Genomic DNA, 144,179 nt, shown 5'->3' with positions numbered 1-144,179 from the left:
GATGACACCTCAATCTCTGATCTCCACTGCTTTGTTCCGAAGTATCTGCCACCCCGAAGGCATTCGATACGTGGCCGCCCACAGAAATACCTGTTTCCCACTACAGGTTAATGACAAAGTGGACTCCACTTGTTTACTCCAAAAATCCATACATGGATTGTAGTGACAGACACAGCTATTGTTCTTCATCCATTAATACAGAAACCAGCAGTCAGTCTCCCTCTCCACCTCCCTCCCTCCCTCCCTCCTTCGACTCACTGTGCAAAACAACATTGTTATAGTCTTGCTGCCTTGATAACACCACACGCACTACTACTCTTCTGTTCTGGTGCCTTAAAGGGACATTCACCAAATAGCAACCTGGCTCGTAACAGCCTGTTCTCACATATTCAGCAACTGTTCAGAGTCCCCCTCGTGTATCTTTCACAATAATGTCCTCCTTCCCCGCCATACCCTGAAAGCTCAGTCTTCTGCTTGGGTGCAGTTCCCAGTCAGGTTATAAATTAGCCCATGCTGTACTTGGGCTGAGACTCGATTCTACCTGACCCCAACTGTCCCATTCTCCTTCAGCCTCTCCCTCTACTTCACCATGTCTTCCTCTCCCTCTCTGTTGTCCTATTCCATCCCCCCCTTACCCCACCCCTGACTTTAGTGCCACTCTCCATGTTGGGGGGGGGGGGGGGACAATGAACTGCATTTACTGAGCGACTTTCTCGCTCTCAGGACCCCATTGCACTTTACAGCTTTGGAAGTTTATTCTCTGTTATGACATGAGAAATACAGGGTCCCATTTGTGCACAGCAAGGGCCCTCAGTGGTTTATTTTTAGTGGGAAAAGTTGAGGGGCAAATATTGGCAGGATCTCCCCTGTTCTTCAGAAAAAAGAGGGCCAACAGGGTTGTTGTCTTTTCCAAAAGGTGACACCTCCAACCCTTCAGCAACCCATCGACAGAATTTCAGCCTACATTGTTTGCTCAAGACTATTTTTTTCCCCCGTTGTTTATATTACAAGTGGTGGCCTGGATTATTGTTGCCCTTTGAGTTGGATTCATAGAGTTACTAATTGTGCAAACATCCTTTCTAAATGAAAAGGTTGTGTTTTTGGAAATGTTCTTCCTGTTTACACACTGGTAATATTGCTGGAGTTTAAATGTCACAATATCAGCCGTTGGGTTCTGCAGTTGGAAAGTGGGAGAGCCTCCAACTGCAAGCTGGTGACGCAGTTGATATCACTGCTGAAGAATGGCAGAATTTGCCAAGTGATACTTTTCCTCTTCTATTTTTACTTGCTGTTAATTAGAATGCCATTTCAGAGATACTGGAGAACGACTTGCACTCTTATATCAGCACTAACATAGTAAAACTTCACGGGGGAGGTGTTGGCTGCCAGGGGCATTGAGCAAGAGCTAAGTGAAGAGGTAGGAGAGGTTGTAGAGTCATAGAGTTGTACAACATGAAATGGGGCCTTTTTGGCCCACAGTGTCCATTGCCAACCATCAAATACCCGACCGTACTAATCTCAGTTACCTGTACTTTGTTGTCTTCTATGCCTTGGTGATTCAAGTGCTCATCTTATCTACTACTTAAATGTTGTGAGAGTCTCTGGCTCCATAACTCACTCAGGCTGTGCATTCCAGACTTCAACCACCCTCTGGGTGGAAAAAGCTCATCCTCTCTAAACCTCTCACCCTTTACCCTGAACCTAGCCTTTTAGTTTTAGATAACCTCTCCTTTGGGGTGGTGGGGGTGGGTAGGGGAGGGGGGGTGGGGTAGGGGAGGGGGGGTGGGGTGGGGGGGGAAGTTTCGCACATCTATACCCCCTCATAATTTCTATCAGTTCCCCTCAGCCTCTGCTGCACACCCAGCCTATCTAGTCTCCCCTTGTAACTGGGGTTACAACTCTCCATATAACTCCTTATAATCCATCCCAGGCAATATCCTGATGGATCTCCTATTGGAGTTGACACATGGACTAACTTGTCCTTATGAGGGATGGGTTTCTAGGCTATAAAATCATCAGGAGTTTACAGCACAGAAGGAAATCATGTTATTCATCATGCCCTCTCTTTGCCAGAACAGTCCTGCTCTCCAACATCAGTTTGTATTTGCTGTCTTGCTGCTGTTATTTCTGTCACTGTACAGAAATAAAACAACTTTCTGCAGTTGTAGCTCTGGATTCCTTTGGGCAGTTGGCACAATCTGTCCAAGGCCGAGGCAGGAGATCCCTGCGGGAATGTCAATATTTGCAGGTGATCCCAGTCATGTGACTGATCTGCAAATTTTCCTCCCTATGCATTAGAGTTTGCAATATTTTGTTGGTATTCAGAGGGGTCCTTCAAAATATAACCACAGTACAAGGATCCAGGATGTGCCAGTATTTACAGAAGGGCCTCAGAAGAGTCCAAATATCCCAGGTGAGTGAGAGTTTTTACAGGCCTCCCTCAAAATGTACTTGCAGGGATTATGAGTGTGAGTCAGTTTTTACAGAGGGTCCTGGGACTGCATAGTTTGGAAGTGGATCAGTATTTACGAGGGGATCATGTTCCATGTTGCCTGGTAGTGAGCTAGCAGAGAGGATCTCAAAGACCCACACAGACTTGTATTCCATGGAATTAATAGGATGAAAATTGATGTGCCCTGGAAGAATTGTGGGATCTATCCTACCTGATTAACATTCACAAAATTATCTCTTTTCCTATGTTCATAGAGTACTTGCATTAGTTGTATGAAAATAAAAAAAACTGCAGATGCTGGAAATCTGAAATAACAGCGGAAAACACTCAGCAAGTCAAGTGGCATCTGCAGAGAGAGAAACAAGGTTAACGTTTCACTTCTGAGACCCTTTGCCAGAACTAGGCTTTGTCAGTTGTATATTGGGAGAAGTGTAAGGATTGTTCCATGAGTTGGGCTGGGACAGTTTGAATGAAAAACAAGATGATGCTGGAGGAAGTCAGCAGGCCAGGCAGCATCCGTGGAGAAAAGCAGGCGGTCAATGTTTCCGGTTAGGACCCTATCTTCAGTCCTGCCTAGCCTGCTGAGTTCCTCCAGCATCGTCATGTTTTTCATTTAGATTCTAGCATCTGCAATGTTTCTCTGGGACAATTTGAAGCCTGAACTCAAACGCAAAGTTGGCATCCTGCTGCCTCACACCTCCAGTGATCCAGGTTCGATTCTGACCTTTGGTGTCCTCTGTGTGGAGTCTGCACATTTTCCCTGAGTGCTCTGGTTTCCTCCCACATCTCGGAGACCTGCTGGTTGGTAGGTTAATTGACTACTGTAAAGTGCCCCTAGTGTAGGTGAGTGGCAGGAGAATTGAGAGGAGTTGCTGGCATGTTAGAGAAATGGATTGCAGGGGAATAAATTGGGGAATGGGATTGATGAGATAGCTGCCCTAGCTGAGCTAAGCAGAATGGTTCTCTTTGTTGTGAGAAGTACTAATTACATAGGGTGTTCTTTATTTGGCATGGATATTGCGAGTTTTGAAGGTGCAGAGCAGCCATAATCTAACCGAATGTGAATGATCTTCTACTGGAAGACTCATTTAGTTTATTCAACGTAAGAATTTGGAACAGGAGTAGGCCATTCGGCCCTTCATGCCTGCCCTGCTATTCATTAAGTCATGGCCAATCTTCTACCTCAGCACCATTTACCAGCTCTATCCCCATCGTCCTTGATTCCCACAAAGTCCAGATACCTATTGATATGTGTTTGAACAAATATAACGACCAAACCTCCATAGCCCTCTGGGGCGGAGAATTCCAAAGGTTCACCACCGCCTGCGTGAAGTCATTTCTCCTTATCCCAGATGTAAATGCCTCAAGAGTGCAAAGAAGATTTATGAGACTTACCAGGACCCTAGGGGCCTGAGTTATAGGGAGAGGTTGGGCAGGCTAGGATTTTATTCCTTGGAACATAGGAGAATGAGGGGTAACCTTATAGATGTGTATAAAATCATGAGGGGCATAGTCTGGCTGAATGCACACAGACTTTTTTTTCCAGGGAAAGGCAGTCAAAAACAGGAGGGCATAGGTTTAAGGTGAGAGGAGAAGGATTTAAAGGGAACTCGAGAGGCAACATTTTCACACAGAGGGTGGTGCATGTATGGAACGAGCTGCCAGAGGAGGTGGTAGAGGCTGGTACAATTACAACATTTAAAAGACACTTGGACAGGTACATGGATAAGAAAGGTTTAGAGGGATATGGGTCAAATCGGACCAGCAGGCAGATGGGACTAGCTTAGATGGACATCTTGGTCGGCATGGACAAGTTGGGCCGAAGGGCCTGTTTCTGTGCTGAATTACTCTATAGCTTCTTATTTTGGAACAGTGCTCCTGATCCTGGACTGGTTAGCAGGGAGTTGTCTTCCCTGCATCTAGCTCTTCCAAGAGTTTTTGAGTTTGGTGGATCTTCAAAATGATTGGGAATTAAGGGATGTGAAATTGGGTGGGAAAGTGGTGGAAGATCAATTGTGATCTAATCAAATAGCAGGACTGTCTCAAGGGACTGGGTGTCTCCCACTCACCTGTCTGATGTTCCCAAGGCTGCCTCCTCTTTTGCACAATTTACTTATTTATTTTTGGTAGCTTATTGTAATTTTTATGTCTTGCACTGCACTGCTGCCGCAAAACAACAAATTTCACGACATATTTCAGTGATAATAAGCCTGATTCTGATTTTCCAACATTGCTTACACTTAGGAGGTGTGCACCACCCACTCCAGTGTAACCATTCCTTAAGTATTGGCCGAATGGTACCTAACCTGATGTGCTTTGTACAGACAGAGAGACCGACGTCACTGTCAGGGACACTGAGGATGCCTGCCAGAGGGACACAATCAGCATTGCATCGACAGACTCGTTTGTTTCAGCAGCCGAGGTGAGTAGATTCCGATGGGTCCAGCACCTCTATCCATGGTCCTGTGTGGTTCTGCCTCCACAGAGAGTAATACAGCACTGAAACAGGCCCTTCAGCCCAAATTGTCCATGCCAACCAAGTTGCCTAACTGAGCTAGTCCCATTTGCCTGCTTTTGCCTATATTCCTCTAAACTCTTCCTATCCCTGTACCTGTCCAAATGTCTTTTAAATATTGTAATTGTACCAGCCTCTACCACTTCCTCTGACAGCTTGTTCCCTATACCCACCACCCCTGTGTGGGAAAAGTTACCCCTCAGGTCCCTTTTAAAATGTTCCCCTCTCAGTTTAAACCTGTGTCCACTAGTCTAGGACTACCCTACCCTGAGGGAAAGACTGCAGCTGTTCATCCTTTCTGTGCCCCTGATGATTTCATAAACCTCTATAAGATCACCCCTCAACTTCCTCTACTCCAGGGAAAAAAGTTCTCTCCTATCAAGTCCCTCCTTATAATTCAAACCCTCCAGTCGTGGTAACATTTTTGTAAATCTTTATTGCAGTCTTTCCAGTTTAATGACATCCTTCCTGTATCTGTGTGACCAGACTGCAGGCAGTACTCTAACTGTGGCCTTACCAACATCTTGTACAGCTCTAACATGACGTCCCAACTCCTGAACTCAGTATCCTGATCAATGAAGGCAAGAGTGCCAAACACCTTCTTCACCACCCATCTAAAAACATTTTTGTTATATTGCTGCCTCTTATGGGAAAAGGCTTAAATGGCATTTTTATTCCAGTATTGGGATTTTGCCCCAATTCGTCTCAAATACTCTGACTCTGAGAAGGGTTCTTGGGAGTCCTGGTAACCTGTAATCCCACCTCCTTGCCTCGTCTAAGCTGGTATTCTTCACCCGTCAGTTGACTGTGGCAGGCTCATTAGCTCATGGGGTTTATTACAATTTAACCCTGTACCTGTCACGTCAGCATTGCCGTGATTGGTCAGACCACATTTGGAATATTGTGAACAATTTTGGGCCCCGTATCTCAGGAAAGATGTGCTGGCCTTGGAGGAGGTCCGGAGGAAGTTCACAAGAATGATCCCAGGAATGAAAGGCTTAACCTAATATGAAGAGCTTTTGATGTCTCTGAGCCTGTACTCAATGAAGTTCAGAAGGATGAGGGGGAATCTCACTGAAACTTACTGGATACTGAAAGGCCTGGATAGAGTGGATGTGGAGAGGATGTTTCCATTACTAGGAGAGTCTAGGATCTGAGGGCACAGCCTCAGAATAAAGGGACCTCCCTTTAAAACTGAGATGAGGAGGAATTTCTTCAGCCAGAGGGTGGTGAATCTGTGGAATTCATTGCCACAGAGGGCGGTGGAGGCCAAGTCATTCAGTGTATTTAAGGCAGAGATTAATAGGTTCTTGATTGGTAAGGGGGTTAAGGGTTGCGAGGAGAAGGCAGGAGAATGAGTTGATAAAAAAAATCAGCCGTGATTGAATGATGGAGCAGACTCGATGAGCCAAACAGCCTAATTCTGCTCCTGTATCCTATGGTCTTATGATTACTCAAAGAACAATGAGAAGTGATCTCATTGAAACTTGAGTTCTTACAGGAAGAATGATAGAGGTGTTCAAGGTGATAAGAGGCATAGATCGAGTGGACAGTCAGAGACTTTTTCCCGGGGTGACAATGGCTAACACAGGGGGGCATAATTTTAAGGTGATTGGAGGAAGGTATAAGGGGGATGTCAGGGGTAAGTTTTTTACACAGAGAGTGGTGGGTGCATGGAGGCAGAGGTTGTGGAGGCAGATACATTAGGGATATTTAGGAGACTCTCAGATAGACACATGAATGATAGAAAAATAGGGGGCTATGTGGGAGGGAAAAGTTAGATAGATATTAGAGCAAGGTAAAATGTTAGCACAACATTGTGGGCTGAAGGGCCTGTGCTGTGCTGTAATGATCTACGTTCTTATGGAGCGTGGCGGGGCAGATGCAGAGTTGATGTTTTCCTCTTCCTGGGTGTCAAGAACGTTAAACTAAGAGGTTGGCCATTCAGGGCAGAAATTTCTTAACTCGAAGGGTAAAGAATCTTTGGAATTCTCTAACCAAGAAGGCAATGGGGGCTCAGTTATTGAGCGAGGACCAGATGGAGGTCGATAGATCTCTGGATATTACGGGAATTGTGGGGTCTGGAATTAGTTTTGAGGTAAAAGATCAGCCATGATCTCAGAAAGGTGGAGCAGGCAGGTGTGAGGGGCCGGATGGTCTACTGCTTTCTCTCATAGTGAGCAGGAGCAGGAACAATGACCGAGACTTGGGTGGCTACTCAAGTGGCTACCTGATGGCTGGTAAACACCATGGGTGTGAGAGGTTTTTATTTATTCATTCAATGGATGTGAACTACACTGGCAATACCAGCATTATTGTCCATCCCTAATCACCCCTGAACCAGTAGGTTAAAGGAGGATTTCCTTTTCTGAAGGGCAGATTTTTTTTTCAGTAGTTTGGTGATCGTTACCCATGTGAACCTTTAATTCCAGATTTATGTAATTGAACATAAATTTCCCAACTACCGTGGTGGGATTTGACCTCATTTCTTTGGATGAGTATTCCAGACCTCTGGATGCTATTCTAATAAAATGACCACAGAACGAGTCCACAGTACAACATTGCTTGCAGTCCTGCATGGATTGGGTAGTTTCGCCTGTGGCAAATGAAAATGCAAACCCAGACCAGTTCTATGATGAGTGGTGTTTTCCCACAGTATTTTATACATTTGTTTATTTAGGATTTGGGCATCACTGCATTTATTACCTGTGCTGAATTGCCCTTGAACGGAGTGGTATGCCGGGCCATTTCAAAGGACATTTGAGAGTCAGTTATGAGCTGGATCTGGAGTCACATACAGACCAGATCAGGTGTGGATGGTAGCTATTGGTTTATTATTGTCACTTGTACCAAGGTACAGTGAAAAATTAGTCTTGCATACCGATCGTACAGGTCAATTCATTACACAGTGCAGTTACGTTGAGTCAGTACAGAGTGCATTGAGGTAGTACAGGTAAAAACCATAACAGTACAGAGTAAAGTGTCACAGCTACAGAGAAAGTGCAGTGCAATAAGGTGCAAGGTCACAACAAGGTAGATTGTGAGGTATAAGTCCATCTCATCGTATAAGGGAACTGTTCAATAGTCTTATCACAGTGGGGTAGAAGCTGTACCACCAGGCTTAAGGACAGCTTCTATTGGCAGATTGTTGGAATAAGTGGGAGAGGCAATGGATAGGGTGGCAGCCCATCACTGCAGCAAACCAAACGCAGTCAAGGTGAAACTACAGCACTGTTCACTCACTCGAACTCCTGGTGGATGATGCCACACTGCAGGGCACCTGTGGGGAAAATGTAACCTTCCCAGTGACACCGGACAGGACACCAGCCAGAGAAGCAAATCGCTTACTTTCATGCTCTGGCCTCACCCCACACTGATCACAAGCCTCACCGATCTCCAGCCTGCACCTCCCCCGATGACTTGATCTGCCCAAGTGCTACCCCGATGATTTCTTCCTCCCCTCCAGGTGAGTCCAACATCTGATCTCAATGCTGCCACTGAAATTTAGCTTGTTACAGTGTTTGAAAGAGAGATTTGTGCCAATCACAGCCTCCCAACCTTTAAAGCATTTTATAGTCAATGAATTGCTTTAAAGGAATATAACTGGTTTAATTCAGGGAAATGTAGCCTATTTAAGCACAGCAAGGTCTCGCAATAAGCAAGGTACTGATTTCTCTGTAAGGATGCTGAATGAAGGGATAACTATTGGCCAGTCCACCAGGGGCATCTTACCCTGCCTTCCTTTGAGATAAATATAGAGTATTCTACAGCACTATCTAAGAGTGGGTGGGGCTTTGGTTTAACATCTGATCCAGAAGGTGCAGCGTGCCAAGGTTCTTGTGCACAAGCCTCTGAAGACAAATAGATATTTATCAGGAGCTGGATAGGTTATCTGGCCCCACAAGCTTGGTCCAACATTCAATAAGTTCATGGCTGGCCATGTTGTAACCTAACTTTGTATTCCCACTGACCTCTAGGAACCTCTCAACAATCTATCTACCTCTGCCTTAAAAAGAAATTATATCTCTGCCTTAAATCTATCTACCTTTGCCTATCTACCTCTTTAACAACCTATCTTAAATCTGCCTGTCTACCTCTGCCTGTCTATCTTTTATAAAGAAATTAAATCCCTGCCTTTAAATCTATCTACCTCTGCCTTCCAGAAGAAGAAACATTCTCTCCATATCCAACCTGTTAATACCTCTCAGGATCTTACATACTTCAATGAAGTCCCTTCTTCCTCTTGTAAGATGCATGCACAGCCTGCCCAACTTTACCTTCATATGTCAACCTGCCTATTCCTTCCGGTTTGGATTGAGGCTTGAACCCACAGCCTGCTGACTTGGAGCAAGACTTAATTTGACACACAGGCAGCACAGTGATGGAGCTGGTAGAGCCGCTGCCTCTCAGCACCAGAGACCTGAGTTCAATCCTGACCTTGGGTGCTGTCTCTGTGGAGTTTGCACGTTCTCCCTGTAACTTGGTTTCCTCAGAGAGCTCGGGTTCCCTCCCACATCTCAAAGACGTGTGAACTGATTGGTTACTGTAAATTGCCCCTAGTGTATCGGGTCAGTGGTGGATCTGGTGGGAGTTAATGGGAATGTGAGGAGAATAAATAAAAATGGGATGACTCTGGGATTAATGTAGATAAGTTGTTGATGGTACGGATTTGGTGGAGGAAGCCGTGTCTCTTTATGACAAATGCCGGCATTCCTAAACCCCATGGCATAAGAAGGCCTTGTGCAATAGTAAACAGGCAGTTATGATTTACATAATTTATAACATAGGAGGACATATCGGCCCATCGTGTCCATGCTAGATCACAATCCCATTCCCCAATTAATTTTCCACGTAATCTATTCTCACATTTCCATCAACTCCCTCCAAGGTTCTATTACCAACCTACACACCAGGGGCAATTTAGAGTGCCCAATATGCTTACCAGAATGTAGGAGGAAACCAGAGCATCTGGTGGAAACCCACACAGCCATAGGGAGAATGTGCAGACTCCACCCAGACAGCACCGGAGGTCAGGATTGAACCAAGGTCTCTGGAGCTGTGAGACAGCAGCTCACTATGCTCCCCTTACTTCTAATAATGAGCAGGATGTGAACCTGGCAGTTCAGCTGCAGATGAATTTCTACCCACTGCTTCCCGTTCTCTTGCATTGCCAGAGTCAGATGAAGGATTCCTGCTTCACACCAGCATAACGCTGGAGTTGTGTCTCAGTCTTGCTCCAGAAGGCAGAGGGTCCAGAACGAGGATGCTGCCAGGACTCGAGGGCCTGAGTTATAGGGAGAGCTTGGGCAGGCTTTGACTTTATTCATAGAACATAGAACACTACAGCACAGTACAGGCCCTTCAGCCGATGATGTTGTGCCGACATTTTATCCTGCTCTAAGATCTATCTAACCCTTCCCTCCCACATAGCCCTCCATTTCTCTATCATTCATGTGGCACATAGGAACTTAGAATATTGGAGATTGAACGGTGACGTTACAGAGGTGTATACAATCATGAGGGGTATAGATCGGGTGAACGCACTCAGTCTTTTTTCCCCCAGGGAAGGGAAACTAAAAACTGGAGGGCATAGGTTGAAGGTGAGAGGTGAAAGATTTAAAGGACTTGAGGGGCAACTTCTTCACACTGAGGTTGGTGCGTTTCTGGAACGAGCTGCCAGAGGAAGTAGTTGAGGCAGGTACAGTAACAACATTTTAAAAAAAACATTTGGCTGAGTACATGGATGGGAAAGGATTTGAGGGATATGGGTCATAGAGCACTACAGCACAGAAGTAGGCTCTTCGGCCCATCTAGTCCATGCCAGCCTGGTTTTCTGCCGAGTCCCATCTACCTGCACCCGGACCATATCCCTCCATACCTCTCTCATCCATGTACCTATCCAAACTTCTCTTAAATGTTACAATTGAACCTGCATTCACCACTTCCGCTGGCAGCTTGTTCCACACTCGCACCACCCTCTGAGTGAAGTAGTTCCCCCTCAGATTCCCCTTAAGTATTTCACTCTAAACCCATGACCTCTAGTTCTCGTCTCACCCAACCTGAGGGGAAAAAGCCTGCATGCATTCACCCTGTCTATACCCCTCATTCTCCTGCGCTCCAGGGAATAAAGTCCTAACTTGTTCAACCTATCAACTTGAGGAAAAGTCCTGGCAACATCTGTGTAAATTTTCCCTGCACTCTTTCAAGCTTACTGATATCTTTCCTGTAGGTGGGTGACCAGAACTGCACACCTTACTCTAAATTTGGCCTCACCAACATCTTGTACAACTTCCACGTAACATCCCAACTCCTGTACTCAGTGCCCTGATTTATGAAGGCCCGAGTGTGAAAAGCTCTCTTTACGACCCTATCTACCTGTGATGCCTCTTTCAAGGATATGGAGATAAGATACCTTTATTAGTCACATGTACATCGAAACAGACAGTGAAATGCATCTTTTGCATAGAGTGTTCTGGGGACAGCCCGCAAGTGTCGCCACGCTTCCAGCGCCAACATAGCACGCCCACAACTTCCTAACCTGTACGTCTTTGGAATGTGGGAGGAAACCGGAGCACCCGGAGGAAACCCACGCAGACATGCGGAGAATGTACAAACTCCTTACAGACTGGCTGGATTTGAACCCAGGTCGCTGGTGCTATAAAGCGTTGTGCTAACTGCTACACTAAAATGCGGGCAGATGGGTCTAGCTTGGTGGGCACTAGGGTCGGCATGGATGAGTTGGGCCAAAGGGCCTGTTTCCGTGCTGTGTTACTCTGTGACTCCCCAGAGGCAGCCTCGGGCTGCTTGGCGTTTCAGCCTTTCTGTCAGTCAATCCTGACGCATAACTTCTGATTGGCTGGACAGTTGGGGTTGCAGTGAGTCGTGGAGCTGACCTGCAGCTGCCAGTCTCACGCTGTTGCCACAGGCCTTAAATATCCAGCTGCAAGCACAGCCCGGAGGCTGAGCTCTTAAAATAACCCTCCAAAAGTGCAAGCTGTACAACACTGCGAGACAGGGCAGCAACACAGAGTGGTGCAGCATGCCATCCCAGTAACTCCCAGTAACCAGGAGCTTCTGGGCAGTGTTCTAGCCTTTCAGGAGGTCACAGGGTCAAATCCCACTTGAGAGCAAAATTTAGACCAGAGGAGAGCTGGGGGGAGGGGGGTTTTGCTACATTATCAGAAGATGCTGCCTTTCCAAAGAGAGATTAAACGAGTCCCCCTCTCAGTGTCACAGAGTCATACAGCACGGAAACAGGCCCTTCGACCCAACTGGTCTATGCCGACCAACATTCTCACCGAAGCTAGTCCCATTTGTCAGAGTTTGGGCAGACACGGTGAAATATTACAGCGCCAGCGACCTGGGTTCAATTCCCGCCGCTGTCTGTAAGGAGTTTGTACGTTCTCCCCGTGTCTGCGTGGGTTTCCTGCGGGTGCTCTGGTTTCCTCCCACATTCCAAAGACATACAGGTTAGGAAGTTGTGGGCGTGCTATGTTGGCGCCGGAAGTGTGGCGACACTTGCGGGCTGTCCCCAGAACACACTACGCAAAAAAGATGCTGTGTGTTTCAACGTACGTGTGACTAAAAGTTATTTTATCTTATCTTACCCCTCTAAACCTTTCCTATCCATGTACTTGTCTAAGTACCTTATAAATATTGTTAATGTACCTGCCTCAACTACTTCCTCTGGCAGCTCATTCCATATACTGACCACCCTCCGGGTGAAGAAGTTGCCCTTCAGGTTCCTATTAAATCTTTCCCCGCTCACCTTAAACCTATGCCCTCTAGTTCTTGATTCTCCAACCCTGGGGAGAAAGACTGTACACATTCACCCTATCAATGCCCCTCATGATTTTATACACCCCTATAAGATCAGCCCTCATTCTCCTACGCTCCGGTGAAAAAAGTCCCAACCTGCTCAACCTCCCTCTGGATATAGAACATCCTATGACACTCTTTCAAACAATCAGTCCCACCACCAACTACATTCTTCCCTTCCGTTCCTGCTTTCTGCAGGGATCACACTCCATGACTCCCCTCCCTAGGCACTCTCGCCTGTAACTGCAGGAGGTGTAACACCTGCCCCTACACCTCCTCCCTCATCGTCATCCAGGGACCTAAACAGCCCTTCCAGCTGAAGCATTCTTTCACATGCACACCCCCTGGGGTTTGCATGTGAACAGGTCCTCCCATTGTGGCCTCCTCTATGTCGGTGAAACTGGATGCAGACTGGGCGTCTGCTTCACTGAGCACCTTTGCTCCATCCGCCATGGCCTTCTGGGTCTCCGGGTTGCCAGTCATTTCAATTCTCATCCCATTCCCACTCCCGAGATGTCTGTCCTTGGCCTGCTCCACTGCCGAGTTGAGGCTGAATGCAAACTAGAGAAACAGCACCTCGTATCCCACCTACAACCTGACGGTATGAACTTTGAATTCTCCAACTGCAGGTGGCAGCTCCCCATCTGTCCCTTCTTCCTCACCTCCTGATCCACCTGGCCCCATCACCCTGTCTCTTTCCCCTCTGCTCTCTCCATCTGCCCATCACCCACACATTCCTCCCACTGGTTCTCCTCCCCCACTGGTACTGTCTGGTCTCCACCCCCCACCCCCCACGCTCCACCTTCCTCTCCTGTCAGATTCCATCATCTTCAGCCCTTTGTCACTTCAGCCTATCACCTTCCAGCCTCTGATATCATTCCCACTCTTCCCCCCCCCCCACCATTTGCCCATAACCCTCACCTGGATCCACCTATCACCTGCCAGCTCTTGCTCCAGCCCTTCCCTCCACCTCTTTATACTGGCCATCTCCCCTCGATCTTTCAGTCCAGTTGAAGGGTCTCGACCCAAAACGTCGACTGTCCATTTCCCTCCACAGATGCTGCCTGACCCACTGAGTTCCTCCAGCATTTTCTGTGTTGCTCCCGATTCCAGCATCTGCAGTCTCTTGTGTCTCCAAGCGAGACGTCTTAGTGTCCTGGCCAATATTGGTCCCTTGTCTGATATCACTGCTCATTAAAATTACATCCAATCACAATTACCTGGTTACTTATCACTCTAACATTAGTGGGACGTGGCTGTCTGCAGGTTGGGTAATGCATCTCCCAGCCCTATGACAGTAATTACACTTCCAAAGGATTTCGTTGATTGTGAAGCCTTTGCTGATTGAATAAAATCAATATTTTCATTCAGTCAGTCCTCTACAAGCCTCAAGGCACACATGAGTGGCCTGTCCGTAATGCGGTGGAGTATGAGCAGGACTTGAGTGGCTGTATCTCCACTGTAAATACTATGTGCTTCATCTTATCTTGCCATAGTTAAGATGAGACAGGAACTGGGTCTAGATGATGAAGGGAAGAGGTCAAATTTGCTGGCCAACACATTCCAGCTGTCACACTGGAGTTTATTGTTCCAGGAGTCCGACGACTATTGGTCGAGCAGTGCTTTAATAAGAAAATCTCACACACACACACACACGCACGCACGCACGCACGCACACACACACACACACACACACACACACACACACACACACACCACCCCTTTCTGGGAAAAGTGGTCTCTTTCTGACATGCCTCGGTTCGAATCTCCCACATTTTACAAGTAATCAGAAGTAAATTACCCACAGTCTGTCTTGTTTCTTGCAAGAAGACTTGCGTCAAGTACAACCACTTTAAGGTTGAGAAAGAGGAGTTGTGTAATCGTAACTTGGAGCTCAAATCAGTGAGCTGGCGTTTACATCCAATTAATCAGAGGCACAGACAGAACTTTCAGTACAGTTCCTGTTATTACTGCAGAAAAATAAATCCATTAAAAAGAAAGGCCAAGGCAATCTATCTTGACAAAGCAGACTAATAAATAAGTTTCCATTGTTGTTAGGGGATGGAATGTGTTGCCTGAAAAATTGAAGTAGATTTGATACTGCCTCTCTAAAGGAAGGCAGATGAAGAATTAAGGAAAGATCTGCTGGACAGTGGGGATAAAAGCAGAGTGTTAGGACTAATAGGATGGCTGCCTCACTGTACTGACATGGTGGGCAAAATGGTCTCCTGAGTTATTTGAGTCCACTGTATTTAAATGTGAGCAGAATATGCGCGTATTTTTATTTTTTAAGATATATCCGAATATTGTACAAAAAGCTATATTGTATGACTAATATTTCTGATATTTTTTAAAAAAGTGAACAATACTCCAGCTAACAAATCCTTACCCTGGTTCTCTGACTTGTATTCAGACAGGTTCCTCCTGGGTCAAAGTCAAGTTTATTGTCATATGCATCAGTACATGCATGCACAGATGCAATGAAAAACTTACTTGCAGCAACATCACAGGCACATAGCATCAGAAGCAGCATTCACAGGAAAAACATAATTAAACATAAATTATATGCAATTTTTACAAGAAGAACACAATAAAATGAAAAAAAGAACAATGTCCATTTTAGTGCAAAGTGGTCATAGTGCTGTTGAACTGCAGTGATTAGGGTTTTGCCGGTTGGTTCAAGAATCAAATGGTTGAAGGGAAGTAGCTGTTCTTCAACCTGGTGGTGTGGGACTTCAGGCTTCTGTACCGCCTGCCTGACGGTAGTTGCGAGAAGCTGGCATGGCCCGGATGGTGGGGATCTTTGGTGATGAATGTTGCCTTCTTGAGGCAGCGCCTCCTGTAAATACTTCTGGTGGTGTGGAGGGTTCTGTTCCTGAGAACCGTTTGTAAGAAGTTGGAAAATATAGCCGCCTGGCAATATATTTAAATAAAAACATAGGTCAACCAAGGACAACGTGTAGTTAAACAGGGACGTTTAACTCAACCATTCAGACATTGCCTCAAACCGAGTTCCCACACAGCAGAAGATGTCTGAGCCAGTAAATCCATCCCACCAGTCTCCTAGGCACTCGTTCGTATGGACGGGTTGTACACAAGTCAGGTGTTCTCAATTTGGGGAGGCCCATTGAGTCCATGCTGGTTCTCGGAGCAATCCCATCAGCCCCATTCGCCCTATTACTTCCCTATAACCTGTACTCCCTCACATGCTCATCAACGCCTACGTGCCTCTGCTCCCACCCACTAGCACTCGGGCAACTTACAGTAGCAGTTAACCAACCACCAGGAGGAAACTGGAGCACCCTGGGGGGAAAACCTCTGCGGTCTCAGGGAGAACATGCAAACTCCACACAGACGGTACCTGAGGTCAGGATTGAACCCATGTCACTAGAGCTGCGAGGCAGCAGCTCTACCTACTGTGCCCCCTCCGTCCCCCCCGCAGACTCAAGTTTTATTTGATGCCCCTGACAAGGCTGCGTTTATTGCCAGTTTATTCTTGGAATGGGGCTGCCACTGGTGGGGAGGGGTTGTCCCACAAGGAAAAACTGTGAAAACCAGGCCTGTCTTCTCCAGACTTTAGAAGAATGAGAGGTGATCTCATTGAAACATTTTGACAGGGTAGATATGCCAGATATGAGTGAGGTCCACCTGTGATCTCACTCGGTCATAGCTGGGTGGTGTTTACTGCCATTGCTGGTTCCACGAGCACAGCTACCTTCTTGAACCAAATCTTTGTAACAGTTGCATGAAACTGATTGGCTGTGTTGGCAACTTCAGCAGCTTTGCAGAACACAAGGACAATCCTGAGCTTCTAGTTGCCTGACACTTTAATTCTCCGTCCCACTCTGACTTCTGCCCTTGACCTCTTGTGTGACTCCAACATTGCCCAGCATTAGTTCCAGGACCAGCATTATCTGTCAACCAGGCACGTTACAGCCCTCATGTCTTTATGTTGAGTTTAACTTATTTTTCCACAGGTGTGATTTGTCCTCTTTCTAAATGTTTCTGTATCATTTTGTTCAAACTGTAGGTTTTTAAGGTTTTTTTTACCCTGACGACTTTAACCTGCTCCCTCTCACAGATGTTCCCTGCCCTAGAACGAGAGAGGTATAGGACAGAAACAGGTCTTTGAGCCCAGCAGGTCTGCATCGACCATGCACCCATTTACACTGATCCCATTTTGTTCTCCCCACATTCCCAATACCTCTCCACCTAGTCCTCTCTGCAGCTTTAAATTCTCTTGTCTTCGCAATTTTCCAGTCTGATAAAGGACCTTGACCTGAAACATTGACCGTTTCTCTCCCCATTGATGCTGCCTGACCCACTGAGCATTTTCTGTTTTTGTTTCAATGATTGACGACAGCCACCCACTGAAGGGACACTGAAGGCCAATCCAGGTTGGGGGTTTCACACTGAAAGATGTGATTGAATAATTTGGAATTTTTAACAATAATTGAGCTTCTACTTCTCCTGCTATCATGTGAATTTAGATTCTCAGTCTGCCTCAGTGGGATTGGAACTGTTGGATTATCAGTCCACAGTCTACTGAACTACTAGTAAAGTTATCCATCGATTACACCACCAGTTGATTTTGTCCTTAAGTCAGAAAATAACATAAAAGTTACTCGATACAGTAACCGTTCCTCCACAGTATTGTATTGAGTGGCATCAAAAGTACAGAAGACTAACAAGAAAGAACAATTACTGAAGGTGGAGAGAGAGGAAACTAGTTCTGCTGTTTGTGGGAGCGTACGTTAGACTTTTGAATGTAATAATATGGGAGCTCGATCGTATGTAGGGGTGTCTGTAAGTCAAGTGTTCATCACTTGGGACGACCTGTAACGGGCCGCAATTTAATATCTACATTTGGGGCTGTGATATAGTTATACAGCACAGAAACAGGCCCTTTGGCCCAACTCATCCATGCCGACCAAGGTGCTCACCAAACTAGTCCTGTTTGCCTGCATTTGGCCTATATCCCTCTAAACCTTTCCTATTCGTGTACCCGTCCAAGTACCTTTTAAATGTTGTTATGGTACCTGCCTCAACTATCTCTGGCAGCTCCTTCCACATACGCACCACCCTCTGCGTGGAAAAAATTGCTCCTCAGGTCCTTTTTAAATCTTTCCTGTCTCACCTTAAACCTACAGGTATGCCCTCTAGTTTTTGGTTCCCTTTCCCTGGGAAAAAGACTGTGTGCATTCACCCTGTCTGTGCCCTTCATGATTTTATACACCTCTGTAACGTCAATTTCCTACACTCCAAGGAATAAAATCCTAGTCCGTTCAACTGCTCCCAATAACCCAGGCCCTCGAGTCCTAGTAATGTTCTCATAAATCTTTACACTATTTCCAGCTTAATGACGTCTTTCCTGCAAAAGAGTAACCAAAGATCAACTGAGTTGTGGCCAAAGCCTTCTCATTCTGGTTTGTCCCACGACCCGTCGAGGTGAGACTAATGGTTTACCTTTTTCTTCCGACGTTCCCAACAGCTGACTGAACACAGGGACCATCGAGGCAGTGCCTATGGCTTGGGGTCGTGGTGTCACCTGCCCCTTTACGAGGAAGCAATGCACCTGGCGGAAGATGGGAAGGTGTTCTGCCGCGTCCTGAGGTAATTGCGGAGGAGTTTGTCTTTGGTCTCTGGTGCTAAGCAGGTGCAAAAGTATTGGTGGCCATTTGAACTCGCCTCCCTTGGGTTGTCTTCCATTTTGTTGATCAAGAGCCAACGAGCCCTGGCGGTTAGTGCCAGCGATCGGAGGCCAGTTTCTCCCCGAGGAGGCTAGCGTACCTGACGGTGCAGAGCAGGCACTGAGGGCTCGGAGGGGTGGGGATTGGAAACTGGCAATGTGGAGGGGCCACAGAGGAGCAGTGCCTAAGATTCGCTGCCGAAGATGGCAAGGCATGGAAGATGGAAGAGGGTAGTTCAAGCAAATATGTCCCCACCGGCATAGGGGCAGTACTCCGGGGAAAGGGTAGAAGGCCAGCGGAGGAGTGAGCCCGGGGAGGGGCAATTCTCTGGGTGAGGTTAGGAATCCGGCAGGGGCGGGAGTGGGTGGAAACAGAAGGCTGGTGTAGTCTGGGAGTGAGAGCAGGACCTGGTGAAGAGACAGAACCCCAGGTGCGGTGAGTTGGCACGTGGGAGGGACAGTCTTCACGGGAAGAAGAGGCCTTGGGGGAGAATGAATTAAACAAAGAGCTGGAGGAACTCAGCGGGTCAGGCAGCATCCGTGGAGGGAAATGGACAGTTCCTCTAGCAGTTTGTTTTTTTGCTCCGGATTCCAGCATCTGCAGTCTCTTGTGTCTCGGGGAGAATTAGCCTCAATACGGGTAATACCCCAGCGGGTGAGAATTAGCTAAGTGCGGAGGCAGTAGCCTGGGGGATGGGGTGGTAGTGAGGCTGCAGTACTCTAGGGGAGGGACACTACCCTCGAGGTGGAGAATTATCTGGAGGGAGGGCATTACCCTGGGGGAGGCGTGAAGATCAGATCCCAGGTGAGGCCGCACTCAGAGTATTGTGCACAGTTTTGGTCACCCTGTTACAAGAAAGATATTATTAAACTAGAATGAATGCAGAAAAGACTTACCAGGATGTTGCCTGAGTTACAAGGAGAGGCTGCATAGACTAGGACTTTATTCCCTGCAATGTAGGAGATCAAGGGGTGACCTGATAGAGGTATATAAGATCATGAGGGGCATAGACAGGGTGAACGCACATAGTCTTTTACCCGGGGAGGGGGGCGCTGCTGAAAACGAGGCATAGGTTTAGGATCAGAAGCGAGAGATTTAAGAGGGACATCGGGCCGCAGCTTTCACACAAAGGATGGTGCGTATTTGGAACGAGCTGCCAGAAACAGTGGTTGAGGTGGGCACATTAGCAACGTTTAAAAGCCATCTAGATAAATACATGGATAGGAGAGGTATCGAGGGCTATGGGCCAAACACGAGCAGATGGGACTGGCTTGCTGGGCAACACAGTCGGCATGGATGCATTGGGCCGAAGAGCATGTTTCCATGCTGGATGACTCTATGAGAGTGGGGCAGTACCACAGGTGGTGTGGGGCACTAGAACATTAGTCCTCAGGTGTCATTCGGACCCCTTCAGTGAACATGTCCACGGCAGCAGACCGTTCCCTGAAGGCAGCTCCTGGTTGGGGAGGTCCAGTTCAGCATGTTCCACCATGGAGAGTTCGAGCCTCACCCCCAGAAGTGTCTCAGCACTCAGCTGTCAACAGACTTTAATATATCTATCTTTAATATATTTATTTAATGTATCTATCTAAAACTCAGTCCAGTTTGTTACTAAAAATGTTGACGAGTGTGTCTGGTTCTTGACATTTCTTCTGGTCCTGTGCTCTCTCTCCAAAAGGACAGAGTTGTTGGAGTGTGTGGGCGACAGTGACTTTCTGGCCAAGGTACACTGTGTGCGTCAGGCTTTTCAGGTAACGTCACCACAACTCATTCTTTTGGTATGTACACAGGAGTGGTTCGCTCTTTGTAGCATGCTTTATAAACCACTAGTTAGACCTCAGTTGGGGCATTGTGTCCAATTCAGGGCCCAGCTCTGTAGCAAAGATCTCAAGATCTTGGGGAGGGTATAGAGGAGATATACTGGGGTGGTCTGGTGGTAGGAACTTAAGTCATGTGGCAAGTATGAGGAAACTGGGATGGTTCTTCTTGGAGCAAAGGGGGTTGAGGAGATGCTTCGTCACATTCAAAATTATGAAGGGTTTTAATATTAAGAGTAGATTGGAGAAAGGCGTTTCGTTGACGGGAAGAATGGGGAAAACAGGAGACACAGACTGAAAATAATTAGCAAAAAAACTGTGGTGGTGAGGGGGAAGGAGGGCAGACGATATTTTTATATCCAGTAATCCGTTACAATTCGAGACACTTTGCCTGAAGCTGGTTCAGCAACAGCTTTCAGACTGAGTTGGATGTATTTTTTGCCATGATGTGAGAGAAAAGGCAGGCAATGAGCCTGGTTGGAATGGGCCAGAACAGGCCTGATGGGCCAAATAGCCTGTGCTGTGAGATTATGATTCTAAGAGTTAAAGGTAGAATATTAGACTTTGTTCTTGAAATGTTGTCACTATTGTATTGTAGCAGCCACTTTGCAGATCCCACCAACATTACTGTGAGTAGAGCAAGCTCTAACCTATTTCTTTGATGGAGCTCAAGTGATAATTAACAGCCAGGACACCCGGGAGAACTCGCCTACTGTTTTTGAATAGATCCCTGAAGGAGCCAGACCCAAGCTTGGTCTTACTGAATGGAAAAATACGATGATGCTGGAGGAACTCAGCAGGACAGGCAGTTGAAGTGACTGACAACGGGGAGATGCAGATCGCTGTTACTCCCCCTCCCACACTATCACTGATATGTCAGTCCTCGGCCTCCTCCACTGCCAGGAGAATTCCAAGCACAAACTGGAGGAACAGCACCTCATTTTCCATCTTGGAACCTTGCAGCCTAACGGCATGAACGTTGAATTCTCCCACTTTAAGTAACCCCCACCCCACATCCCCACACCACCCCCCCCCACCTCACCATGCTTCTTCTCTTCTTCCTTTTCCTAGCCTCTTTTCTACCTTTTTTTTCCCTTTCTCTCCTTACCTTTGACCCATCCCCCAGTGGATCTGCTCTCCCCCCCTCCCCCACACCTGCCTATCACTATCTCTTACCTGCATCGACCTGTCACCACCTTGAGCCCACCCCGCCTCCCCCCCTTCTGTCCACCTATCACTGCTCTGCTTTTCCCTCCTATATATTGGGCTTCCCCATTTCCTGAGGAAGGGTCCTGACCCAAAACGTTGACCGCCTGCTTTTCTCCACGGATGCTGCCTGGCCTGCTGAGTTCCTCCAGCATCATCGTATTTTCATCTAGATTCCATCATCTGCAGTCCTTTATTTCTCTTGGTCTTACTTCTCAATTAAAGATCAACACTTCTGACAGTGGAGCAGATTCTCAGTACTGTATTAGAGTGTCAGCCTGGATTATGTGTTAACAGTTGTGGAGTGAGTCTTGAAACCATGCTGTCTGACTAGGAGACAACGGTACAGCAAGCTGACGTTCTTTAAAGAATTCAGTCGTGATGTACTTTGAAGAGCAGTGACTAGTTTCCATTTCACCAAAGTGGTGTTCATTGAAGGAGATTTGTTGGTCAGAACATCTCCCTAGTCTTCTGCAATACTGTATATCAGGATGTTTTCCAGCGATGTGAAGGGCAGTGTTCTTCTCTCAGCATGATGCTGAAGCAGCTCCAAGCTAATAAAAACAAGTGAAGCACAATGTGTAGGCCTGATGTTAAAGGAGTTGTGGGATTTCATGTTATCTGCATTACAAGAGCTGGAGAAACATGGGTTCTTCATCCACAAACCTGTGGAAATTGGCTTTCTAAGAGAATCAGTAACTTTTTTGGAGTGGAAATATGGTCAAGGAGTAGAATGGAGCTTGAGCTGCCAGCGTTATGTGCCAAACTGTTCAGGTCACCTCGTTATAGGAAAGATATGGAAGCTTTAGAGAGGGTGCAGAGGAGATTTACCAGGATGCTGCCTGGATTGGAGAACATGTCTTGGAGAACAAGGTTGAGCGAGCTAGGGCTTTTCTCTTTGGAGCGATGCAGGATGAGAGGCGACTTGATGGAGGTGTATAAGATTATGAAGGGCATAGATAGAGTGGACAGCCAGCACCCTTTGCCCAGGGCAGCAATGGCCAATACCAGAGAACATCAGTTTAAGGTCAGAGGAAGAAAGTTTAGGGGAGATGTCAGAGGCAGGTTTTTCTTTACACAGAGAGTGGTGGGTGCCTGGAACGCACTGTCAGGGGCTGATACAATAGGGACATTTAAAAGACTCTTAGATAGGCACGTGGATGTAAGGAAAATGGAGGGTTATGGGCTGTGTAGGAGAGAAGGGTTAGATTGATCAGGGAAGAGGTTTATATAGGTCGGCACAGCATGGTGGGCTGAAGGGTCTGTACTGTGCTGTACTGTTCTATGTTGATGAGTAGCAACAACAGCTACCACTTATTAACCACCCTTAATGAAGCTTCATGGGAACATTGTCTAACAGAATTGCTGCTAATCTTCACAAAGAGTTATTAAGCTGGCTAATGATAAGCTTGGTCAAAGAGTAAGTCTGAAAGAGTTTCTTGAGAGAGAGAGAGGAGGAGGAGCACAGACAGAGGTCGAGGAAGGGGATTTCAGAGCCTCAATAGCTGAAGGTAGGACCCCCAGAGGTAGAACCATAGAACACTACAGCACAGAAAACAGGCCATTTGGCCCTTCTAGTCTGTGCCGAATGTAGAGCAATTAAGTTTAAGGTAGAGCAGGAGGTCAGAATTAGAGGGGCACAGAGGTTTATAAGGCTGGAGAAGATTACAGAGATAGGGAAGGCCAATACTGTGAAGAGATTTGAATGCAAGGGTGAGTACTATAAAGTCAGTGATGCATAACCAGCAGCCAAAAAGCACAGAGGGCGTGGATGAACAGGACGTGGTGCGTCAACGGCAATGCTTGATGTTGACAAGACTAGCTGGGACGTCTTGAAAAAAGGTTGAGACGTGCATTTGGTGGCCGTTTCACTTGACTTTCTCCACGATTCCAGGTAATTCTTTCTGATGCCACAAATATAAAGTATTTTGCAGAGATGGGGAAAAAGATTCTTTCTGCAATAATGATGAAAGCCCACAAGGTATGGACTCAAGCTGTTTTATCTTGCAACTCTGTTCTGGTCATTATGTTTTGTCTTGATATAAGAGATTTGTTATAAAACAGAACTCCATTCCTCCCGTACAGATTCCCATCACCTGGTCTAGCCCATCATCCAGACTTCCATTGCCTACACTCAGTTCCCTAGTATGACAAGATGAACTCTTAACCTCACAATCTACCTCGTTGTGACCTTGCACCTTATTGACTACCTGCACTGCACTTTCTCTGTAGCTGTGACACTTTACTCTGTATTCTGTATTGTTTTACCTTGTACTACCTCAATGCACTGTGTAATGAATTGATCTGTATGAACGGTATGCAAGACAAGTTTTTCACTGTACCTCAGTACAAGTGACAATAATAAACCAGTTCCAATTCCCACTGACCCACTCCCATTGTCCATGCTGCTCCCCCCACTTACTGTTCCAGCATCAACAATCCCATACTAATCCATGAATGGTATTCAATTATCTGCATCACCACACACACATTATCCATGCTTGCATCAGCTGCAGTTTCGCATTAACCACTGTTAATGTTCCATTATCTCTATGCCTTCAATCCTGGCTGTCCCATTTAATGTTCTTGTAATATTCCCAGTGCTGTAATGGTATTCTCATTATCCACCCTTATGGAATCCATAATTCGTGTTTTCAATGCCTGCTCTTCTCCTGACTGGGTTTTCACTATTCTTGTTTATATTATCCTGGTTCCCTTAATCCATGCTTCCATCATTCACTTCCCAAAGACCACACTACAAGTTATTCCTATTCCATTACCTGCATTTCCAACATCCCCTATTCCCACTTTCAGAAGCCTTCCATTACACAATAACTCATTATCCATGTCGCCAGTGTGCATATTCTACCACGTGAATGAGCCAGTCAGATGGACTGCTTTGTCCTGGATCTTGTCAAACTTGAGCCTTACAGCTAGTAGAGAATGTTTCCTTATGCCTTAGAGTCAGACAGCACAGAAACGGGCCATTTGGCCCATCAAGTCCATGCCGTCCATCAAGTACCCATTTACACTAATCTTACACTAATTCAATTTTATTCTCCTCCCATTCCCATCAACTCCCCCCAGATTCTACAACTCATCTTGGCATTAAGAGCAACTTACAGTGACCGGTTAACCTACTAACCCACATATCTTTGAGATGTGGGAGGGAACCAGAGATAAGGGAGGAAACCCACGCGGTCACAGGGAGAACATGCAAACTCCACACAGACAGCTCCAGAGGTCAGGATTTTTTTCAGAGGTTTTGCACAATTGGGTCCTTCCCAGAATCCCTTGCTGGCCTCCACTGGGATATATTTTTGGTGTCCACCCTGAGTGTAAAATGGGCAAAGATGAATTGTTGATTTCATTGGAAATAAAATTAAGGGGAGATGTACAACGAGTAGGTAATCTGTCATTGTCTGTTCTACACCATTGCACAAAGCTCAGATCTGCCTCACTGTATCCTTCCCGTCATTTCGTGAAATTTCAGAGATTCTTTACTGAATTCTGCTGCACCCTCAGAGGATGGAAACAAAATTCCTCAGCGCCAACTAATTTCAAGGTCTCTGTGACATGTTTTAGAATCCAAAGAGGTTTGCGGAAGTCTTTGAGGAGATGATGTTCTTCCTGCAGCAAACCGACCACTGGGATACAACTCAACAGGAACTTGCATCACGAGGGGTGAGTCCAGATTGTAGTGTGGTGCGCTATGAGGAAGGAACTGAGGAATATTGTGTCTCACTATCTAAAATGTAATTGGTAGTGGGCCTTATTGTGCTGTACTAAAAGTATATAAAAGGTAAATTCTTACAAAAGTAAATCAGGTGATCAGGACCAGTGGAAGAATGGGCTTTGAGGGAAGGTTAATGTATGAGAGGTGTGTTTGAGGGAAGGTTAATGTACAGGAGGGGTGGGCTTTGAGAGAGGGTTAATGTACAGGAGGGGTGGGCTTTGAGGGAGGGTTAATGTATGAGAGGTGGATTTGAGGGAAGGTTAATATATAAGAGGTGTGTTTGAGGGAAGGTTAGTGTACGGGAGGGGTGGACTTCAGGGAAGGTTAGTGTACAGGAGGGATGGGCTTTGGGAGAGAAGAAATAGGAGCAGGAGTGGGCCAATTGGTGCTTGGACTCTATGTATAATCCTGGCCTAGCTCCCAGACCACGCTCTCTCTTTATCCCACCATGCCTTCTGCATCTAGAAATTTATCTATCTCCTTTTTAAAAATGTTGAACAACTTGTCCTCCACAGTCTTTCGTGGTAGAGAATTCCAAAGCTTCGCCACCCCCTGAGTGAAGAAATTTCTCCCCATCTCTCTCCTAAGTTCCTTGCCCTGAACCCAACACTGTGACCCCTTGTTCCACACCTCCCCAATCAGGAAATCAAGGTCAAAGTCGAGTTTATTATCATTACAGTATGCACAGGTGCAATGAAAAACTTACTTGCAGCAGCATCACAGGCACATGGCATCAGATAAGCAGCATTCACAAGAAAACATAATTAAACATAAATTATACACAATTTTTACAAAGAACACAATTAGAACAAAAAAAACAAAGTCCATTTTAGGGCAGAGTGATCAAAGTGGTCACAGTGTTGTGATTAGGGTTGTGCCGGTTGGTTTAAGAACCAAATGGTTGAAGGGAAGGGGAATAATCTTTGATGAAAGGTTCATACTCTCGAGAAGTGGGCAAGCTGAACGCAGCCATCACGTCTGGTATTCTGTGGGATAAATTTCTAATATTGGTCAACCAGCTCCAAGTCTTTCCATGAGGAGTCACCTCGGGAATTATTTTAACTGGCAGGATAGCACAAGTTCCTGGTACATGTGCCAAGAAGGTGAAATTGAGCATCCACAGCTCTAAGATCAAATGTTTGTCTCCATGGATTAGTAAATGTTCTGCTGTAACACACTGGTTAATTCTAACTGCATTTAACTCAACAGGTGAAGCACATGAATTTCTATGACGTTGTTTTGGACTTCATCCTGATGGATTCCTTTGAGGATCTGGAGAATCCCCCTTCGTCGATACAGAACGTAGTCAACAATCGCTGGCTAAATAATTCCTTCAAGGAAACTGTAAGCAGGAAATGGGAGACAAATAGAAAAGAACTTTGTGAACATCGCAAGATATTGAGAACTGTCTGATACACCCATTCAGTGATTTAAGTTCTGGCAGTAGACTGGCCTGAGGCTTATTCTGGAACATTTTGTAAATGGGTTTACATGTAGCTGCTTGCTTTAGTGAATAAATCAGATGACACCAAAATTGGTGGCATAGTGGACAGTGAAGAAAGTTGTCTAAGGTTACGACAGGATATTGATCAACTGGGAAAGTGGGCAAGGGAATGGTGGATGAAATTTAAATTAGACAGTTGCAAAGTGATGCATTTTTGGGAAATTAAACCAGGGAAGGACAGACACAGTAAATAGCAGGGCCTTGGGGAACGTTGTTGAACAGAGAGATCTTGGGGTACAAGTACATAGTTCTCTGAAAGTGGCAGCACAGGTACACAGGTGGTGAAATAGGTGTGTGGCGTGTTCCCCTTCATCAGCCAAGAACAAGAGTTGGGATGTCATGTTACGGTTGCACAAAACGTTGGTTACACTCTTGGGATATTGTGTGCAGTTCTTGTCATCAGGCTACAGGTAAGATGTCCTGAAGCTGGAGAGGGTGCAAAAAAGATTCCCAAGGATGCTTCCTAGATTGGAGCGCTTGAGTTGTAAAGGAAGGATGGGATAGGTTGGGACTGTGTTCCCTGAGGCAAAGGAGGCAGAGAAGTGATGTGATAGAGGTATATAAAATTCTGAGAGGTATAGTTAGGGTAGGTAGGCAGAGTCTGTTCCCAGTAGTAGGGGTTCCTAAAACTAGGGGGCATAGGTTTAAGGTGAGAGGGAGGAGGTTTAAAGGGGATCTGAGGGGTAAATTTTTCGTACTAAGAGTAGTTGGTATTTGGAATGAGCTGCAAGAGGAGGAGGTGGAGGCAGGAACAGGAACAACATTTTAGAAGCATCTGAACAGGTACTTGAAGGAGCAGGGCATAGAGGGATATGGAATTAATGCAGGCAAGTGGGATTAGAATAGATGGGCATGAAGGTCAGTATACATGCGGTGGGCCAAATAAAAGAGTAAGGAAAGGGAGCACTGATGTGAAGCCTCATCACAAAGCACGTTACTGCCAATGAGGTTCTCTTTGAAGCACTTTGGAATTGCAGCCACCTTTGAGTGCAACACAGTAAATTGGTTTATTATTGTCACATGTACCGAAGTACAGTGGAAGAACTTGTTTACCCTTCTTACGGATCAATTCATTACACAGTGCATTGAGGTAGTATAAGGGAAAACAATAACAGAATGCAGAATAGTGTTATAGTTACCGAGAAAGTGCAGTGCAGGCAGACAATAAGGTGCAAAGTCATAATGAGGTAGATTGTGAGGTCAAGAGTCTGTCTTAATGTGCTAGGGGACCGTTCAATAGTCTTATAACAGTGGGATAGAAGATGTCCTTGAGGCTGGTGATACGTAATTTTAGGCTTTTGTATCTTCTGCCCAATGGGAGAGGGGAGAAGAGAGAATGTCCAGGGTGGGTGGGGTCTTTGACATAGGAAGGATATTATGATCTGCTTCAGTGATGTTTACAGAGTGACAGGAAGTCACTTGACCCATCGAGTCTACACCAGTTCTTTAGAAGCAATCCAGCTGGTCCCACTCTTCTGCCTTGTCCCCAAGGTCCTACAAGTCCTTCCAGATATTTTTCCAACTCCCTTTTGAGTGCTTCAATAATGTCTTCATCGCTACCCTGGCAGTGCACTCCAGACCCGAACTACTTGGTCCCCTTGTCGCTTTTGGTTCTTTTGCCATCACCTTCATTTTATGTCCCCTGATTATCGACCCCTTTGCTAATGGGAACAGTTTCTCTCAAGGTCTACGTCCTTCCTGATTTCAAATGCCTCCATCGCAACCTCCTCTGTTCCAGTAACAGTCTCGTCATTCCCGATAACTAAAGACTCTCATCGCTGGATTTGTTTCAGTAAATCCTTTCTGTGTGCCTTCTAAAGCCTTCACATCATTCCTAAAGGATGGTGTCCAGAACTGGATACAATTCTCCAGTTGTGCCAAACCAGTGTTTTGTAAAGGATAATCTTGACTTCCTTGCTCTTGTGCTCTGTACCTCTGTTTAAAAAGCCGGGGATCCTGTATAATTTTTTAAAACCGCTTTGTCATTCTGCCTCTCCATTTTCAATGAATTGTGCACACATGGATCCACAGAACTCTGTGGTGCTCTCTGGTTTATATTGGCACTTCCCAGCGAAGGAATGCTGCTTGGGGAATAACTATTGGCCAACAATAATGACTTGAAAAGTGGTGGTTAAATATCCCAGAGCAACTTTTATCAAACAAAATTTAACACTGAGATTAATGGTATCAGGGCAGATCACCAAAAACTTGGTCAAAGGTAGGTTTTAAGGAGTGCTTTAAAGGAGGGGAAAGGAAATGATTTTGGGGGGGAGTTTAACAGTGTTGGATCCAGTGAAAGCATGGCATTGTATTTTGTGATTTTGGGACTTTGTATCTTAATCTGCTTGTGAAGGGATGTGAGAGGCTAATGCAGACTTCTAGGGTATTTTCAGCACCTTTCCAGCATTCCTTATGACTCCATGAGGTCAGTTCTCAGCTTCCAACCACCAACCAGCCATAGTGAGACCGTAAGACCGTAAGAGAGAAGGAGCAGAATTAGGCCATTCTGCTCCGCCATTCAATCATGGTTAATTTTTTCGACCTGATTCTCCCGTCTTCTCCCCATAACCCTTAACCCCCTTACCAATCAAGAACCTATCAATCTCTGCCTTAAATACACCCAATGACTTGGCCTCTACAGCCCTCTGTGGCAATGAATTCCACAGATTCACCACCCTCTGGCTGAAGAAATTCCTCCTCGTCTCAGTTCTAAAGGGATGTTCCTTTATTCTGAGGCTGTGCCCTCAGATCCTAGACTCTCCTACTAATGGAAGCATCCTCTCCGTGTCCATTCTATCCAGGCCTTTCAGTATCTGGTAGGTTTCAATGAGATTCCCCCTCTGAACTCCCCCTCTGTACGGGCCCAGAGACAACAAACACTCCTCATATGTTAAGCCTGTCATTCCTGGGATCATTCTTGTGAACCTCCTCTGGACCGTCTTCACAGCCAGCACATCCTTCCTTAAATACAGAGCCCAAAATTGCACACAATACCCCAAATGTGGTCTGACCAATGCCTTATAAAGCCTCAGCAGTACATTCTTGCTTTTGTATTCTCCTCCTCTCAAAACGAATGCTAACATTGCATTTGCCTTCTTTACTACTGACTCAACCTGCAAGTTAACCTTGAGGGAATCCTGAACTTGGACTCCCAAGTCCCTTTGCACCTCTGATTTCTGAATTTTCTCCCCATTTAGAAAATAGTCTACACCTTTATTCTTCCTACCAAAGTGAGTTTTACATTCGAGGGATAGTTTGCCCTCTTGGTCACACTGGTTCATTCCCAGTTCCTTAAAATGCTTTGAGGCAGCAGGTAATTTTATCTTGAGAGAAGCGCTCTTACACAGTAAATGGAACTTGCTTCCACAATGAGTGACTGAGGTGAAAAGCAGAGAGCATTTAAGGAAAAGCTGTATAAATACATGCTGGTGCAAGGAATGGAAGTTTATGTTGTTAGGGTTGGAATGTAGTTGGGAGGAGCATCACTCAGACCATAAATGCTGTCATGGACTAGTTGGGCCTAATGCCTTGTCATAATGCTGTGGAATGTAATTGTTTGCAATCTTGCTTTTGCTAATCGTCATTTGAGGGGTATATCAGGGCTCCCATTATTTGCTGTGGGTTATTGCCTTATATGGGCACAAGTACATTCCCACACCCTAACCATGCAAAGTATGCTAGTTAGAAAAAAATTACTTTCATTAGAACCAGCTCACATACCTCAGCTGCATGGTTTTGGTTAAAGTAATCTGAAGTATTTTGAGATATATTGCTGAGGACTTGCCAACGGAATTGCTTTCTTTGGCCTCTGTTTCAGCTTTGTGTCTGAAAGAAGTGTTCACTTATTGTGGTATGCAGCTTCTTTAGAAGAGCTCAGGTTTGTAATCAGCGCACTGAATCACAAAGGAAAAAGGTACCTGAAGGCAGCATCCAATGGTCCAATACTGACAACTGATTTATGGTTGCTTCCAGTTCAGGGACTGAGAAATACCTCAGCTGGACACTGAAGTTAGCACTGGTCATCAAGAGAACAGGTTTGGCAAAATAATGCCAAATGAATCTGACTGGAAACAGAGTGAAAATAATCCTTGAATAGAATTACCGTAAGTGAGAAGAAACATACTCTGTTGAGGAAATGTGTTTTAAAAATGTTAGTTTGGAAACAGCACATATTTGGAAATTGTAGAATTCTTTAAAAAAAAGACCTTGTTCTGGGGAGTGCTGGGATCGCCGGCTAGGCTGAGGAAATATTGGCCCTATTACCGCCATTGTTCTTAAAATTGGTTGGCTCACTGGGGCAAAGTCAGGGGAACTGAGAATCAGATGTAGGGTGGGGCTGGAGGTACAAATAGGCTGGCCTTCCTGAAGCAGCATTGGTTTTCATGACTCAACGAGGAAAGAGACCATTTGTGCCTTGAACTAAAACTCTCAAACCTTTTTTTAAACATATTCCTTCAGGGCCTGTGGGCATTTTTGGTTAGTCATGTATTTACAGCCCATATGTACTTGCCTTTGTGAACACTATGAGGCCCACCCTCCTCGAGTCGGTATAGTTGGTCAGTGAAGGTAGAACCCATGATCTTAGAACACACTGCCTTGGCGAATCAGCCAGCATAATCAAAGACCCCACCCACCCAGGTCATTCTCTCTTCTCTCCTCTTCCATCAGGTAGAAGATACAGGAGCCTGAGGGCATGTACCACCAGGCTTAAGGATAGCTTCTGTCCCACTGTGATAAGACTATTGAACAGTTCCCTGACAAAGAGATGGACTCTGACCTCATGATCTACCTTGCACCTTATTGTCTACCTGCACTGCACTTCCTCTGTAGCTGTGACACTTTGTACTGTTATCGTTTTTACCTGTACTACATCAATGCACTCTGTACTAACTCAATGTAACTGCACTGGGTAATGAATTAATCTGTCCGATCGGTATGCAAGACAAGTTTTTCACTGTACCTCGGTACAAGTGACAATAATAAACCAATACCACTATAGCTTTGGATACTACTGAGTACCTTGCTCAGTCATTTTGGAGGGAATTTGAGAATCAACTATGTTGATGTATATCCGTAGTTGGATGATGGCATAGATTTCATGAACCAGAAGCTTTCTTTGTGACAGTCTGATAGTTAAAAAGGTTATCATTACTGATAGTTTTCATTCCAGATTTAATTAATTTACCCCAGGATGATGCCTGGATTGGAGGACTTTAGTTATGGGGAGAGATCAGATAGACTGAGCTTGTTTTCCCTGGATCAAAGGAGGCTGGGGAGTGACCTGATAAAAGTATATAAGATTATGGGAGGGATAGATAGGGTAGAAAGTCCAGATCTTTTCCCCATGGCAGCGGTATCAAAAACAAGAGGGCATAGGTTTAAGATGAGAGGAGTTTTAGATGAGATCTGAGGGGTAAGTTCTTTCCACAGAGAGTAGTTGATATCTGGAATGCACTGCCAAAGGACGTGTTGGAATCAGATACAGTTATTATGTTTAAGAAGCATTTAGACAGACACTTAAATAGACGAGGCAAAGAAGGATATGGACCTAATGCAGGCAAATGCGATTCATGTAAATGGACGAAAAGGTCAGCATGGATGTGGTGGGCTGAAAGGGCCTGTTTCTGCACTGCATGACTGCACAATTCTAATCGAACGTTAATTCCCCACCTGCCAAATAGGATGTGACCTAGTTTCTATGGATGATTTGTCCGGTCCTCTAGATTACAAATGCAGGTTTACTACCACTGCTATCAGATTCCTCAAGCTCTGGGCAGGAAGTTGATCAATGTAAGAACTTTATGGGGACATTGGATTCAGTATGTTTCAGATAATACAGACACACGTCATTCACCAATAGAGATCCAGCAACCTAAGCCTCACTAGCAGCATATGGTTAGTGCCACACTCTGAGCTTAATGGCTAATGGTTCTGTCCTTTTCCCTCAACTGCTCAGATGCTGCTTCTTCAGATACCTTTCCATTTCCAAGTCTCTACAATAGTCTCTGACTCACTAGCATCCGATGTCACTCCATGTTACTGTGTGGCAAGTTGCTAGTGCATCTCAACATGCCCAAGCCCACAGATAAGGGCAACAGGTGAATGGATCCTCACCAGCTGTAAGTTCACCTCTAAGTCGTGCATCATTGTTACTTAGACATATCACCAGGCCAATCCTAGAACTCACTACCTTGAACTGGAAAATCTTGGAGATACGTGTAACTTAGAAGGGGACTTGCAGGCCGTCTCAAACACCTGCTGCTATTGTCGGTCTTGTTCAGCTAGCCCTGTCAATTTGCTGCGATGCATTTTGTAGAAGGTACACACTACAGTCACTCTGTGCTGGTGGTGGAGACTTCAGCCTGCTGTGTCTGGATTTTCTGTTCCTTTTGCAATGTGACTGACCACACATTGAAAGTAATCTATTGGCTGTGGTGTTTGTTCTGAGGACAGGAAAGGCTCTATATTAATACGTGTCCTTTTCTTTATAACCTGGTTTCCAGGGGATTGATGCTCTCTGTTCAACAATCCTGGTGCATTGTTGTACAATTTTGCTCTCCTTATCGAAACAAGGGTATATTTGCTAATAATGGTGTGCAGTGAAGATTCGCCACAGTGGTTCCTGGGGTGGTAGGTCTGTCATATTAAGGAGAGATTGAGAAGGCCTGTGTTTCTGTTCCTTGACCTCGCTGAAGTGCACAAAACTCCAAGAGGCCTTGACAGGTTAGATGTGGGGTGAGTTTTTCGCCTTGCTGACAAGTCCAGGAACGAGTCACTGCCTCAGAATCAGGAGTGGGACTGAATGAAGAGAAATTTCTTCTCTCAGGCAGTGGTGAATCTTTGTAATTCTACACCACTGAGGGCTGTGAAGGTCTAGTCATTGGTTGCTTTCAGAGATCCAAGGATTTAAAGGAATCAAAGAGTACAGGGGTAGGATAGGAAACAGTGTTGAAGTAGAAGATCAGCCATGATCTTGTTGAATAGCAGAGCAGGGCTGAATGGCATAGAATGGCCTCCTATCTCTGATGTCCTTATGTTCCTTTCAGGCTGTGGCTTCGAGCTGTTGGTCCGTTCTGAAGACCAAGAGACAGCAGATGAAGGTGAGAACGCACACGCCAGGTCTGCCCCTCACTGCCTTTCATCTCTGAGATTATTCCTCAGCACATACCACTCAATGAACCCTTGCCAAACCCCCAACAGCATTCAGCAGTCCAGCTCTGTTTTAATCTCAATTAAAAATGGCCAGCGCTCTAGCAGAGGAAATCTCAACCTATACAAAAGTGAAGGAGCAAGTATTCCTCCTCCAACCACTGATGCACGCTTGAATGGCATTTGTGTGTGCTGAAGGTATCAGTCTTAAAGGTGGCAGCAGCAGCAATAACCAAGTGTAACGACCAGCAGGTTGCCCCTGAACTGAGCCCACAAGTAAGGACTTAGAGACGAAGTAGGACTGTTGTTGTAACAGTACACATATTAGATGAGGTTTATATGCAGATATAAGGAACATATCCTCAAGCATGCTCCCAAACACTTAAATGCAGCAATGAATTGCGTCTACCCACTTCAGGAAAAAAGGAGCCTCTCCAAATTGTCGGAGGGTGTGTGTAAAGATTGAAGCTTAGGGGCCCCAAGCACCGAAAGGGAATCCTGAGCTCCTTGGTCATCTCTTTGTCAGTTCCCTTTTATTGTGTTGTTGGCTAACAAGTATGTTATTTCTGTGGCTATATATAAGCAAGCCACATGCTCTGAAACCTAACAACCATTCACTTTGGTTCTACCTCTCCTTAGTTTGTGCCACATGGCTCTTTGGCTATTTTTGGCCTCCTCCACACAATCCATGCCTGCCCTTAAATATCCAGTATCTTATCTCAGGCAACCCCCATCCTGCAGGGGGGTTGCGTTCTGAGAAAATGACCTGTAACGTGAAGCAATTTCATCTGCACGTGCATCAAGAAATGCAAGTTGAAAAAAACTGCATTGAATTATCTACTTTTTTTTAAACATATATTCTGTGAGAGCAAATCTCAAGTGGAGTTTATTGTCATGTGCACAAGTACGGTGAGGTACAGGTACAATGAAAAACTTGCAGCAGCATCATGGGCATGTAGATTCAGACAACACACAGAACATAAGTTGTACATAAATTATAGAAGACAGTGAAGGAGAAAGAAGGCTCTGCAAAAGAAGACGTTAATGCAAAATCAGAGACAAGTCCATGGTAGCGCAAGAGGTGGTCTGTAGTGTGCCGTTGCCGAGGTAGGGTTAGGGTTGTGCAGGTCAGTTCCAGAACCGGATGGTTGTAGGAAAGTTGCTGTTCCTGAACCTGGTGGTGTGGGACTTCTGTGTTTTATTCAATATCACAAACTTTTGGGTAGTGATTTATGAATACTGTGAGGGTAAATTTCCATAACCTGAAGGGCCATAATGTGAGGTCCATCTGTATTTAAGTCAAGTCAAAACCTCAAAATCAGCATCGTTACGACTCAAGCAACTAAGGACTGTTTTGAAGTGAATAATTGCCTAATACATCGGTGAAACAACAGCAACCTGGGTGCCAAATTAAATTTGCATATCTTCTATTACCATCTCACTTAACCTACTGTCTTCATTATCTCAATAAGCAAAGATCACTTTGTCCTGGATTGGGACACATGAACGTGGGTTGCCTCAATAAAAAATGGGTTGGTCAGTGATTTTTATCGTACTACAGTGATGTTTGCTAAAAGTTTACGGGGTACTAAGGGGAAGTGATGATGTAGATGGAAAGATTGGGGTGTCTCAGATGACAGAGGCATAGTCTAAGTATTAGAATCCAGCCTTTTAGGACTGAGAAAATTTCCACAGGGAGAGAATGGAGGGAATTTGCAATTTGAAAACGGGTGATTTGGAGTTAGGGTGCCCACAATGTTCCCCCACCCTTCAATGTCTATTGATGGGTGAATCAGCGGGGTTGTTTCATAGGAGGCTAATCCCATGTAAGCTGTACGGGCACTTTGAGCATTCGCCAGCTGCTTATCTTCACTTTTGAAAAGAACCCAATAAAAATTTACAATCCTGAATGTAACAAAAAGTTTGCTTAAACGTTGACAGCCCCCTGATCAATATTAGAGACAATAAGGGCAGCACTGCCAGTGCACTCACACCCCGAGAATAACTCGATCTCCAGGCCTCAGGATGACGGACTTCAGTAACATGGACAAGCTAAAGAAACTGGGAAGGTTCTCACTGTATCAGAGAACATTAAGGGGAGATTTAACAACGAAACAATGAGGGGTTTTGACGGAGTAAATGAGGAGAAAAAGTTGCCCGTGATGGGAGGCTGGGTAACCAGATTGAAGATAATTATCTAAAGAACCAGAGGGGAGATGGGAAACATTTATTGTGCGGAGAGTTGAGGTAATCTGAAAGGATGATGGAAGAAGATTAAATAGTAACTTCCTATTGGGGATTAGATATCTGCTTGGTAAAAGTAAAAGAGGGTAGCAGAACACAGCAGAATGGGACCAGTTGATTGGGACTTTCAAAGGCCCATAGAGGCATATTTGGCCTAATGGCCTATACTTAGTGACGCTGTGAAATGAATGCAAATGAGTGTGGGATCCTTATCCTGGTTTCCATTGATCATTGGCTCAAAGTACTCCCCAAATCTAGTGTGTGCCGGACTCAACTGGTGATCCCGTGTTGGTGCCCTTGTAAATGGAAGTGTGGTCTGTGGACTTGGTGCTTCTACATCTAGGACCTAAGTTCACATCCAAGACTAGGAGAGGATCAGTGTTCTCACCGACTGACTGTGAGGAAGCTGAGTTTCTCAGCTTTGATGTGGAACCTTTTAATGGGTGATTTTTTTGTTCTTGTGTTTGCAAAATGAGCTTCAATGTTTTTTCTAATAAAACCTTTGGTTGCTTCCCTGCTTGTCCTTCGACAGGTGCCTAACGGCTTTATTGCACATTTCTACTCTGTTTGCGAGCACATCAGCCCAGTCTTGGCGTGGGGTTTCTTAGGACCCAGAAACTCTCTCTATGATTTGTGCTGTTTCTTTAAGGTATGTAAGGCTTTTTTTAGTTCCTGAATATGTAACGTTGTCAGGGTACGACTTAGGGGGATGACAACTTATCAGACTAACTATTGTGTTCCTACTTATCAACCTCCCAGCTGTCTCCACCTTCACCCTCCCCTCCCCTCACCTGCCTCCATCTATCATCCACCTCCCTGTGCCTCCCAACTTCACACTTCCCCCTCTCCTACCTGGCTCAATCTACCTGTCATTTTTCACCCCTCCTCGGCCCACCAATCACCCACTGCCCCCCGTCTCACCGCTCCCCCTCACCTCTTTATCATCATGTGATCTTTCAGTACAAGTGAAACAGGAAGAGAATCTAATCAGTGATGCGAGTTCCAGACTGATGCCACTGTCCAACAAAGCAATCAGAATGAAGTTGTAATACCGAGAGGGTTAGAGATGTTTTGTTTTGTTTTTTTAGGAACAAGTGCTTTTCTTCCTGAAGGACATCTTTGATTTTGAAAAGGTGAGGTACACCAGCAGAGAGAGTCTTGCCGAGGACATCTTACACCTGATCCAGCGCCGTACCGAGCTCCTGATGGCTTACCTTGGAACAGACAACCTGAGGCATCTGAACGGGTATGTCGGACTCCCACTACCTAACAGAGCCTTGGAAGCACATATGCAGTAAACCAGGGGCCTTGAACTGACCCTGTGCACAGGTTACCACATGAATGTTGCTTGCAGCAGTGTCTGTGAACTGGGATCCATAAAGCCCCCAAACCTTGGCACCGCTGCCCTTGAAGCAGCAATCATTGAGTTGAATTTCTTTATTGTTCCTTTTGCCATGTTTGCATTTTTTAGGTTATGAGCAAAATGTTGCTTTAAGACCCACTCCAGCGACTTGGAAATCTATTCTGACCTGTCGGTGCAGTACTAAGGGAGTGTTGCTGTGTTGGAGGCACTGTCTTTTGGATGAGACGTTAACCGGAGCCCCCTGTCTGCTCTTCTACGTGGGTGTAGAAGATCCTATCACAATAGTTTGCAGAACAGCGGGAAGTTATTCCTAGTGTCCCTCATTATCCCCTGTCAATGCCAACAAGAAACAGATTATCTCGCCATTTATCTCATCACTCTTGGTGGGACCCTGCTGTGTATAAATTAATCAGTGTGTTTTCTCCATGACAACTCTGCAGAAGTACTTCAATGGCTATAATCTACTTTGGAACATCCTGGGGCTGTAAAAAAAGAGCTTTACAAATTAAAGATCTTTGTTTTTCGCTGTTAGGTAAATCGTAAATCAGAATGCCAAGAGCTGTTGGTGTCAATAATTTGGTAATGAATTATTTTGGGGACTGAATTAAGATTATGTGGCTCTGTGCCTTGCTCCGGGTGTTTCTCTGGGACACCCCTTGCTTGACCTTCTGTGTGCATTTCCTTACCTGTGCATTAGGGCATGAGTAATTTAACAAATGGTGTCTTGCACGCAGAATTCTGGTGGTAGCTTTTGCACAGTGGAATCTCGAGGTAGCCTTGGGATTTGGAGGCACTCCTTAAAGGATCCAGTTAGGGGTCAGTAAAGCAAATTTGTTCTCATCCCATGACAGGGGACGTCTCTAAGAAGCACCTATCCTGGGCCAAAGATGATGGGACATGTTGCACGGTGCCTATAATTCATTATAGACTCAGGGAGGTTTCCAAAGGAAAAGTATCCAGGATTTTTATAAACTCTTTGTGTTGCTTAGTGAGGCTGAGTCCAGATCAGTTGCTGACTTGGAAATCCCAGTTGAGATTTGGAAAGCCATGTCATTTGGCCTGGAGATATTCCTACAATTGTATTACCTGCAATAAACCTTGTGTAACTTTGGATTGTCTGCCATTTTGTTGTTCCTTTCTGGTTAAGGATTTAATCAGCAGGAATACTATTAGGGTTGCCACCTTTAACCAATCCTGGTCACAGAGGGTCATGACAGCAGCAACTATCTCTATGGAATTTGCACCTTCTCGCTGTGACTGCCTGGGTTTTCACTGGGTGCCACAGCTTCCTCCCACATCCAGGAGGCCGTTCAGCCTACTGAGTCCATGCCAGCTCTCAAAGGATTCCCACCAGTCCCATTTCCCTGTAACCTATCATCTCCCTCTTGATTCGCTTTCCATCCACCTACACTAGGGCTAATTTACAGTAGCTGATTAACCTGCCAGCATGTATTTGAGATGTGGGAGGAAGCCAGAGCATCCAGGGAAAAGTGGCAAACTCCATATGGACAGCACCCAAGGTCAGGATTGAACTCAGGTCATTTGCTCCAAACTCGGAGCGTTTGATGTCTCTGGGCCTGTACTCGATGGAATTCAGGAGGATGAGGGGGAATCTCAATGAAACCTACCAAATACTGAAAGGCCTGGACAGAGTGGACGTGGAGAGGATGTCTGCATTAGTAGGTGCAATGTGTAAACACAGTAAATGCAGTGTGTTATGTATTGGAAGAACAACAAGAGGCAATATAAACTCAAGGGAAGCATGCTAAAAGTGTCACAGGTACAGAGTTCTCTGCAGATGTATGTGCACAGTTCATTGAAAGTGGAAGGGTGGGTTGAAGAAATGATTAAAAAAGTATATGGACCTTAGACTTTAAAGAGAACAAGAGCCAAGAAAGTCACGGTGAACTTTATAAAACTTTAGTTCAACAACAACTCAAGGGTTACGTCCAGTTTCCATTAGCCTCTGTATGTTGCTTTTGTAAATCAGTCTTCTGGATTTTCTCCTCTATGTAACACAGGTTAAATGCAGCTTATTTTTGTTCCTTCATTTTCCCTGGAGTGCACATAACTCATTTGATTAATTCATTCATGCATTGAAGGTGGAAAGAGAGAAATAGAGGGAGAAGGTGGTGCAGGATACAGAATGAAGAGAGAGAATAAAGAATGGGACTGAATTCATTGCCTTTCAGGGAGCTGGCATGGGATCGATGGGCTGATTGGCTTCTATAATAATTCTATAATTCCGTCAGGTGAAAGGGTGAGATTAAATAAGGCTCGTTTGGGCCAAGTGGCCAGTTTTTATGCTGTAAATTCAACTGTGTTGAGATAGCAGTGACGGACACTTACACAGAGCAGATGAACAGTGTTAAGTAGCAGTGGGAAGGTGCACATTTGACTCCATCCACCCAGTTCTCACAGGCCTCTGTGCTAAATGGGGCTCATTTTCAATCCGGCTACCTGGAGTGGTAACTCGGCAGAGGATTACTGCCTACCCAGCTCTCTGGCAGGCAGGTTCCAGAGTACGCAGCTGATCCAAGAGGTTCCCATGGTTGAATATGACCCTCTGTACCCAGGCCCACTCATCAGACAGAGAGGTGGCAACCCTAGACAACTCAATTGTTCTATCAAGCAACGGCTTATGTGTTTGGTATTGTCTGCTTTTTATGGTCCATAATGTGACTGTGTACACATTGATATCTCTGTATCTATATCTCTAAACTATATATATATATTAGATCTCAGCACCTCAAAGAGCACACAACCTATTCACTTTACAACAGGTACTTGAATTTTCCGTTTGCCAGCCCAAACCACCGTGGTATTGCTGTGGCTGTACTATGATATATTCTGACAGAAATGCTTGTATTTTAGGGAAGTTGACGAATTAATAAAAGCTGCCTTATATATGGTGGGTCTGTAAGAGTCTAGCAATATGTCTGTGAATTTTATTTTGAAATAGTACTGTCCCAAAACACTAACACCAGCTCCTCATGCTTGTCACTGGTCTTGTTAGCAAGCACAGAGTTGGAGAGCATCTTCAGTAAGTAAAGCACTTTAAAAACAAATTGCTTCCTGTTGTTTTATTGACGTGACGTGTGCATTTTTCTACATGATTTCAAATACAGCAACTTGGACATTTGCCCACACCTTGAGCACTTTACACAGAGGGAAGCTATCACTGTTCTCCTCACAACTGGGGAGGACATTTATTGGAGGAGTTTAGAATTATGAAGAGTTTTGACAGAACACAGAGAGAGATACCATTCCAGCTGGAGTAAGGATCAATATTAAGATGGACGCCAATTTAAGATAATTAACAAAAGAACTGGGTTCAGAATTGGCTCGCTCATGGAAGACAGAGGGTGGTGGTAGATGGAAGGTATTCTGCCTGGAGGTCAGTGACTAGTGGTGTTCCACTGGGATCTGTTCTGCAACCCCTGCTCTTTGTGATTTTTATAAATTATTTGGATGAGGATGTGGAAGGGTGGGTTAGTAAGTTTGCTGATGATACAAAGGTTGGTGGTGTAGTGGATAGTGTAGAAGGTTGCTGTAGATTACAACAGGATATTGATAGAATGCAGAGCTGGTCTGAGAAGTGGCAGATGGAGTTCAAACCGGGTAAGTGTGAAGTGATGCACTTTGGGAGATCAAATTTGAAGGCAGAATACAAGGTTAATGGCAGGACTCTTAGCAGTGTGGAGGAACAGAGGGACCTTGGGGTCCACGTCCACAGATTCCTCAAGGTTGCCGCGCAGGTCAGTAGGGTTGTTAAGAAGGCGTATGGTGTGTTGGCCTTCATTGGTTGGGATATTGAGTTCAAGAGCTGCGAGGTGATGTTGCAGCTCTATAGAACTTTTGTTAGACCACACTTGGAGTATTGTGTTCAGTTCTGGTCGCCTCATTATAGGAAGGATGTGGAAGCTTTAGAGAAGGTGCAGAGGAGATTTACTAGGATGCTGCCTGGATTGAAGAGCATGTCTTATGAGGATAGGTTGAGTGAGCTGGGGCTTCTCTCTTTGGAGAGAAGGAGGATGAGAGGTGACTTGATAGAGGTGTACAAGATGATGAGGCATAGATTGAGTGGACAGCCAGAGACTTTTTCCCAGTGTGACAATAGCTAACACGAGGGGGCATAATTTAAAGGTGATTGGAGGAAGGTATAAGGGGGATGTCAGGGATAAGTTTTTTTTTAGAGAGTAGTGGGTGTGTGGAACGCACTGCTGGCAGAGGTTGTGGGGGCAGATACATTAGGGACATTTATGAGACTCTTAGATAGACACATGAATGATAGAGAAATGGAGGGCTATGTGGAGGGAAGGGTTAGATAGATATTACAGCATTATAAAATGGCCTGCTATTTTACACAGGAAGGGCCTGTGCTGTAATGTTAATTTTTTAAATTTTATTTACAGCGTGGTAACAGGCCCTTCTGGCCCAACGAGTCCGCACCGCCCATTTTAAACCCAAATTAACCTACCTGTACGTCTTTGGAATGTGGGAGGAAACCGGAGCACCCGGTGGAAACCCACGCAGACACGGGAGAATGTACAAACTCCTCACAGACAGCGACGGGAATCGAACCCCGATCGCTGGTGCTGTAATAGCGTCGCACTAACCGTTAATGAAGTCCATGAATAAAGTCCCAACCTGCTCAACCTCTCTCTATAACTTGTTCCCTTGAGTCCCAGCAACATTCTCATAAATCTCCACACGCTCCAGCTTAATGGCATTATTGCTATAGCAGAGGGACCAAAGCTGAACATAATATTCCAAATGCGGCCTCACCAATGTCTTGTGCCCTTGTTGAGTGGAAAAAAAGTCCTCATTTCCCTCTCATTCTTCTACCAAAGGCATAGCGTGCTTTGGGACAGTCAACATGGCTTTCTGCAGGGCAGGTCATGCCTTACAAACTTGATTGACTTTGTTGAGGAGGTGACAAAGGTGCTTGATGAGGGTAAGGCAGTGGACATTATCTACATGGACTTCAGTAGGGCATTTGATAAGGCCTCTTATGGTAGGTTAATTCAGCAGATAAAGATGCACAGGGTGAATTGCAAATTTGGATTTGGAACTGGCTTGCCCACAGAACACAGAGTAGGGGGTGGAAGGCTGTTATTCTGGCTGGAGGTCTGTGACCGGTGGTGTTCCTCAAGGATCGGTGCTGGGACCTCTGTTCATTGTGATGTATATCAATGATCTGGATGAAAATGTAGATGGGTGGATTAGCAAGTTTACAGATGACACCAAGGTTGGCAGAGTTGTGGACAGTGTAAAGGACCATCAAAGAACACAGCAGGATATAGATCAGTAACGGTTATGGGCAGAGAAGTGGCAGATGGAGTCTAATCTGGGCAAATGTGAGGTGTTGCATTTTGGGAGGTCAAATGAAAGGAGAAAGTATACAGTCAATGGTAGGCACCTTAATAGCATTGAGGTACAGAGGGATCTTGGGGTCCAAGTCCATAGTTCACTGAAAGTAGTTACACAAGTGGATAAGGTGGTAAAGAAGGCCTATGGAATGCTTGCCTTCACTGGTAGGGGTGTTGAGTATAAGAGTGAGGAAGTCATGGTGCAGTTATATAAAATTTCAGTCAGACCACACTTGGTGGTGTGTGCAGTTTTGATCGTCCCATTATAGGAAGGATGTGGAGAGGGTGCTGAAGAGGTTTACCAGGATGCTGCCTGGATTAGAGGGTAGGAGAGGTTGGACAAACTTGGGTTGTTTTCCCTAGAGTGTCGGAGGCTGAGGGGAGACCTGATAGAAGTTTTTTAAATTATGAGAAGCATAGATAGGGTAGACAGAATCTTTTCCCCAGGGTAGAAATGTCAAACACCAGAGGACATGTTAAGGTTAGAGGGGGGATATTTAAAGGCAATGTGAGGGGCAAGATTTTTTTTACACAGAGAGTGGTAGCTGCCTGGAATGGGTTACCAGGGGTAGTAGTGGAAGCAGACAGATAAGAGGCTTTTAGATAGACACATGAATATGAAGGGAATGGAGGGATGTGGATGATACACAGGAGGAGGACATTTAGTATAAATTAGCATCAAGATCAGCACAACATCATGGGCTGAATGGCCTGTCCAGTGCTGTACTGTGCTATGTTCTTTCTACCAATTAATTTGAATCTGCAGCCCTTAATTATTGTCCTCTGCTGAAGAGAAATGGATTGTTCTTGTGTACCCTGACCAGACTTCAATTAAATCTCCTCTGTCTCCTTTGTTCTCTCAGCCTCTCCAATCTCTCCGCATAACTATAATTCTCCAGCCCCAGCAACATCTCTCTAAATCTCCTTTGCATCCTATCCAGTGCTTACATATTTCCACTCTCTGGTGAGTCTGAATTAAATCAGGCCTTTTAAAAGTGAGGTTAATAAACACCTTCATGCACACAGAATGGTAGAAGTTTGGAACTCTCCTGCTAATGGATATTGATGCAAGATCAAATGCTAATTTTAGTCAAAGGTTAATGGATCTTTGACAACCAAAGGAATTCAGGGATAAGGGGGTGAGTTAAAATGTGGTTAGATCACAGGTTATCCATGATCTCACTGAAAGGTGAAGCAGGCTTGAGGGGATAAATCTTGCTGTGTTCTTTCCACTCACGTGAGAAAGAAAGATACTCGGATGTGGTGGAGATATCTGGGAGTGTTGGTGAGGGTTTGACCCAGCTGGAGTATAGCCTCCACTTCTGGGATCTTTTATTTCAAGAAGGTGTGGTGGAGAAAGCACCCAACTGATGTTTAAAACAAGCAACTAAAGATGAACTTCTGCTCCAATGGAACTGCATTTTAATTATTTCATTTGAATTCCCTGAGCCTTAAGACCTTCCAGATTTCCACTATCTTTTCTGTAAAGGAGCGTTTTCTGACCAGCCACGGCAATTATGTTCAGAATAGACAAGTTCTCATATCTTATCCTGCCTTGCATCTCAATGTTGGATTCCTAGAACTCTGCAATATTTACTGATACAGGGTCACCATAGCCATGACATTCAATGCTGAAGATTAACACATGATCATGCAGTGCTTTTAGAGAGTAGCTCCTCTTGATAACCAGCTGTGGAAATTCCTTACAGTATTGTGGTTCAGTGAATGGGAAGGTGAGGGGTTTAAGTTCCATTGTAAGATATGACCACAACATCTGTGCTGATGATACAGTGAAGTAGCAAGGGACTGCTGGAGGTTTGCCATCTTTCAGAGCAGATATCTTACCCTCCCAGGTGAATGTAAAAGATCTTTTGGACCAATAATCATTTGTGCAATGCGGATGTCATTGGCGAGGCCAGGGTCTCTTAAATGCCCTCTGGATGCAATCACCCAAGTGGATCTGGAGTCAAATACAGGTCACGTTGCATAGGGATGGATGAATACCATTCCTCTTGTGTTTTTAATGACAATCCATTAGATTTATGGCCACTTGTCAAAACATGCTCTTTTATTACAGATTTATTTAATTTCTTCAACTTAAATTGCCATGATAGGATTCGAACACTGGATCCAATGTTTAGGAAATGGGAGGCTGTCCCTGCTGAGCTGGACGATATTTATTCCTCAGTCAGTGCCGCTCATAACAGGTGACAATTCAATGATCAGATTCACTGTATAGTGGGAGTTTGCAGTGATCAAATACATGGCAGCATTTCCTACAACTGGGCTGTGTTCCAAACCTCCTTGAAGAAATGCAACAGTCCCACTGGGAAGAAAAACACGATGATACCGGAGGAACTCAGCAGACCAGGCAGCATCCGTGGAGAAAAGCAGGCAGTCAATGTTTGTGGCTGCCTGCTTTTCTCCACGGATGCTGCCTGGCCTGCTGAGTTCCTCCAGCAACATCGTGTTTTTCATCTAGATTCCAGCATCTGCAGTCCTTTGTTTCTCTAGTCCCACTGGGAATTTTGGGCCCCTGATAAGTGGAGGAGGGATTGTACTGAGAACATAGAGTCCATGCGTCGGGAGCACACAGAAGCCCAACTTGTGCAGCGGAAGGAGTGCACCAGCTCACAAATTACCCACCCACGCTCCCACCCCTGTCAGGAACCAACCTGCCCCATCTGTGGAAGAGTCTGTAGTTCCTACACCACAGAACTGGAGAAGGGCAGGCACGGTAGTGCAGCAGTTAGCATAATGCTATTACAGCACCAGCGACCCAGGTTCAATTCTGGCCACTGTCTGTAAGGAGTTTGTACATTCTCCCCATGTCTGCTTGGGTTTCCTCCAGGTGCTCCGGTTTCCTCCCACATTCCAAAGACGTACAGGTTAGGAAGTTGTGGGCATGCTATGTTGGCGCCGGGAGCATGGCGACACTTGCAGGCTGCCCCCCAGAACACTCTACGCAAAAAGATGCATTTCACTGTGTGTTTCAATGTACATGTGACTAATAAAGATATCTTACCTTAATAGCAAGTCATCAGGGGCCACCTGAGAAGTGAAACATTGGGTGTAAAGTGTCCTTTAGATGTCCTGAAGATGTGAAAGGTGCTAAATAAATTAACTTCCTTTCCAATATTTTTTTATGGTACAAAGAGAAATAAAAGGCATCCAGAGCCTTGTAAGAATTCCCTGGAATTACTTTAGGAACAATTGGATCATGGCATTGGAAGATTAAACTATAATGTAGCAGAAGCCCCTCCTTATCGGTACTTGTATTGTTCAGCGAGCCAAAGCTAAACTGAAATAAATATACTGTGAAATATGTAGACACATGAAAAACGTGGCCATCACTGCTGTTTACTAAATCCAAGGCTTAACAGACTAAACAGTTACTCACGCTCTACTTATAAAACGTCAACAATTAAACATGCTTCTTCCATAATGTATAACCTGTCTATTTGTTGGCACTGCACCACTTAATTAACTCGATCTGTAATCCTTAGAAATGCAGGAAAGGTATGGAAGCTTACTGCAGGGAGGAAGGCCAGTCAGCCCTTCTTGTGATAGTTCTGGAGAAAAGATTTCCAATTAGTCTCCCTCCATTACTATTTTCCCCAAAGTGCTGGTGTTCAGGTATTTATCGAGTTCCCTTTTAGGGGAACAACAGTCATGTAGTGTTGAAGTTCCTGGATTTGTAATCCACGGGATCTGAATTCAGTTCCCACCATGGAAGTCAAAGATCTGGCTGATAATTGTGAATTACATAAAAAGTAGTAAGGTGACACAGTGGTACAGCAAGTGGTGCTGCTGTCTCACAACTCCTGCCGGCCTTCAACCCGAAATGTCCACTGTTCCCTTCCTCCCATGGGTGCTGCTCGACCCGCTGAGTTCCTCCAGCAGATTGTTTTGTTGCTCCAGATTCCAGCATCTGCAGTCCCCTGGGTCTCCTGGGGGTTTGATCCTGAGCTCGGGTGCTATCTATGGTGGGAGCTTGTACGTTCTTCCTGTGGCTGTATGGGTTTCCTCCAAGTGCTCCAGTTTCCTCCCACATCCCATAGCCATGTGGGTTGGTAGGTTAATTGGCCGCTGTAAATTGCCCCGAGTGTGTAGGTGAGTGGTAGAGTCTGAGGGAGGAGGAGAATTGATGGGAATGTGGAGGGGATAAAATGGGATCGGTACAGGATTAGTGTGAAAGGGTGCCTGGTGGTTGGCATGCAGTCTGTGGGCACTAGGTCCTATTTCCATGCTGTGTGACTCTGTGTAACTCTACCGGTCAAAGGCCTTTGGAGTGGGTGTGGAAATGGTACTGACGACAAGGAACCATGGTAACTGGAGGTGCAGCTGATCTCCTTACAGTGGGAAACGTTAAGGAACGGCAGATGCCGCAAAACCTGAAATACAAATACTCAACAAGTCAGGCAGCATCTGTAGAGAGAGAAGGAGTTAATGTTTCAGATCTGAGAACATTCGTCAGAACTGGGAAAGGTAAAATAAAGGCAAATAAAAAATGCTGGAAAAATTCAGCATCTATGGAAAAAGAAACAGCATTTTCTGTTTTTATTTCAGGTTAAGGAAATAACCTAGCTGTCCATTATTAATGTTAAGCATGAAATTACTGGATTGCTTCCCTGGTGTCTGGTACATGACTCCAGCAATCGATCTGAATCTAAAACAAAAACAGAATGCTGGAGGAACTCAGTGGGTCGAGCACCATCTGTGGAGGCAGAAGGCGTAAGTCAACATTTCGTGTCAAGACCCTGTATCAGGACAGGATAGAGTGGCGTGCTTGTGAGACCATTTAAGCTCACCACTCTTCAGCATAATTTGGGAATGGGCAGCAAGTGCTGGCCTTGTTGGTATGTCCACATCTAAAGCAATGAATCAATAAGGAAGAGGTACTTTAGAAACTGCTCTCAGCTGACACTCTGGGTTATAACTAACTGCCACATAAACAAAACAGACCTGGTGTTGCTGAGTCTTTTGCCTCACATCTTTGAACTCCTTCCTTCCTTCCTGCCATCTGATGCAGTTTCTTCTCCCAAAATCTTCAACGTTTTCAAAATTTAGAAACCTCCCATTAAGTCAATGCCACCTTTAAATCAACTCTGCTCTAAGGGAAGGATCCCGACTTCCTGAACACAAACTGAAAACAGAAAATACTGGAAATACAGTGAGTCGGCCAAGCATCGGTAGAGTCATACAGCATGGAAACAGGCCCTTTGGCCTAACTTGTCCATGTTGACCACCTTGCCCAGCAAGCTAGTCCCATCTGTCCGTGTTTGGCCCATAGCCCTCTAAACCTCTCCTATCCATGTACTTATCTAGGTGGCTGTTGCTGATGTACCCACCTCAACCACTATTTCTGGCAGCTTGTTCCAAATACACACCACCCTTTGCATGAAGAAGCTGTCTCTGATGTCCCTTTTAAATCTCTCATCTCTGATCCTAAACCTATGCCCTCTTGTTTTTATCACTCCCTCCCTGGGAAAAAGATGATGTGCTTTCATCCTGTCTATGTCCCTCATGATCCTGTATACCTCTATCAGGTCACCCCTCAAGTCTCCTATGTTCCAGGGAATAAAGTCCTAGTCTATGCAACCTCTCCTTGTTGAAGATTTTGGGAGAAGAAATTGCATCAGACGCGAGGAAGTTAGGCCCAAATCCAGGCAACATCCTGGTAAACTTTTTTCTGCACTCATTCTAGTTTAATAACATCTTTCCTTTAACAGGGTGAGCAAAACCATACACAATTCTCCAAGTGCAGCGTCACCAACGCCTGATATATCTGCAACATAACTTCCCAACTCCTATACTCAGTGCCCTGACTGATGAAGGCCAGTGTACCAAATGCCTTCTTCACCATCCTGTCTACCTGTGACACTGCTTTCAGTGAAGTATGCACTTGCACGTCTAGGTCTCTTTGTTCCATAACACTCCCCAGGGTCCTACCATTCACTGTATAAATCCTACCCTGGTTTGATCTCCCAAAATGAAATACCTCACGTTTATCGGGATTGAAAGCCATCCAGTCCAGTAGAGGGATAAATAAAATTAACATTTCAGGTGAGGCCTTCCATCAGAATACTTACCTGGTCCTAATCTAGAAAATCTCAGCTAAATTCTCTTGACACCCTTTCTACAGTGTAATATTCAAAAATGGAGATAATACTCTGTCTTGGAGTCAAAAGCATCTGATTTCAATTCCCACACCAGAGACTTGAGCATTAAAATCCAGGCTACCTCTCCAATACTATGGCACTGTTAGATGTGACATCTCCTGTTAACTCTCTTTACTCCATGGAGAACAACCCCAGGTCCTCCAGTCTAATCTTGTAGCTGAAGTCCCTCATTCCTGGAAGCTTTCTTATAAATCTTCTCATTTAGTCTCTTTGGGATCTTCACCTGAGGCGTGGTGATCGGAATTGAACACAATGGTGCTGTTGTGGCCTTACCAATATTTTCTTTGGTTCAACATAACTGCCTTGCTCTTGTACTCTATACTTCTATTTATGAATCAATGGTTGCACATGCTTTACTAAAGCTGCCACTCACAAGGATTTGTGGTCCCTGGTGCCTTTATATTATCTCCTTATTTGGTAACTGGAAATGTTGGCCTGGTACTTGTGGCTATCAGTGAAGCAGTGTTATTTGCCATTGACCTCAAAGAACGGTCCCAGTAAAGATCCAGCTATCTCTACTTTTCCTTTTCAAATATTGCTTGGTGTCAGGCATCTGATCAATGGGATCTCTAGTGTTCAGTAATTCTACTGTCTCCAAGTTGGCTGAGGAGCCAATCACATTAAAGAATTCTCACAGACAGCAAACCAGGAAGCAAAAAACACACTTTGTAATTCACATTGTGAGCTTTCCCCCCTCTGCCATTAGGTTTCTGAACAGTCCATGAACACTACCTCGTTATTCTCCTTTTGCACTATTTATTTATTTCTGTAACTTGTAGTAATTTTTATGTCTTTATGTCTTGCACTGTACTGCTGCCGCAAAACAACAAGTTTCACGCCATATGTCAGTGATAAGAAACCTGATTCTGATGTTTGCATAGCATTAAATAATGGTAGGACATACACATGTGATTAAATCTGAAATATCATAGAACAGTACAGCACAGGAACAGGGCCTTTGGCCCATGATATCTGTGCCGAACATGATGCCAAATTAAACTAAGTCTCTTCTGCCTGCACATGATCCATATCCCTCCATATTCATGTGTCTATCTAAAAGCCTCTGAAAAGCTACCATCATATCTGCTTCCACCACTACCCCAGGCAGCACATTCCAGGCACCTACCACTCTCTATGTGAAAACTTGCCCTTCACATCTCTTTTAAACTTTCCCCCTCTCACCTTAAATGCATGTCCTCTCATATTTGACATTTCGACCCTGGGAAAAAGATTCTGACTGGGTCCCCTGTCTATGTTTCTCATAAGTTTATAAACTTCTATCAGGCCTCCCCTCTACCTCCAACGCCCCAGAGAAAATAATCTAAGTTTGTCCAACCTCTCCTTATAGCGCATACCCTCTAATCCAGGCAGCAGCCTGGTGAACCTCTTCTGTACCCTGTACCCTTTTCAAAGCCTCCACATCCTTCCCGTAATGGGGTGAGCAGAATTGGACACAATATCATAAATAACCTATTTATAAGAAAACAGTTAAAACATACATTTTTTTTAATAACCCACTTACATAAAATTACTATTTTAGATCCACAGTTCAGGGCTTAGGACAGGATTAAACTCATTTAGATCCCTTGCAATAGGGGCAGGCACAGTAGTGTAGCGGTTAGCGTAACGCTTTACAGCGCTAGCGACCTGGGTTCAATTCCAGCCGCTGTCTGTAAGGAGTTTCTACGTTCTCCCCGTGTCTGTGTGGGTTTCCTCCGGGTGCTCCGGTTTCCTCCCACATTCCAAAGACATATGGGTTAGGAAGTTGTGGGCATGCTATGTTGGCACCAGAAGTGTGGCGACACTTGCGGGCTGTCCCCAGAACACTCTACGCAAAAGGTGTATTTCACTGTGTGTTTCGATGTACATGTGACTAATAAAGATATCTTAATCTTAATATTTTTCAGAGCTAATTTATAAACATATTGAGTTCACATCATTTCTAATGATTTCTTTTGGTTCCTCCAGAACACTGAATCACCAAAACCAGCTTTGATTCACTAAATCACACATACACTGAAATGCTAAAGTTGCCATTAGTTTCATGAGGTATTGTCACTAAGTTTTGCCATTGTATTTACTGCAAAACCTGGGAATACTAATGGGCCCGCTGTAAATTTCAGGTATTTCCTCTTTACATTTCCTATTTTTCTTTTCCTATTCTGGCTCCACTTTTAAGCTCCAGCAATTTGTGTTTTGTTGCTTCAGTTTCCAGCATCTGCAGTCTCTTGTGTCTCCTCTTTTAAGCTTCTTTAACTTGTTCCTGCAGAGATTCTGGCATTCAGCTTTGTCAATATCTCTCTGGCTCAGCTGAAGGAGCGAGAGAGATTGAACATTGGAGAGCTGTAGTGTGGTGAGTCTGTGTAAGATACATTTTGCATTGACCTAAATAAATGACAACCAAAGATAAATCTGCAGTTTGTGGCTGCCAGGAAAGTGATTTGCCTCTAAATAATGATTCTTTGAAGCATCAATAAATGGCTGACAACAATAAGCCAAAGTACTCTGTGTTGCTAATCATCAAGGCTGAACTAAAGCAACAGTGTCTTGACTTCAATTAACTCCAGAGTAAACTGGGAATTGTTCAATGAAATGAGGCTATCAAATCAGAGCAGGAAAATATGGTGCACATTTGCTTTTTTGGCCTGATTGCTTGGTTATTTAGCTCAATAGAGGTTTTTAAAACAGAATGAGCATTGGTATCAAATTCTTGCACCCGTTGTTTTAACTGAAGTATTGAATCATTTGCTTGCAGTTTCATTAAGAATTAGATCCAAATGCTTGAAGCATTCACTCAATAATATTAAAGTGACCTTAATTAACAACCAAATGTGTAAAGGGTTCCCGGCGTTAACAAGCTCAGATTTAATTCTGATTATACAAGTGATCACAATAGATCCACAAGACAGAAAAAGCAGGACTCCCCATGGAACACCATCCAAAATGCACATCCTTTTAGGTAGTCCCTTAGGATCAAGGATGTCTTACTTACACTTCAGTCTTGTAGGTCATGAGATGGCTAATAATGCCAGTGTGGGAATGGTAGATGGGGTAGGTGGCAGAAGTAGGTAGGTTGTGAGGTGGTGGACTCCTTCACCACTTCTACAGGACCTCTGTGTGTTCCAGATACTTGGACTCAAGGTTCAAAGTCAAAGTTGAGTTTATTGTCATATGTACATGTGTGCACAGGTGCAATGAAAAACTTACTTGCAGCAGCATCACAGGCATATATTAGCAGCATTCACAAGAAAAACATAAATTATACACAAATTTTACAAGAAAGAACACAATTAGAACAAAAAAAAACAAAGTCCATTTTGTGCAAAGTGATCAAAGTGCTAAACTGTGGTGATTAGGCTTTTGCCGGTTGGTTCAAGAACCGAACGGTTAAAGGGAAGTAGCTGTTCTTGAACCTGGTGGTGTGGGACTTCAGGCTTATGTACCTCCTGCCCGATGGTAGCTGTGAAAAGATGGTGTGGCCTGGATGGTGGGGATATCTGATGATAGATGTTGCCTTCCTGAGGCAGTGCTTCTTGCAGATCAATGGTGGGGAGGGATGTGCCCGTGATGTATTGGCCGTGTCCACTACTCTCTGCAGCTTCTTATGTTCCTGCACATTCGAATTGCCGAACCAGACCGTGATGCAACCAGTCAGGAAAATTTCAACAGTACCTCTGCAGAAGTTTGTTAGAATGTTCGGTGACAAGTTGAACTTTCTTAACCTTCTAAGAAAGAAAAGACGCTTGCGTGCTTTCCTTGTGATTGCATCTATGTGTTGGGCCCAGGATAGGTCATCCGATATATTAATGCCCAAGAATTTAAAGCTGCTGACTCTCTCCACCGCCGATCCCCCAGTGTAGACTGGTGCATGTTCGCCTTCCTTCCCCTTCCTGAAGTCAACAATCAGTTCTTTAGTTTTGCTGACATTGAGTGAGAGGTTACCTCATAATTTTACACACCTCTATAAGATCACCCGTCATTCTCCTAACCTCCAATGAAAAAAGTCCCAACCTGCTCAACCTCTCTCCATAGCTCCGTCCTTCGTCCCAGCAACATCCTTGTAAATCCCCTCTGCACTCTTTCCAGCTTAATGGCATCTTTCCTATCGCAGGGCGACCAAAACTGAACACAATATTCCAAAGGCGGCTTCACCAACATCTTTCACGACTGCAACGTAACATCCCGACTTCTATGCTCAATGTCCTGATTGATAAAGGCCAGCATTCCAAAAGCTGTGATGAGGTGCTCCAATGTTTGATCTGGATTACACATTCACAGGCAGGGGATGGTTTGATTCTGACTTATACATTAAGTGGCTACTGGTCCTGTTTGAGACCTCTGTAGAACTGCCCGTGATCTTCAAGACTGAGCCAAGCAGCTTATACTGATCAACTTCAACAGAAAGTGCTGACTTGCTATAAACTCCGGGGGGACAGTGCTACTGAGGTCATTCTGCCATCAGCTTGCATTTCAATCCGAAGGTCATTGGTTCAAATCGTGCTCTATGGAGCTGGCTACATACTTGAGGCTGAGAGAGTTCTGTGCTGTTCCTGGCAACGTACTTCGGATAAGATGTTAAACTGAGGCTCTGTCCGTAATGTAAGAGATCCCATTTAAAGAAATATTGGCTTATCCTAGAGTCATAGAGTGAAAGAGGCAGACAGCACAGAAACAGGCCCACCACAACTATACTGACCTTTATGCCCATTACATTAATCCCCTTGGCCCGCATTAGGACTGTATCTTTTGATGCCTTGCCTAGTTAAGTGTCTGTCCAGATGCTTCTTAAATGTGGTAATTAAATCTGACTCCATCAAGTTCCAGATATCAACCACTCTCTGTGCAAAAATATTTCCCTCAGAAAAAGGAAAAGTTGATTTTATGGTCATGTGCACAAGTCCATGTGTGCACAGCTGCAATGAAAAACTTACTTGCAGCAGCATCACAGGCACATGGCAAGTAAGTTTTCTCAGATCCCTCAGCCACTGCTTACCCCTCAGGTCCCAACACATAAACATTAAAAGCAAAGGTAGACCGTTCAATCTCAAGCCTGCTCTGCTATTCAGTTGGTCTATGTTTGTTCTGCACCTCAGTTCACCTTCAATTGCTCCATATATTTGGTGACATTATCCAACAGATATCTATTGATTTCAGTCTTGAAGGTTCCATTTGTCCATTGACATAAAACATAGAACATAGAACATTACAGCACAGTACAGGGCCTTTGGCCCACAATGTTGTGCTGACATTTTATCCTGCTCTAAGATCTATCTAACCCTTCCCTCCCACATAGCCCTCTATTTTTCTATCATTCATGTGGCTACCTAAGAGTCTCTTAAATGTCCCTAATGTATCGGCCCCCACAACCTCTGCCGGCAGTGCGTTCCACGCACCCACCACTCTCTGTGTAAAAAAACTTACCCCTGACATCCCCTTATACCTTCCTCCAATCACCTTAAAATGATGCCCCCTTGTGTTAGCCATTGTCGCCCTGGGAAAAAGTCTCTGACTGTCCACTCGATCTATGCCTCTTATCATCTTGTACACCTCTATCAAGTCACCTCTCATCCTCCTTCTCTCCAGAGAGAAAAGCCCCAGCTCACTCAACCTATCCTCATAAGACCTGCTCTCTAATCCAGGTAACATCCTGGTAAATCTCCTCTGCACCCTCTCTAAAGCTTCCACATCCTTCCTATAATGAGGTGACCAGAACTGAACAGAATACTCCAAGTGTGGTCTAACCAGAATTCTATAGAGCTGCAACATTACCTGGCAGCTCTTGAACTCAATATCCTGACTAATGAAGGCCAACACTCCATACGCCTTCTTAACAACCCTATCAACCTGCGCAGCAACCTTGAGGGATCTATGGCCGTGGACCCCAATATCCCTCTGTTCCTCTACACTGCTAAGAGTCCTGCCATTAACCCTGTATTCTGCCTTCAAATTCGATCTCCCGAAGTGCATCACTTCACACTTTTCCGGGTTGAACTCCATCTGCCACTTCTCAGTCCAGCTTTGCCTCCTATCAATGTCCTGGCTTTTGAAGGACATGTTTCAACTACAGCTTTAGTGGGCAAGTGTTTCCAGTCTCATCGCTGACCAGCCTTGCTCCAAGTCTGTGTTTACGTCCTCACGTTCCTGTTTACCTCACCAGAGGATGTGGTTCTTCATACGGACCTTGCCAAATCTTTCTATAGAACATAGCACAGGAATAGGCCCTTCAGCCCACGATGTCTGTCCTGACCATGATGCTAATTTAAACTGCACATCTGCCTACACGGTAGTGTAGCAATTAGTGTAACGCTATTACAGCACCAGCAACCCGGGTTCAACTCCAGCTGCTGTCTGTAAGGAGTTTGTACGTTCTCCCCGTGTCTGTGTGGATTTCCTCCGGGTGCTCTGGTTTCCTCCCACATTCCAAAGACGTACGGGTTAGGAAGTTGTGGGCATGCTATGTTGGCTCCAGGAGCATGGTGACACTTGCGGGCTGCCCCCAGAACACTCTACGCAAAAGGTGCATTTCACTGTTTGTTTCGCTGTACATGTGACTAATAAAGATATCTTACATGGTTTGTATCCCTCCATTCTCTGCCTGTTCTTGTGTCTGTCTAAATGCCTCTTAAATGTTGCTATCATATCTGCTTCTACCATTTCCCCTGGCACTGCCATATAATTTATAAGTTTAAGCACATTGACCAGATTCTCTGTCTCCTCACCCAGTCTTCTTCACATCAGATTACCTGGTCACTCATTTCATTGGAGTTTCTGGGAGCTTGCTGTGCATACATTAACATCTTCTACCTTGCAAAGTGACAGTGCTTCAAAAGCTCATCAATGGTTGTAAAACACTACGAGACATACTGAGGTTGCCAAAGTCAAGATATAAATGTAAGAACTATCTTTCTTCAAGGCTGCTCAATGCATGAATCTGTTTGGAACTGGCCACTATATCCCAAAGAAGCAGGCATGTGCCAGAAAGGATGCATGACTCTGGCTTAATGGAATCTTAAAAATCTGGAACTGAATTCAATGGCGCAGAAAAGGCTACAGTGAGTCCTCAACATAATGAAGGGGTAAAAAACAGTGGAAAATTGAGGGTCATTGCCTGACTGGAGATGCCATAGGATGGTAAAATAAGGCAAAATGTGGAACGATCTGTTGTTGTTTTCTATCAATTCTCCTTCTGGGGGTGTTCGGTGGAAGTAACTTGTTGCCTCCAGAGGAACAAAGGACTGCAGATGCTGGAATCCAGATGAAAAACACAATGGTCCTGAAGAAGGGTCCTGACCCGAAACATTGACTGCCTGCTTTTCTCCACAGATGCTGCCTGGCCTGCTGAGTTCCTCCAGCATCATCGTGTTTTTCATCTTGTTACCTCCAGTGGTTGGGGAATGATTTTGGGAGGTAGGGGAAGTATTAATACTTGGTTAATACATGTAACACAGAGGTGAAGAGATGTTTTAACATAACGGGACGTCAGAATGTGGAGTTAATTGCTGCAGTTGGATATGGATGGTTTGTTAATCACAATACTTACGGAGGAGTTGCTGAAAGAAACATGAGCTAAAAATAAGAGTTAATGCAGAAAACAATGGATGGGGGGGGTCAGTAACAAGAGAGTGCAGATTTATGAAGAATTGGACTGGGGAGGAGAATTTTTTCATGTAATCTGGAACGCACTGTCTGAATAGGTAATTGGTAATTGGTTTATTATTGTCACATGTACAGTGAAAAGCTTTATCTTCCAGACAGATCATTCCAAACATCAGTACACTGAGGTTGTACAAAAGGAAAAATAATAACAAAATGCAGAATATAGTGTTACAGTAGCAGAGAAAGTGAAATGCAGGTAGAAAATAAGGTGCAAGGGCCATGATGAGGTAGATTGAGAGATCAAGAGTTCATCTTTATCATACAAGAGGTCCATTTAAGAGTCTTATAACAGCGGGATAGAAGTTATCCTTGAGCTTGGTGGTACGTGTTCTCAAGCTTTTGGATCTTCTTCCTGATGGGAAGGGGCAGAAGGGAAAATGTCCGGGGTGGGAGGGGTCTTTGATTATGTTAGATGCTTTCCAGAGGCAGCGAGAAGTGTAGATGGAGTCAATGGCTGTTTTCGTGATGAACTGGGCTGTGTCCGCAACTCCCTGCAATTTTTTGCGGTCTTGGGCAGAGCAGTTGCTGTACCAAGCTGTGACGCACCGGGATAGTCAGTAGTCAGAGGGTACAGATTTTAAATGACTGTATGAAGGACTGGACTGGGGGCGGAGGAGGACGTTATTATGCCATCATTTGATGTAGTCTGCAATTCACTGTCTGAATAGGTTGGTGGCCAATACATTGCAATGTGACTGAGATCCTAACTGAATTCAATCTGTTGGTTGGTTCATTGGCTTTCACCAGGCAGCAAGCTAATTGCAGCTTGTACTCCCAGATGTTATCTCAGTACAGTAAAACTCTGATAATCCGGCACCTGACTGTCTGGAAATCCTGATGGCTCGGTATCTGGCTCGCTCATTAGTACGCAAAGCCTCGTCGCCCACAGACCTAGTGTTCACAGATCTGTGAACTTATGAGGTCAGTGTGTATTACTGAAGTGCAGCTGGATCTGGGGTGGGAGTCAGGAACACCAAGGGTCAGGAGGTCTGAGGCCAGAGCCAGGGTCTAGGGTTGAAACTTACAAGCTGAAACGCACTGGGTTCTGTTTGCTGCAGTCCCTTTAAACTCACTGGGTACTGGAACATTGATTGTGTTACTGTGTAACATAAAAAACATAGTGAAATAAAAATATGTTGGCTAATATGAGGTCCAGCCAACAGTCACTGAGTCAGGCATCGTGGAAACAGGCCCTTCGGCCCAAGTGGTCCATACTGACCCAGGTACCCATTCAAGCCAGTCCCATTGGCCAGCATTTGGCCCATTACCTTCTAAACCTTTCCTATCCATGTACCTGTCCACTTTTAAATGTTGTTGTTGTAGCTGCCTCAATTATTTCCCCTGGCAGCTCATTCTACATACATACTGCCTTTTGTGTAAAAACATTGCCCCTCAAGTTCCCGTTAGATCTCTCCCCTTTCACCTTAAACCTCTGCCCTCTAGTTCTTGAATCCCCAACCGTGGGAAAAAGACTGAAAAATCTGCTGGTCAGGATCACCAAAAGTCCCAAAAGTGCTGGTATTGGTATTGGTTTATTATTGTCACTTGTACCGAGCTACAGTGAAAAACTTGTCTTGCATACCGATCATACAGGTCAATCCATTACACAGTGCAGTTCCATTGAGTTAGTACAGAGTGCATTGATGCAATACAGGTAAAAACAATAACAGTACAGAGTAAAGTGTCACAGCTACAGAGAAAGTGCAAGGTCACAACAAGGTAGATCGTGAGGTCAGAGTCCATCTCATCGTATAAGGGAACCTTTCAATAATCTTATCACAGTGGGATAGAAGCTGTCCATAAATCTGGGGGTATGTGCCCTCAGGCTCCTGTATCTTCTACCTGATGGAAGAGGAGAGAAGAGAGAATGACCCAGTTGGGTGGGGTCTTTGATTATGCTGGCTGCTTCACCAAGACAACGAGAGGTAAAGACACAGTCCAAGGAGAGGAGGCTGGTGCACATGATGCGCTGGGATGTGTCCTGGGCAGAGCAGTTGCCGTACCAAGCCGTGATGCATCCAGATAGGATGCTTTCTGTGGTGCATCGATAAAAGTTGGTGAGTGTCAAAGGGAATTTCTTTAGCCTCCTGAGGAAGTAGAGGCGCTGGTGAGCTTTCTTGGCCGTGGCGTCTAGGTGGTTGGACCAGGACAGGCTGTTGGTGATGTTCACTCCCAGGAACTTGAAGCTCTCAACCCTCTCGACCTCAGCACCGTTGATGTAGACAGGTGTATGTACACCGCCCCCTTTCCTTATCGGAGTTTTCGTGTACTGACCAGGACTGTGTCAGGTTTACTGCGCATTCATGGGGAGCGTGATGATATCACAGATCCATTACTCCTCTCCAGGGAGATGGTGGAAGCAAATTCTCAGAAAGAATGGAATGTATGCTCATGTAGAGAAAACGCTGCAGCTGTATAAAACTTTGGTGACGCCGCACTTGGAGTATTGTGTGCAATTCTGGTCGCCCCATTACAGGAAGGATGTGGAGGCTTTGGAAAGGGTGCAGAAGAGGTTTACCAGGATGCTGCCTGGATCAGAGGGTACGAGCTATAAGGAGAGGTTGGACAAACTTGGGTTATTTTCTCTGGAGCGTTGGAGGCTGAGATGAGACCTGATAGAATTTCATAAAATTATGAGAAGCATAGATAGGGTAGACAGTCAGAATCTTTTCCCAGGGTGGAAATGTCAAATACTAGAGGACGTAGCTTGGTATTTGTATTGGTTTATTATTGTGACATGTACCGAGGTACAGTGAAAAACTTGTCTTGCATATCGATCGTACAGATCAATTCATTACACAGTGCATTGAGGCAGTACAGGGTAAAAACAATAACAGAATGTAGAGTAAAGTGTCACATCTACAAGGAAGTGCATTGCAGGTAGACAATAAGGTGAGAAGGGGAAAGTTTAAAGGAGATGTGTGGGGCAAATTGTTTACACAGAGAGTGGTGGGTGCCTGTAACGGGCTGCCAGGGGTGGTGAGGAAAGCAGATACAATAGTGGCATTTAAGAGGCTGTTAGACACATGAACACACAGGGAATGGAGGGATATGGATTATGTGCAGGCAGAAGGGATTTAGTGTAATTCGACATTGTGTTCAGCACAGACATTGTGGGCTGAAGGGCCTGTTCCTGTGCTGTACTGTTCTGTGTTCTATGTTCTATTTGCGGCGCTAATGGGAAAGAGCAGGGATTAATTTTAAAGCATGTTGGGCTTCTTGAAGGAGCTGGCACAAGGAAGATGGAGCGAATGGCTTGCTTGAGTGTTCTGTGATTGTGTGAAGAGCAGATTGCTGTTGTAACCATACTGCCTCTGGTATCCACACCATTAAACCAACTGTCCGAACCAGCCTATCCATAAATCAAATTCTCGGTATGTTTACTTACACAGAATTCTGCTTCAGGCTTAGTTGAAATGTTTTTACAGCAGGAATCATCAGCATTCAGAGAGTGTTTAAAACAATTCCTTTGCTGTTGCCAGGTTCCTGAACCGTCTCTGATACATCTATACGGTTACACTTCATGCGCTGTTGCACCAGTGCTTCCTACCACTGCACCAGGTCCTCTTGGGACAAGTCTGGATCAAAGTTATGCCACCACTGCTGCATGCCTGGAAATTCCACAAAGAGGATGAATGGTTCCCTTATTTCTTAACCTCAGAGGATCCCAAAGTGCTTTACAACCAATCAAGTCCTTGTTTTCAATGTTGTCACTGTTATCATGAAGGATATGTGATACCAAAGCTACACACAGCAAGCTCCTACAAACAGCCAATGGAATAATTTTCTCTCCTTTGTGACGTTGATTGAGGCACAATAGTAGCCAGGGAATTGGGAGAGTTCTCTGCTCTTAGAAATAGCACCAGGAGATCTTTCAGGGAGCAGACACAGCCTCAATTTAAGACCTCATGACAGATATTGTGCTCAGGTGTTTACGGTGGACTTAAATCCACAGCAACAGTACCAAATTTGTGTATCTGTGTCCATGTGTGTGTGGTCAGTGTGTGTGTGTGTGTGTGTGGTCAGTGTGTGTGTGGTCAGTGTGTGTGTGTGTACATGCGTATGTGTGGTGTGTGTGTGTGGTCAGTGTGTGTGTGGTGTGTGTGTGTGGTCAGTGTGTGTGTGTACATACATATGTGTGGTGTGTGTGTGTGGTCAGTGTGTGTGTGGTGTGTGTGCGCGTGTGTGTGTGGTGTGTGTGTGTGGTCAGTGTGTGCGCACGTGTGTGTGTTTGTGTGTGGTCAGTGTGGTCAGAGTGTGTGTGTGCATGCGTATGTGTGTGTGTGGTGTGTGTGTGCGTGTGTGGTCAGTGTGTGTGTGTGTGGTGTGTGTGTGGTGTGTGGTGTGTGTGTGTGCGTGTGTGGTCAGTGTATGTGTGTGTGTGTGTGGTCGGTGTGTGTATGTGTGTGGTGTGTGTGCGTGTGTGGTCAGTGTGTGTGTGTGTGCGTGTGTGTGTGTGTGTGTGGTGTGTGTGTGGTGTGTGTGCGTGTGTGTGTGGTCAGTGTGTGTGTGGTGTGTGTGCGTGTGTGTGGTCAGTGTGTGTGTGTGGTGTGTGTGTGCGTGTGTGGTCAGTGTGTGTGTGTGTGTGTGTGGTCAGTGTGTGTGTGGTGTGTGTGTGTGTGCGTGTGTGTGTGTGGTGTGTGTGTGGTCAGTGTGTGTGTGTATTTATGTGTTTAGTCAGTATGTATGTGTGTGCATGCATGGTCAGAGTGTGTGTGTGTGTGTGTGTGTGTGTGTGTGTGTTTGTGTGTGTGTGGTCTGTGTGTGTGTATATGTGTGCATGCTTGGAGTGTGTGTGTTTGTATATGGTGAGTTTGTGTGTCTGCTGAGAGTGTGTGTGCTAGGTGTGTGCAGCAGAGGCTGCTCTCCAGTTGTCCTGGATCCATTTGTCACTGGACCAAAACCAAGCTGGTGTGCAACACTGTCCTCACGTTAAACTACTCGTGTAAAACATCTGCCACAGCTCAGAGCTGGAGTGGATTCAAGTCGCTTAAGGTGTCTTGAGTAAGAGGGAGATAGGGACTGAGGGAGAGAGAAATAGATAGAGTGAGATAGCCAGAGAGATAGAGAAAGAGAGAGAGATACAGAGAGAGAGATAAAGAAAGATAGAGAGAGAGAAAGAAAGAGAGAGAGAGAGAGTGACTACCAACTTAGCCATGTTCAAGAAATTTAACCTCAGAATGAGCTGGAGATGGGTCAGAGTTGAGTTTCAGAGCAGCACCAGAAGGTGAGCACACCTCCTGAGACTTCCTTGATTTAGTTATATTTAGTGGGGCGGACAGCAGTTTTGGTAACACCTGGTATAATGAAAGCAGCTGCCAAAAGCCTTGTTGAAACCTTATTAAATCTGCAGTGGGTCTACAAGAGGAGAGTTTGTAGCTGTCTCTCTCATAATGAGCACCTTCAGTGACAATCCAGTTGCTGCTTGTCTTGGCTTTAGCATGGATGAAATGATGGGATTTCACATCTGGGTTCGATTAGAACAAGTAAGTAGTGGATCACCATAACATTCAATCCCACCTAGAAACAGGAATGTGACGAAGGTTTGAGAAGGTCAATTCCTTAAAAAAATGCGACTCTCCCAGACACATTCTGCAGCCCATAGGGCCAATATTAACACTGCCAATGACTTAAAATTCCCTCTTGTTGCCATAGTTTGGTTACGCTTATTGGTCGAGCAATTCAAAGACCTGGATCAATAATCCAAAGAGCATGACAGATTCTAACATAGCAGTTTCAGACATTTTCAAATAAAGAAAACCTGGAAATTAAATTGAATTGCTGTAAAAATAGTACAACTGTTTTCTTTACCCAGTCTGGCCTTTTGACTCCAATCCTTCTGATTATCATTCAAGCTAGACAGGAAGGGCAAGAGGTGCAGAAGCCTGAAGTCCCACACCACCATGTTCAAGAACAGCTACTTCCCTTCAAACATTCGGTTCTTGATCACCAGTTTAGCAACTTGGTGGTTTTTTTTGTTCTAATGGTGTTCTTTCTTGTAAAAATTGTGTGTAATTTATGTTTATGTTTTTCTTGTGAATGCTGCTTCTCTGGTGCTATATACCTGTGATGCTGCTGCAAGTAAGTTTTTCATTGCACCTGAAACCAGAGGGTGGAACCAGAGAAACAAAGGACTGCAGATACTGGAATCTAGATGAAAAACACTATGACGCTGGAGGAACTCAGCCGGTGGAACCAGATTGGGGGTGGGCAGGGGGTATAATGGATGGATGGAGCCAGGTGGAGGAAGGGGGGTGTTGTTGAGACTGTGATAGTACTGCCTACAGTTCTGGTCACTGCACTACAGGCACTGGAGGTTTACGAGGATGTTCCCAGAACTGGAAACTTTTGGTTCATGATGCAACAACTTCCAAGGATTGGTTGCATCATGGTCTGGTACAACAACTCGAGTGCGCAGGAACGTAAGAAGCTGCAGAGAGTAGTGGACTCAGCCCAATACATCACGGGCACATCCCTCCCCACTATCGGTAGTATCTACAGGAGGCGCTGCCTCAAGAAGGCAACATCCATCATCAAAGACCCCCACCATCCGGGCCATGCCATCTTCTCACAGCTACCATCGGGCAGGAGGTACAGAAGCCTGAAGTCTCACACCACCAGGTTCAAGAACAGTTACTTCCCTTCAGCCTTTTGGTTCTTGAACCAACCGGCACAACCCTAATCACTGCAGTTTAGCATCACTATGACCACTTTGACCACTTTGCACTAAAATGGACGTTTTTTTTTTGTTCCATTTGTGTTCTTTCTTGTGAAAATTGTGTTTAATTTATAATTTTCTTGTGAATGCTGCTTATATGATGCTATGTGCCTGTGATGCTGCTACAAGTAAGTTTTTCACTGCACCTGTGCACACATGTACTTGGGCAAATGACAATAAACCCTGACTTTGACTTTTAAGAGGAAATATTGGACAGGGTGGGGTCATTTTCTTTGGCACAGAGGAGGCAGAGTGGAGATTTAATTGTGGTGTATAAAATTATATGGGGTACAGGTAGAATAAGTAGAAGGGACCTATTTCCCTTATGAGGGGGGGGGGGGTTGAGATTCCAGAGATTTAAAGCAATTGGTGGAAGGATTAGTGCAGAGGTGAAGGAAAATGCTTTCACCAAGTGGTTAGTGGGTGTCTGAAATTTACTGCCTGAAGGGAATGTAGAGCCAGACACTGTCATCATGGTTACTAAGGGCCTGGATGTGTGCAAGGAGGTTGTGACCTGCAATATCTACAGACCAAGGGCTGGAAGGTGGGCTTAGACTGGGGAGCTCTTTCCAAACTAGCAGGGACTAAATGTCCTCCTCCTGTGCTGTTCATTTACCACAATCCTTTGACATACGAAATGTCTGCAGAGAGACATCGACTGGTTAAGTGATTGAGCAAGAAGGAGGAAATGGGAAGATCTATTCTGACAGGAAAAATAGAAAAAGTGATACACTTCGGGAGATCGAATTCGAAGGTAGAATACAAGGTTAATGGCAGGACTCTTAGCAGTGTGGAGGAACAGAGGGATCTTGGGGTCCACGTCCATAGATCCCTCAAGGTTGCTGCTCAGGTGGATAGGGTTGTTAAGAAGGCGTATGGAATGTTGGCCTTCATTAGTCAGGGTGTTGAGTTCAAGAGCCACGAGGTGATGTTGCAGCTCTATAGAACTCTGGTCAGACCACACTTGGAGTATTGTGTTCAGTTCTGGTCGCCTCATTATAGGAAGGATGTGGAAGCTTTAGAGAGGGTGTGGAGGAGATTTGCCAGGATGCTGCCTGGATTGGAGAGCATGTCTTATGAGGACAGATTGAATGAGTTAGGGCTTTTCTCCTTGGAGAGGAGGATGAGAGGTGACTTGATAGAGGTGTACAAAATGATAAGAGGCATAGATCGAGTGGACAGTCAGAGACTTTTTCCCAGGGCAACAATGGCTAACTTGAGGGGACATAATTTTAAGGTGACTGGAGGAAGGTATAAGGGGGATGGCAGGGGAAAGTTTTTTACACAGAGAGTGGTGGGTGCATGGATCGCACTGCCGGCAGAGGTTGTGAGGGCAGATACATTAGGGACATTTAAGAGACTCTTAAATAGACACATGAATGATAGAGAAAAGGAGGGCTATGTGGGAGGGAAGGGTAAGATAGATCTGAGAGCAGGGTAAAATGTTGGCACAACATTGTGGACCAAATGGCTTGTACTGTGCTGTAGTGTTATATGTTCTATGTTATTTTATGGCAGTGAGAGACTAGGAAATGTTGGTATCCAGATGGATCCAGGTGTTTTGTGCACAAGTCATGAGTTGATGTACAGACACAACAAGCAATTATAAAGCTCAATACGGGTCAGCCCCAGGTTGTGAACACCTGACGTATCTGCAGCCCGTCCGTACCAGCAAGCGTTTGGGAGTCCGGTGGGACGGATTTGCCAGCTGCTGCGGGGCTGTAGGCATCTTCTTCCATGTGGGAACTCGGTTCGAGACTGCAATTCTGACGTGAACTATTCAGGTTACGAACAGTTCTCAGGAACTGAACCCTGTTGTAACCCGGGGAGGAGCTGTCTGCTTTAACCATTATAGAATCATACAGCCCAGCCCTTTGACCTGTTATGAAAGATTGGAGGATAAGAGTAAGGATATCCTTGTGCATAACCGATGCAAGGTCTTCAACCTGAAATATTCACTTTGTTCCTCTCTCCATAGATGCTACCTGCCCTCCTGACTCTTTCTGGAAGTTTCTGTTTTTAATCCAGGCTTCCAGCATTTCCAGTATTTTGCTTTTGGATTGAACTTCTAAAGGTGATTGACAGGATGCTTTACTTGGCTGGGAGATCTAAGACGAAGCGTCATAGTCCCGGAGTAAAGGGTTGTTCGTATAGGACTAAGATGGGGAAAAAATGGTTCACTCAGAGTGTTGTGAATCCTTGGGATTCTGAACTCCAGATGCTTGCAATGCTCAGTGTGAGTTTAATCAAAAGCTCAATAGTTTTTTGGATACTAAGTGAGTCAAAGGATACAGCAGAAGAGAAGTAGGATATCAGCCATAAACATTGAAAGGCAGAGCAGCAGGGCTTACCCTAGCTGTTATCATTTCTGGGCTTATAAAGACCCCGAGCAGCTATCACCCGGGCTGCAGATAATCAAGAAGGCGGGTCACCACCGTCTTCTCAAGGGCAACTCATCTTAATTGGTTTATTATTGTCACATGTACCGAGGTACAGTGAAATGCTTTTGTTTGCATGCCATCCAGACAGATCATTCCATAGATAAGCGCATCGAGGGAGTAGAGAATGGAGAAATAACAGAATGCAGAATATAGTGTTACAGTTACAGAGAAAGTGCAGTGCAGGCAGACAAATTGCAAGGGCCATGACAAGGTAGATTGGGAGATCAAGAGTTCATCTTTAACATATAAGAGGCCTGTTCAAGAGTCTGATAACAGTGGGATAGAAGCTGTCCTTGAGCCCGGTGGTACGTGCTCTCAAGCTTTTGCATCTTCTACATTCCACTTGTACTACCTCGATGTACTTATGTTTTGTAATGATCTGTATGGATGGCATGCAAAACAAAGTTTTTCGCATGTGACAATAATAAACCAATTACCAATCCTGCCTGATGGAAGGGGGGAGAAGAGAGAATGACCAGGGTGGGAGGGGTCCTTAATTCTGTTGGCTGCTTACCTAAGGCAGCAGGAGTCAATGGAGGGGAGGCTGGTTTTCATGATAGGCAATAAATGCCAGTGAAGCCCACATCCCAGGTGTGAATATAGAAAATGATAAACCCTGTTGCAAAGCATTTTGACACATGATATGCCAATACAGCAAGTAATGTTAACTAAAATATCCCCTGACAGCAACAGCACAATCTTGTGCTGAATGATCCCCTGCTAATGTCACCAACAGTGGATTCACCATCAATAGTAAGGAGAGGAAGTCTTTGCCTCAAGCTTATGATGCAGACAGAGATAGATCTACCATGCTTCAAGCGAAAAGGTGCTCCCTAATTTTATTCTATTGAGAATTAACACTTGCAGGATAACTTTAGGGATTGTAGCCTGAAAATAGTTAAGTGAAATAACAGTAAGCCAGCACATCACTGCATGGCTTTGACATATCTCTGGCTGTTCTTTTAACACAGATGTTAAACTATTTTAAGCAGGTTAACCAGTCACTGGCTCAGCAGGGTTGTATATTCTGTTCATTTATTTTCCTACGGAACAAGCACTTTGGTAGTCCTTTTGCATGAAAATTTGGGGCCCATTAAACTGCCCAATGCTTTCCCCAGCCTAAGGGCAGTAAAGTGGATTCACACTATTCAAGACCATGCTTTTAATGAGAAACGTGGGTGAAAAAATACCAACTAGTTCTCCCTCGCCCGTCTTGGCAGCGTGGGCAAGTTATTGACTGATTATAACAATTCGTCTCTACTAGTTAGTCACAAACAAACCCAGGGACGATGCAAGGAAATGCCAATGGTGGAAACTTTGGGAATTCTAGCTCCAACGTCATCCGTTGTGTTTAAGCTTGTTAAATTTATCACATGTCATGTTTCAAATGACTCATACAGGGGAGAGGTTTGACTTTGGTAAATAGTGTCAATTGGGCAATACCAGGTCCTGTTAAAGGCTTGTTCTGATTGTCGTTACCATAAACTGCTGAAGAAATAAGCCCAGCAGAGGTGGTGACAGAGCAGATATTGCCAGTTTAACATCATCAGCTTGGTCAAAACTCTGAAGCCCACCAATTCCCACCACTAACACCATCCTGTGTGAATACCTGCACACTATTTGACTTTAGACACAATTGAGCCTGAACAAGTTTCAGGGAGGTGACTGCTTGGAAATGGAATTGGAATTGGAATTGTCACATGTACCGAGGTACAGTGAAAAACTTGTCCTGCACACTGTTCATACAGATCAATTCATTACACAGTGCGTTGAGGTAGTACAAGGTAAAACAATAACAGAATGCAGAATAAAGTGTAACAGTTACAGAGAAAATGCAGTGCAGGTAGACAATAAGGTGCAAGGCCATAACAAGGTAGATTGTGAGGTCAAGAGTCCATCTTATCGTACTAGGGAACCGTCCAATAGTCTTATAACAGCGGGATAGAAGCTGTCCTTGAGCCTGGTGGTACGCACTTTCAGGCTTTTGTATCCTCTGCCTGATGGGAGAGGGGAGAAGAGAGAATGTCTGAGGTGAGTGGGGTCTTTGATTTTGTTGGCTGCTTTACCAAGGCAGCGAGACAGAGTCCATGGAGGGGAGGCTGGTTTCCGTGATGTGCTGGGCTGTGTCCACAACTCTCTGCAGTTTCTTGCAGTCATGGGCAGAGCAGTTGCCGTACCAAGCCGTGATGCATCCAGATAGGATGCTTTCTATGGTGCATCGACAAAGATTGGAGACACAAGAGACTGCAGATGCTGGAACTCAGCAGTTCGAGCAGCATCTGTGGGGAGGGTGGGGGGGTGAGGGGAAGAGGAATTGTCGACGCTTTGGGGTTTTCGACCTGAAATGTCGACATTTCCTTCCCCCTCCCCACAGTGACTGCTTGGACATTGGTTAGCGTCCCATCTAAAACATGCCACACCACCCACAAAACTGACAGCTCACTGGATTCTTTCAGCAGCTCCATTGTTATTGCACTGTCCCAATTTAGGATTGGACGTCATTCCAGTGTTAGGCCGAGCCTGGAACTTTAACCCACTCCCCTACCACTCCTTGAGGGCTTCTTGCAGATGCTGAAGGTTGTGGCTCCAGGGATCTGGGCATGGTAGTGTAGTGGTTAGTGTAACGCTATTACAGTGCCAGTGACCCGGGTTCAATTCTGGCCGCTGTCTGTAAGGAGTTTGTACATTCTCCCCGTGTCTGCGTGGGTTTCCTCCGGGTGCTCCGGTTTCCTCCCACATGCCAAAGACATACGGGTTAGGAAGTTGTGGGCATGCTATGTTGGCGCCGGAAGAGTGGCAACACTTGTGGGCTGCCGCCAGAACACCCTATGCAAAAGATGCATTTCATTGTGTGTTTCAATATACATGTGACTAATAAATAAATGTTAATAATCCAGGCTGACCATCCAGTCCTGTCAGAAGTGTTTTGAAGGAGATCTTGAACCAAAGCAGTTTTGCCCAAAGATTCTGTTACAATACTTTCCACATTTCCTTATGACAGAGAAAGAGGCCAATCGGCCCATCAAATCTATGCCAGTCCATGGAGCAAATCCATTTCCCCACTCAGTTTCCCTGTGACCTTTCCTCCCTCTGCCCAGATTTCATCACTCACCTACACCCTAGGGGCAATTTACAGCAGCTAATTAACCTGCCAGCCGTACGTCTTTGGGACGTGGGTTGGGGGGGGGGGACGTAATAGGAGCACCCTGAGGAGAGAACGTGCAAACTCCACAGAGACAGCAGCTGAGGTCGGGGTTGGACCTTGGTCTCTGGAGGGGTGAGGGCTGTGCCCCCTCTAAAGAGGCTTCTTCGAAGAGGTATCCCCAGTCCCTGATAACCGCACCCACTTCTCATGGGATCTTGCCATGCAGAAGTGGTCCTTTCCTTCATTACAGCTGTGAGTGCATCTCAGATAGTAATCCTCAGCAAAGACCTGAGGTGTCCACTGGACAGACACTCCTTCCTTCCCCCTGGGTCCTGGGGTGAATCCACTCACAACCACCCCCAAGTGAAGCATTTTAAGTACAGCGGGGTCTGAGTTCCACTGACAGCAGCGAGTGGGAAGGGGTTAAGGGACGGAGGCAGGGAATCCACGTGCTTGTAAGTATATTATTAAAAGCTAACAGCTGAAGAAGCCGTGTCCCGGATCGCGTGGAATGCGGCAGACAGTGAGCGAACGGGACTTTTATGGAAACTTGCTACGGGGGAGACGTAATTTTACCCAAACGACATTGAGACTGGTCGGTGGTGGTTGAAAACGGCTCAACAGCTCTCTTCGTCAAACCAACTCCCTGGACTACTGCAGGTCGCCCTTGAAGTCCAGCGTTGAGAGAAACGCAACACATTTGGCCAAAGGTAAGGTCAACTTAACACCAATTTTGTAATGGAAGAGATGAACTTTGTATAAGGGGGAAAAATCATGGGTTAAGAACTGAAACCATTCTCTCTCTTTCATACACACACAGGTGAAATGTAAGACACTTGTTCTGGTTTCAAAGTCTTGGAAATGTGTTTGTGTTTTAAAATCTTTGGTGTGGGAGGTGGTACACATATCACCAATGCCTACTAGGACGGTGGCTGTCAATCTCCCAGACCGGTGGGCGAGGGCTGGCCCTCTCCTTCCCCCCCCCCCCCCCCCTTTGAATGTGAAGAACACAAAGTTTAAAGTCTCTTCCGTCCAAAATTTCTCCGGATTTTCCCCCCGCCGTTCTGATAGGAACGCACTGAGTGCCCAGGCGGTGTGGCAGCCCCTCTCCACATCGCCGTCTGCGGACACGCCGCCGTTTCTTTAACGCAGTAGTCTGACCGCTCACGTTCCCCAAGACTTCTGAAATGTACTTTCTTTTTTTTTACGCAAATAGGTTGTTATTCTGGTTTTTTTTTGGGACGGAGTAACAAGATAAATTCTTTTGAATGACTGTCGCAGCTGTTTACAGGTTTGGGAGCGCTTTGAGCTTGGTCCCTGTTGGAATGTTGGAAATTTCGCTGCCAACTCGCCAGCAAATAGCAGCGAGATGCACTTTTTTTCCTTCGTGTTTTTTTTGGCGGTGGGGGGGGGGCGGGGGAGTTGTTTAAGGAATTAATGCTGGGGTGAAGTCCAAAATAATGCCCCTGGGATCTCTCACCTGGGGGAGGGGGAGAGTACAGAGGAATTTAAATTAAATATCCTTGAAACAGGCGCACGTTGTACAAACTGGGACACGTCCCTCAAGAGTTAAACGATTCTGGAGGAGGGGCTCGTCATCTTGCTGGATCCTCCCCGCGCCTCTGCCCGGCACCTCCGACAGTACAGGGTTCCCTCTGTACATCACGGCAAGCAGCTTGGGGGGATTTTAAATTGGTAAATTTAAAATTGGTTTATTATTGTCGCGTGTACCGAGGTACAGTGGAAAAACTTGTCTTGCATTCAGTTCATACAGATCAACTCATTACACAGTGCACTGAGATAGTACAAGGGAAAACAATAACAGAATGGAGAATAAAGTATAACAGGTACAGAGAACGTGCAGTGCGGGCAGACAATAAGGTGCAAGGTCATGAGGTAGATTGTGAAGTCGAGTCCATTTTTTCATATTAGGAAACCATTTCAATAGTCTTATAACAGTGGGATAGAAGCTGTTCTTGAGCCTGGTGGCAAGTGCTTTCAGGCTTTTGTATCTTCTGCCTGATGGGAGAAGAGAGCTGGTGGGGTCTTTGATTATGCTGGCTGCTTTACGGAGGCAGCGAGAGGTATAGACAGAGTCCATGGAGGGGAGGCTGGTTTCTGTGATGTTCTGCAGCTTCTTGTGGTCTCGGGCAGAGCAGTTGAAATACCAAGCTGTGATGCATCAGGATAAGATGCTTTCTGTGGTGCATCGATTTTTAAAAAATTGAGGGTCAAGGGAGACATGCCAAATTTCGTGGATTTTGTGCTCAACTCCATGCAGTGCTCTCTTGATGCAGAGGGAAGAATAGCAATGAGCCAAAGACGGATGATGACACACACGGTCCAAGTGGGATGAGGCAGCCATTTCTATTTTAATAGCTTTCTGGATGTCTGGGTTATTTTTGGCTTGGATTTGTCACCTGGGAGAATTTTTTGGATTTAAAAAAAACTTTGTTATTTCATTAAAGATACTTCTAGGTTTTGTGCACCTGAGAATGCAGTAGATCAAATGTGCTGTGTAAAATATTGTCATCGTTACTCAGTATGGAAACTGGCTCTTTGGCCCTACTCGTCCATGCCAACCAAGGTGCCCACCTGAACTAGTCCCATCTGGCTGTTTTACCCGTATCCCTTTCTAAATGCAAGTTTCTTTGATTCTTGCATTTACAGTAATACTTTACACATTTATTCTCCTCTGGGCTGTCTGAGGGGGTGCAGATCTGTCAGTGGTATCATCTTGCGGTGGTGATGTTAGACCTAAACTCCCCCACACCTTCTCCCTTGTGTGGATGTAAAAGATCCCACATGACCATTTCGAGAAATATGTGCCCTGGCTGGTATTTATCCCACAATGCACATCATAAACACCAGACTCAGACAGCTTCCATCCCACTGTTATCAGACTCTTGAATGAACCTCTCATATGCCTAAAGATGAACTTTTGACCTCCCAATCTACCTCATTGTGGCCCTTGCACTTTATTTGTCTACCCGCACTGCACTTGAAAGAGTATGGATCCTGTGCAGGCAGATGGGTTTAGATTCATTTGGCATCATGGTTGGTACAGACATTGTGGGCTGTAGGGCCTGTTCCTGTGCTGTATGCATTGTAAACACTCCTGTTAAATTCCCCTCCTACCTGCTCAGGCAATTGAACCTCATGGATCATTAATGTAGCACTTAACAGAAAAAGCAGTAAGGCCTGCTTCCGTTAAATGCTACAGAAAGCCTGACACTGAACTCCGTAAGGAGCCATTAGGATTGTGATATAAACTGGTTTCAAGTGCAATCTTAAACCAAGTAGAAAGAGGACTGGACATTTAGGGAGGGAATTCCAGAGTGTACAGTTGAGTGAAAGCTGAATCTTGATCACTGAGGCTGGGTATAAAGAAATGTAGGGGGTGGAGAAAAGGCCAGATTTGGACTTCTTGGAGGGCTGTAGAAGATTACAGCGATGGGTTGATGGAGAGATTTGAAATAAAAGTACAAGTTTTAAAATCAAGGTCGGTGTGTGAGTTGATTTGGGTCATCTAGCACAACGCTGATGGGTAAATAGGACAGTGTGAACTCCATTCTGGGTAGTAGGGTTTTAAGCTGAACTGGAGTTTGTAGACAATGAGGTGGGAGTTTAGATAAGTCTGGGGTGAAGTTGGGTGAATGGGGAGGATGGATGCTCTGTAAGAAAAGGAAATTTGCAAGGTTATGACCAAACCCATGCTGGAAAAAAAACTGGGAGGCTGCTGGTAGGTTTGTGTTACTTCAATGGATGCTCAAATATTTTGTGTACAGAAAGATGCAAATCAGGGGGTTATTCCATTTAACATTAAAAAGTACTATCGGCTATGTAAATTTCCCAATGATGAAACAAATGGGAAGAGAGTTAGTACAAGTAAGTGTGATTTTCAAGGTAAGTATATGCAATAAACAGAAAATGCTGAAACAACTCAACGGGTCAGACAGCATCTGTTGGAAGAGCAACAGTTGACCTTTTGGATCTGTGCCCCTTTGAATGCAAGACTCTTAATATATTGCAGCTACTTAGTACCAATATTTTTCCAGAGCATCCTACCTGCACATCATATAACAGTGCAATGTGGTTGATGTACATGATTCAAACTCCTGATGTTCATAAGCATATGTCAGAGAAAAAGGTGATTCACCTTGGGTATAAATCTCTAAAGACTAATTGGAACAGAGTGTTAGCAGGGCCTTGACATCCATATAGCTACTTCCTCTGCATGAGGAGTGTAAGAAGGTGTGTAACTGGGAAAGTGTAAGAAGGGGCCATAGAGAACAAATCACAATTTACATCTCTCCATGGTAGCTAGGGTTCCAGTCGTCTTTATCCTCCTCTTCACATCACTGTTTCCAATGTACAAACGCTTGCCCAAGCATTCAGGAACACCTCCATTCAGTTTCTTTAACCTCCAGGAAGCAAGCCTGAGTGGTACTTTGATGGGTCTGTGCATCTCCAAGCCATAGAAGAATTGGGGTATTAAGTAGTTGCAATATATTAGAAGTCTACATTCAGTGTATATTTAATGTAAAAATCCCATGTTTAGTAAAACTCTTCCATCATATTTCTTCCAATTTTTCAGTCATCACAAAATAACACTGGTAATTGGTGTGCTAAATATTATTTCCACATGGACATTCAGAGCATCTATTCCCCTTGAATGTGCATTGCAATGTGTAGCACTTTTCCTTGTACTGAAATAGTTCATTTAGGCTTTCATTAATGTATAGCTTTGTCTTTATCTGGAAGTTGGTTTTTTCCTCGATGTAGTTCTGACTGTAAAGTCTCTTGGGCTTGTATATTAAATATAGGAGCTCTTCTTAGATGAATATCATCTCAACCTGCACACCACCTTTAGAACAGTTGCTTTAGGAAGTCTCTCTGTCATTGCTTCAATTAAAGAAAGAGGTAACTATCATTTAGATGGCACCTTGCACACTTGCTCAGATGTCTGAGTTCCTTTACACTAATGATGTGCATAGCGGTTGTTTCATAGGTAAATGTGACATCTGTTATATGCAGCCAGGTCCCATAAACAGCCTTAGGATCAATGACTAATCTGTTTTGATAATCATTTAAGATGTAACTGCTGACCAGATCATATCAAAAAAAGGAAATGCTCAGCAGGTTGGGCTGCACCTATAGGAAAAGAAACAGTTAATGTTTCAGGTCTGTTCTGACTAAAGGTCTTTGACCTGAAATGTTAGCTCTGTTTCTCTTCCCACAGGTGCAGCCTGACCTGCTGAGTGTATCCAGCATTTTCTGTTTTTACTTCAGAATTCCAGTATCTGTAGTTTCTTATTTCCATATCTCTTAATGTTGGTTGAAGAATAAATGTTGACAAAGCCATTGGGTAGAACTGCACAAGAGGACTATCAGACAAAACTTCTCATGGTGCTACATGAGAAGGAATTGGGATGCATGGCCAACTGCTTGGTCAGAGGTAGGTTTTGGGAGCATCGTAAAGGGTGGGGGGGGGGGGGGGGGGGGGGGGGGAAGTGGAGAAAGTGGTGAAAAGCAAAGATTCAGAGTGATTTCTAAGGTCAATAAATGAAGGCACAACAGCCAATGGTAGATTGAAGGAAATTGGGCATACAAGAGGTCAAAATTGAAGGAATGATCAGTTAACATAAGATATCTTTATTAGTCACATGTACATCAAAACACAGTGAAATGAATCTTCTGTGTAGCATGTTCTGGGGGCAGCCCACAAGTGTTGCCACGCTTCTGGCGCCAACATAACATACCCACAACTTCCTAACCTGCATGTCTCTGGAATGTGGGAGGAAACCCATGTAGTTCTTGATGCATTGCAGCTCTAGAGGAGGTCATTGAAAATTGGAAGAATGAGGAAACTTAGGAACTTGATTTAAGAGAATAAAAATTCGACTGTTGCCAAATCAAGGAGTCAGTAATATGATATACTTCCAGAATGCAAACATTGGTGAATAATTATTAAGTGACATTGCCATCCAATAATTGAGCTGCTCTTGTGACAGAAATAAGCAACAGAATCATCGGTCACCAAACTGTACTGAGCTCAACATTCCCACCAGGCACCTATCATAGCTCTGTTACATCAGTTTTCTAAAATAGCTTGAAGATAATTTCATTGGACGTGTTCGGTTAGCTGACTTGTCAGGAAACCTTGACTTCCAGCTGTGCACGTTCGTCTGATACTTGGATATGAAACCCATGACTACTTCAAATTGAGTTCATATTTGTATCGGCTGTGAACCTTAACGTAATATCTCCGTGGGGCTGACAAAGGAGAACTTTGGTACATCCCAGACATTTCAGCATGGCTGACAATACACATCAAAATAATTGCAGCTTCTGCATGGGTGTACAACTGTTATAATTTGTATTTAGCCATGGTGACTGCTTTGACTGAGTCCTTCATTTTATGTACTTTATAATAGAAGTTCTAAGTACAAGAGTTAGCCATTCCATTTGATCTGTTTTAACTCTAATTACTCAACTTTGCTCTAAATGCCTTGATCTTTTTATTCTAGAACATTTTTATTGTTCCAATTTTTTCCCGCAGTAACCTCAGCCTTTTGGAGGGCTGGTTTTCAGACTCCTACCCACTGTGAAGAAGTGCTTTTTCATACTAATCCTGAACAACTTGCTCTAATTGTTTTCCTTCCTTTGTTCTCCCATTTCAACCAGCCCACTTCAATATGTCCATCCCATCAAATCCTTCAATCACCTTCCAGACCTCTGCCTTCTACACTTGAAGGAGTGTAGACTGGTCTTTCCTGTATGTTCAGATGTATGCCAGGATGAATGGATGCTCTAGTTATGTTGGTCTGCAGCTTCAGGCTATATTTTGCTTGCACTGTTGCTGTTTCATGGTTAGCATGTAAAGATGACAGATTGGGGAGTAGTTAATTATGATCGATACTAGGCAGTACAGAATAAAATTACCTCTGGCATTCAATAACATTTCTGGATGTTCCAGGTTTAAAATGGTGCATGAGAAAGTGCATCTTCAGCCAGCACCCTGACCCCAACAACTTAAACATCAAGCTTGCAAACACACAGAAATTCAGCCTTAATGGAGTTGGTAATATTTGGTAGATGCAGCCCTTTTTCCACTAAGGTGTGGTCCTTCCCAATAATTATCCAAAATGATCCAGCTCCATCTCTCAGCAAGTAACCACCTCTGCTGGATGTTGTCCTTCCCCTCTGCGGTGGGTAGCAGATTTTTTCAACCACCCCTCTGCTGTACTTTAGAACTCTACTCTTAAACATCTCAGTCTCATTATCTTTCTCTACTTCCAGACCTATCTCAAAAATCTCTCTTGATTTGACAGTATTGGTCTCCTTATTTAAAGATGGCATTGGATGTTTTTCACCAGACTGATACCTGGAATAGATGCAATGTCTTAAGGCCAGGCTTGTACCTGCTGGAGTGTAGAAGAATCTGAGTACTTGATTGAACTGTATCAGATCCTGAGTGGATGTGGAGTGAATGTTTCCTCTTGTGGGAGAATCTGGAATTACTGGTTAGTTGCCCATTTAAGGTACAAGTGAGGTAAATGTTTTGAGGGTTGAATAGAGCATAGAACAGTACAGCACAATACAAGGCCTTTCGGCCCACAATGTTGTGCTGACCTTTAAACTTCACCTAAGACTATCTAACCCCTTCCTCCCACATATCCCTCTATTTTAAATTCCTCCATATGCTTATCTAGTAATCTCTTGAATTTGACCAATGTACCTGCTTCTACCACCGCCCCATGTAGCGCATTCCATGCCCCAACTACTCTCTGGGTAAAAAAAAAACCTTCCTCTGATATCTCCCTTGAACTTCCCACCCATTACTTTAAAGCCATGCCCTCTTGTATTGAGCATTGGTGCCCTGGGAAAGAGGTGCTGGCTGTCCACTCTATCTATTCCTCTTAATATTTTGTACACCTCTATCATGTCTCCTCTCATCCTCCTCCTCTCCAAAGAGTAAAGCCCTAGCTCCCTTAGTCTCTCCTCATAATCCATACACTCCAAACCAGGCAGCATCCTGGTAAATCTCCTCTGCACCCTTTCCAACGCTTCCACATCCTTCCTGTAATGAGGTGACCAGAACTGGACACTACTCTAAGTGTGGTCTAACCAGGGTTTTGTAAAGCTGCATCATTTACCTTGCGGCTCTTAAACTCGATCCCTCAACTTGTGAAAGTCAACATCCCATAAGCTTTCTTAACTACCCTATCCACCTGTGAGGCAACTTTCAGGGATCTGTGGATATGGACCCCCAGATCCCTCTGCTCTTCCAAACTATCCAGAATCCTGCCAGTACGGGCACTTTGGCCCATGATGTTGTGCTGACCTATATAAACCTACCCCACAATCAATCTAACCCTTCCCTCCGACACAGCCCATAACCCTCCATTTTTCTTGCGTCAATGTGCCTATCTAAGTCTAAAATGTCCTCTTTTGCCTTTACAGAAGAAAATTCCGGTGGAAGCAGAATCCTTGACTATTTTTAAAGGTGGAAGTAGATAGATATTTGATAAGCAAAGTTATCAGGGATAATCTGGATATGAAGTTGAGGTTGCATTGAGAACAGATCAGAAAATTGAATAGCAGAATGGGTTTGAGGGGCTGGGTGGCCTTCTAGGTGATATGTTTGTGACCTCCTCTCCTCTCTCTTGGTCTTGCCTGGTTTTACAACCTGACTCCTATGAAGCATCTTGAGTTGACTTGCCAACATGAAGATCAGTATAAAAGATCATCCAAGTCAGTAGCCCCTGCAATGACACTGGGATGTCCCAAAGCATCTCCCAGCTAGCTGAGTAATTGTGTCTGTTGTGCTGTTGGTTTGAGGGTAGTGCATACCAGTAATCCAACTACTGGCAGTGAGATAATAGTCGCACATTGTGGAAACAGTCCTTTCAGCACACTATCAACCTTTGATTACCTACCTATACTCATCCCATTTCCCCAACACAGCCAATAGTCTTCACTGCTATGGCATTTTAAGTACTTCATGCAGGTGGACAACCAGGGTATGAGCCTCTGGACTCGAGCTAGAGAGAAAATGAAAGGCCCTTTTGTTCTTATCACTATCCAGTGATCTTAGTGCCTGGTCTGGATGTAAACTGAGAACAACATTGATTGTGGTGCCCTTTTGATCAAATGGCCTAATCCATTGGATTTTCACGTTAGATATTTCCTTGTGGTTTGGCATGCTGAATTACCATACCAAGTTTGGTACCACAGTCTTTAGTAATATGGGAATAATTTCTCTCTCTCCAAGGACTTTGGGTGGCTGAACTTGGTCTTTTCAGACAGTGGTTTCCAATGGTGCATGTGCATATTTTGGGGCCAGAACATGGGTTTTTAAAGTCTTGGGATGAGCACATTAGTGAAGTTCCCAGGTCTGTGGAGCACATCTCTACATCAGGGTTTCCTACAGTGCAGAGTAGAGATGGGTAGTGGGTATCCTTGCACATGATTTTTAAATTGCCCTCCGGATTCAGGGGTCTCAGTATCTCCCTTGCTCCCACTCCAGAACACTGTAAATAATCAGTAACTAACATTATCAACAAAGGTACTTTATTCACAAAACTGCTTTCAGAGGCAAGCAGCATCCTTGCTTCCTTCCACTTAGCTTTCTTCCTGAAGCTTCACCAAACCCAACCAATAGTTAGCAGCAGGAAATTATCCCTAAAAAGGCTACTTGCCTTGTATTGTTCACAGACTGCTGTGTGTAACATGTATGTTATGTTAGGAATGATCACATTTATTGCATGTTACTTGAAGTTGGACGAGGTTCCCTTCAGGTGTATGGACTGGTTGAGCTGAGTGACTCACTTCTGTGCTGTTTTCTCCTTTGTTTGATGTTAGTGAATGAATTGGTCATTTTTAACACATTTAGTTTGCACTCTGGTTTTGAACTCGCAATCACTAGTGTGGAATCCTAACCAGCAGACCACCATACCCATGCTGCTGGAGCAGGTAATATCTCCAAGAACTTTATTCAGCTTCAAATTTCAGATGTTCCCATTCTTCTAATATTAAATGCCCCTTTTGTTCTAACACAGGACATCAAGGCAACCTATGGGCTGGAGCTGTTTTTTTTTAAAATTTATGTAGATGGCTAACAGACAAATGCAGAACCAACCCAATATATGACAGACCTGTCAAAACCAGACATTCTGTCATTAGAGGTTTTGTGTTTGCATACTACAAAAATGTTTATTTGCTGTCTTTAATGTCCTAAGTCACTTCATAGAGTTGTTATTAGACCCCAAGCTACACCATGAGAGGTTAGGAGATGAGATTAAAGGTTTTGTCTTGGAAGGTTCTAAGCAGTGTATTAAAGAGAAAGGGTTGGAGACAGAATACCAGTGCTGAATGTTTAGAAAGCTGGTGGCCACCAATGGTGGAATCATTTTTTAAAAAAAAATCCAAATGCTCAAGTGAAGAGAATCTATTTCAAGCTTTTCCTGACTCATGAACATCCCAAAGCATGTTGTAGCTGATTGATTGTATTTTTGTCAGAATGGGAGCTGTGTGGATATTTTAAAGGTTTCTGTATGCATTCACCTGCATGCATGGTTTCTTCCCCCCACAACCGCCCCCCCACCCCTCCCTGTCAGGTGAGACTAGAACCAGAGAACATAGGTTTAGGGTGAAATGTTTAAGGGGAATCTGAGGGGGAACTTCTTCACTCAGGGTGGTGAGTGTGGAACAAGCTACCCACAGAAATGGTAGGTGTGGGCTCAATTGTAACATTTAAGAGAAGTTTGGATAGGTTCATGGATGGGAGGGGTTTGAAGGGATATGGCCCAGGTGCAGGTCAATAGGACTAGGCAGAAGATCAAGTGACATGGACTAGATGGGCCGAAGGGCCTATTTCTGTTTCTATGGGGTTGGAGCTGGCCCCAGAGGTAAAGAAGAGTGAGGCCATGTAGGGATTTGATTGTGGAATTGCTGGCAGTTTGTGTGGCTCAGTGAGCTTGGGACTAAAGGGTGAGTGGGAATTAGACTAAAACAATGCAGCATGAGGCATCAGCCATGTTGGATTTGACTGTTTTAAGTAGGTTTTTTAAACATGTATATCGTTTAATACACCTCAAGTGGATGCACAAGGAATGGCTGCTTCGTAGCTTATTGGTTCGTCCATCAGGTGAATGTGTTTTCCCACTGGTTTTGCCACAGGTATCTAATTGGTTTCCTGAATGGACTACTATTAAGGAGTACCTCTTACCTCAGGTATAAAAGGTATCAATTTTTGTTAATCTCTTTCTTCCCCATCCCCACCCCCCCCCCCCCCCCCCCCCCCCCCCCCCCCCCCCCCCCCCCCCCCCCCGGCTCTAGCTCACCTTTAGTTCCTCTTGTCTCTGCTCATCTCCTAGTAGTAAAGCTAGTGCCATGTGCTCCGTGACTGTTTCTTTGTTTTAAACATTTCCAATAAAACTTTGTGAAGTCAGGACTCGTGAAAGAACCTGCAGATTTGGAAATAACCAGATCTAACAACCAGCATCAACAAAACAGCTGCAAGTCTTTGCTAGAGATTGACGTAACATTATCACTGAAAATGTGACTATCCCACTGACAATGAATAAGAGATGTGAGTAGACTTGGAAAGTTGTGGCAAAAGTGGACCATTCATCTCTGTTGAGCATATTCCTGTGATGTAGTGCAATCAATGACTCCCTTATCTCTCTTTGTATTCATTCAAGGGATGTGGGTTTTGCAGGCTGAGCCAGCATTTAATTGCCCATCTGGAGTTGCCCTTGAAGGTGGTGGTGAGCTGCTGCCTTGAACCACTGCAGTCCTTGAGGTGTGGGTGTACCCACAACGCTGTTAGGGAGGGAGTTCCAGGATCTTAACTCGGGAACGGCGATATATTTCCAAGTCGGGATGGTGTGTGGCTTGGAGGCAGCTTCTGGGGGTGGTGTTCCCCGTGCTTTTACTGCCCTTGTCCTTCTAGCTGGTAGAGGTCATGGGTTTGGTAGGTGCTGTCTAAGGAGCCTTGGTGAATTGCTGTGGTGTATCTTGTAGATGGTACAAACTGCTGCTGGTGGTAGTGAGTGAAGGCATGCTGGCCTTCATCAGTCAGCGCATTGACTGTAGGAGGTGGGATGTTGTGTTGCAGTTGTACAAGACATTGGTGAGACTGCACTTGAAGCATTGTGCACAGTTTTGGTTACCCTGTTGCAGGAAAGATATCATTAAACTGGAAAGAGTGCAGAGATTTGAGGATGCTGCCAGGATTTGAGGGCCTGAGTTATATTGGGAGAGGTTGGGCAGGCTAGGACTTTATTCTTTGGAATGCAGGAGACTGAGGGGGGGGGGGGTGACCCTGTAGAGTATAAGATTGAGGGTGAATGTTTGTAGTATTTTTCCTTCACAGTAGGGGACCAAAGGGGCCTGATGGGCAACTTCATGCAGTGGGTGGTGTGTATATGGAATAAGCTGTTGGATGAAGTGTTTGAGGCAGGTACAATAACATTCAAAGGACATTTGGATAAGTATATAGAGGGATGTGGGCAAATGGGTCACGTAGGTGGGCACCATGGTTGGCATGGACAAGTTGAGCTGAAGGGCATGTTCATGCTGTATTACTCTGACTCTAATGGTTGTGGATGGGGTGCCTACCAAGCAGGCTGCTATGTCCCATATGATATCAAGCTGCTTGATATTTCTGTTCCATATTCCCACTCTCTCTGCATACCCCTTCTTGCCTTTGTGTAGCAATCTACCTCCCTCTTGAGTATGTTCAGCAGCTTTGCCTCCACAACTTTATGCAATCCTCCAAGTTTACTATCCTCTGGTTGAGGACACTTCTCCTTGCGTCACTCAGGCACATCCTGAGATTGTCACCCCAGCTTCTCAAACTCCCCAGCAAGGGGAAACTCCATCCCTGCAGGCATTCTCCAGCTCTGTTGGAACTTTAAGTTTCAATGAGATTTCTTCTAAACTCCAGAGTTGAGGGAGGGCCATAGAAATACTCAAAGGCATTTACGATTGTCCAGTAAAGCAAACCTAACTATGTTCAACAGTGAAACTGAATGAAGCATCAGTCTTCTAAATCAGACCTGAAGATTTAGTGCAGTGTCTTCCAGCAATACTATTTTTGGAACCCAGTATTAACTAAAAGCATGTGTTAATATGTAGGTCAGTGCATAATATTAGACACCTTTGCTCATCTACCCTAATTAGAAATTAGATAAGATGTGTGCAAGGATTCGGCTCCACTTGTGTTGGTCTAAAATTAATACTTCAGAAGAAAATGAGAGAGGATTTTATAGCAAAGACCCCCTAATCCACAGGACGTCAATTCAATTATAAAGCAGGTCATAACTTGATATTAGCAGGTCCACATATAATACATTGGTAAGCCTTGATGATCCTGAGTCAGGAGGTCGTGGTTTTGAGCTCCACTTGATAGCCTCGTGCACATAATGTCCACTAATATTCCTGTGCAGTGTTGAAGTAGCTTTGGAGATGGTGCCTTACAATGTGACATTAAACTGAGTCCCAGCCAACTCTTCAGGTAGATGTGACAGATCCTATGGCATCAGTGGATGATTGAGGGAATTCCTCTAGTAACATGGCCAACATTCCAGATGAATGTCATTTATTTTGCTTGCTGTTTGTGGAAGCTTTCTGTGTGTAAATTGGCTGGTACTTTGCCTGCAGAGCAATAGTTGGAAGCGATCCATGCCGTTAACCAGTTCCAGACATTCTCGGGATGTGATTTGGATGTGGTTGAAATGCAACTTTTTATTCTAGCTTTCCATTGTTTGCCAGTTGATTGGAGACACACTGATACACCTACAACTTACAGGTAGGATATCACAAACTATAATTAGAAGGTTCCACCTCCCTATATAGTTGGACCACATGAATGCAATTGTTCTTTAGTCATACCTTTTTGTGCAGTTTGAATGAGACAGACTGTGATATACTATGTATCACATGACATAGCATGTGTGTTTATAGTATTTTTGGATGGTCTATGATGTATTTAAAATAGAGGGTCCAGTATACATGCTGTGCATGTTAGTGGTGTATTGTACAAGAGAATGATAAGTATATTAATTTGTTCATGTGGCAGGTATGGTATAGTTGTACATGTGTGAAACAGTATGTGCCTGGGAAGGTAAATTGTCTGCATATATATAGTATAGGGATATCCAGTTTGAAAAGTTTTACTGTTAACAAACCTGCATTTATGACATTATTCTATATTTATGTAGTAATGAGTTATGTGACAGTATGGTGGTATATTTTGAAAATGGTATAGTATGTTCATTGTGCATGGCAGTGTATGTGCATGGTGTATTTGTTTTAGTGGAACATAGCACTCAGTACAAAATATGATGTATTGTGCATGATATATTGCAATAGGTGTCCTGCACAGCACAATATGGTGGTTAGTGTAGCTTGACATGAGTGCAGTGTGTGACTGGCTCTGGTAATTGAATCCAGAGAGTAACTATAGTTTGCTGTGTTGTACCATCCTTTTTCTATGTCAGTGTCCAGAGCTTTGACTCATCAAAGCTTTTGGTAGATCCCCTCCAATGGAGATGTGCAGCTATAATAAAAATTGATCCAGCAAAAGAGATTTAATAAAGAACAATCTAATGCTTGTAAAGTTTTTAAAACTTGCACTTCTATTGTACCTGTCAATTCCAAAAGCCTTCTGTGGATATGAACTATTTTTCAAGTGTAGTCACTGTTACGATGTGGGGAATATAACAATCAATGCATGATTGGTTTGTAAGACAAGCTTTTCACTGTACCTTGGTACAAGTGACAATAATATACCAATGCACAGTAAGCTCCCACAAATGGCCAAATAATTGGCTCCTGTGGTGTTGAGGACTGAAGAAAATTCGTGTGTTCTTCAAAATGTTGCTGTGGCATTTTATTATAACCAACTGAGAGCAACGGGGCCTCAGTGTAATGTCTCGTCAGAAGTGCAGCACCTAAGTTATCTTACCTTTCGTGCTCCTGATGGCTGTCAAGGTCCCACCAATGGGAGATGGAGGTGAAAGCACCTCTGATGTGGACAAGACCACTTAATCCACACATCGTGTCTTGCTCCACATTCTTAAAGTTCTGCCTCCGCCTACCACTTCTCCAACCAGTGACTCTTCTGCCCTCTCCAGTCAGCTATGGATTGGGGGAGAGGGAATGGATACCCGCCAACTCTCAGACCCAGCACCTTCTGGACAAGGGAGAAAGTAGACACTTACAACTCGGCAGCTTGAAGGATTGTGAAATGTTCCAAGTGCCTTTGTCTAACACAGTTGGTATTATGACCACTATCATTCAAATGCTATTTAAAATGCAGCTTACAGTCTGGACTCTGCCTGTGAGCAGTTTGCAGTCCAACATTTTTCAGTGCTGCGTTGTAAAGGAATCTGCATTGCCTCTTGGGCACAAGTTTATCCTGGCTACATCAATACCACACATTCCAGAGTTCCAGGCATCTGTTGGATATGTGAGAAGCGATGAACTGGGAGACAAAAACTGAGCATTGATACAGAGCAGTGGAAACAGAACTTTGCTTGGGCTCCCATACCAAATGTAAAGGCCAAAGGTCTGCATGGAGAAGTTGCTTGTAGTGTCCGTCAGTCATTGCTTTGTTTAAATGCAAGCCCTGTGTGTGTGCTAATCACAAGATATTTAGAGTTCTGTCCATTATTGTTATAGGAGCATAGTATGGTTGTAGCCCATCCTGTCTGGGGAGTTTTCTCATTTGCACTCTCTGGCCTTTTTTCCCCATAGCCCTGGACACTTTTCTCCACCATAAATTATCTAATTCCCTCTTGAACCCACAATGGAACCTGCCTCCATGATACCTGTGGGCAGTGCATTCCAGATTCCAACCACACTGTTTAAAAATAAATTTTCCCTCAAGTCATTTTTGGGTCTTGTCACCTTTTTATTTTAAACCTTCGACTTCTGGTCCTTGACTGCCTCATCAAAGGGAAGAGCCTCCCACTATCCACTCTGCACAGACCCCTCATAACTTGGATATTTCTACCAAATCTCATCAATCTTCTCTCCAAAGAAACAGTCCCAGCCTCTAATCCATCCTTGTAGCTGCAGTCCCTCATCCCAGGAAGTATTCTTAGAAATCTTTTCTGGACCCTCTAATGCCCACATCCTGCCAATAAAGAAGCATTGAAATTTGAACCTGTTACTCCAACTGAGGCCAGACCATATTTTATAAAGGTTTGGAATAATGTCCCTGCTTCTATTCTGATGGTGTCTGTGGGATCCAATCTCCCTCCTAGAGCCCATTTGCTGGACCTTGCTGCCTGTGCACTAGTCCTGGATTGTGTGTTTATCTGTACTCAAGGTGTGAGTGTCAATACCTGAGGGTGTTTAGTAGAGAAGCCCTCTGCAAACTCCCCAGGGTAACCAGGGATTAGAAGACCTCTCTCTTGAACTGCTGGTGATTGTTTAGATACAAATAAGGTTTGCTTGGGTGTGTGGCTGGAGTCATCTGTAGACTCTGAACCAGTAAGGGAACAGGGGGAGGTTTTCTTTCAGTTATATAGGGCAATGGTGAGACCTTGTGTGCAGTACTGTGTACAGTATTGGTCTCTCAAGGAAAGACAGTAATACATGGGAAGCAGTTAAGATGTTCACCAGACTGATAACATGATGGGGTGGATTGTCTTATGGGAAAAAAATTGGACAGGCTGGGCTTGTATTAGCTAGTGTTTAATGGGCAATTTGATTGAAATGTACAAGTTCCTGAGGGGTTGTGACAGGGTAGATGTGGAGAGGATCTTTCATCTTGTGGGAGAATTGAGATTTAAGGATCACTTATTACACAGGAGGCTATTTGGTCAATTGATTCATGCTGGCTCCCAACAGCAATCCCATCCCTCCCAACCCCTGCTCTTTATTTCCCTGTACTCTGACAACTGTCTCACGTGATTATCAACTCTTGATTCTTGTCCACACCAAAGGGCCATCGTGACGACAACCTTTCAATGTCAGCCAAACAAAAGAGCTAGTCATTCCCTTAAGGAATGGGGAGGGGGGAAGTGCACATGCTCCTGCCTACATCAATGGTGCTGAGGTCGAGAGGGTTGAGAGCTTCAAGCTCCTAGGAGTGAACATCACCAATAGCCTGTCCTGGTCCAACCATATAGACACCATGGCCAAGAAAGCTCACCAGTGCCTCTACTTCCTTGGGAGGCTAAAGAAATTTGGCATATCCCCTTGACCCCCTCCAATCTTTATGGATGCACCATAGAAAGCATTCTATCTAGATGCATCACGGCTTGGTATGGCAACTGCTCTACCTGGGACCGCAAGAAACTCCAGAGTTGTGAATACAGCTCAGCACATCATGGAAACCAGCCTTCCATCCATGGACTCTGTCTACACTTCTCACTGCCTCGGTTAAAAAAAACCCAGCATAATCAAGACCCCATCCATCCTGGAAATTCTCTCTTCTCCCCCTCTCCCATCGGGCAGAAGATACAAAAGCCTGAAAGCAGGTACCTCAAGGACAGCTTCAATCTCACTGTTTATAAGACTATTGAAAGATAAGGTGGACTCTTGACCTCACAATCTGCCTCAATATGACCTGCACTGCACTTTCTCTGTAACTGTAACACTTTATTCTGCATTGTTATTGTTTTACCTTGTACTACCTCAATGCACTGTAATGAATTGATCTGTATGAATGGTATGCAAGACAAGTTTTTCCACTGTACCTCAGTACAAGTGACAATAATAAACCAATTTACTGATTCCACTTTTGGAAGTGGGAGGAGACTCTCATGGTCACAGTGGGAATGTATAACTTCCACACAGACAACATCTAAGGTCAGGATTGAACCTGGGTTCCTGGAGCTGTGAGGCAGCAGCAGCACTAACTGCTGCACCACGTGCTGCGGTAACAACACTGCTTAAAAATAAGGGGTCACACATAAAACAGTACAGGCCCTTTGGCCCATGATGTTGTGCTGACATTTTATCCTGCTCTATTATCTAGCTAACCCTTCCCTCCCACGTAGCCCCCACCATTTCTCTATCATTCATGTCTGTCAAAAAGTCTCTTAAGTGTCCCTAATGTACCTGTCCCCGCACCCTCTGCCAGCAGTGCATTCCACACACCCACCACTCTCTGTATATAATTTTAAAAAAACCTTGCCTCTGACATCCCCCTTGCATCTTCCTCCAATCACCTTAAAATTATGCTCCCTTGTGTTAGCCACTTTTATCTTGGGGAGAAAGTCTCTGACTGTCCACTCGATCTATGCATCTTGTACACCTCTATCAAGTCACCTCTCAACCTCCTTCTCTCCAAAGAGAAAAGCCCTAGCTCACTCAACCTATCCTCATAAGACATGGTCTCCAATCCAGGCAGCATCCTGGTAAATCTCCTCTGCACCCTCTCAAAAGCTTCCACATTCTTCCTATAATGAGGTGACCAAAACTGAACACAATACTCCAAGTGTGACCTAACCAGAGTTCTATAGAGCTGCAACATTACCTGGCGGCTCTTGAACTCAATACCCCAACTTATGAAGGTCAACACTCCACATGCCACCTTAACAACTCTATCAACCTGCGGGGCAACCTTGAGGAATCTTTGGACATGGACCCCAAGATCCCTCTGTTCCTCCACATTCAAGACATAGTTCAGGGGATGTTTTTCCTCTCAGCCATGTGTCTTTGGAACTCTTTTTCAAAAGACTATTGGGGGGGTGGGGGTGGTTGTGGTTGTGAAATTCTAAGAATTTGCTTTCAGGCACAGGTAGGTGATTCTTGATAAACAAGGGGCTGAAAAGTTAGTGGTGTTAAGTGGGATGCAGAAATGTGATCTGATCATCTGAACTTTAAGTGACGAAGTGAACTCGGTAATCCTCCCCTGCTCCTAAGTGTAGGTTTTCATGGAAACCTTAAAACATGCAGGTCCTGGAAGTCGGAAATAAAAACTGGAAATGCCCGAGATGCTCATCAGGTCGGGCAGCATTTGCAGAAAGAAACCTTTCTGGTGAAAGGTCTTCAGCCTGAAACATTGACTCTGGTTTTTCTTCATACAGATGCTGCCTGACCTGTTGAGTACCTTGGGCATTTTCTGTTTTTATTACAGGGTTGCATATTCTTTGCTGAAGTCTAGTTAAGTTTTTATAACAATGCAACAGCTTTCTGACCACAGCAGTGCCTGCTTGTGAAAGCCAGATCTTTAAAACTGAATTCTAGTTGGGATTTGAACAAGTGATCTTTGGGGTCACTAGTCCTGTAAGGTCACCACTTTGATTCACTGTCCCATGGACAAACACCTGAACCTGTGGACTAGTTCATGTTGATCAAGTTGGAAATGTGAATATAGCCTGGAGCGATTAGCAAAATCTCATTTCTCTGCAGGTGTGAAAGTGAGGGTCGATCCAATTAATCTGAACCAGGTCTGTCGAGAGCAAGAAGCAACCATGACTGACGTAGCAAAGAAAGCCGAGGTAAGTCTGTGCCTGCCTGGTACTAATTTCAAGCAGATGGTATCTTGTGCCCCAATGTTTTGGAAGAATTTGGACCAAAAAATATGGAATGATTAAAATTATACCATAGTATATCTTTATTGGAAAAGATTTTCCATTTGTGTGAAATGTTTATCCACTAATTCTCCCTTTTGTAATTTGACAGCATTTAATTCATTACTGATGTGGCACAGGTCAATTTTGGGACAGTTCACTGCTTTACACTACTTGGAGGGAGTTGAGAGGGTGGGGGGTAATGCTACAATGGAGCAATATGCTGAGGGTGAGGAAGGTGCTTATGGTGCAGTGCCGAAGGAGATCTGCTCTGTATGTGTCCAGAATCTGTACCCAGCCTGATCCTAAACTGGAAACATCAGCACCAAATGTTGTTCTTTTGACTATAAACCAAAAATGTTCTTAAGAAATAAAAGTTGGCCTTCTAGCCTCTCATGGCTGTTCCACTCTTCAATAAGTTCATGGCTGATATTTTGCATCAGTGCCACCTCTGTATTAACCCCATATCCTTTAATGCCCAGATATCTACCAATCTTGGTCTTTGAATATACCCAATGACTGATCCTTCTCAGTCCTCTTGGGTAGGGAATTCCATGACCCACTGGGTTCCAAAGTTTCTTCTCTTCTGTACTGAATAGTCAAAATTTTTTTATTCTGAGACTCTGACCCCTGCTTCTAGACACCCCAGCCCAGGGAAACATCGTCCCTGCATCTACCCCACAAAGTAGGGATATGCATTTAAGGTGAGAGGGAGTAGGATCAGAACAGACATGAGGGGTAAGTTTTTTTTACTCAGTGGTGGGTGCCTGGAATGTTGCCTGATAGGGTGGTGGAGGCAAATTCACTGGGGGCTTGGATGGGCACATGAATGAGAGGAAAATAGAGGGATATGGGCATTCAGTAGGTAGAAGGGATTAGCAATGTTGTGGGCTGAAGGTCCTGTTCTGTGCTGTGCTGTTCTATGTACCCCACAAAGTCTTGTAAGAAATTTGTTTTGCATTCCTCTAAACTGTGGACAGAAAAGGCCTAGTCTACTTAAATTTCTCCCTGTACAACAAACCCTTTCACAATCCCATCTCTGGGATCAATACAGTAAACCTTCACTGCACTCCCTCAGGTACATCCTTTGGTAGATCTGTACACAATGTTCTGGGTGTGATCTCACCAAGCCTCCATTACAAGAAGAGTTAAGTATGTGAGAACCTGTTGCAGACCAACATACAATTTGCCTTCCTAATGCAGAATTGGACAAAAGCACACCATAAGTAGAATGTAGAACAGTACAGCACAGGAACAGGCCCTTCAGCCCACTATGTTGTACCAAACTAATTAAGATAATGGCACCTAATCCCTTCTGTCTGCACACAGTCCCTATCCCTCCAATTCCTACATATTCATGTCCCTATCTGAGAGGCTCTTAAATGCCTCTATAATATCTGCCTTGACCACCACCCTGGTTTTCCAAAAAACACCCTGCCTCTTTGAATTTTTCCATTCTCACCTTAAATGCATGGCCTCTAGTAATAGACACTTCCTCCCTTTGTGGGGGTAGGGAGTGGTGTGCAGGAGAAAGGTACCAGCTGTCTACTGTTTCTATTCCTTTCATAATTTTATTAACTTCTATCAGGATATATACTGAAAATGATCCAGTTGAATTGTGTGGGTATAAATATAACAGAACCAAGCTAGCAAAGAGATTGCTGTGCTTTTGGCAACTATCTTGGTGTCCATACCGGCCACAGGAGTAGTGCCAGATGATTGGAGGGTGGCAAATGTTGTTCCTTTCCTTAAGAAAGGAAGTAGGGATAACACTGGGAATTACAGACCAGTGAGTCTTACTTCAGTGGTGGGCAAATTACTGGAGAAGATTCTTAGAGATGGAATTTATGGGCACTTAGAAGCATAAGCTGATTAGGGACAGTCAGCATGGCTTTGTGAGGGGCAGGTCATGCCTCACGAGGCTGATTTGAATTCCTTGATGTGACAAAGCACATTGAAGGTAGAACAGTGGACGTGGTGTAAATGGATTTTAGCAAGGCGTTTGATAAAGTTCCTCATGGAAGGATTATTCAAAGTCAGGAGGCATGGGATCCAGGGAAACTTGGCTGTGTGGATTCAGAATTGGCTCACCCATAGAAGACAGGGTGGTTGTAGATGGAGCATATTCTGCTTTGAGGTCACTGACCAGTGGTGTTCTGCAGGGATCTGTTCTGGGACACCTGCTCTTTATGATTTTTATAAATGACTTCAATGTGGATGGGTGGGTTAGTAAGTTTGATGATACGAAGGTTGGTGGTGTGGGTAGTGTAGACATGTTGCAAACTGCTCTCTACCAATACCAAAGGCTGCTGTAGATTACAACAAGACATTGATATGATGCAGAGCTGGGCTGAGAAGTGGCAGATGGAGTTCAACCTGGATAAGTGTGAAGTGATGCACTTCTGGAGATCTTCTTTGAAGGCAGAATACAAGGTTAATGATAGGACTCTTAACAGTGTGGAGGAACAGAGGGATCTTGGGGTCCGCATCCATAGATCCCTCAAGATTGCCGCCAGGTTGATAGGATTGTTAAGAAGGGTTATAGAGTGTTGGCCTTCATTAGTCAGTATTGCGTTCAAGAGCTGTGAGGTGATGTTGCAGCTCTATAGAACTCTGGTCAGACCACACTTGGAGTATTGTGTTCAGTTCTGGTCGCCTCATTATAGGAAGGATGTGGAAGCTTTAGAGAGGGTGCAGAGGAGATTTACTAGGATGTTGCCTGGATTGGAGAGCATGTCTTGTGAGAATAGGTTGAATGAGCTGGGACTTTTCTCTTTGGAGAGGAGGAGAATGAGAGGTGTACAAGATAAGGGGCATAGATCAAGTGGACAGTCAGACTTTTTCCCCAGGGCAACAATGGCTAACATGAGGGGACATAATTTTAAGGTGATTGGAGGAAGATATAAGGGGGATGTCAGGGGTAAGTTTTTCTCTACAGTGGCGGGTGCATGGAACACACTGCCAGCAGAGGTTGTGGGGGCAGATACATTAGGGACATTTGGGAGACTCTTAGCCCCCTATTTTTCTATTATTCATGTGTCTCTGTGGGAGGGAAGGTTTAGATAGGTCTTAAAGAGGATAAAATGTCAGCACAACATTGGGCTGAAGGGCCTGTACTGTGCTGTAGTGTTCTATGTTCTAGAACCTGTTGAAATTAATAATCTTTAAATTCTGTTGTCCTTAAATGTGAGCTTTGCTAGCTGAAATCCAATCTTTTGGTTTGTCATGTTACTTTCTAATCCAAGGCTGTCTACTAATTGTGTTGGGGCTCTTGTTGGTACGTGCATTGGCAGGATGATCAAACACTGTGGGTTACTGAGGCTGGGATGATAAAATGTTGTGGGTTTAAAGTATTTGCTTTCCTTGAATGATGGATGGGTGGGAGTGAAACATGCATGAAGAATTATTCCTGTGACACCCAGAATTTCAGAGGAAAAGTCTCTGCATCCAAATTGTAGTATGGTCTGGAACTCGCTGCCTGAAAGGGTAGTGGAGGCAGAAGCTCTCAGCACATTTAAAAGTTAGCTTCATAAGCACTTTGTTACATAGTAAGCAAAGCTGAGAAATGAGGTTGTTGTTAATGGTCTTTTTTGACTGGCACAGACACTGAGACAAATAGTCTCCATCTGTGCAGAAAATCGCTGCAGTTCTATGAACACCCCAACTACAATCCATTTATTAAACATGATATTACCTGTCAGATCAAGGTGACTTTCTGGCAATTTATGGAAAAAATGTAACTGGACTTCATTCAGAGTCCAGTCCGAACTTAATGCAATTCTGGTCCCTCGACAACATGTTTGACTCTTAATCACACTTTCCGGTGGTCCAGTGAACCTTTGAGTTCTTGCAGTTCTCAGGACCATTATGGAAAACCCTTAAATACCAGATATAGTGCAGAATGAATCTCTCAAAATTCTGGATAAAAGCACAAATTTAAGGCATTTATTGTCCTTATGCCAATCCTCTGGACCTGATCTCCTGCGTTCTGGAGTCTTAAAGGAGCTAGCTGTATTGATGGTGAATGCTCTGGTTGTAATTTACCAAAAGTTCCTGGATTTGTGAATAGAAGGAGGCAGAATGCAGGAAACTTGTAGACCAGTTTGCCTGATATCTGTCATTGGGGAAAACGCTGGAATCCATTAATAAAAAGTAATTGCAGGACATTGAAGCAGAGGCAACATGGTTTTATGAAATGGAAATTGCAATTGACAAATTTGCTGGCAATCTTAATGGACCAGGTGGATAAAGGGGAGCTGGTAGATGCAGTATATTTGGATTTGCAGAAGGCAGTAGATAATGTGCCACATATAAAGGTTATTGCACAAGAGTGCGTGAGGTTAGGGGTGATATTGGACTGGGGGTTGGCTAATAGAAAACAGAGTCAAGAACATAGGAGCAGGGGTAGGCCACCTGGCTGATCGAGCCTTCTGGGTCATTCAATAAGATCATGGCTGATTTGGCCATGGACTCAGATCCACCTACCTGCCTTTTTCCCCATAACGCCTAATTACCCTACTATGCAAAAATCTATCTATGTTTTAAATGAGGTAGCCTCTACTGCTTCCCTGGGTAGAGAATTCCACAGATTTACTCTGGGAAAAGCAATTTCTCCTCATTTCCCATCCGAAATCTATTCCCCCAAATCTTGAGGCCATGTCCCCAAGTTCTAGTCTCGCCTACCAGTGGAAACAACCTTGCTGCCTCTATCTTATTTATCCCTTTCATAATTTTACGTTTCTATGCAGCACCCCACTCTCCACTGAATCCCAACCAGAGAAATGCCCATTTATCCCAACTCTGCCTTCCTATTCATTAACCAATCCTCTGTCCATGCCAATACATTACCCCCAACTCCATGCATCCTTATCTTGTGGATAAGTGTTTTATGCAGCACCTTATCGAATGCCTTCTGAAAATCCAAGAATACAACATCCACCTGTTCCCCTCTATCCACTGTGCTCATTATATCCTCTCAGAACTCCAGTAAGTTTGTCAAACAGGACCTGCTCTTCCTGAATCCGTGCTGTGTCTTCCTGATGGAACTACTTCTATCCAGATGTCCTGCTCTTTCTTCCTTAATGATGAAGCATTTTCCTGACTGCAGATGTTAGTCTGGCCAACAATTACCTGCCTTCTGCCTACATCCTTTATTTAAAGTGGCATGACATTACCTGTCTTCCAATCTGTCGGGACCTGCCCAGAGTCCAGAGAATTTTGGTAAGTTATCACTCATGCCTCTACTATAACTTCCACCATTTCTTTCAGTACCATGGGATGCATCCTGTCAGGACCAGGGGACCAGTCTACTTTTTAGGCCCACTAGTTTGCTTATCACTACCTCTTTAGTGACAGTAATTGTATAGAGGTCCTCGCCTCCCATTGCAGCCATAAACATCTCTTTGGCACATTAGATTTGTCCTCCACTGTGAAGACTGACACAAGATAGTCGTTCAAGGCTTCGGTCATTTCCATATTACCCAATATTAATTGCTCCCCTTCTCATCTTCCAAGGGACCTACATTCACTTTAGCCACCCTTTCCCACTTCATATAATTATAAAAACTTTTACTGCCTGTTTTTATATTTTGTGCTAGTTTACTTTCATAATCTATCTTCCCTTATTGCTTGCTTAGTGGATGTTTGTTGCTTTTTAAAGTTTTCCCAGCCTTCCAGTTTCCCACTACCCTTGGTGACTTTGTGCATGAGCATGATGCTGTCTTCTATTTCCTTAGTTATCCAAGGCTGGCTCTCCCCACCCTTGCTGTCCTTGCTTTTAACTGGAATATACTTTGGAGCAGCATGAAAAATCTCCTCCGCTGTTCTTCAACTGTCTCATCATATAGCCTGTTTCTGGTCTATGCTAGCTAACTCCTCATCCTGTTGTAGTCTCCCTTATGTAGGCATGATACACTGGTTTTAGATCTAACTATTGCACCCTCCATTTGTATGAGAAATTCAGTCATACTATGATCACTCTTTCCAAGAGGATCCCTAACTACAAGGTTGTTAACTTTACCTGTCTCATTGCACAGGAACAGATCTAAGATAGCATCTTCCCTTGTAGGTTCACTAACATACGTTCAAGAAAGCTATCACAGATGCATCCTACGAAGTCCTCCTCAAGACTGCCCCGACCAACTTGATTTGCCCAATCTATGTGGAGGTAAAGTCCCCCAGGATAACCACTGTTCCATTCTTACATGCATCAAATATTTCTTGGTTTATTGATTTCAACCCAAATGGATTCAACATTCTGCTCCTTATCTTATATTGTCTCACTATTGCCCTGATCTCATTCTTAATTAAGAGTGCTACCCCACTCCCTTATCTTCCTGCCTATCCTTCTGTATTACCTGATACCCTTGGATATTGAATTCCCAACCATCTCCACCCTGCAACCATGTTTCTGTAATGGCCACTAAATCATTGAGATAAATTGGTCAGTTTCAGATTCACAACCAGTGACTAGTGGGGTACCACAGGGATCGCTGAGACGTCAACTGTATACAATCTGTTAATGGCTTGAATGAAGGGACGGAGCGTACTGTCACCAAACTTGCTGCTGAAACAAGATGGATGGCTTAGCAAGTTGTGAGGAGGACCTAAAGAGCCTACAAAGTATAGAGATGGGTCAAGTGAGTGGGGAAGAAGTTGGAGAATGGAATACAATATGAGGTTATCCAACTTTGAAGGAAGAATGAAAAAGCAAATTATTATCTAAATGGAGTGAGATTACAGAATGTTGCAGTACAAAGGCTTATGGTGTCTTAAAGCATGCAACCCAAAAAGTTGGAGCACAGTAATTAGGAAGACTAAGAATGTCAGTCTTTATTGCAAGGGGAAGGGAGAATAAAACAGTTTGATGCAACTTTACAGGATGTTGGTGGGACTCCACCTGGAATATTGCGTACAGTTTTAGTCTCCATATTAGAGGAAGGATGTGCTTGGAGGCAGTGCAGAGAACTGAGCTCAAGATTTGGGAGGACACATTACAGCTGTGCAGGAGCTGGTGTAGACAGCACAGCAAATGAACTTATCCTTAATCAGGAGGGTCACTGTGAGATGGGGTGTATATCAACTACACTCTACTGAAGCTAAATGCAAATGTGAAGAGTCTAGCACTCAAATGGAGCTCAAACCCCAGACACCACCTGAATCTGCCTTCAGCCATCTGCCACTACAAAGGCACTTTGCACTGAGCATGCATTTGTCCTGCCCAGCCTTGTTGGAAGCTGGATTTGGACTTGGAAATGCAATTGCAGTTTAAAACATTACCCATTTATCTCACTGTGACTGATCTGCAAATTGGCAGGGACATCTGCTACATTGGTGACTATGCATCAGAGGTACCTCATTGACTCAAGCTGTGGAACAACTAGAGGTGGTGAAAGGCCAGTTCTCTTGCTGCAGATTTACCACCCGTAAAAGGCAGCATACTTTAAAAAGGTTCTTGTATCCTTGAAAGGGTGCAGGGATGGTTAACTAGAATGGGACCAGGGAATGAGGGAGAGTTGGTTTTCACCAGTAAACATAAGGCAGTGATTTAAGATAACTGGTTCAAAAGTCCATAAGAAACTTACAAGATCCTGAGGAGTCTTCACCAGATGGATTCTTCCTTTTGTGGGAGAGTCTGAAACTAGTGGTCACTTCAGAAAATGAGTTGTCCACTTAAGATGGATGTGGCACCATTTTGTTTCCCTCAGAGGGCTGAGAGCCTTTTAAACTTTCCTCCTAGCGGCAGTCTTTGAATATTTTTAAGGCAACTGGAGAGATTCTTAGTCGTACAAAATGGAAACGGGCCCTTCGGCCCAACTTGTCCATGCAGACCAAGGTGCCATTTGCACATGTTTAGTCCATCTATGCTAATTCCATTTTCCTGCATTTGACTTGTATCCCTCTCTTCCTTTTCAGAATCAGGTTCATTATCACTGACACGTGGTGAAATTTGTATTGCAGCAGCAGTACAGTGCAAGACCTAAAAATTACTATAAATTTCAAAAAATAAATAGTGCAAAGGAGGAAAATGAGGTAGTGTTCATGGACTATTCAGAAAACTGATGGCAGAGAGGAAGAAGCTATTCCTAAATTGTTGAGTGTGGGTCTTCAGGCTCCTGTACCACCTCCCTGATGGTAGTAATGTGAAGAGGGTGTGTTCTGGGTGGTGAGGGTCCTTAATGGTGGATGCTGCTGCCTTAAGGCACTGCCTCTTGAAGATGTCCTCGATGGCGGGAAGTATTGTGCCTGTGATGGAGCTGGCTGTCTACAACCCTCTGCAGCCTCTTTCGATCCTGTGTGTTGGAGCCTCCATACCAGGCGGTGATGCAACCAGTCAGAATGCTCTCCCCAGTACATCTGTAGAAATTTGTAAGAGTCTTTGGTGACATACCAAGTCTCCTCAAACTCCTAATGAAGTAGAGCCATGGGCGTGCCTTCTTCATGATTGCATTAATGTGCTGGGCCCAGGACAGATCCTCTGAGATGCTGACACCCAGGAACTTGAAGCTGCTCACCCTTTCCATTGCTGACCCCTCAATGATGACTGGAATGTTCCTTCCCTATCCATGTATTTATCCAAACAATTTAAGATTTTAAGTTATCTTTTAGTCACGTACATCAAAACAGTGAAATCTTTTGTGTAGTGTTCTGGGGGCAGCCTGCAAATATCACCACACTTCTGGTGCCAACATAGCATACCCACAACTTCCTAACCTGTACATCTTTGGAATGTGGAAGGAAACCAGAGCACCCAGAGGAAACCCACAGACATGGGGAGACAGTGGCCAGAATTGAACCTGGGTCACTGGTGCTGTCATAACATTACGCTAACCACTACGCTACTGTGCAGACCACAACACTGTTTGCCTGCATGCAACCCACGGCAGTTTTTAATTCAACTCCTTCCCCCAGGGTGCTGGAGGGTAACCATTGAAGGTGATGGTGTTTTCTTTTCTCCCCCCCCCCCTCCTCCCACCCAACTTTCCACCAATTACTGATGTGACTGAATCAAGCTGAAAGCAGGCGGATCACGATTTGAAGATGGGATCTTCCTGATCTCTGCAACTCACACTAGCAGGTGCAGGTTTTGCCACTGAGCCACGAGGGGAGACACTTTTTCTTGAAGCCGATGCCCCTTTAAGGAGCAAAAGGGTACAAGACTGTTAATACAGAATTGTTTGCGTGTTAGGATGGGATGGGAGATGGAAAATCACCATCACCTGGTAGCTTGTTCTATATACCCTCCATTTTTAAATTGCCCCTCACCTTGAACCTCTGTCTTCCAGTTTTAGACCCTTTTACCTATGGGGGAGGGGGGGAAATTCTAATTACCCTCTATGCCCTTCAATTTTATAAACCTATAAAGTCAGCCCCCTACACTCCAGTGAGATCAGTCCCAGCCTATCCAATCTCTCCTCTTAACTAAAGCCCTCCATTTTAGGCAAGATCCTGGTGAATCCTTCCTGCACTTTTTTTTTCTGGCACCATCACGTATTTTCTATAGTGTGGTGACCAGAACTGCACACAATATTCCAAGTGTGGTCTAACTGATGTCTTGATCAGCTGCAACACATTGTCCCAACTCTTGTACTCAATACCCCTTTCTATGAAGGCAGGCAAACTAAATGCCATCTCTGCTGCCCTAGCCACCAGTGTCACCATTTCCATGGGACCTATGAACTTACACCCTTGGGTCCCTCCATACGTCACTTCTTTTAAGGCTCCTGTTTGCTGTTTATGACTTGGATGAGGAAGCATGGGTTAGTAAGTTTGCTGCTGATACAAAGGTTGGTGGTGTTGTGGATAGTGTAGAAGGTTGCTGTAGATTACGACAGGATATTGATAGAGTGCAGATCTGGGCTGAGAAGTGGCAGATGGCGTTCAACCCAGATAAGTGTGAAGTGATTACATTTTGGGAGATTGAATTTGAAGGCAGAGTACAAGGTTAATGGCAGGACCCTTAGCACGGAGGAACAGAGGGATCTTGGGGTCCGGGTCCATGTCCATAGATCCCTCAAGGTTACTGCACAGGTTGATAGGGTTGTTAAGAAGGCATATGGAGTGTTGGCCTTCATTAGTTGGAGTACTGAGTTCAAGAGCCATGAGGTGATGTTGCAGCTCTATAGAACTCTGATCAGACCACACTTGGAATATTGTGTTCAGTTCTGGTCACCTCATTATTAGGAAGGATGTGAAGCTTTAGAGGGTGCAGAGGAGATTTACCAGGATGCTGACTGGATTGGAGAGCATGTCTTATAAGATATCTTTATTAGTCATGTGCATCAAAACATACAGTGAAATCCATATTTTGCTTAAAGCTCTGGGGGCAGCCCACAAGTGTTGCCATGCTTCTGGTGCCAATATAGCATGCCCACAACTTCCTAACCCATACGTCTTTGGAATGTGGGTGGAAACCAGAGCACCCAAAGGAAACCCACGCAGACATGGGGAGAACGTACAAACTCCTTACAGACAGCAGCCGAAATTGAACCTGGGTCGCTGATGCTGTATTAGTGTTACACTAACTGCTACACTACCATGCCTGCCCATGGGGATAGGTTGAGTGAGCTAGGGCTTTTCTCTCTGGAGAGGAGGATGAGAGGTGACTTGATAGGTGTACAAGATGATAAGAGGCACAGATCGAGTGGGCAGTCAGACTTTTTCCCACGGTGACAACGGCTAACATGAGATAATTTTAAGGTGATTGGAGGAAGGTATAAGGGGAATGTCGGGGTAAGTTAGAGTGGTGGGTGTGTGGAACGCACTGCCGGCAGAGGTGAGGGCAAATACATAAGGGACATTTAACAGAAGTGGAGGGCTATGTGGGAGGGAAGGGTTAGATAGATCTTGGAGCAGGATAAAAGTCAGCACAACATTGTGGGCTGAAGGGCCTGTACTGTGCTGTAGTGTTCTATGTCTGGCCAGTGTTAAATGACCCAAATGCATTACCTCACACTTGTCTGGATTATCTTCCATATGCTACCACTTTGCCCAACTTTCCAGCTGATCTATGTACCCCTATATCCTTGCTGTCTGCAACACCAATCCTCTTGTCAGCAGCAGACTTGCTTATCAGAAGAAAGACCACAAACATTCTCATCCAGGTCATGTATACAGTACATGTATGACAAACAACAGGTCCCAGCACTGCATGCAGTACACCACTGGCTACAGAATTCTAGTCAGGAAAAACAACCCTCCACCACCACCCTCTGCCTCCCCTGCACTGAGCCAATTTGGGATCTACTTTGTCAATCCCATGTGCCCTAACTTTCTGGACCAGCCTACTATGCAGGACCTTGTCTGAAGCCCAGCTGAGGTCCATATATACTAAGTCTACTGCCTACCCTTCATCAATTTTCTTAATAACACCAAACTCTTGATAACTAAGAGTGAAAGACCACCATGAGTAGGTGGGAATCTGGCTACAGTCAGATCAGTCATGATCTTGTTAAATGGTGAGCAGACTCAAGTGATTCACTCAGTTTGTGAGAATTCAGTGAGCTGTTATGATCTGAAAATAGTAGAAGCAGACTTGGTAATTTTCAAACAGATATTCAATATAAATTTGAGAAGTTGGGCAGAGTTACAGGCAACAAGTAAGGAGCAGTGGGACTTGCAGGAAAACAGTAAAAATATTCATTCTGTTTGAAGTATATAAATCTGAGAGGCACAGATGGATCAGTGGTCAGTCTTTTTCCCAGGGTGGAAATCTTCAATTATGAGAAGGCATAGGTTTAAGGTGAAAGGGGGAAAGTTTAAAGGAGATGAGGGGCAGTTTTTTTTAAAAATATAAGAACAGTGAGTGCCTGGAATGTGTTGCTAAGGGAGGTGGAAGCAGATACAAAGGCAACACTTGAGGCATTTGGACACGTGAACAGGCAGTGATGGACAGATATGGACCATGTGCAAGCAGATGGGATTAGTTTGGAATGGCGTCCTGATCAGTGCAGACGTCATGGGCCAAAGGGCTTATTCCGGTGCTGCACTGTCCTATGTTGTAAAGGTTTCTATGGATAAAAGGGAAGTGGACAGTTAAGGTAAATGTGGGGCCTCTAGAGAATAAGGCTGGTGAATTAAAGAAGTGGCAGATATGTTGAATGAGTTTTTTTTTGCATCTCTATTCACTGTGGAATACATTGCTAATATCCCTAAGAGATCAGATGGGCTAATTTTTTTAAAAAAAGGGTCATGGTGGAAATTGCAAAGAATCCAATTTAAAAGGATAAAGTATTGGTAAAACTCTGGGGCTTAAGGTAGACAAGTCATCAGGACTGGAAAGACTGCATGTGAAAGTTTTAAAGGAAGTGGCTGCAGAGATGGTGGACCCATTAGTTGAAAATTTTCATAACTCGCTAAACTGCAGAAGGGTATCAGACGATTGGAAAATGGCTAATGTGGCCCCCTTGTTCAAAATGGTAGAAAGGCAGAAGGGGGGGGAGGACAGGCCAGTCAGTTCAACAGCTATTATTGGCAAATGCTAGAGTCAATAAGCAAAGAGGAAATGGCTAACCATTTGGGAAAGTCTAATGTAATCTAACCTAGTGAATGTGGTTTTAGGAAAGGTAAATAGTGTTTGACAAATGTGCTTGAATTCTTTGTGACAAGGAGAGTTGATGGAGGGGAACCTGTAGTTGTAGATTCCCAAATTGCCTTGTAGATTGTGAAATGCCTTTAGATTTCTAAGAGGCATTTGACAAGGTGCCACATAAGCTGGTGCATAAATTAAAATCCCATGGTATCAAAGGAAGTATGTTAGAATGGATTGAAAACTCTCAGAGAGAAGTTGGAATAAATGCGTTTATTCCACCAGGATGGAACTGGTGAAGTATTGCAGAGATCAGTTCTTGGTCCTCAGTTTACTTTACATTAATGACTTGGAGGAAGGAACAGTATGCAACACTTCCATCTTTTTTTGTATCATCAGCAAATTTGAAAGGGCACATTATGATCGGAATACTGTGATTCTGCATTGCAATACAGATAGACTGAGTGAGTGGGCAAAAGACTGGCAAATGGAGCTTAATGAGGGGAAGTTGGGGAATCGATAACTGGAGGGTATAGGTTTGAGGTGGAAGAGATTTAATAAGAACCTGAGGGGCAACTCATTCACCCAGAGAGTGTTCAGTATATGGAACGAGCTGCCAGAGGAAGTGGTTGAGGCAGGTACATTAACAACATTTAAAAGACACTTTGACAGGTACATGGATTGGAAAGGTTTTGAGGGACCTTAGATGGGAATCTTGGTTGGCATGGACCAGTTGGACCAAAGGACCTGTTTCTGTGCTGTATGACTCTAATTGTAAAGCTATGCTCTTTAGTGAGATGAATCAAAAGGCAGATTATTGTCCAAATGGAAAGAGACAAGTGAGTGAAGTACAGAGTGATTCAGTGCATGAATCACAACAGGTCCAAGTAGTTCAGAAGGCAAACAGCATTTTGCCCGTCATCGCAAAGAGGTTGGAGCCTTTAAACAAAAAAGGGAGGTTTTGTTGCAACTGTACAGGCTGCTGGTGAGGCCTCACCTGAATATTCTGTGTACAGTTTTGATCCACTTGCCTTAAAAAGGTAACATTGAGGCAGTATAAAGGAGATTCACCAGACTAATTCCTAGGGTTCTTTAGTATGATAGGGTTATCCTATCCAGAGACACTCAGCAGTTTGGTCCTGGATTTTGGAGTTTAGGATAATGAGGAGTGGCCTTAATGTATCAGATCCTAAGCAGGCCTGACAGTAGAAGTTGGGGAGTTTTCACTATTGGGAGAGTCTTGAACAAGGGGACATAGGATAAGAGGCTGATCATTTAAAACTGAGGTACATAGATGGCAGTGAATCTCTAGAATTCTTGGCCCTGGTGGGTTATGGAAGTTGGATCATTAGAAGTATCTAAAGTGGGGATAAATGTTTGATCAATCGAGGAATAGAGAGGTGTGGAGAAATGGCACAGAAAAGGCCAGCATAGATCAGCCATGATCATGTTAAATGGTGGGGCAGGCTCCTGTTTTCTTGTGTTCTTTCAGAGAACAGACTTGAGCAGAATGGCCTGACTGACCTCTCCCCTCTGTTGTATCCTTCACAGATCAGAGCATGTGTGAACATCCAGGCCTAGGACACCAGGCAGTGGGGGAGACATTGTCTGTCTGTTTCACTGCAACTTTTATTCCTGTGAAGGGGAGGCTGAGGAATGAGGGTAATCATTCAGCATGGAAACAGGCCCTTTGGCCCATGCTGACCAAGATCCCCATCTAAGCTAGTCCCATTGGCCCATGGCCTCCTTGACCTTTCCTATCCGTGTACCTGTCAGAGTGCCTTTTTTAAATGCTGTTAATGTACCTGCCTCAACCATTTCCTCTGGCAGCTCATTCCATATACAGGCCACCCTCTGGATGGGGGGAAAAAAAGTTGACCTTCAGGTTCTTATTAAATCTCTCCCCTCTCACCTTAAACCTATGCCCTCTAGTTCTTGATTTCCCCAACCCTGGGGGGGGAAAAAAAACTGCATTCACCCTATCTATGCCCATCATGATTTTATACACCTATAAGATCACACCTTATTCTCCTACACTCCAGTGCATAAGTCCCAACCTGCTCAACCTTTCTCTGTAACTCCATCCCTCAAGTCCTGGCAACTTGCATACGATGAGCGTTTGTCAGCTCTTGGACTGCATTCACTGGAGTACAGAAGAATGAGAGGGGACCTCATAGAAACATTTAGCCACATCTACTCTGTCCAGTCCTTTCTAAGTTGTTTCCCTTGGTGGGTGAGTCCAGGACTAGAGGGCACAGTCTTAGAATTAGAGGGTACCTATTTAGAACAGAAATGAGAAATTTGTTTAGCCAGAGGGTTGTGGATTTATGGAATTCTTTGCCACATACTGCTGTGGAAGCCTAATCATTGGGGGTGTTTAAGGAGGAGATTGAGAGGTATCTAATTAGTCAGAGTATCAAGGGATATGGGGAAAAGGCTGGGAATTGGGGCTGGATGGGGATAGTTTAGCTCATGGTGAGGTAGTGGAGCAGACTTGATGGGCCAAATGGCCTACTTCCGCTCCTTTGTCTTGCAAACTTCCTCGTAAATCTCCTCTGCACTCTTTCGAGCTTAATGGTGCCTCCTATAGCAGGGTGACCAAAACTGAACACAATATTCCAAATGTGACCTTGCCAATGTCTCGTACAACTGCAATAAAACATCCCAACTTCTATAGTCGGTGCCCTGACTGATGAAGGCCAGTGTACCAAAAGCCACCTTCACCACCCTGTCTACCTGTGATACCAGGGTTTGTGCAGCAGAATGCAGATCAGGAGGGATGAGGGTACAGGCTATTTCTGACATGAGGTTCAGCAGCTCTCAATGGTCCTGATTGCATTAGGTTTGTTGCACAGAGCTTGTGCTAGGTATTTCAGATCCCTTTCTGACAGTTCCCTGCATGGTAATGTTGATGCACATTAAGAGACTCCTCTGCACATAATGGCACACTGTTGGGTGGGGATGACCAGAATAAGCCTGATGTTGTGCAGAGAGGGTCTAAGCTGTAGACATTTCCATCTCCTGTTCTGGTGTCTAGTTTGAACAATTGATCAGTAATAGTGTTCTTGATTTCCATCCACTTATACCCACAGAATGGCAAACATTGAGAAGAATTGTTCCTCTGACTCCCCCCCCCCCCCCCCCCCCCCCATCACTTTCCCTGTAGACAGTGATAATATCCCCCATGGATATGGCAGCAGAGTGATTAAGTTATTTGCCTAACAATCCAGAGACATAGGATCAAACCCCCAACACTGCAGCTGGGGCATTTAATTTCATCAACAAAATAAATCCAGCATTATTGCCAGAAAAACTGTTTCACTAATGTCTGATTGGGAACATAAATCTATCATCCTTGCTTCATTCCCATGGCCTAGAGTACATATCCCAAAGGGTTCTTAACCTCTGAGTCCACTGCACAATGTACAGATTAGTACACGAGAGACAAGGAGCTCAAAGTGTGCATATTTATTCAAGAGCTCCCTGTAGACAGTCTCCAGAACTTCACAGAATTGTTTCAGCCAGAAGGGAGTTAATCACAGCACAATCCTTAAAGTGACTACCAACATTACGTATCCCATAGATAGCAACATGATTGACTCTGAAGTGGCCTGGGTGGACATTCAGCTTAAGGGCAGCTTGGAATGGCCAAGATGCGCTGCCTTTGCCAGCAATTGTGTGTAAGTGAATTAAAGAAAAACTAGCCACTATCAAACTTATTAATTTGACAGCAAAAGAAATCTTTCTACGTGACCTTGCCTACACACCATAGGGTGTTAAACCACATGAGGTGGCAGTGCTGAACTTAATCCTGCCCCTTATGCTCAAAAACCTTCCATTTTATGATCTACCCAATGGATGTTTGTTACAACAATTGTACAGAGGGAAATGGGACCTGATTAACAATGCAGCCACCACATCAGTACCTGTGCTATCTCACAATATCATCTGGCCAGACAAACATCAGTCCACTGAACAGTAGAGAGTCAAATGAAAAATTTTGTATCGTACAATCCTTTAAGAAGGAGCTTGCACATTCTGAACAAGTTACCCAGGAGATGAAAACAAAAATACTGATAAAATTCAACACCAGTGAAAATGGTCCTGGGTGTGACTGTTCCTGCAGAACTCCTACATGATGGAACTGGTGTGCTGCCAGAAACCCCAGTAAATATCAGCCTACACCCAGAAGACCCCCACTCACATGATGCACTTTCAGGAGCCCCTGCTACAAAGAGATTTGACCTTGGTCTCCAGTGTTTGAATGCACGTACAAGTATTAGCTGCTGGTTGGACTAGTCTCCCCATGTCGAGCTTCGCTGAAGTCAGCAAAACTGAATGAGCCACAGGAACAGCAGCACTATGGTTAGGTTACTGGACTTTCACATCAGAGCCTTGGGCCATTAATTTGGAGTCGGGAGTTCGAATCCCACTGTGGCAGTTGGGGATATTAAATATTTGGTAAATTGGTTTATTATTGTCACACGTACTGAGATAGCGAAAACTTTGTTTTGCATGCCATTCATACAGATCATTTCATCACATCAGTACATTGATGTAGTACAAGGAAAAACAACAATGTAGAATAAAGTATTATATTTACAGAGAAAGTGCAGACAGACAATAAGGTACAAGGCTATGACAAGGTAGATTGAGAGGTCAAGAGTCTACCTTATATGTTCAATAGAATGTTACAGCAGGATAGAAGGTGTCCTTGAGCCTGGTGGTACGTGCTTTCAGGCTTTTGTATCTTCTGCCTGATTTGGGGGGGGTGGTGGGGGAGAAGAAAGAATGTCTGGGATGGGTGGGGTTTTGTCTACACTTTGTTGCCTCAGTGAAGTTGCCAACATAATCAGTCTATGGAGGGGAGGCTGTTTCTTGTGATGTGCTGAGCCATGTCCACACCAGTGCTGCGGTACCTCAGTTTTGTTAACATAAATCTGGAAAATCAAAGCTGGTATTAGTAATATTGACCATGAAACTACTTGACTGCCTTTAAACAACCTGTTTCATTAACGTTCTTCAGGAAAGTGAATTTGTTGTCATTACCTACTCTGGCCTGTAGGTGATACCTGACCCACTATAATGGTTATTGATTTGCTGCCAAGTTCAGGGGCAGATTAGAGATGGACAGCAGATGAGGCATTGTCAACCAAGTCCTCACCCTGTGGAAGAACGAATAAAATCCCAGCACTCGAATACTGACACACTCCCAGGAGTTTCCACACTATAAATGATGGTGTGTTGGGTCCATCCCACTGCATACTTGGGGTACTTCAGTAATGTATCAATATAAGTGTTGCTACCATATTCATACAGAGGGCAGTGGCGTCTTGAACTCGAGGGCACAGATTTAAGGTGAAAGGGGAGAAACTTTAAGGAGATCTGAGTGGTAAGTTTTCACACATGGGGGTATTGGAGGGAGATACTATTGCAACATTTAAGACTTTTGGACAGGTCCTTTGATAGGTACTGAGTAGAGGAATACAGGCCTAAAGTGAGCAAATGGGATTAGTGTAGATTGGTTTTGCAGTTGGCATGGACGAGGTGGGTCGTAAGGACCCCCTTTCTGTGTTGTTTCTATGATCCTATGAAGTCCAGCAGCAAACTAGGCAGTTGTTGCAAAATTCTTCAGGGACAGGAATTGGAGCCCTTTGAAAATATTGACAGATCGCTAGCTGATTAGGGTTGGAAAACCTGTGTGTTGGACAACTAACGAAGCATTAATTGTGTGCTGAAGCGTACTTGTGACCAGACTTCTGATGAGCATTTTCCAAACAATCACACCCGGAGCTGTGACTAATTCACTTGAAACTGCCTGTTCTCCCTTTGGGCACTGCATGCATTCGTTAAATCAGTCTCCGATTTATTTTGCACTGACTTGCATGAATTCAGATCTTCTCAAATATTGGAACTGTTCGAGAGGATTGCAGTAACTTCTGGAATAAAAATGGATGGTGTTAACCAAATGAGGAGGACAGAGGAGGAGAGCACTTGGCATCAGAGAATTGTTGTTATCAGTAACTGAAGTGTCAGAACATTCTTTGGGTGTGTTGATTAATCAAAATGTTTTTAATTGAACAATTATGCCAATAAAGCTGTTGTGACATCAGAATCGGGTTCATTCTCAGTGACATATGTCGTGAAATTTGTTGTTTAGCAGCAAAATGCAAGGCATAAAAATTACTAAGTCACAATAAGTAATGCGGAAGATGAATAATGAAGTAGTGTTGATAGACCGTTTAGAAATCTGATGGTGCAGGGGAAGAAACTGTTCCTGAAACACTGGGTCTTCAGGCTCCTGTACCACCTCCCTGACGGTAGTAATGAGAAGAGGGCGCGTCCCAGGTGGTGAGGTCCTTAATGGCAAGATGCTGCCTTCTTGAGGCACCGCCTCTTGAAGATGTCCTCGATGTACCTCCCCGCCACAAATTTTGGGGGAAAATGTAAAGGTAATTTCAACACATCAGTAGAAAAAGACTTAATAATTAGGAAGTCAAAACAATACTGTTTCATTCCTTAAGTTCTCTATGATCAAGTCCATGTGTTTTTCTTTGGTTTGATTCTTTCATTTATGTTTTTTTTTCCTCTCCTCTCTCTGTCTGTCTGTCTCTCTCCTCAACCCTCCATAGAGACTTCTATCTGCATCTAAATCTGTTCATAAATCATATGTGCCAAAAGTGGGCAAGGGTGATGTTAAGACTAAGTTCGAAGCCATGCAGAAAGCACGGGAGGAAAGAAGCCAGAGGAGAACCGGAGAAGAAAAGAGGAGGAGGAATGAACAGTATAAGAAGGAGAAGGAATGGACAAAGATAAAACAGGAGGTCACCCAGCCTTTAAGTCGTATTTGCTTTACTGCTGCCCACATCCTAATGGGTTGGCCCAAAGCCTGGTTTCTTAGCTTTATCATTGAGCTTGCCTTTTAATCAATTCATTGGATCTGGCCATTGCTGGCAAAGCTAGCATTTATTGCCCCTTGTTAATTGGCCTTGAAGGTGATGGTGAGCTGCCATCTTGAACCGCTGCAGTCCCTGTAGTGAAGGTGCTCCCATGGTACCATTAGAATAGGAAGTTCCAGGATTGAGACCCACCAACAAAGACCATATACTTCCAAGCTAGAGAAACAATCATGTCCTAATTCCAAGATAGGATAGCTTGCGACTTGAAGGGAATCTTGAGGTAGTGCCATTCTCATATCCACTGCTCGTGTAGGTAGTAGCGATGGGGGATTTCAGAGGTGCCATTGTGGAAGCTTTGAGCTGTGACAGGAGTGCATCCTGTAAACTCTCCAAATACATTTCTCCCCATGGGAGAGAGTGGATGTTTAAGATAATGGATGGGCTTCAGTTTCCTTGCTTCAACTGATTCAACTCTTTATTGTGCACACCCATTATGAGTGTGTAAAAACTGCCACTGTTGCATCTCCAAAAACGCAGCTAAAACACCAAAAATGACAAATTCAGATATTGGTTGTTTTGCCTGAGTCGCATTTTCCCAGCTCCCCGCCCAGTCAATTCCTATCCATTGAGCATCCCCAAGGTCACCCTTGTTATAAGGTCAATGTGTCATCATTGCTTCAGCTACTGGGCATCGCTATTTAACGCTGGAACGACCAACTCTGAACATATCATTCAATTCATTTCAGTATCGGCAACTCCTTGCTTCAGATGATGAAGAAGAAAATAAATCAAATGAACTGAAGAAGGCGTACGTCCCCAAGTTGACAGGTAACAAACACTCTAGTCCTTCTATTGATGCCAAAAATTAGTCATAGAATTATACGGCATGGAAACAGGCCCTTCGGTCCAACTTGTCTATGCCAACCAAGATGTCCATATAAGATAGTCCCACTTGCTTGCGTTTGACCCATATCCCTCTAAACCTTTCCTATCCATCTACTGTTCCAAATTTTAAAAAAAAATTTTTTTGTGCCTGCCTCAATTTCTTCTAGCAGCTCATTCCATATGTGTACCGCCCTTGGGTCCCAATTAAATCTTCCCCCTCTCACTTTAAACCAATGCCCTCTAGTTCTTATTCCTCAACTCGGGGGGGGGGGGGGGGGGAAAGACTGAGTACATTCACCCTATCTATGCCCCTCATGATTCTATACTCCATAAGGTCACCCCTCAATCTCCTACACTCTAAGGAATAAAGTCCAAGCCTGCGCGACGTCTCTCCGTAACCCAGTCCCTTGAGTTCTGGCGACATCCTCGTAAATCTTCCCTGCGCTCTTTCCAGCTTAGTGGCATCTTTCCTACAGCAGGGTGACCAAACCTGAACACCGGTCACTGGGGGAATAATAAAGAATACATCCTTCTGTCCGCAGGGACGGTTAAGGGAAAGTTTGCGGAAATGGAAAAGATAAGGCGAGAGGAGGAGAAGAGGAGAATGGAGGAAGAGCGGAAGAGAAGAATTCAGCAGGACATCCTGGAGAAAAGGAAGCTACAACGTGAACTTGCAAAGAAAGGTGCAGAGGTACTGATGTGGTTCTCTATCAGTGTGGCCATTAGCTTTGGAATCCTGGCCTGGAAACTGCTCTCCAGTCACGTTGAGTGTATAGTCGTGTGCACAGGTACAGTGAGGTGCAGGTGCAATGAAAAAAAAACTTGTAGCGGTATCACAGGCACATAGGTTCAGACAACATGCAGAACAGAAATTATACCAGATAGTGAAGAAACAAAAGTCAGTGCAAAATAAGACGTTAGTGCAAAAACACGCAATCGGGTACGGGCCCGTGCTAGTGCAAGAGGTGATCCGTAGTGTTCGGTTGCGAAGGTAAAGTTAGGGTCATGCAGGTTGGTTCTAGAACCTGGTGGTGTGGGACTTCAGGCTTCTGTACCTCCTGCCCGATAGTAGCAGCGAGACGAGGGCATGACCCGGATGGTGGGGATCCTTGATGCGTGCTGCCTTCTTGAGGCAGCCCCTCCTGTAGACACCCTCAAAGGTGGGGAGGGCTGTGCCTGTGATGGACCAGGCTGTGTCCACTACTCTGCAGCCTCTTGTGTTCTTGTGTCACATTATCAAAATGGCAATGGTATTTTCTGTTCAATTATAAGAAAATGTTGCAAAATATAAAATAATTGGCTCTATTTGAAGAATGGTGGCTGAGACCAGGAGTGGGCCATTTACCTTTCATGAGACCATCCTGCCACTCCATGGAGTCGCATCTTACTTCCATTTTCTCACTTCCATACCTCTCGCTACATTTCGATCTCTCAACATCGAGAGGGTTTGAGATTTCCATTGCCCATTGTAGAACTGTGCATTCATTGGAACCAAAGAAACTTTCCAAGGCACGAGAAGGCCATTTGACCCATTGTGATGGTACTGGTTGAAAATGAGCTCCTCGGCCTAATCCCATCTTCCAGCACTGGGTTTGTAGCCCTCCAGATCATGGCTTAAGTCCATACCCAAGTCCCGATTAAATGTGGTGAGGGCTTCTGCCCCTAGAATCCTCTCAGGCAGTGAGTTCCAGTTCCCCATTGCCGCCTGGAAGGAGGGAAAAGTTCCCTCAAATCCCCTACAATCTTTTCACAATTACTTTAAATCTATGCCCTTCTGCCTATGTAAATAGGTGTACAAAGTAAAGTATGAGGAGAGACTATGGGAGCTAGGGCTTTACTCTTTGGAGAGGAGGAGGATGAGGAGAGACATGATGTATACAAAATATTAAGAGGAATAAATAGAGTAGACAGCCAGCGCCCCTTTCCCAGGGCACCGATGCTCAATACTAGAGGGCATGGCTTTAAAGTAATGGGTGGGAAGTTCAAGGGAGATATCAGAGGGAGATTTTTTACCCAGAGAGTGGTTGGGGCATGGAATGTGCTGCCTGGGGTAGTGGTGGAGGCAGGTACATTGGTCAAAATCAAGAGATTGTTAGATAAGCATATGGATGAATTTAAAATAGGGGAATATGTGGGAGGAAGGGGTTAGATAGTCTTAGGTGTGGTTTAAAGGTCAGCACAACATGGTGGGCCGAAGGCCCTGTATTGTGCTGTACTGTTCTATGGTAAATATTTACTTTATTTAGGCCCTTCAGTATTACAGACTTCAACTGAATCTTGCCTCTGAACTATGTTTCTCTCCACAAGCTACTTGGAATGATCCCATCCACTTGCACGTTCTCTCTTCCCTATAATATCCCTTGCAATTCCACCCATTGCTAATTCCCTTTTTTTTTGAAGACGAGGGCTGTATTAGATTGATTAGTTTATTATTAGATACACCAGGGTGCAATGAACTTCCTTGTTCATGTGAAGCTCTGTGTAATTGGTTTATTATTGCCACGTGTACTGAGATACAGTGGAAAAGCTCTTGTTTTGCAGGCCACCCAGTCAGATCATTCCAAAATAAAAGTACATCAAGGTAGTATAAAAGGAAAAGCAATAACAGAATGCAGAATGTAGTGTTGCAGTTACACGCAGTGCAGGAAGACAAGGTGCAAGGGCCATGACGAGGTAGACTGAGAGGTCAAGAGTTCATCATTATTGTACAAGAGGTCCATTCAAGCGTCTGATGCGGCAGGATAGAAGCTGTCGTTGAGCCTGCTGGTGGGTGCTTTCAAGCTTTTGTATCTTCTGCCCGATGGAAAGGGGGAGAAGAGAGAATGACCAAGGTGAGAGGGGTCCTTTTTTGTTGTTGGCTGCTTTCCTGAGGCAGTGGGAAGTGTAGACAAAGTAAACGGTATACATGGTGGTAATAAATTGCCATGTACAGATGAGGGCTGATTTGACAGAGGAGAGTTGTGTTTAGTTCAGTAGCTACACAGGCCATCTACATCAATGGTCATAAACAGTGTTTGTGTTTCATTTGTGTTGTATCAGAGGTAGAAGCAATAAACTGAGAAAGGCAAAAAGTCTTGTATTTACACACAACGAGATTCCATAAATAGCAATGTTATAACGACCAGATGACCCTGATAATTCACTTGCAAACCCCAACTGCTTTGGGTGTTACCTGAGAGAGAAGTGATAGACAGGGACTTGGGGAGAACACTCCAGTGTTGCCAAATGAACAAAGACAGACCTCTCACATGGAAAAGCTAATCCCACTCTCTTGAAAATACGGCTCGTATATAATGAAACCATCACTGGCACAGTTTCAACATGTGAAGATCTTGCCCTTTTTTGCTTCTCTGCTGACTTGATTCCAGCTGGGCTATCGTCTAGAAGTGACCACTGCAAAATCTACCAACCAAATGCCCAGGCTAAAGTATGTCATCTCCATCTTCTTATTTTGGTACAACGTTCTCCTAATAGCAGAAAAATGTGAAGTTGGAAACAAAGAAGAGGTGTATTTGTATAACGCCTTGAACATCCCTCTCAGGATGTTTCAAAGTGCTTTCCAGCTAGTGAAGTACTTTTGAATTGTAATCACTATTGCAGTGTACGGAATATAGCAGTGGGTTGTAGCAGAGCAAGGTCCCACGAACAGCAATGTTTTAAGAAGGCAAGACCTAGAAGCAGGGGTTGGGTGTACTGCTCCCCCAATGTGATCATGGTATTTTATTGGTAATGTTGATTGAGGACGTGTATTGGCCAGGACACTGAGAATGCCCCTGCTCTTCTTCAACATAGTGCCAATGGATTTTTTTTAAGGTTGCCTTGGTTTGGTTGAGCTTTGGTTTCACATCTCATCTGAAGGATGTCAGCCCTGAGCGACAGGATATCGGTCACAATTTCTATCAGATTTGAAGTCTGTATCTTTCAACTCAGAGGCAAGGACTCTACCAACCAAACAGCAGATGCTATTTGAAATGAAAGACCTCCATTTTACAGAAGCTCAGACCTTCCTATTTTGAAAACTAGCTCTTGACCTCCAGAAAGCCTAGCTGGTATTTATGTCCAACGTCACTCGTCTAGTCCAATCTTGTTTGATCCCAATAATTTTTTTTAGCAACAATCCATCTTTTAACAGAATCTGTAATGTTTGGATGAATCCTTTTGATTATCTTCGATTTTGTTTCTTAGTAATTATCCCAGCCACCACCAGCAGCAATCTCTATTTACCTTGATGACATCTATCTGGTTGCCCAATTGTCTTCTGATGACAGAAACCTCAATTCTGAAATCAATTAACAACTGTAACCCCCGGCAAATCTACAGTGTACACTTGTTCCCACTTTTCCATTCATACTTCAATGATGTATCCAAAACTACACGCTACTTTTCGTTTGTATAAATTCTGAGTAAGCCTCAGTGCAGTGAAATGGAGTGAATTATTTTATGTAGGCAAAAGGCAAAATTCCAGGAAACAGACAAAAGGTTATATGTTCTAGGTTTTCTTTTTTCAAAAAAAAATATTGGTGGTTGACATCAAGGGAGGAATGTTGACTGGGACGATCCTTTGTTCTTCACTTGTATGATGATTTAGTGTCTCAAAGGACATCACCCCCCTCCCCCCAATGATGTGGGGCATCCCTTCATATTCCAGTGGACACCAGTCTAGACTATTATTGGTTTATTATTGTCACTTGTACCGAGGTACAGTGGAAAAACTTGTCTTGCATACCATTTGAACAGATCAATTCATTACACAGTGCATTGAGGTAGTACAGGGTAAAAACAACAACAGAATACAGAGTAAAGTGTCACAGCTACAGTGAAGTGCATTGCAGGTAGACAATAAGGTGCAAGGTCATAAGGTAGATTGTGAGGTCAAGAGTCCATCTCATCATATAAGGGATCCATTCAATAGTCTTATCACAGTGGGATAGAAGCTGTCCTTGGGCCTGGTGATATGTGCCCTCAGGCTCTTGTATCTTCTGCCTGATGGGAGAGGGGACTAGAGAGAATGACCTGGATGGGTGGGGTCTTTGATTATGCTGGCTGCTTCAACAAGGCAGCAAGAGACAAAGTCCATGGAAGGGAGGCTGATTTCCGTGACATGCTGGGCTGTGTCCACAACTCTCTGCAGTTTCTTGCAGTCCCGGGCAGAGCAGTTGCCGTACCAAGCTGTGATGCATCCAGATAGGATGCTTTCTATGGTGCATCGATTAAAAATTGGTGAGAGTGTCAAAGGGGACAAGCCAAATTTCTTTAGCCTCCTGAGGAAGTAGAGGCACTGGTGAGCTTTCTTGGTCATGGCGTCCACATGATTGGACCAGGACAGAATATTGGTGATGTTCACTCCTAGGAACTTGAAGCTCTCAGCCCTCTCGACCTCAGCACCATTGATGTAGACAGATGCATGTACACCGCCCCCTTTCCTGAAATCAATGACCAGCTCTTTTGTTTTGCTGACATTGAGGGCAAGGTTGTTGTCATGACACCATTCCACTAAGCTCTCTATCTCCTTCCTGTACTCTGACTCATCGTTATTTGAGATACGGCCTACAACGGTGGTATCATCTGCAAACTTGTAGATGGAGTTAGAGCAGAATCTGGCCACGCAGTCATGAGTGTATAGGGAGTAGAGTAGAGGGCTGAAGACGCAGCCTTGTAGGGTACCAGTGTTGAGAATAATCGTGCTGGAGGTGTTGCTGCCTATCCTCACTGATTGCGGTCTGTTGGTCAGAAAGTCAAGGATCCACTTGCAGACTGAAGTGAGAGCTCAAAAGCACAGCCTAACATGCAGAGTCAAGCGGGCTCTTGTCTTCCTTGTAGAGGAACGGTATTTTACGTGAACTGGAAGAGCCGAAGTTTATTAAAAGGAAGGGTTTCTGTTTTGAAACAGGAAGATGAAGCTTTGTCCTCAACCATAGACGTTTCTGAAGGTGTTAACACAACACCAGGCAAAATCAAAATGCACTTTGAAGATCTGGAGAAGGCACGAGAAGATGATGTTCACCAAAAAACTGAAGACGAGAAGAGGAGAAGATACGAAGAAAACAGACGTTCCTTTCGAGAAGCGAAGTGCTCCTCAGCAGTGCTGTCAGTAAGTCCACATCTCCAATGCCCTCTCAGTTGGAGTGACCCAACTTTATGCACCTTAAATTGCCTCATCTTGGAACATCTCAATATAATCTAATCCAAGGTGGTGTAATTAGTCTTCAGGCTACAGAAGGGAGACTTGGCAGGATTTTTACCATTGAGTCTGTGTACAAGCAGGCTTGTGTGTCTGTGTTGTTTCTTGAAAATCACCTGTGCTATTCATACACTCGCTGTGTTCAATATATTGCAACAATCCTCACCAAAACACCCTTCATAATCTTAACGTTTCCTAAAATTCCCAGACAATGGATTACTCTTTGGAGTGCAATGTGTTGACGGCCAATTTCTGCATAGCAAGCAACAATGAAGTTTGTCTCCAGGTCAGGGATGGGACACTTGGCCAGGGTTCCCATTCCCTACTGTGTGTGTGTGTGTTTACATCCACCTTTGTCTGTTTGGGATCAGTGTAATATTGAAAGTGATATTTGTCCATTCCTGGCACTTGGGTAGGGTATAAATAGGACTGCTTGTGAAGTTCATTGCAGAGACATCAAATAACCAGAGGAGAGAATTGAAGGTAAGATTAAAAAGAAAAGGGTTCAGAATAAGGTGAGTGAGGAGGTCAGGGGAAAGCTGCACTGTAGGGCATGAACAGTTGGAGACCTTGTGGCTGACAGTTGGCTGAAGGATGTGGTTGGGGTTGGCGGGGAGGAGGGGTACAAAGCACATGAGTCGGAGAGATATTGGAGACCACTAATTTATCTGGATATGATGGTCCTTGGCAAAGCCAACATTTCTAATTGCCATGTGATGAATCACCTTGTACCACTGCAGTCCTTCTGGTGAACAATTTGTTGGAGGAACTCAGCAGGTCGAGCAGCATCTGTGGGGGGAGGGGGGAGTGGTTGGTGTGTGGGGGAAGGAATTGTTGACGTTTCAGGTCGAGACCCTGCATCAGGACTCGTGATGCAGGGTTTCGACCCAAAACATTGACAATTCCTTCCCCCCCCAGATGCTGCTCGACCCACTGAGTTGCTCCAGATTCCAGCTTCTGCCATCTCTTGTGACTCCATCCTTCTGGTAAAGGTACTTCTACAGTGGTGTTGGGTAGGGAGCTCCAGGATTTAGACCCAGTGACGATAAAAGGCAACCGTAAATCAGCCATGTGGAACACCACTGCCTGCAGGTTCTCCTTCAGGTCCTGAAGCCTTGTCCTCATTGGTGCTGGGTTTGGGAGGTGTTGCCTTGGTGAGTCACTGCAGGGCATTTTGTAGGTTGTGTGCACCACAGTAATGGTGTCCTAGTGGTGGAAGAGTAGTCGAGGTTAGGATCTTGACTCTCATAAAGGATTGTCCTGGAGTCTTCAGGAATTCAACAAGGATCTCCAATGCCGGGCAGTGGAATTGACCACTGTCGTTGGTCTGGAGTCGCATAGAGCTACACTGGGTAAAGACAACCCAGGAAAAGGAACTTGAGGGGCAATGTTTTTACACACAGGGTGGTATCTATGTAGAACGAGCTGCCAGACGAAGTGGTTGAGGCAGGTACAATAACAACCTTTAAAAGACAGTTGGACAGGTACATGGATTGGAAAGGTTTAGAAGGTTATGGGCCGAACGCTGGCAAGTGGGACTAGCTTGAATGGGGTATCTTGGTTGGCATGGTCCAGTTGGGCTGAAGGGCCTGTTTCTGTGCTGTATAACTCTGACTCTCTCTCTCTCGCTTTCTCTGCCCTGCCTCCTTGGACAGAGTTCAGTGGGACATTAAGAAATATCTCTCCCACCTTCTTTGAACATTTTTTTGCTCAGTAACTGTAAAAATATTGGCGGTGTCAAAAGAAAATGCTCTTTGACTGACAATTAAGATTCATCCAGTTAGGCAAAGAGATTTGCACTCGGCTTCCAGTCAGCAGAGGGCAGTGCAAGGATAGATGTGTTGGGTGACCAATAGTGTGATCTAATCTAGACCCATATTTTGTAGTCATCTGCTTTAAAGTTACTTGTGCTGTTGTATCAGGAAAAAGATGATAACAAGGAGAGCAAAGCTGGCAGCAAGGGTGAAATCCGTCCCGGGAAATTGAAGCTCAGCTTCGAAGAGCTAGAGAGGCAGAGGCAAGACCAGGAGAAGAAGAAAGCAGAGGAGGAAGCCAGGCGGCGCATTGAGGAAGAGAAGGCGGCCTTCGCTGAAGCAAGGAAGGTGGGAACTGAACACCCGACCTGCTCCCGTTATCCCTGTACAACAGGCTCTTAGATTGAGCATTAAATCTACCTAACATTAAGGGCTAAGGATATTTTAACTTCATTTTAAAGAATGATTTAAATGGTTTTCCTCAGTAGCATGCCTAAATCATTACACAACTTTTGAACTGGGGGCTGTGATGTAGGAAATGGAGCAGCCAATTTGCTCTCGCAGACAATGATGCCGTATTTGCTTTAATGGATCCCAGGAGAGCGGGCAAGGCCTCAGTTTAACATCTCAGCTGGACGATTTAGCTGCAGCAGTCCGTCAGCATGGGAGTGGTGTGTTGGCCTGGATTTTGTGCTGATCAAGTTCAAGTTACTTTATTGTCATTTACCCATATGCTATAAAAACACATGGAGGAGTGAAATGTAGTCTCCCCCAGACTCTCTCAACAGACGACATACATAAAACAGAGGACATACAATAAACGCAGACAAAAAAATTTGTGCAAGTACAAATAGTGCAATAAACGGTATATACAGAATACAAATTTAGTGCAGGGTTAGTGCAAAACCCAGTTGGATGAAGAAAATACAGAACTTAGTGTGTTGCACTAATTGTATAAACATGTTCAGCAGCAGCAAAGTTCTTGTACGTCAAAGGCCTCTGAAGTGGGATTTCAATCCACAACCTGCTGCTTCGTGGGTGAGAATGATAGTCAACAGGAATAAAACCTACACCTTGTTGGCCCAATACAGGTGCAAAGAGGTACTTGCCTGATGACTGAGGGAGGGTCTCGACCCAAGACATCGACTGTCCATTTCCCTCCATAAATGCTGCCTGACCCGTTGAGTTCCTCCAGCTCCTGTTGTGTGTTGCTGGCTGACTGCTGGCGAGGGTTGTGATGTCGGGTGAAGAGTCTTGGCATCATTCATAGCAAGGGAAGGAGAACATTGGCCTGAAGCCCCTTCTAGGGTCTGAAGAGCACCACTGAGCTTCTTGTTCAGAATCAATCAGATTTATTATCACTGACTTGTATGACATGAAATGTGTTTTGCAGCAGCAGTACAGTGCAAAGGCATAAAATTACTATAAATATATAGTACAAAAAAGGAATAACGAGGTATGTTCATGGACTGTTCAGAAATCTGATGGTGGAGGGGAAGAAACAGTTTCTGAATCATTGAGTGTGGGTCTTCAGGTCCTCCCCGATGGTAGTAACGAGAAGAGGGCACGTCCCGGATGGTGAGGGTCCTTGGTGATGGATGCTGCCTTCTTGAGGCACCGCCTCTTTGATGTCCTGTATGGTGGGGAGGGTTGTGTCCGTGATGGAGCTGGCTGAGTCTACAACCCTCTGCAGCCTCTTGCGATCCTGCTCACGCTAAAACAAAGTTTCTGACTTAATACAGACCACCTCCTTCACTTCAACGTCTGGGCTTTGCTGAACAAAGGAAGCCTTTGGGATCCATATACAACATAACACATCTATTTAAGAGTCCGCACCATGTTTTTTTTTAAAGATCTACCCAATTAGACCCATCTCCTCACTCTGACCCCGTTACCCTACAGATTTCTTTTTATCCTCTTAAAAACTCATTGAAAGAGAGGGTATTGGTTTATTCATTCACGGTATGTGAAAGTTGTCGGCTAGGCCAGCATTTATTGTCCACCCCTAACGCCCCTTGAACTGGGTGGCCTGCTGGGTAGCAGAGTCATTTGGAGGGTCTGGGGGTCACGTGCAGGCAGATGGGGTAAGGAGGCAGATTTTCTTCCTGCCTCCCTCCCTGACTGTTGTTGAACTAGATGGATTTTTATTGTAATGCAATAATTTCATGGCCACCATTACTGATACTAATTCTAGCTTTATTTAATTATTTTAATTACTTGCTGTGGTGGGATTCAAACTCGTGGTTCTTGATCAATAGCTCATACATCAGGATATAACCACAGTCATACAGCGCAGAAAGTCCCATTGACCACCAAGCACCCATTTACTTTAATCCTACACTGATCCCATTGTATTCTTTTAAATTTTTTAAAAAAATTTTATTTACAGCGTGGTAACAGGCCCTACCGGCCCAATGAGTCCATGCTGCCCATTTTAAACCCAAATTAACCTACCCATATCTCTTTGGAATGTGGGAGGAAACTGGAGCACCCGGAGGAAACCCACGCAGACGCGGGAGAACGTACAAACTCCTTACAGACAGCGGCAGGAATCGAACCTCGATCGCTGGCACTGTAATAGCGTCGCACTAACCGCTACGCTACCGTGCTGCCCATATTCCCATCCAGTCCCCCACCCCAGAGTTTACCACTTGCCTACAATCTATAGTGACGAATTATCCTACCGACCCACATGCCTTTGGGTGCGGGAGGAAACTGGAACTGCCATGTCACAGGGAGAATGTGTAAACTTGACACGGACAACACTGGAAGTCAGGATTGAACCTAGGTTGCTTGAACAATGGCTGCCATTACTAATTTAATACCATTAGCGTTATGCCATCATGTCCAACAAACAAGATGCTGGAGGAACTCAGTGGGTCAGGCAGCATCTATGGAGGGAAATGGACAGTTGACATTTTGAGGCGAGACCCTTCATCTTGACTGAAAGATAGAGAGGAGGTAGCCAGTAGACTTTCGGTCCAGATGAAGGGTCTCAACCTGAAACATCGACTCTGCATTTCCCTCCACAGATGCTGCCTGACCTGCTGAGTTCCTCCAGCAGTTAGTGTGTTGCTCCAGATTCCAGCATCTGCAGTCTCTTCTGTCTCCATCATGCTATTCGTGACCCTATGGTCAAATATTTTAAATGGCTTTATAGGTGGAAGAGAACATTTGGATGTTAAGTTTGGAAACTAGATGGAGGAGGTTTTATTTAATTTTTCATTGTTGTCTCTTTGTTTAAAACGTTGCACTCAGTCTCTACCTGAAGATGAAGATGACCAGCCTGATCCCAGTGCAGCTCTGAAGGAGCCCGTCCGGCCTGGGAAACTGAAGCTGAGTTTTGAAGAGCTGGAGAAACAGCGGCGTGAGGAGGAGCAACGCAAGGCAGAGGAAGAGGCTCGCAAGCGCTTGGAGGAAGAGCGGAAACAGTTTGCTGAAGCTCGCAGAAGCATGGTGGGTATCCCGTAACCCAAAGTAAACAGTCCCCTCTTCCATCGAGGCCATTGAGTCCTACAGCAAAGGAATGGGCCCTATGACCCAACTGTTCCATGCTGACCAAGATTCCCATCTAAGCTTGTACCATTTGCCGCGTTTGGCCCAAATCCCTCAAACCTTTCCTATCCATGTTCCTGTCCAAGTGTCTTTTAAATGTTGTTAATGTACCTGCCTCAACCACTTCCTCTGGCAGCTCATTCCATATATTCACCCTCTGGGTGAAAACATTGCCCCTCAGGTTCCTATTAAATCTCTCCTTACACCTGTGCCCTCTAGTTCTTGATTCCCCAACCTTGGGAGGGGGGGGCAAAGACTCTGCATTCGTTCTATCTATGTCCCTCGTGATTTTATGCACCTCAATAAAATCACGCTTCAGTCTCCTGCACTCCAAGGAATAAAGTCCTAGCCTGCTCAACCTCTCCCTATAAGTCCCTCAAGTCCTGGCAAAATCCTAGTAAATCTTTTGTGCACTTTTTCCAGCTTAATAGTATATTTCCTATAGCAAGGTGACCAAAACTGAACACAGTATTCCACATGTGGCCTCACCAGTGTCTCGTACAACTGCAACATAATGTCTGAACTTCTGTACTCAGTGCCCTGACTGATGAATAGGTGTCAAGTTTATGTTTGTAGGAATGAGTTTCCTTATTGGGAGGGGGATCTTTTCCACTGGTGACAGAAGATCATGGGAATCTCGTCCGATTTATGCAAATGAGATTTCTGACTAACTTATGCAGACCGATCCCTCAGAAAATTCACAGCAATGAATGGTAGCTAACGGGAATGATGGGGTGGAAAATATGGGGTACTTATCAGCTGGCTGGTGTCCCTGCCCGGTTTCTCTTCCACGAGCTCCATGCATGAAGTCCTATTGACCCCAAGACAATACAACTAAACACCAATAATCCAGCATCCATGGGACTGGTGCCGGACTAACAGATTTTCCAGACAATTAGATGTTACTCTATTAATACCCAAACACACTCTTATTTCACTTTGTTTTAACATGGTACATAATTGTATAATACACTTCCCAGTGAATCCCCATGAAGTTAAACGGAGTGTGAAGTGGAACCTGGTGAATTTCAGCTCCTTTGTTTCAGAAGAGCCCCCATGTTCCCGACCCTGACCCTAGTTCTGTCTACGTTCTGTGCTCCCAATCCCGATTCCATCCCCGGAGGGACTTGAGATCCCTGCTTCCGGTCCCAACCCAGTCACAGTCCGTATCCCTGGCACCCTTGCACTTCTCACCAATGAGTGAGATGGATGGCGAACCATCAGGACTCCCAAACAATCAGATGCTGGATTATCGGAGTTTCACTCCAACAGGAAAACTTGTATGTAACAAGAAGCTGACTGGCAAAAATAGTTAACCTGCATGTGGACGCTTATTTAATGGACCTTTTGAAATTAGAGTGGTTAAAATAGTCATAAGAGTCTTTGAATTGTATAGCACAGAGGCCCTTTGGCCCATCATTATCCATGCTGACCATCAATTACTCATCTATAACTTTCAGAATTCAGTCACCAAGATCAATTAGCATTTATTTCACCCAGTTTTTTTTTTCTTCAAGTTCTTGAACACGATTAAGTTGCAACTGAATCCAGCAGTATTTAGGAGCCAATTACCATCGCTGGACATGATCTTAATTCCAGTCTTCTGTGCCGATCCATTTGTTGCACTTGGGTCAATTCAGCCACTGCAATGGACGATGACAAAAGGCCAAATGGAAGGGAGATCTCGAGCAACGTCCGGCTTAAACTGTGCAGCAACAGAAGTGATTGGTTTGTCGGGTCTGTTCTGCCATTTCAGTGAGATGTGACCTAACTAGTCTTAGTGGCATTATTGCAAAATGCCTTTCAGAACAAGAATGTATTAATCTCAGATTCAGAATTGCCGATGGAACACAGCATCAATTGCCATTTGCAGAACAGAGTCCCAAATTGCTACCATTCCCATGTAGAAGTACTTCCTAACATTTTTTTTTCCTGAGGAACCTGACTTTTTTTAAGACTATTCTTCGACTCCCTGACCTGTAGAAAATCTTCCTTTCCGTCATTCCTATCAGTTCCACTTCAAAGCCTGAAAATAAGATATCTTTATTAGTCACATGTACATCGAAACACACAGTGAAATGCGTCTTTGTGTAGAGTGTTCTGGGGACAGCCCGCAAGTGTCGCCACGCTTCTGGCGCCAACATAGCATGCCCACAACTTCCCAACCCGTACGTCTTTGGAATGTGGGAGGAAACCGGAGCACCTGGAGGAAACCCACACAGACACACGGGGAGAACGCGCAAACTCCTTACAGACAGTGGCGGGAATTGAACCCGGGTTTCTGGCGCTGTAATAGCGTTACGCTAACCGCTACACCACCGTGCCTGCCCCGCTACATGACTGTGCCACAAACTCTAGATCCTCGTTTGTATAATCTCTTCAATCTCCTCTGCAATCTAGAAGGAAAGTAGTCAAAAGGGCCTTGTAGGGGTTATAAAGATATTTAATGATATAAAATAAAATGGCATGCTATATTAATCCAGAGAAAGGAATGAACAATTAATATAAATTGTAAAACAAGAACTGTCAGGGTACAGCTTACGAACGCCCAACTAATGTACAGGCTGTGCATACAAACGAGAGTTTGGGAGACCAGCAGGGGGAATTTGCCAGCTGTTGTGGGGCTGCAGGCAAGTTCTGCCTTGTGGGAAGTCGGTTCGAGGCCGGATCTCCGACTTGCGAACTGTCTGGGTTACAAACCATTCACAGGAATGGGACTCCATCGTAACCTGGGGGAGGACCTGTACAGACGGGATAGTCACTGAATGATCTACTAGAAGTAGTATGGAGGAAGAAGGAAGAACCTGCATTTATGTAGCACCATTCACTGCTTTGGCACATCAAAATGTGCTGTATCCCCAAAGAAAAACCCATTAAGAACAGAAATGTTGCAACATGGGAAAATTTGGTAACCAACCAAATTTGTGCACAGCAACCTCCCACAAACAACTGACTAGGTGATTTTTAAATGAGGTCTTTGAGGGTTAACCCTTGTGCTTTTGTTAAGTCTTTTTTTTAATTTAAAAAAATGAGTTAAATTACTATCTTTCTGGAATCCTTGTGATTCAAATGAAATTATCCTTAGATCACTAGGATAAGATCAATGTTCACAGAAGAGACAACTGTGTACAAGTCCAAGGATCCCTGAAGGAGGCAGCACAAGTAGACAAGGTAGTGAAGGTGGCGTATGGGATACTTGTTTTCATTAGCTGGGGCACAAAATATAAGAGCAGGAAGGTCTCGGTATGTCTTTATAAAACAGTTGTTAGGCAACAGCTGGAATATTGTGTACAACTCCATTCCCTGTGGGAATTATGTGAGTGCCCTGGAGAAGGTGCAGAGGAGATTCACCAGGATGTTGCCTGGATTAGTCTATGAGCTATAAGGAGAGGTTGGACAGACTTGTGTTGTTTTCTCTGGAGTGTTGGAGGCTGAGGGGGGATCTGATGGAAGTATATAAAATTATGAGGCATAGATCATGTAGGTAGTTAGTCTTTTTCCCGGGGTGGAAATGTCAAATACTAGAGGACGTAACAACATAGTTTTAAAGTGAGAGGGGGAAAAGATGAAAGGAGATTTACAAGGCATTTGTTTTTACGCAGAGAATGGCAGGTACTTGTAATGTGCTGTCAGGGGAGGTGGTGAAAGCAGACACAATGGTTTAAGAGGCATTTAGACAGACACATGAACAGGCAGGGAATGGGGGGATAGAGACCATGTGCAGACAGATGGGATCAGTTTGGATCGGCATCATGGTTGGCACAGACACGGTGGGCTGAAGGGCCTATGTTCCATTACAGATGTCCTGGAGCAGAGAGCCTCGATTTGAGAACAGATCTCCGTTACACCAGAAATGGAGTATGATGTGGGAAAATGTGAAACTGTCCATTTGGGCATGAAAGAAAAGTGTAGCATGGTATCTAAATGGTGGGAGATGGACGAAATCCGAGATGCATAGGGTGTCCCAGTGCATGATTCGCAAAAGGCTAGCCCGCAGGTTGAGCAGGTAATTAAGAAAGCTAATGGAATGTTATCACTTAAAGGAGAATTCAATACAAAAGTAGGGACATTATGCTTCCATTACACAGGGTAGTGGTGAGATCACATCTGGAGTACTGTGGGACTGGTATTGTTCTCTTATTTAAGGATGTTAATACATTGAAAGCAGTTCAGTGAAGGTTTGCTGGAAATAGGCAATTTGTCTCATGAGGAAAGGTTGGACCTCATAGCTGCTGGGACTTGATTGATAAAGGATCCTGAGGGTGTTGATAGAGTGGGTATTGGAGAGGATGGTTCCTCAGGCAGGAGAATATAGAATGGGGGGTCACTGTTTAAGCTAAGGGGTTGCTGATTTAAGACAGAAGATGCGACCTTTTCTCGGGTGTCCAGAGTCTTTGGACCATCATTTGGGTGCATGGAACGCACTGCCTGCAGAGGTTGTGGGGGCAGATACATTTAGGGACATTTAAGAGACTCTTAGATAGACACATGAATGATAGAGAAATGGAGGGCTGTGTGGGAGGGAAGGGTTAGATAGATATTAGAGCAGGGTAAAATGTTGGCACAACATTGTGGGCTGGATGGCCTGTACTGTGCTATAACGTTCTATGTTCTGACCACAAAACCCTTTCAATGTACTGACCTTTAAGTCTCCCCTTGGCCTGCTACATGTGAATGCTTGTACTTGTTTGCATTTCTGTGCACTGCACTTACAGTGACACGGTTGTGTAATAGTTAGCATAATGCTATTACAGCGCCAGCAACCTGGGTTCAATTCCGGCCGCTGTCTGTAAGGAGTTTGTACGTTCTCCCCGTGTCTGCGTGAGTTTCCTCCGGGTGCTCCGGTTTCCTCCCATATTCCAAAAACATACGGGTTAGGAAGTTGTGGGCATGCTATGTTGGCGCTGGAAGAATGGTGACACTTGCGGCTGCTCCCAACGCATTCTCTGTAACGCAGAAAGACACATTTCACTGTGTGTCAATATACATGTGACTAATAAATATCTAAATATATCTAGTTATATTATAGCAGAGGTACTGCATTCACTATTAGGTACTGGATTTCAAACACGGAACAATACAGCACAGGAACAGGCCCTTCAGCCCATGATGCCTGTGCCGACCCTGGTACCAAATTAAGCTAATCCCATTTGCCTGCACGTGGTCTGTATCTCTCCATCCTCTGCCTGTTCATGTGTCTGTCTAAATGCCTCTTAAATGTTGCTATTGTATCTGTGTCCATCACCGCCCCACCCCGGCAGCATGTTCTGGGCATCTACCACTTTTTTTTCTAAAAGAAACTTGCCCCACACATCTTTTAAACTTTCCCCTCTCGCCTTCAAGCAATGCCCTTTAGCATTAGACATTTTGACATTTCCACCCTGGGGGAGAAAGACACTGACAGTCTGCCCTGTCTGTCAAAAAAGATGCATTACTGTTGGAGAAGGGTGTTGCACTAATTCACTGGAATGATACTGGGTCTAAAAGAGTGAATCGAGCACAGGTGTTAAGGGGTTATCTAACAGAAGTGCTTAAGATGATTGATAGTTTTGACTGGGTAGATGAATAGACAAAAATCTATTTCTACTGATGTAGAATTCCAAAGCAAATGGGCAAAACTTAACGTGAGAGGCTGATGTAATGAAATATGCCTACATGCAAATGTGGGGAGTGGGAATCTGATTCGAATCAATGGAAATCTTTGACTCCCTCCGGTGAAAATCTGAAGGCTGGAAATTCTAGTGCAGGAATCAGCACTTTGTTAGGCAAAATTTATGCAGCGGGTAAGATGCAGAACAAACATTTTCTAACTGAATGGCAGAACTGGCCTCTTCTGTTCCTAGGAAAAGCCAACATTCTTAAACTAAAACTAACAACTGCCTTAGATTTGCAGGAATGTTAACTGTTCAACAAGATATCTTCAGACTCCAAAAAAGCAAACACCAGCAAATAGAAATCTGGAAATTGAAACAAATAGCTGGAAATACTTAGAGTAGCTGGCCTTTGAAGAGAGAAGCAGAGTTAATGTTCAATTCGATGAACTTCCATCAGGGGAGGGTGGAGACGAAAGGTAATGTCTGTGATGGGTAGAGATACCAGAAGAATCTGAATGTGCTGGTGGTGCAGGCTGAGAGATGGTGGTGAAAACTTCAAGTTTATCGTTGTCATAGGCTTGCATACAATGCCCATGAAAAATTGGTCTTTGCAGCAGCAGCACAGTACAAGATAAGGACACATGTAAGTTAACATAACATTGATTATTTTGCACATGTGCAGGTTTATATATAATGACACTACTGCAAGATTGAGGGAGGGGGAAAAAATAGTTAGTGTTAGGGATTTTCAGGTTGGTAAATTGGTTTATTATTGTCCTATGTCCAGAAGTACAGTGAAAAACTTGCATATTGTTCATGCAGATTAATTCATTACACAGTGCATCGAGGTAGTACAAGGTAAAACAATAACAGAATGTAGAAGTGTCACACTTACAGAGAAAGTGCAGTGCAGGTAGACAATAAGGTGCAAGGTCATAACGAGGTAGATTGTGAGGTCAAGATTCCATCTTATTGTTGGTTCAAGAACTTGATGGCAGTGGGGAAGAAGCTGTTGTTGAACCTTAAGGTGTGGGTCTTCATGCTTTCTCCTTAGTGACCGCCTAACATTTTATTTTTTATTTCCACCCCAAATTGTAAGTCCTTTGACATTAGTGGCTCCTTTATTGAAGTGATATTTCTAAACTGTTAAAGTTATCCAATGTCCCAATTATTTTTTAAGAGTCCAGACCAGGATAGCACTCTGAAGGAGCTTGCAAGTTCAGACAAGGAGGATTATGGACCTAATGAAGTAAGGCATAATTCATTAAAAAGTACAAATATTGTGTAACCAAATGTTTAATGGAAAACACTCACCACTTTTCTTTTAGCATAGCTCACTTCTGCACAAGGTAAATTCCACTATTTTTCCAAATAGTATGGTTTAAGCTTCAACTAACTTTAAATTTGTTCTGTCTCTTGTGCTTTGGGCCTATTGGAAAGTCACAGATGGAGAACCAAAAGGCAAACTATTGTAGACATCAGTGTCAGATGTGGGCTTTAAGAATACAATGATGAAGGGCAAAAAACGACAAGGTAGAAGAGCAAGCCTTCTCCTTACTGTGGCAGGAACATTGTGACCAGATGCTTTGGAACCTGCTCCCTCATCACCCACTCCCCATAGCCACACCATCTCCAGGGATAAACACAACAATGTAGAAGTCCTGACCCAACAAGAGTAAAAGTATTCAGGAGAATTTCTCTCCAATCACTCCCACACTCAGGTGAACAAAGTCCCATGGACTATCGTGTAAAATTACAGGTGACCCCTGCATTATAGAGGGGCTGCATTCCTGGAAAATGGCCTGTATCATAACATCTGCATGAGTCAAGAAACGAGAGTCGAAAGAAAATCTACTTTTTTTTTTTAACCACAAATTCCTTGAGAGCAAATTTTATTCTGTATCTCAAATTTTGGGGTAGTGATTTGCGAATTCCGTAAGGGCGGATTTCCATAAAGTGGAGGTCACTTGTACAGATTTCGGCAGTGCTGCTGAAACAGTAAAATCAGCAGGACTCCTGCTCCAAGTTGTGCATGAGGCTCTGTAGCATTGCGTGTGAATTATTGGACTAGAGATTGGTATTTGGAGGTTCTGACAAAGATCTGGAGTTCAAATCTCACTAAAGTATCTGGGGAATTCAAATCCAAGTAGTCAAATGTATTGCAGTAAGCAGTTAGCGATGACTAGAAGCTATGAGTGTCATTTAACAAAAAAATACTTGGACTTCAATAGTGCCCTTCACGGTGGAGAATCTGTCATCTACATACATGGAACATTACAGCACAGTACAGGCCCTTCGGCCCACGATGTTGTGCCAACATTTTATCCTGCTCTAATATCTATCTAACCCTTCACTCCCACATAACCACGCCCCCCCCAACCCCCGTTTCTCTATCATTCATATGTCTAAGAGTTTCTTAAATGTCCCTAATGTATCTGCCCCCACCACCTCTGCCGGCAGTGCGTTCTATGCACCCACCACTCTTTTTTTAAAAAAAAACTTACCCCTGACATCCCCTCTTGTATCTTCCTCCAATCACCTTAAAATTATGTCCCCTCGTGTTAGCCATTGTCGCCCTGGGAAAAAGTCTCTGACTGTCCACTCGATCTATGCCTCTTCTCATCTTGTACACCTCTGTCAAGTCACCTCTCATTCTCCTCCTCTCCAAAGAGAAAAGCCCTAGCTCACATTCAGTCAGGCTTGTGTGCAACTCCAGACCCACCAATCTGATTGAACCTTAATTGCTCTCTGAAATGGTCATTCAAGCCACTTGGGGCAGAAGACAATTTGGGATGGAGATTAAACATTGGTCCTGCCAGTGATAGCCACATACAGTGAACAAATAAATTAGTTGGTAGCTTCATGCTGGAAATACATATTTGGCATGAACACAAACAGATGCCCAACTGCAGTTGAATGAACCACAGGTACTCAACTGTGAATGGGTATGTGGATAATGTACAGAAGTGTGGCTGGTGTCCATGGGACTATACAGCAACAAGACCGATTCCATTTATGAAAAGGGTGGTAGTGGGGAATATTTAATCTTTACAAATAACTATTAAAAACACAATTGAAAAGCCATCTGGTCACTCTCTCTACTATTTGACCAACTACACTCTCAAGATGTCAATCAAGGGTTTGCCTTGAGGGTTGATAGGAAAAAGTGTGTTTTCCTGAAAAATAAATATTTGAAGCTGTGGTAGAGGGATAACATTTTAACATTGACTATCTTTACCCTACCACCTCCACCCCACTCCCAAAATAGTTACTTGATGAAGAACCAACCAACTCCGTGAAAACAGCCTCTGATTCTGACGATTTGCACTGTCCGCGCAAATTGGAAATCAACTTTGAAGAACTTTTGAAACAAAGATGGAGGAAGAGAAAAAGGCGTGCAGAGGAGGAGCGAAGGCAGAAACTAGAACTGGAAAAGCAAGAATTTGAACAGCTGCGACAGGAGATGGGAGAGGTGGGTAAAGTCTGCACGTGGGTAAACGTTTCATCCCGTTTGGTGCTTAACTAGGTTTGTGCCAGTCTTGGTGACAATCACTGAGCACAATGTCAAGGGCTTAAAGCCCAGTCCACGCAACCCTTCCCTCCCCCACCTGACTCCATCTGCCAGCCAGCCCCTCCTTCACCTGGAAACACCTATCACTTGTTAGCTCTCTCCATCCCTCCCCCTCACCTCTTTGTACTGGCCATCTCCCCTCTACTCTTTCAGCCTAGATGAAGGGTCTCGGCCCGAAATGTCGACTGTCCATTTCCCTCCACGGATGTTGCTTGACCCACAGAGTTCCTCCAGCAGCTGATTTGTTGCACAACTACTGACAATCCCCATGCAGTGCTGAGAAAGTGCTGCGTTGTCAGAGGGTGCTGTTGTTCAGATGAGATGTTAAACCAAAGCCCCTGTTTTCCTGGGCGAATCTGATCGTTAATCTTCAAATGAAACTGATGTGGTTTAGTGGTTATGTTAGAGGACTAATAATTGAGAAACCAGTACTAATGATAAAGAGGAACCTAGTTCAAATCCTACACTGATAGAGTAATACAGCATGGAAATGGACCCTCCCTTCGGCCTAACTCATTCATGTCAACCAAAGATCCCACCTAAGCTGGTCCCATTTGCCTGGCCCATGGCCCTCCAAATCTTTCCTATCCATGAACCTGTCCAAATGTCTTTTTTAAGTATCATTATTGTACCTGCTTTCTGTGGGAGCTCTTTCCATATACGCACCACCCTCTGAGAAAAAGTTGCCCTTCTGGTCGCTTTTAAATCTTTTCCCCTCTCACCTTTAAACCTATGCCCTCTAGTTTTTGGTTCCCTTTCCTTGGGGGGGGGGGGAGGACTGTGAGTGCATTCACCCTATCTATCCCCCTCATGATTTTATACACTTCCTATAACATCACCTCTCTGTCTCCTACGTTCCAATGATTAAAGTCCTAGCCTGCCCAACCTCTCCCCATAACTCAGGCCCTTGAGTCCTGGAAACATTCTCGCAAATCTTTGCACTTTTATTCTAGCTTAATGACATCTGTCCTCTAACAGAGGGTGACAAAACTGTACATGATACTCCAAGTACGGCCTCACCAACGTCTTCTACATCTGCAACATAACATCCCAACTCTTATACTCAATGTCCTGACTAAAGGCCAGTGTGCCAGATGCCTTCTTCACCACCCTTTCTACCTGTGATGCCATTTTCAGTGAACTGTGTACTTTTACTCCTAGGTCCCAGGGTGTTATCATTTACTGTACAAGTCCTACGCTGATTTGAGTTGCCAAAATGCACACACTTGGATTGAATGCTGTTTGCCAATCCTCGGCCTACTTACCTAGCTAATCAAGATCCGCCTGTAATTACCATAGAACCATAGAAAAACTACAGCACAGAAAACAGGCTATTTGGCCCTTCTAGTCTGTGCCGAAACATTATTCGGCTAGTCCCATTTACCTGCCCCCAGCCCATACCCCTCCAGACCTCTCTCATCCATGTATCTATCCAATTTACTCTTAAAAGTTAAGAGTGAGCCCGCATTTACCACATCAGATGGCAGCCCATTCCACACTCCCACCACTCTTTGAGTGAAGAAGTTCCCTCTAATGTTCCCCCTAAACCTTTCCCCTTTCACCCTAAAGCCATGTCCTCTCGTACTTATCTCTCTTGATCTAGGTGGAAAGAGCCTACTTGCATTAACCCTGTCTATGCCCCTCATCATTTTATAAACGTCTATCATATCTCCCCTCATTCTTCTCCGCTCCAAGGAATAAAGTCCTAACATGCTCAATCTTTCCTTATAACTCAACTCCTGAAGACCCGGCAACATTCTTGTAAATCTCCTCTGCACTCCTTCAATCTTACTGACATCCTTCCTGTAGTTCGGCGACCAGAACTGCACACAATATTCTAAATTTGGTCTCACCAATGACTTATACAACCTCACCAAAACATTCCAACTCCTATACTCAATACTTTGATTTATAAATGCCAGGATGCCAAAAGCCTTTTTACAACCCTGTCTACCTGTGACTCTACTTTCAAGGAATTATGTATCTGAACTCCCAGATCCCCTTGTTCCTCCGCACCCCTCAGTGCCCTGCCATTTACTGTGTATGTCCTCCCTTGATTTGTCCTTCCAAAATGCAACACCTCACACTTGTCTGCATTAAATTCCATCTGCCATTTTCTGGACCATTTTTCCATTTGGTCCAGATCCCTCTGCAAGCTTTGAAAGCCTTCCTCACTGTCCACTACACCTGCAATCTTAGTGTCATCCACAAACTTACTAATCCAATTTACCACATTATCGTCTAGATCATTGATATAGACAACAAACAACAATGGCCCCAACACAGATCCCTGAGGTACACCACTAGTCACAGGCCTCCAATCTGAGAAACAACCATCCACAACCACTCTGTCTTCTCCCACTCAGCCAATTTCGAATCCAGTTTACAACCTTTCCATGGATACCCATTGACTGAACCTTCTGAACTAATCTCCCATGTGGGACCTTGTCAAAGGCCTTACTAAAGTCCATGTAGACAACATCCACAGCCTTACCTTCATCTACCTTCTTAGTGACCTCCTCAAAAAAAAAACCTCCACAAGATTCGTTAAACACGATCTACCATGCACAAAGCCATGCTGACTATCCTTAATCAACCCTTGGCTGTCCAAATACTTATATGTCCTATCTCTCAGAACACCTTCCAATAATTTACCCACTACTGATGTCAGGCTCACTGGCCTGTAATTACCCGGTTTACTCTTCGAGCCTTTCTTAAACAATGGAACAACAGGAGTTATCTTCCAGTCCTCTGGCACCGCACCCGTGGCTAAGGACATTTTAAATATATCTTTCTTTACGGTCGACAATACATCTGCAAACTTGCTAACCACTCAACTTCATTGGTGGATGTGGAGACAGATCAGATTTTGGGCAGCAAAGTGGTGCAGCAGGTAGAGTTGTTACCTCACAGCTCCAGTGACCTGGGTTCGAACCTGACTTCCGGTGCTGTCTGTGTGGAGTTTGCATGTTCTCCCCGTGATTTCATGGGTTTTCTCCCACATTCCCAAAATGTAAGGCTTTGTAGGTTAATTTGCTGCTGCAAATCACCCTTTGTGTGTAGGACCAGTGTAAGTGGAGGCTTGATGGTCAGCATGGAGTTGTTGGGTTGAAGGGCCAGTTTCTCTGCTGTATATCTCTGACTAAGGAAATTGGTGGATTTTTATAATAGTCTCTCAACATTTATTTTCTTTTAAATTCCATATTTTAATCACTTGAATTCAAATTCCCAGCTGCTATGATGAGATTTGAACATACAGTATGTCCTCAGATCATGAGTGTAACTTTTGGATACTGGTTGAATAATTTAACCCCACTGCTCTTGTACACCTGAACTTTCCTTGAAGGTGCAGAACAAGCTTTCAGTAGTAAGCTCCTGGTTATAGTCAGTAAATCCTGTGCTTTCAGCATAGCTGACATCTAGAGAATGATTAATTAAAGGTCAAATGTTACAGTGGAGGTCAAAAGTCAGTCAGCCAGAATCAAGGACAAGAGGAAGCAGGGTGGTGGTTGAAGGTTGTCTCTCAGAATGGAGGCCGGTGACTAGTGGTGTGCCGCAGGGGTTGGTGTTGGGACCCTTGTTATTTTTATATAAATGATTTGGATGTGAATGTACAAGGCTTGATCAGTAAGTTTGCAGATGACACAAAATTAGGAGGTGTTGTTGATAATGAAGAAAGTTTTTGTGGATTACAGGAGGAGCTTGATCAGGTTGGGGAAGAGGGCCGAGGAATGGTAAATAGATTTCAATACTGATAAGTGTAAGGTGATGCATTTTGGAAAGTCAAACCAGAGTAGGACTTGCACATTGAATGGTAGGGCACTGGGTTGTGTAAAAAAAAACAGAGGGACCAAGGAGTACAAGTGCATAGTTCATTGAAAGCAGCATCAGAGGTAGACAGGGTGGTGAAAAAAGGTGTTCAGCATGCTGGCCTTCATCAGTCAGGGCACTGAGTATAGGAGTTGGGACTTGGCTGCACTTGGAGTATTGTGTACAGTTTTGGTCACCCTGTAATAGGAAAGATGTGATTAAACTGGAAAGAGTGCAGAAAAGATTTACGAGGATGTTGCCAGGACTGGAGGGCCTGAGTTTTAGGGAGAAGTTGGGCAGGCTAGGTCTGTCTTCCTTGGAACATAGAATGAGGGGTGACCTTGAGAGGCACAGAGAAGGTGGATGATAACAGTCTTTTCTCCAGGGTAGGGGAGTCCAAAACTAGGGGGTGAGACTAGGGGTTTAGGGTGAGAGGGAAAACATTTAAAAGGAACCTGAGAGGCAACTTTTTCATACAGAGGGTGGTGAGTATACGGAATGAGCTGCCAGAGGAAGTGGTTGAGGCAGGTATGGAACGTAGAACATTACAGCACTGTACAGGTCCTTCGGCCCACAATGTCGTGCCGACATTTTATCCTGCTCTAAGATCTATCTAAGCCTTCCCTCCCGCATAGCCCCCCACTTCTCTATCATTCATGTGTCTATCTAAGAGTCTCTTAAATGTCCCTAATATATCTACCCCCACAACCTCTGCCAGCAGTGTGTTCCATGCACCCACCACTCTGTGTATAAAAAAAACTTACCCCTGACATCCCCCTTATACCTTCCTTCAATTATCTTAAAATTATGTTTCCTCGTGTTAGCCATTGTCAACCTGAGAAAAAGTCTCTGACTGTCCACTTGATCTATGCCTCTTATCATCTTGTACACCTCTATCAAGTTGCCTCTCATCCTCCTCCTCTCCAAAGAGAAAAGCCCTAACTCACTCAACCTATCCTCATAAGACATGCTCTCCAATCCAGGCAGCATCCTGGTAAATCTCCCTGCACCCTCTCTAAGCTTCCACATCCTTCCTATAATGAGGCGACCAGAACTGAACACAATATTCTACGTGTGGTCTAACCAGAGTTCTATAGAGCTGCAACATTACCTCATGGCTCTTGAACTCAATACCCTGACTAATGAAGGCCAACACACCATACGCCTTCTTAACAACCCTATCGACCTGCGTGGCAACCTTGAGGGATCTATGGACGTGGACCCCAAGATCACTCTGTTCCTCCACACTGCTAAGAGTCCTGCCATTGTTAAATGTTAAAACATTTAAGACACTTGGACAGGTACATGGATGGGAAGGGTTGAGAGGGATGTGGGCCAAACAATGGTGAATGGGACTAGCTTAGATGGGAATCTTGGTCAGCATAGACCAGTTGGGCTGAAGGGCCCATTTCCATGCTGTTTGACTCTGACTCCAATCAGACATAACAATCCCAATTCATAAATTCATCTTTTTTTTTCAGGATGAAATCAATGAAACCACTGAAATTATCAGTACAGAGTACGAAGAGCTGAAGAATCTGAAAAGAACGGGTTCCATTCAGGCCAAGAATTTAAAGTCGAAGTTTGAAAAGATTGGCAAGTTGTCGGAGGAGGAAATACAGAAGAAGGTGGAAGATGAGAGGGCTAGAAGGAGAGCAGAAGATCTGGAAATAAAGGAAAGGGAATCTGAGCGATTCAGGGAGGTAACCTTCACTTTTGTGGAAACCTGATTTCATTGACAAGAACCCTTGCATTCAGAAGTATTTTTAACTCTTGTTTGCTGTCAGGAGCAGAGTGGGAGATCATGGTATTGAGATCAAAGTCGAATTTATTGTCATATGCACAGGTGCAATGAAAAACTTATTGCAGCAGCATTCCAGGTACATAGCAGCATTCACAAGAAAGAACACAATTTGAACAAACAAAAAGCGTGTTTTAGTGCAAAATGGTCATGGTTTTGCTAGTTGGTTCAAGAACCAAATGGTCGAAGGGAAGGAGCTGTTCTTGAACCTGGTGGTGTGGGACTTCAGGTTCTGTACCTCCTGCCTGATGGCAGCTGCGAGAAGATGGCATGGTGCGAATAGAGGATTGGCTGTGATTGTATTGAATGGTGTAGCAGGCTCAAGGGCCTAAAGGTTTCTCCTACTCCAGTTTTCTATGTTCTATGTCATCTGGGGTTGGTCAGCCATTCTAGGTCAAAGATTATGGCTTGATTTCAGTATTGGGCCCTTGTTTTTTTTTTGTAGTCCACAGTTAAGGTCACCATTAATTGGAAAATTGGCAATGTGGTCACTAGTGAGGAAGGAAATTCTCAATGAGCTGGCATGAAAGTGGCAAATGGAGTTCAATCCAGAGAATTGGGGTAATACAATTGGGGAAGACGAGGTAAAGGAATGAACCATAAGTGTCGGCAAACTCTGAAGCATTGAGGGATCTTGGAGTGCAAGTCCATAGATCACAGGAAAATAGGAGCAGGAGTAGGCCACTCATCCCCTCAAGTCTGCCCCACCATTCAATACGATCATGGCTGATCCATGCTGGCAGCTCCTCTATTAGCATTTGGAAAACCATGGTCAGCATAGCTTTGTGTGGGGCAGGTCATGTCTGACAAACTTGACTGAGTTTTTTATTTTGAGGAGGTGATTGAGGGTAGGGCAGTGGATGTTGTCTACCTAAACTTTAGTAAGGTAATTAACAAGGTCCCTCATAGTAGGCTGATCCAGAAGATTAAGATGCATGGGGTCCATGGTGATTGGGTAGTTCGGATTCAGAAGATGGAGGGTAGTGGTGGAAGGGTGTTATTCTGGCTGGAGCTCTGTGACCAGTGGTGTTCTGCAGAGGTTGGTGCTGGGACCAGTGTTGTTTATGTATATGTAGATGGGTTGGTTACTAAGTTTGCTGATGACACAAAAATTGGTGGAGCTGCAGATGGTGAAGAGGGTCGTCAAAGGATACAGCAGGATATAGATCAGTTACAGATATGGGCAGAGAGACAGCAGATGAAGTTTAATCCAGGCAAGTGTGAGGTGTTGCACTTTGGGAGGTCAAATGTAAGGGGAAAGTATACAGTTAATGGCAGGACCCTGAACAGCATTGATGTACAGAGGGATCTTGGGGTGGAGGTGCATAGCTTCCTGAAAGTGGCAACACAGAATGGTGAAGAAGCTGTATGGCATGCTTGCCTTCATTAGTCGAGTCACCGAGTACAAGAGTCAAGAAGTCGTGTAATAGCTGTATGAAACTTTGGTTGGGCTATACTTGGGAGTATTGTGTGCATTTCTGGTCACCCCATTACAGGAAGGATGTGGAGGCTTTGGAGAGGGTTCAGGAGAGGTTCACCTGGATGCTGCCTGGATTACAGGGAATTAACTCTAAGGAGAGGCTGGACAAACTGACATTATTTATTCTGGAGCGTCAGAGGCCAAGGGGAGACCTGGTAGAAATTTATAAAATTGAGGGTCATAGAGTAGACAGCTAGAATCACTTTCCCAGGGTAGAAATATCACATACTAGAGGCTATCAAATACTATTGGCTCGTCCACAGAAGGCAGGATGGTGGTAGAAGGAGCATGTTCTGCCTGAAGGTCAGTGCCCAGTGGTGTTCTGCAGGGATCTGTTCTGGGACACCTGCTCTTTGTCATTTTTATAAATGACTTGGATGAGGATGTGGAAGGGTGGGTTAGTAAGTTTGCAGATGACATGAAGGGTGGTGGTGTTGTGGATAGTGTAGAAGGTTGCTGTAGGTTACAACAGGACATTGAAATGATGCAGATCTGGGCTGAGAAATGGCAGATGGAGTTCAACCTGGATAAATGTGAAGTGATACACTTTGGAAGATAGAATTTGAAGGCAGAATACAAGGTTATTGGCAGGACTCTTAGCAGTGTGGAGGAACAGGGGAATCTTGGGGTCCACATCCATAGATCCCTCAAGATTGCCACACAGGTTGATAGGGTTGTTAAGAAGGCGTATGGTGCATTAGCCTTCATTTGTCGGGGGATTGAGTTCAAGAGCGACAAGATAATGTTGCAGCTCGATAAAACTCTGGTTAGACCACACTGGAGTATTGTTCAGTTCTGGTCACCTCATTTTGGGAAGGATGTGGAAGCTTTTGAGAGGGTGCAGAGATTTACCAGGATGCTGCCTGGATTGGAGAGTATGTCTTGTGAGGATAGGTTGAGTGAGCTAGGCTTTTCTCTTTGGAGAGGAGGAGGATGAGAGGTGACTTGATAGAGGTGTACAAGATGATGAGAGGCATAGATCAAGTGGACAGTCAGAGACTTTTTCCCAGGGCGACAATGGCTAACACAAGGGGACATAATTTTAAGGTGATTGGAGGAAGGTCAGGAGTTTTTTTTAAGAGTGGTGGGTGTATGGAACGCACTGCAGGTAGAGGTTGTGGGGACAGACACATTAGGGACATTTAAGACACTCTTAGACACATGAATGATAGAAAAATGGAGGGGTTAGCTAGATCTTAGAGCAGGATAAAATGTCGGCACAACATCGTGGGCCAAAGGATCTGTGCTGTAATGTTCTAGAGGGCATAGCTTTAAGATGAGGGGGGGAAGTCTAAAGGAGATGTGCAGGGAAGTTTTTTTTAAACACAGTTGTCAGTACCTGGAATGTGGTGGAAGCAGATGATGGTGTTTGAGGCTTTTCGACAGGCACATTAACATTGCAGGGAATGGAGGGATGTGGATCATGTGCAGGCAGAAGGGATTAGTTTAGTTTGGTATCATGGTTGGCACAGATATTGTGGGCCAAAGGGCCTGTTCCTGTGATGTACTATGTCCATATCAATACCAATCCCCATAACCCTCAATTCCTTGATCTTTAGATATATTTAAGGTGGATATAGATAAATAATGATCTGGCCATCATCATCCTTGGGGGCAGAGAATTGCAGAGATTCACTACGTCTGAAATGAGTACCAAGCCTAGGCTGATGCTGCAAGAAGCCGCCAGGAAGATCACATGACAAACTCTGAGAAGCAGGAGTGTTTGCTTTTTAGCTGCTTCCTCATGTATCTTCAAAAAAGACCGACTGATAATTATCTCATTGTTTACAGAACTGTTGCATTTTCCCCACTAGAGTGACTACACTTCAAAAGCAGAGACTGGAATCTGGAGCATCAAACAATCTGCTGGATTTCCTGACGCAGGTTTTGACCCGAAACATAAGACAATTCCTTTCCTCATCACAGATGCTACTTGACCTGCTGAGTTCCTCCAGCAGATTGTTTGACACTTCAAAAATGCTTCCTTGGCTGTAAAGCTTTTTGGGATGCCATGAGGTGGACAAGTGGTATAGAAATACCAATACATGTCCATTAGCCTAGATTATGAGAAAAACCTCACTATAACAATCACGAAAGATTTTAGTGAGCTCTACCAATTTTAAAACACAGTTGTTGATTGGCTATGGTTTCAATTGTCATTCAATGTTATGATTGGATTGACTTTAAGTTAATTCAGGGGCATCAAATTATGAATCTAATACCCAGTCTGGATGAAGAGGAACAATTGCAGAGAATTGAGATTTACAGGTCCAGAGACCCTGGTTCAATCCTAACCTTGTGTGCTGCTTGTGTGGAGTTTGCAAGTTTGTGTGAATGCAAAGGTTATGCTGGTTTTCTCTCTTTCCAAATGGCATGTGGGTTGGCAAGTTGATTAACCCACTGCAAGTTGATTAACCCACTGCAAGTTGATTAACCCACTGCAAGTTGATTAACCCACTGCAAGTTGCACCTAGTTTGTAGGTGAGTGGTAGAGCTCTGGGATGTTGATGGGAATGAGGGGAGAATAAAATGAGATTAGTGTAGTGTAAATGGGAACTTCATGTTCAGCATGGATTTGGTGCAGTTGGTTGAACTCCTACCTCACAGCTCCAGTGACCCAAGTTCCATCTGATACTGTCCGGGTGGAGTTTACATGTTCTATTTTGACCACATTGATGCAGAAGAAAACTGGAGCATCCAGAGGAAATCAAAGGTGTGTGAATTGTTAAATGGCCACAGTGAACTGCCCCTAGTGTAAAGGTGAATGCTAACATTGGGAAGTAGGGGCTGGAGATTTGATGGGGTGGCGGCGGGGGATGATGAGTGTAAATTGGTGTTTCAACATGGAGTCCGTATGCCAAGGGGCCTGCTTCTGTGCTGTAAGACTGAGTAAATAATCTGAATGCCAGTGAATTAATTAACTGACTTGCACTACACATCTGCTGTGGGAGATTGTACCCAGTGCTACAAATTCTCCAATCTCTACCACTGGCATATAGTCATACAGGCCCTTCTGGCCCAACAAATCCATGCTGACCATAGTGCCTACCCAACTAGTCTAAATTCCCTGCATTCTGCCCATATCCCTCCAAGCCCCTCCTCTCCATGTACCTATCCAAGTGCTTAAATACTACTTTACCTGCCTCAACCCCTTCCTCAGGCAGCTGGGAGCATTAAACAGCTTAACCCAAGTAATTATTGGGGGGTGGGGAATATGACAGAGGGTGAAATGGAAATAAGAGTAACAATCACTTCTCAAAAAATTAGTTGGTGAGGATATAACCTGTCTTGAAAGCAGCAGGGATCAACCGGACTATCTATCTTTAGCTCTAGAAAAGAACAACCCTTCATCCTATACAGGCACAGTCCAGGAAGGACAAATTAGATAGCCTTTTTGTAGAGCCAGCACAGGCATACTAGCCAACTTGCTGCCTTTTCCATGACAATGATTTTGTAATCTGTTACCACTTATTTTAAAAAGCACAATGTAAAGGAGGAGATGTCTTAGAAGAATGAGGCCAATTACTTGATACCCATTGCAATCAGCATTGTGCATTGGACTAATTCATTTCATTTATTCAGAGTCAGAAAGCTGTAGGTTCATTCAGATCTTGCCTAAGATTCAAGCACCTAATCCAGGCTTTTGCTCAGCATAGTACTAGGGGAAGTGCTACATCAATGTCAGCCCTGGCTACCTTCCCTGAAGGATGTAGTCCATGGACTACTTGATGAGCAGAGCTCTCCTTGGTTTTCCAGCTAATCCTCCTCAAATATCATTGATACACTGGTGCTGTCTGCAGAATCTTGCAGTGCATAATAGCTGTACTTCCCATCTGAAAACTGTTGAAAGTAAATAATACATTTGGGAATGTCCTGAGATGGCAAAAAAAATTACACAAGTATCTATTTTGCTTTCTTGCTTGCTCTTGTTCCTTGTCAATCATCTAATTGGTTTCTTCTCTACACAGGAAATTGCCTCACAACCTAATTCTTTAAAAAAAATGCTCCCAACTTGTGCTGTTTATTCAAATGGTTGTGAATATTCCAAATTACTGGACAAATAGGATGCTTATTTGATTATATTTTCTGCTCACAGGATGAAAGAGAAAAGCAAAAGGAGCTTGAGACAATTCTTTTAGTATTGAGGTTGATTATGCAAGCTCACTTTTGCAAATATCTCAAGCAAAAGCTAATGAGTTTCATACTTGCAGGAAGAAATAGAAGAAGTAAAAGAGCCCAAGAGAGAGAATCCTCCATTTACTCACAAGGTTGATATGCGAGCCCGCTTTGAGCAAATGGCTAAAGCGAGAGAGGATGAAGAAAGGAGAAAAATTGAAGAACAGAAGCGTCAACGGATGCAATTCGAGCAGAAGGAAATTGACGCAGCGTTGCAAAAGGTATGACATATAATTTCCAAAGGAAACAAGTAATAGATTTAACAGCCTACAGAATGAAAGATAAAGGTTCTTGGCTGCACTCCCTAGCAAGATGGTTTAAGTTCTTGCAAGATTCCAAGACTGATAGGTTGGTGTGATTGAAATGTTTCCATTTATGGGGAAAGCCAAAACACAAATGAGTCACTAATATTTCAAGTAGAAATTCAGAATACAATTTTTATCCAGAATAGTCACAATGGAAAACTTGTTATCACAAAGACTGCAAGTCCAATAGTTCAGACGCATTAAAGAGTAAGCTAGAAAAACTCAAAATAGGAATTTTTGATGGATTCAGATTGTTGGTTGTACAAAGGCTTGTATGGTTATGTGTAACACATGGTATTAACAACAATCCATTCTGTTCCTCAGCCTTCTATTGTAATCAAGGAAAATCAATGATTTGATAAATTTCAGAACACATAAGATTAAGGGAAGCTTACCTAGTAACACTAGGTTTAAAAACTCATTAGCAAACTCAATCCATAAATAACTTTGTGTAGGATGACCAAGAAATTAAAAAAAAGCATCTCCTAATGTTTGCAGAAAGGAGATGAAGAGGAGGAGGAAGAGGAAGGGAGTATTGTTAATGGATCAACCTGTGAGGATGACATGGATGAACTCGTACGATCTGGAGCTCCATGGTTCAAGAAACCTCTCAAAAATACATCGGTTGTGGATGGTGAGCCAGTAAGGTTCACTGTAAAAATTATGGGAGAACCCACACCAGAAGTCACGTGGTGGTTCGAGGGAGAAATGTTGCAGGACTGCGAGGACTATCAATACATTGAAAGAGGAGAAACTTACTGCCTTTACCTGCCTGAGACCTTTCCTGAAGATGAAGGAGAATACATGTGCAAGGCTGTCAACACCAGAGGAACAGCTGCTAGCACTTGCATTCTCACCATTGAAAGTAAGAGTTAAACTTGTACACTACTACTTCTCCAAAAGGAAATTTTGCAAACTCATCCACACACACAATTCTATACTTACTTTCTGCTACTATTTTTCAATGTCAACTAATTCCTTTCCTTAATTCTCTTTTAGCTGATGACTACTAAATCTCCTGGAATTTCCTTCCTGTCCTCAACCTTTACTACATCCATCTTTTCCTACTGATGGGGCCAAAAAAAGTCAAATCCTACTGCCCTTGGGAAAAATTGCTGTTGCGTTGATCGTCATTCCTCTTGCGGTTACGGATAGCCTAGGAAAAATGCATGATGTTTACCTACTGGTTTTATTTGGTCAGTTTTAAACTTTTAAAATTATCTTGTGATATTCTTATTTACCAGATGCATTATATCTGTATGTTGTTAAGTGGCACCCACTTATGAATCAGTCTCGAGTCTATAAACCTTTTTTAAAAACTGTAATCCAGTGTTATCCTATTCACCAAAATTCTTTCTTGGGCCAATGTGAGGAAAATGATTTTAAAACCCAGCTGGAACCATCCATTGTGATAGCCAACTTAGAATTGGCATAAAGGAGATTTTTAAAAAATTAAACATAACGTTGAGAACTTGCTGGGTATGTTCAATAATGAACTTTGGTTTCTCCACGTACAGAAAAAGGGTCTTTATGTACAATTACTGTAAAAAAAAATTACCACAAAGCCTTATGGACGGAGATGCTCCCTCTTGCAATGATAAAGGGACAGGAGAGGCAATACCTACTGCATGTCAGACAATTTGAGTCTCAAATGCCCTTCACGCAGATGTACTCTTTTGTAAACAGTTTAACTTCTGCTCAACTGTATGGAATTTTCTGATGCCATTTAAAAAAAGTTAACTTTCAAACAAAAGGCTGTGTTTCTTTTTCCTTGCTTGGCTTCAGAGATGAAACAAGAGATCCTAATGTGATGCATTTGATTGCGGCACAGGTACCGACTTGCATTCCAAGATCAATAGAATCACACCAACCTCGTGATCTGTTTTGAGTCAATGTAGATTAATCTATGTAGCAAGGCAGGAGGTCTTTGAAGGACTTCCAGAATTGCCAGGTGTACAACTGCCAATGATTGGGGCATGAGCAAAATGCCAGAACAGGTGCAGCACTAGGTATGAATGGAATTGCTTAACTGGAGCCAGTGTGTATCAGCAAGCACAGATGTGTGAATGAGCTTATGGCATATGGGCATATGAAGCTATGATTTAGGAGCTGTTGTAGGTTTACTCCATGTAATATTTGATCATCTCCAATAGAGCAGAAAACCAGCCATGCATATGCAACAATTTTAGAGATTAGCAGCACACAATGGAGGTGGAAAGCAGGGACAGGTGGTCCAAAACTCAATCCGAAGGTTGCAAAATCCATTTCACAGAATGAGAGTTGGTACTGGTGGCTGAGGAACATAGTTTGTGATAGGGATGGTAAATGATTGCTTTGATCATACTACAAGAGTTGGATTAAGTTTTGTTACGTTTGGTCCTGAATATGGGACAAACCCAGAGATAGGGCAGAGATTAAGAACTGGGACAGTGTGATAGAGCTGGATCAACCTGTATATTGAAGATGGTGTGTTTTTCTTTTAAAACCACCAAGGGGTTGTACAGACTTGAGAAAAAGACCCCTCAAATAAATCCTTGGGGTGAAAAGAAGCAGAAAGGGAAACATTGCTGGCAATTCTGAGGCCATAACTTGAAAGTTAAAAGTAAAATCAAATAAATATTGCCCACGTTCAGTCTCAGAGGTTAAAGACAAAGATACTTGGGACCTTACTGTAACAACTTCAGCCTAGTCAAAGGAAGTTTTTTTTGTAAATTGCAACGTTTGAAGATATTCTGCTGCTTTTCTCAACACCATCACATACAGGAGGCTGATCTCTCCTTATGGCATCCCCTATAATTGATTCTGCTTAGGCATATTAGCAATGATAATCTCCCTATTCACTTTAACGCCCTCATTTTCTTTAAAAGCATAACTTTTAACAAAACTGCAAAACATGTCACTTATAATATAGGTCAGCACAACATTGTGGGCTGAAGGGCCTGTACTGTACTGTTCTAAAATACCCAAAAGCTGATGGAGAGCAAGTAGATGAAAACACCATTCAACTCCAAATTGTACAGTGACCCAATACATCTCTGGTTAAACCTACATCACCTGTTCAAAAATCATGGAACTCCCACCCCAACAGCACTG

General features: G+C 44.3%; 2 protein-coding genes across 8 annotated transcripts in view; both read left to right on the top strand.

Moving 5' to 3' along the window:
- miga1 (mitoguardin 1) overlaps window positions 1-40,553 on the top strand; it is a 69,858-nt gene extending 29,305 nt beyond the window's left edge. For 3 of the 4 annotated variants that reach the window (XM_052012814.1, XM_052012816.1, XM_052012817.1), the window contains 9 exons: window positions 4,777-4,874; window positions 18,277-18,398; window positions 20,154-20,226; window positions 23,393-23,479; window positions 25,084-25,182; window positions 26,444-26,578; window positions 33,785-33,838; window positions 36,664-36,780; window positions 37,220-40,553. In XM_052012814.1, the coding sequence (XP_051868774.1) occupies window positions 4,777-4,874; window positions 18,277-18,398; window positions 20,154-20,226; window positions 23,393-23,479; window positions 25,084-25,182; window positions 26,444-26,578; window positions 33,785-33,838; window positions 36,664-36,780; window positions 37,220-37,429 (995 nt within the window). In that variant the 3' untranslated portion in view covers window positions 37,430-40,553. The remainder of the gene's footprint in view (window positions 1-4,776; window positions 4,875-18,276; window positions 18,399-20,153; window positions 20,227-23,392; window positions 23,480-25,083; window positions 25,183-26,443; window positions 26,579-33,784; window positions 33,839-36,663; window positions 36,781-37,219) is intronic. The other variant, XM_052012815.1, reaches the window with a different exon arrangement.
- A 28,947-nt stretch (window positions 40,554-69,500) lies between these two features.
- On the top strand, window positions 69,501-142,839 carry nexn (nexilin (F actin binding protein)). Of its 4 annotated transcripts, none has more exons than XM_052010642.1 (12): window positions 69,503-69,718; window positions 88,389-88,477; window positions 108,721-108,802; window positions 109,402-109,550; window positions 116,963-117,142; window positions 120,053-120,250; window positions 127,124-127,192; window positions 129,212-129,415; window positions 134,806-135,027; window positions 140,817-141,002; window positions 141,585-141,951; window positions 142,086-142,839. In XM_052010642.1, the coding sequence occupies exons 2-12, from the start codon at window positions 88,451-88,453 to the stop codon at window positions 142,097-142,099; spliced, it is 1,698 nt and encodes a 565-aa protein (XP_051866602.1). In that variant the 5' UTR covers window positions 69,503-69,718; window positions 88,389-88,450; the 3' UTR covers window positions 142,100-142,839. The 4 variants fall into 4 exon arrangements, with proteins under 4 accessions (XP_051866603.1, XP_051866602.1, XP_051866601.1 ...); XM_052010641.1 differs by adding an exon at window positions 114,750-114,950 and having other exon boundaries at window positions 141,585-142,839; XM_052010643.1 differs by having other exon boundaries at window positions 69,501-69,718; window positions 141,585-142,839.
- Window positions 142,840-144,179: the final 1,340 nt, after the last annotated feature.

This window comes from Pristis pectinata, chromosome 3, assembly GCF_009764475.1.
Source record: "Pristis pectinata isolate sPriPec2 chromosome 3, sPriPec2.1.pri, whole genome shotgun sequence".
NCBI classification, from domain to species: domain Eukaryota; kingdom Metazoa; phylum Chordata; class Chondrichthyes; order Rhinopristiformes; family Pristidae; genus Pristis; species Pristis pectinata.
Note: the sequence above shows the minus strand (reverse complement) of the source record. Positions and strands in the feature narration are given on the sequence as shown.

Coding starts and splice junctions, on each gene's coding strand:
- nexn (XM_052010641.1), top strand. CDS start 88,451: ATGACTGACGTAGCAAAGAAAGCCGAG. Junction 88,478..108,720: donor ACGTAGCAAAGAAAGCCGAG/GTAAGTCTGTGC, acceptor AATTCATTTCAG/TATCGGCAACTCCTTGCTTC. Junction 135,028..140,816: donor AATCTGAGCGATTCAGGGAG/GTAACCTTCACT, acceptor TCATACTTGCAG/GAAGAAATAGAAGAAGTAAA.